Below are 108,223 nucleotides of genomic sequence, written 5' to 3' on the forward strand. Positions count from 1 at the left end.
TTAATTTTGTTAATTTGAGCCCCCTAAATGTGCATGCGCCGGGTCAAGCTAGTGTTTATCTGGTTGCCCGAGTCGAGTTCTACAAGTTAGGATACGTGGTTACCCTGGCTAGGCCGTCGGGATATCCCTGGGGGCCCCTTGAAAAAAATACTTTTTTGAATTAGAATAATGCTCCAAATAGCCCTTTATTCCCTTTAATTTTGTTAATTTGAGCCCCCTAAATGTGCATGCGCCGGGTCAAGCTAGTGTTTATCTGGTTGCCCGAGTCGAGTTCTACAAGTTAGGATACGTGGTTACCCTGGCTAGGCCGTCGGGATATCCCTGGGGGCCCCTTGAAAAAAATACTTTTTTGAATTAAAATAATGCTCCAAATAGCCCTTTATTCCCTTTAATTTTGTTAATTTGAGCCCCCTAAATGTGCATGCGCCGGGTCAAGCTAGTGTTTATCTGGTTGCCCGAGTCGAGTTCTACAAGTTAGGATACATGGTTACCCTGGCTAGGCCGTCGGGATATCCCTGGGGGCCCCTTGAAAAAAATACTTTTTTGAATTAAAATAATGCTCCAAATAGCCCTTTATTCCCTTTAATTTTGTTAATTTGAGCCCCCTAAATGTGCATGCGCCGGGTCAAGCTAGTGTTTATCTGGTTGCCCGAGTCGAGTTCTACAAGTTAGGATACGTGGTTACCCTGGCTAGGCCGTCGGGATATCCCTGGGGGCCCCTTGAAAAAAATACTTTTTTGAATTAGAATAATGCTCCAAATAGCCCTTTATTCCCTTTAATTTTGTTAATTTGAGCCCCCTAAATGTGCATGCGCCGGGTCAAGCTAGTGTTTATCTGGTTGCCCGAGTCGAGTTCTACAAGTTAGGATACGTGGTTACCCTGGCTAGGCCGTCGGGATATCCCTGGGGGCCCCTTGAAAAAAATACTTTTTTGAATTAAAATAATGCTCCAAATAGCCCTTTATTCCCTTTAATTTTGTTAATTTGAGCCCCCTAAATGTGCATGCGCCGGGTCAAGCTAGTGTTTATCTGGTTGCCCGAGTCGAGTTCTACAAGTTAGGATACGTGGTTACCCTGGCTAGGCCGTCGGGATATCCCTGGGGGCCCCTTGAAAAAAATACTTTTTTGAATTAAAATAATGCTCCAAATAGCCCTTTATTCCCTTTAATTTTGTTAATTTGAGCCCCCTAAATGTGCATGCGCCGGGTCAAGCTAGTGTTTATCTGGTTGCCCGAGTCGAGTTCTACAAGTTAGGATACGTGGTTACCCTGGCTAGGCCGTCGGGATATCCCTGGGGGCCCCTTGAAAAAAATACTTTTTTGAATTAGAATAATGCTCCAAATAGCCCTTTATTCCCTTTAATTTTGTTAATTTGAGCCCCCTAAATGTGCATGCGCCGGGTCAAGCTAGTGTTTATCTGGTTGCCCGAGTCGAGTTCTACAAGTTAGGATACGTGGTTACCCTGGCTAGGCCGTCGGGATATCCCTGGGGGCCCCTTGAAAAAAATACTTTTTTGAATTAAAATAATGCTCCAAATAGCCCTTTATTCCCTTTAATTTTGTTAATTTGAGCCCCCTAAATGTGCATGCGCCGGGTCAAGCTAGTGTTTATCTGGTTGCCCGAGTCGAGTTCTACAAGTTAGGATACGTGGTTACCCTGGCTAGGCCGTCGGGATATCCCTGGGGGCCCCTTGAAAAAAATACTTTTTTGAATTAAAATAATGCTCCAAATAGCCCTTTATTCCCTTTAATTTTGTTAATTTGAGCCCCCTAAATGTGCATGCGCCGGGTCAAGCTAGTGTTTATCTGGTTGCCCGAGTCGAGTTCTACAAGTTAGGATACGTGGTTACCCTGGCTAGGCCGTCGGGATATCCCTGGGGGCCCCTTGAAAAAAATACTTTTTTGAATTAAAATAATGCTCCAAATAGCCCTTTATTCCCTTTAATTTTGTTAATTTGAGCCCCCTAAATGTGCATGCGCCGGGTCAAGCTAGTGTTTATCTGGTTGCCCGAGTCGAGTTCTACAAGTTAGGATACATGGTTACCCTGGCTAGGCCGTCGGGATATCCCTGGGGGCCCCTTGAAAAAAATACTTTTTTGAATTAAAATAATGCTCCAAATAGCCCTTTATTCCCTTTAATTTTGTTAATTTGAGCCCCCTAAATGTGCATGCGCCGGGTCAAGCTAGTGTTTATCTGGTTGCCCGAGTCGAGTTCTACAAGTTAGGATACGTGGTTACCCTGGCTAGGCCGTCGGGATATCCCTGGGGGCCCCTTGAAAAAAATACTTTTTTGAATTAGAATAATGCTCCAAATAGCCCTTTATTCCCTTTAATTTTGTTAATTTGAGCCCCCTAAATGTGCATGCGCCGGGTCAAGCTAGTGTTTATCTGGTTGCCCGAGTCGAGTTCTACAAGTTAGGATACGTGGTTACCCTGGCTAGGCCGTCGGGATATCCCTGGGGGCCCCTTGAAAAAAATACTTTTTTGAATTAAAATAATGCTCCAAATAGCCCTTTATTCCCTTTAATTTTGTTAATTTGAGCCCCCTAAATGTGCATGCGCCGGGTCAAGCTAGTGTTTATCTGGTTGCCCGAGTCGAGTTCTACAAGTTAGGATACATGGTTACCCTGGCTAGGCCGTCGGGATATCCCTGGGGGCCCCTTGAAAAAAATACTTTTTTGAATTAAAATAATGCTCCAAATAGCCCTTTATTCCCTTTAATTTTGTTAATTTGAGCCCCCTAAATGTGCATGCGCCGGGTCAAGCTAGTGTTTATCTGGTTGCCCGAGTCGAGTTCTACAAGTTAGGATACGTGGTTACCCTGGCTAGGCCGTCGGGATATCCCTGGGGGCCCCTTGAAAAAAATACTTTTTTGAATTAGAATAATGCTCCAAATAGCCCTTTATTCCCTTTAATTTTGTTAATTTGAGCCCCCTAAATGTGCATGCGCCGGGTCAAGCTAGTGTTTATCTGGTTGCCCGAGTCGAGTTCTACAAGTTAGGATACGTGGTTACCCTGGCTAGGCCGTCGGGATATCCCTGGGGGCCCCTTGAAAAAAATACTTTTTTGAATTAAAATAATGCTCCAAATAGCCCTTTATTCCCTTTAATTTTGTTAATTTGAGCCCCCTAAATGTGCATGCGCCGGGTCAAGCTAGTGTTTATCTGGTTGCCCGAGTCGAGTTCTACAAGTTAGGATACATGGTTACCCTGGCTAGGCCGTCGGGATATCCCTGGGGGCCCCTTGAAAAAAATACTTTTTTGAATTAAAATAATGCTCCAAATAGCCCTTTATTCCCTTTAATTTTGTTAATTTGAGCCCCCTAAATGTGCATGCGCCGGGTCAAGCTAGTGTTTATCTGGTTGCCCGAGTCGAGTTCTACAAGTTAGGATACGTGGTTACCCTGGCTAGGCCGTCGGGATATCCCTGGGGGCCCCTTGAAAAAAATACTTTTTTGAATTAGAATAATGCTCCAAATAGCCCTTTATTCCCTTTAATTTTGTTAATTTGAGCCCCCTAAATGTGCATGCGCCGGGTCAAGCTAGTGTTTATCTGGTTGCCCGAGTCGAGTTCTACAAGTTAGGATACGTGGTTACCCTGGCTAGGCCGTCGGGATATCCCTGGGGGCCCCTTGAAAAAAATACTTTTTTGAATTAAAATAATGCTCCAAATAGCCCTTTATTCCCTTTAATTTTGTTAATTTGAGCCCCCTAAATGTGCATGCGCCGGGTCAAGCTAGTGTTTATCTGGTTGCCCGAGTCGAGTTCTACAAGTTAGGATACATGGTTACCCTGGCTAGGCCGTCGGGATATCCCTGGGGGCCCCTTGAAAAAAATACTTTTTTGAATTAAAATAATGCTCCAAATAGCCCTTTATTCCCTTTAATTTTGTTAATTTGAGCCCCCTAAATGTGCATGCGCCGGGTCAAGCTAGTGTTTATCTGGTTGCCCGAGTCGAGTTCTACAAGTTAGGATACGTGGTTACCCTGGCTAGGCCGTCGGGATATCCCTGGGGGCCCCTTGAAAAAAATACTTTTTTGAATTAGAATAATGCTCCAAATAGCCCTTTATTCCCTTTAATTTTGTTAATTTGAGCCCCCTAAATGTGCATGCGCCGGGTCAAGCTAGTGTTTATCTGGTTGCCCGAGTCGAGTTCTACAAGTTAGGATACGTGGTTACCCTGGCTAGGCCGTCGGGATATCCCTGGGGGCCCCTTGAAAAAAATACTTTTTTGAATTAAAATAATGCTCCAAATAGCCCTTTATTCCCTTTAATTTTGTTAATTTGAGCCCCCTAAATGTGCATGCGCCGGGTCAAGCTAGTGTTTATCTGGTTGCCCGAGTCGAGTTCTACAAGTTAGGATACATGGTTACTCTGGCTAGGCCGTCGGGATATCCCTGGGGGCCCCTTGAAAAAAATACTTTTTTGAATTAAAATAATGCTCCAAATAGCCCTTTATTCCCTTTAATTTTGTTAATTTGAGCCCCCTAAATGTGCATGCGCCGGGTCAAGCTAGTGTTTATCTGGTTGCCCGAGTCGAGTTCTACAAGTTAGGATACGTGGTTACCCTGGCTAGGCCGTCGGGATATCCCTGGGGGCCCCTTGAAAAAAATACTTTTTTGAATTAGAATAATGCTCCAAATAGCCCTTTATTCCCTTTAATTTTGTTAATTTGAGCCCCCTAAATGTGCATGCGCCGGGTCAAGCTAGTGTTTATCTGGTTGCCCGAGTCGAGTTCTACAAGTTAGGATACGTGGTTACCCTGGCTAGGCCGTCGGGATATCCCTGGGGGCCCCTTGAAAAAAATACTTTTTTGAATTAAAATAATGCTCCAAATAGCCCTTTATTCCCTTTAATTTTGTTAATTTGAGCCCCCTAAATGTGCATGCGCCGGGTCAAGCTAGTGTTTATCTGGTTGCCCGAGTCGAGTTCTACAAGTTAGGATACATGGTTACCCTGGCTAGGCCGTCGGGATATCCCTGGGGGCCCCTTGAAAAAAATACTTTTTTGAATTAAAATAATGCTCCAAATAGCCCTTTATTCCCTTTAATTTTGTTAATTTGAGCCCCCTAAATGTGCATGCGCCGGGTCAAGCTAGTGTTTATCTGGTTGCCCGAGTCGAGTTCTACAAGTTAGGATACGTGGTTACCCTGGCTAGGCCGTCGGGATATCCCTGGGGGCCCCTTGAAAAAAATACTTTTTTGAATTAGAATAATGCTCCAAATAGCCCTTTATTCCCTTTAATTTTGTTAATTTGAGCCCCCTAAATGTGCATGCGCCGGGTCAAGCTAGTGTTTATCTGGTTGCCCGAGTCGAGTTCTACAAGTTAGGATACGTGGTTACCCTGGCTAGGCCGTCGGGATATCCCTGGGGGCCCCTTGAAAAAAATACTTTTTTGAATTAAAATAATGCTCCAAATAGCCCTTTATTCCCTTTAATTTTGTTAATTTGAGCCCCCTAAATGTGCATGCGCCGGGTCAAGCTAGTGTTTATCTGGTTGCCCGAGTCGAGTTCTACAAGTTAGGATACATGGTTACCCTGGCTAGGCCGTCGGGATATCCCTGGGGGCCCCTTGAAAAAAATACTTTTTTGAATTAAAATAATGCTCCAAATAGCCCTTTATTCCCTTTAATTTTGTTAATTTGAGCCCCCTAAATGTGCATGCGCCGGGTCAAGCTAGTGTTTATCTGGTTGCCCGAGTCGAGTTCTACAAGTTAGGATACGTGGTTACCCTGGCTAGGCCGTCGGGATATCCCTGGGGGCCCCTTGAAAAAAATACTTTTTTGAATTAGAATAATGCTCCAAATAGCCCTTTATTCCCTTTAATTTTGTTAATTTGAGCCCCCTAAATGTGCATGCGCCGGGTCAAGCTAGTGTTTATCTGGTTGCCCGAGTCGAGTTCTACAAGTTAGGATACGTGGTTACCCTGGCTAGGCCGTCGGGATATCCCTGGGGGCCCCTTGAAAAAAATACTTTTTTGAATTAAAATAATGCTCCAAATAGCCCTTTATTCCCTTTAATTTTGTTAATTTGAGCCCCCTAAATGTGCATGCGCCGGGTCAAGCTAGTGTTTATCTGGTTGCCCGAGTCGAGTTCTACAAGTTAGGATACGTGGTTACCCTGGCTAGGCCGTCGGGATATCCCTGGGGGCCCCTTGAAAAAAATACTTTTTTGAATTAAAATAATGCTCCAAATAGCCCTTTATTCCCTTTAATTTTGTTAATTTGAGCCCCCTAAATGTGCATGCGCCGGGTCAAGCTAGTGTTTATCTGGTTGCCCGAGTCGAGTTCTACAAGTTAGGATACGTGGTTACCCTGGCTAGGCCGTCGGGATATCCCTGGGGGCCCCTTGAAAAAAATACTTTTTTGAATTAGAATAATGCTCCAAATAGCCCTTTATTCCCTTTAATTTTGTTAATTTGAGCCCCCTAAATGTGCATGCGCCGGGTCAAGCTAGTGTTTATCTGGTTGCCCGAGTCGAGTTCTACAAGTTAGGATACGTGGTTACCCTGGCTAGGCCGTCGGGATATCCCTGGGGGCCCCTTGAAAAAAATACTTTTTTGAATTAAAATAATGCTCCAAATAGCCCTTTATTCCCTTTAATTTTGTTAATTTGAGCCCCCTAAATGTGCATGCGCCGGGTCAAGCTAGTGTTTATCTGGTTGCCCGAGTCGAGTTCTACAAGTTAGGATACGTGGTTACCCTGGCTAGGCCGTCGGGATATCCCTGGGGGCCCCTTGAAAAAAATACTTTTTTGAATTAAAATAATGCTCCAAATAGCCCTTTATTCCCTTTAATTTTGTTAATTTGAGCCCCCTAAATGTGCATGCGCCGGGTCAAGCTAGTGTTTATCTGGTTGCCCGAGTCGAGTTCTACAAGTTAGGATACGTGGTTACCCTGGCTAGGCCGTCGGGATATCCCTGGGGGCCCCTTGAAAAAAATACTTTTTTGAATTAAAATAATGCTCCAAATAGCCCTTTATTCCCTTTAATTTTGTTAATTTGAGCCCCCTAAATGTGCATGCGCCGGGTCAAGCTAGTGTTTATCTGGTTGCCCGAGTCGAGTTCTACAAGTTAGGATACGTGGTTACCCTGGCTAGGCCGTCGGGATATCCCTGGGGGCCCCTTGAAAAAAATACTTTTTTGAATTAGAATAATGCTCCAAATAGCCCTTTATTCCCTTTAATTTTGTTAATTTGAGCCCCCTAAATGTGCATGCGCCGGGTCAAGCTAGTGTTTATCTGGTTGCCCGAGTCGAGTTCTACAAGTTAGGATACGTGGTTACCCTGGCTAGGCCGTCGGGATATCCCTGGGGGCCCCTTGAAAAAAATACTTTTTTGAATTAAAATAATGCTCCAAATAGCCCTTTATTCCCTTTAATTTTGTTAATTTGAGCCCCCTAAATGTGCATGCGCCGGGTCAAGCTAGTGTTTATCTGGTTGCCCGAGTCGAGTTCTACAAGTTAGGATACGTGGTTACCCTGGCTAGGCCGTCGGGATATCCCTGGGGGCCCCTTGAAAAAAATACTTTTTTGAATTAAAATAATGCTCCAAATAGCCCTTTATTCCCTTTAATTTTGTTAATTTGAGCCCCCTAAATGTGCATGCGCCGGGTCAAGCTAGTGTTTATCTGGTTGCCCGAGTCGAGTTCTACAAGTTAGGATACATGGTTACCCTGGCTAGGCCGTCGGGATATCCCTGGGGGCCCCTTGAAAAAAATACTTTTTTGAATTAAAATAATGCTCCAAATAGCCCTTTATTCCCTTTAATTTTGTTAATTTGAGCCCCCTAAATGTGCATGCGCCGGGTCAAGCTAGTGTTTATCTGGTTGCCCGAGTCGAGTTCTACAAGTTAGGATACGTGGTTACCCTGGCTAGGCCGTCGGGATATCCCTGGGGGCCCCTTGAAAAAAATACTTTTTTGAATTAGAATAATGCTCCAAATAGCCCTTTATTCCCTTTAATTTTGTTAATTTGAGCCCCCTAAATGTGCATGCGCCGGGTCAAGCTAGTGTTTATTTGGTTGCCCGAGTCGAGTTCTACAAGTTAGGATACGTGGTTACCCTGGCTAGGCCGTCGGGATATCCCTGGGGGCCCCTTGAAAAAAATACTTTTTTGAATTAAAATAATGCTCCAAATAGCCCTTTATTCCCTTTAATTTTGTTAATTTGAGCCCCCTAAATGTGCATGCGCCGGGTCAAGCTAGTGTTTATCTGGTTGCCCGAGTCGAGTTCTACAAGTTAGGATACGTGGTTACCCTGGCTAGGCCGTCGGGATATCCCTGGGGGCCCCTTGAAAAAAATACTTTTTTGAATTAAAATAATGCTCCAAATAGCCCTTTATTCCCTTTAATTTTGTTAATTTGAGCCCCCTAAATGTGCATGCGCCGGGTCAAGCTAGTGTTTATCTGGTTGCCCGAGTCGAGTTCTACAAGTTAGGATACGTGGTTACCCTGGCTAGGCCGTCGGGATATCCCTGGGGGCCCCTTGAAAAAAATACTTTTTTGAATTAGAATAATGCTCCAAATAGCCCTTTATTCCCTTTAATTTTGTTAATTTGAGCCCCCTAAATGTGCATGCGCCGGGTCAAGCTAGTGTTTATCTGGTTGCCCGAGTCGAGTTCTACAAGTTAGGATACGTGGTTACCCTGGCTAGGCCGTCGGGATATCCCTGGGGGCCCCTTGAAAAAAATACTTTTTTGAATTAAAATAATGCTCCAAATAGCCCTTTATTCCCTTTAATTTTGTTAATTTGAGCCCCTTAAATGTGCATGCGCCGGGTCAAGCTAGTGTTTATCTGGTTGCCCGAGTCGAGTTCTACAAGTTAGGATACGTGGTTACCCTGGCTAGGCCGTCGGGATATCCCTGGGGGCCCCTTGAAAAAAATACTTTTTTGAATTAAAATAATGCTCCAAATAGCCCTTTATTCCCTTTAATTTTGTTAATTTGAGCCCCCTAAATGTGCATGCGCCGGGTCAAGCTAGTGTTTATCTGGTTGCCCGAGTCGAGTTCTACAAGTTAGGATACGTGGTTACCCTGGCTAGGCCGTCGGGATATCCCTGGGGGCCCCTTGAAAAAAATACTTTTTTGAATTAAAATAATGCTCCAAATAGCCCTTTATTCCCTTTAATTTTGTTAATTTGAGCCCCCTAAATGTGCATGCGCCGGGTCAAGCTAGTGTTTATCTGGTTGCCCGAGTCGAGTTCTACAAGTTAGGATACGTGGTTACCCTGGCTAGGCCGTCGGGATATCCCTGGGGGCCCCTTGAAAAAAATACTTTTTTGAATTAGAATAATGCTCCAAATAGCCCTTTATTCCCTTTAATTTTGTTAATTTGAGCCCCCTAAATGTGCATGCGCCGGGTCAAGCTAGTGTTTATCTGGTTGCCCGAGTCGAGTTCTACAAGTTAGGATACGTGGTTACCCTGGCTAGGCCGTCGGGATATCCCTGGGGGCCCCTTGAAAAAAATACTTTTTTGAATTAAAATAATGCTCCAAATAGCCCTTTATTCCCTTTAATTTTGTTAATTTGAGCCCCCTAAATGTGCATGCGCCGGGTCAAGCTAGTGTTTATCTGGTTGCCCGAGTCGAGTTCTACAAGTTAGGATACGTGGTTACCCTGGCTAGGCCGTCGGGATATCCCTGGGGGCCCCTTGAAAAAAATACTTTTTTGAATTAAAATAATGCTCCAAATAGCCCTTTATTCCCTTTAATTTTGTTAATTTGAGCCCCCTAAATGTGCATGCGCCGGGTCAAGCTAGTGTTTATCTGGTTGCCCGAGTCGAGTTCTACAAGTTAGGATACATGGTTACCCTGGCTAGGCCGTCGGGATATCCCTGGGGGCCCCTTGAAAAAAATACTTTTTTGAATTAAAATAATGCTCCAAATAGCCCTTTATTCCCTTTAATTTTGTTAATTTGAGCCCCCTAAATGTGCATGCGCCGGGTCAAGCTAGTGTTTATCTGGTTGCCCGAGTCGAGTTCTACAAGTTAGGATACGTGGTTACCCTGGCTAGGCCGTCGGGATATCCCTGGGGGCCCCTTGAAAAAAATACTTTTTTGAATTAGAATAATGCTCCAAATAGCCCTTTATTCCCTTTAATTTTGTTAATTTGAGCCCCCTAAATGTGCATGCGCCGGGTCAAGCTAGTGTTTATCTGGTTGCCCGAGTCGAGTTCTACAAGTTAGGATACGTGGTTACCCTGGCTAGGCCGTCGGGATATCCCTGGGGGCCCCTTGAAAAAAATACTTTTTTGAATTAAAATAATGCTCCAAATAGCCCTTTATTCCCTTTAATTTTGTTAATTTGAGCCCCCTAAATGTGCATGCGCCGGGTCAAGCTAGTGTTTATCTGGTTGCCCGAGTCGAGTTCTACAAGTTAGGATACGTGGTTACCCTGGCTAGGCCGTCGGGATATCCCTGGGGGCCCCTTGAAAAAAATACTTTTTTGAATTAAAATAATGCTCCAAATAGCCCTTTATTCCCTTTAATTTTGTTAATTTGAGCCCCCTAAATGTGCATGCGCCGGGTCAAGCTAGTGTTTATCTGGTTGCCCGAGTCGAGTTCTACAAGTTAGGATACGTGGTTACCCTGGCTAGGCCGTCGGGATATCCCTGGGGGCCCCTTGAAAAAAATACTTTTTTGAATTAGAATAATGCTCCAAATAGCCCTTTATTCCCTTTAATTTTGTTAATTTGAGCCCCCTAAATGTGCATGCGCCGGGTCAAGCTAGTGTTTATCTGGTTGCCCGAGTCGAGTTCTACAAGTTAGGATACGTGGTTACCCTGGCTAGGCCGTCGGGATATCCCTGGGGGCCCCTTGAAAAAAATACTTTTTTGAATTAAAATAATGCTCCAAATAGCCCTTTATTCCCTTTAATTTTGTTAATTTGAGCCCCCTAAATGTGCATGCGCCGGGTCAAGCTAGTGTTTATCTGGTTGCCCGAGTCGAGTTCTACAAGTTAGGATACGTGGTTACCCTGGCTAGGCCGTCGGGATATCCCTGGGGGCCCCTTGAAAAAAATACTTTTTTGAATTAAAATAATGCTCCAAATAGCCCTTTATTCCCTTTAATTTTGTTAATTTGAGCCCCCTAAATGTGCATGCGCCGGGTCAAGCTAGTGTTTATCTGATTGCCCGAGTCGAGTTCTACAAGTTAGGATACATGGTTACCCTGGCTAGGCCGTCGGGATATCCCTGGGGGCCCCTTGAAAAAAATACTTTTTTGAATTAAAATAATGCTCCAAATAGCCCTTTATTCCCTTTAATTTTGTTAATTTGAGCCCCCTAAATGTGCATGCGCCGGGTCAAGCTAGTGTTTATCTGGTTGCCCGAGTCGAGTTCTACAAGTTAGGATACGTGGTTACCCTGGCTAGGCCGTCGGGATATCCCTGGGGGCCCCTTGAAAAAAATACTTTTTTGAATTAGAATAATGCTCCAAATAGCCCTTTATTCCCTTTAATTTTGTTAATTTGAGCCCCCTAAATGTGCATGCGCCGGGTCAAGTTAGTGTTTATCTGGTTGCCCGAGTCGAGTTCTACAAGTTAGGATACGTGGTTACCCTGGCTAGGCCGTCGGGATATCCCTGGGGGCCCCTTGAAAAAAATACTTTTTTGAATTAAAATAATGCTCCAAATAGCCCTTTATTCCCTTTAATTTTGTTAATTTGAGCCCCCTAAATGTGCATGCGCCGGGTCAAGCTAGTGTTTATCTGGTTGCCCGAGTCGAGTTCTACAAGTTAGGATACATGGTTACCCTGGCTAGGCCGTCGGGATATCCCTGGGGGCCCCTTGAAAAAAATACTTTTTTGAATTAAAATAATGCTCCAAATAGCCCTTTATTCCCTTTAATTTTGTTAATTTGAGCCCCCTAAATGTGCATGCGCCGGGTCAAGCTAGTGTTTATCTGGTTGCCCGAGTCGAGTTCTACAAGTTAGGATACGTGGTTACCCTGGCTAGGCCGTCGGGATATCCCTGGGGGCCCCTTGAAAAAAATACTTTTTTGAATTAGAATAATGCTCCAAATAGCCCTTTATTCCCTTTAATTTTGTTAATTTGAGCCCCCTAAATGTGCATGCGCCGGGTCAAGCTAGTGTTTATCTGGTTGCCCGAGTCGAGTTCTACAAGTTAGGATACGTGGTTACCCTGGCTAGGCCGTCGGGATATCCCTGGGGGCCCCTTGAAAAAAATACTTTTTTGAATTAAAATAATGCTCCAAATAGCCCTTTATTCCCTTTAATTTTGTTAATTTGAGCCCCCTAAATGTGCATGCGCCGGGTCAAGCTAGTGTTTATCTGGTTGCCCGAGTCGAGTTCTACAAGTTAGGATACGTGGTTACCCTGGCTAGGCCGTCGGGATATCCCTGGGGGCCCCTTGAAAAAAATACTTTTTTGAATTAAAATAATGCTCCAAATAGCCCTTTATTCCCTTTAATTTTGTTAATTTGAGCCCCCTAAATGTGCATGCGCCGGGTCAAGCTAGTGTTTATCTGGTTGCCCGAGTCGAGTTCTACAAGTTAGGATACGTGGTTACCCTGGCTAGGCCGTCGGGATATCCCTGGGGGCCCCTTGAAAAAAATACTTTTTTGAATTAGAATAATGCTCCAAATAGCCCTTTATTCCCTTTAATTTTGTTAATTTGAGCCCCCTAAATGTGCATGCGCCGGGTCAAGCTAGTGTTTATCTGGTTGCCCGAGTCGAGTTCTACAAGTTAGGATACGTGGTTACCCTGGCTAGGCCGTCGGGATATCCCTGGGGGCCCCTTGAAAAAAATACTTTTTTGAATTAAAATAATGCTCCAAATAGCCCTTTATTCCCTTTAATTTTGTTAATTTGAGCCCCCTAAATGTGCATGCGCCGGGTCAAGCTAGTGTTTATCTGGTTGCCCGAGTCGAGTTCTACAAGTTAGGATACGTGGTTACCCTGGCTAGGCCGTCGGGATATCCCTGGGGGCCCCTTGAAAAAAATACTTTTTTGAATTAAAATAATGCTCCAAATAGCCCTTTATTCCCTTTAATTTTGTTAATTTGAGCCCCCTAAATGTGCATGCGCCGGGTCAAGCTAGTGTTTATCTGGTTGCCCGAGTCGAGTTCTACAAGTTAGGATACGTGGTTACCCTGGCTAGGCCGTCGGGATATCCCTGGGGGCCCCTTGAAAAAAATTCTTTTTTGAATTAAAATAATGCTCCAAATAGCCCTTTATTCCCTTTAATTTTGTTAATTTGAGCCCCCTAAATGTGCATGCGCCGGGTCAAGCTAGTGTTTATCTGGTTGCCCGAGTCGAGTTCTACAAGTTAGGATACGTGGTTACCCTGGCTAGGCCGTCGGGATATCCCTGGGGGCCCCTTGAAAAAAATACTTTTTTGAATTAGAATAATGCTCCAAATAGCCCTTTATTCCCTTTAATTTTGTTAATTTGAGCCCCCTAAATGTGCATGCGCCGGGTCAAGCTAGTGTTTATCTGGTTGCCCGAGTCGAGTTCTACAAGTTAGGATACGTGGTTACCCTGGCTAGGCCGTCGGGATATCCCTGGGGGCCCCTTGAAAAAAATACTTTTTTGAATTAAAATAATGCTCCAAATAGCCCTTTATTCCCTTTAATTTTGTTAATTTGAGCCCCCTAAATGTGCATGCGCCGGGTCAAGCTAGTGTTTATCTGGTTGCCCGAGTCGAGTTCTACAAGTTAGGATACGTGGTTACCCTGGCTAGGCCGTCGGGATATCCCTGGGGGCCCCTTGAAAAAAATACTTTTTTGAATTAAAATAATGCTCCAAATAGCCCTTTATTCCCTTTAATTTTGTTAATTTGAGCCCCCTAAATGTGCATGCGCCGGGTCAAGCTAGTGTTTATCTGGTTGCCCGAGTCGAGTTCTACAAGTTAGGATACGTGGTTACCCTGGCTAGGCCGTCGGGATATCCCTGGGGGCCCCTTGAAAAAAATACTTTTTTGAATTAAAATAATGCTCCAAATAGCCCTTTATTCCCTTTAATTTTGTTAATTTGAGCCCCCTAAATGTGCATGCGCCGGGTCAAGCTAGTGTTTATCTGGTTGCCCGAGTCGAGTTCTACAAGTTAGGATACGTGGTTACCCTGGCTAGGCCGTCGGGATATCCCTGGGGGCCCCTTGAAAAAAATACTTTTTTGAATTAAAATAATGCTCCAAATAGCCCTTTATTCCCTTTAATTTTGTTAATTTGAGCCCCCTAAATGTGCATGCGCCGGGTCAAGCTAGTGTTTATCTGGTTGCCCGAGTCGAGTTCTACAAGTTAGGATACGTGGTTACCCTGGCTAGGCCGTCGGGATATCCCTGGGGGCCCCTTGAAAAAAATACTTTTTTGAATTAAAATAATGCTCCAAATAGCCCTTTATTCCCTTTAATTTTGTTAATTTGAGCCCCCTAAATGTGCATGCGCCGGGTCAAGCTAGTGTTTATCTGGTTGCCCGAGTCGAGTTCTACAAGTTAGGATACGTGGTTACCCTGGCTAGGCCGTCGGGATATCCCTGGGGGCCCCTTGAAAAAAATACTTTTTTGAATTAAAATAATGCTCCAAATAGCCCTTTATTCCCTTTAATTTTGTTAATTTGAGCCCCCTAAATGTGCATGCGCCGGGTCAAGCTAGTGTTTATCTGGTTGCCCGAGTCGAGTTCTACAAGTTAGGATACGTGGTTACCCTGGCTAGGCCGTCGGGATATCCCTGGGGGCCCCTTGAAAAAAATACTTTTTTGAATTAAAATAATGCTCCAAATAGCCCTTTATTCCCTTTAATTTTGTTAATTTGAGCCCCCTAAATGTGCATGCGCCGGGTCAAGCTAGTGTTTATCTGGTTGCCCGAGTCGAGTTCTACAAGTTAGGATACGTGGTTACCCTGGCTAGGCCGTCGGGATATCCCTGGGGGCCCCTTGAAAAAAATACTTTTTTGAATTAAAATAATGCTCCAAATAGCCCTTTATTCCCTTTAATTTTGTTAATTTGAGCCCCCTAAATGTGCATGCGCCGGGTCAAGCTAGTGTTTATCTGGTTGCCCGAGTCGAGTTCTACAAGTTAGGATACGTGGTTACCCTGGCTAGGCCGTCGGGATATCCCTGGGGGCCCCTTGAAAAAAATACTTTTTTGAATTAAAATAATGCTCCAAATAGCCCTTTATTCCCTTTAATTTTGTTAATTTGAGCCCCCTAAATGTGCATGCGCCGGGTCAAGCTAGTGTTTATCTGGTTGCCCGAGTCGAGTTCTACAAGTTAGGATACGTGGTTACCCTGGCTAGGCCGTCGGGATATCCCTGGGGGCCCCTTGAAAAAAATACTTTTTTGAATTAAAATAATGCTCCAAATAGCCCTTTATTCCCTTTAATTTTGTTAATTTGAGCCCCCTAAATGTGCATGCGCCGGGTCAAGCTAGTGTTTATCTGGTTGCCCGAGTCGAGTTCTACAAGTTAGGATACGTGGTTACCCTGGCTAGGCCGTCGGGATATCCCTGGGGGCCCCTTGAAAAAAATACTTTTTTGAATTAAAATAATGCTCCAAATAGCCCTTTATTCCCTTTAATTTTGTTAATTTGAGCCCCCTAAATGTGCATGCGCCGGGTCAAGCTAGTGTTTATCTGGTTGCCCGAGTCGAGTTCTACAAGTTAGGATACGTGGTTACCCTGGCTAGGCCGTCGGGATATCCCTGGGGGCCCCTTGAAAAAAATACTTTTTTGAATTAAAATAATGCTCCAAATAGCCCTTTATTCCCTTTAATTTTGTTAATTTGAGCCCCCTAAATGTGCATGCGCCGGGTCAAGCTAGTGTTTATCTGGTTGCCCGAGTCGAGTTCTACAAGTTAGGATACGTGGTTACCCTGGCTAGGCCGTCGGGATATCCCTGGGGGCCCCTTGAAAAAAATACTTTTTTGAATTAAAATAATGCTCCAAATAGCCCTTTATTCCCTTTAATTTTGTTAATTTGAGCCCCCTAAATGTGCATGCGCCGGGTCAAGCTAGTGTTTATCTGGTTGCCCGAGTCGAGTTCTACAAGTTAGGATACGTGGTTACCCTGGCTAGGCCGTCGGGATATCCCTGGGGGCCCCTTGAAAAAAATACTTTTTTGAATTAAAATAATGCTCCAAATAGCCCTTTATTCCCTTTAATTTTGTTAATTTGAGCCCCCTAAATGTGCATGCGCCGGGTCAAGCTAGTGTTTATCTGGTTGCCCGAGTCGAGTTCTACAAGTTAGGATACGTGGTTACCCTGGCTAGGCCGTCGGGATATCCCTGGGGGCCCCTTGAAAAAAATACTTTTTTGAATTAAAATAATGCTCCAAATAGCCCTTTATTCCCTTTAATTTTGTTAATTTGAGCCCCCTAAATGTGCATGCGCCGGGTCAAGCTAGTGTTTATCTGGTTGCCCGAGTCGAGTTCTACAAGTTAGGATACGTGGTTACCCTGGCTAGGCCGTCGGGATATCCCTGGGGGCCCCTTGAAAAAAATACTTTTTTGAATTAAAATAATGCTCCAAATAGCCCTTTATTCCCTTTAATTTTGTTAATTTGAGCCCCCTAAATGTGCATGCGCCGGGTCAAGCTAGTGTTTATCTGGTTGCCCGAGTCGAGTTCTACAAGTTAGGATACGTGGTTACCCTGGCTAGGCCGTCGGGATATCCCTGGGGGCCCCTTGAAAAAAATACTTTTTTGAATTAAAATAATGCTCCAAATAGCCCTTTATTCCCTTTAATTTTGTTAATTTGAGCCCCCTAAATGTGCATGCGCCGGGTCAAGCTAGTGTTTATCTGGTTGCCCGAGTCGAGTTCTACAAGTTAGGATACGTGGTTACCCTGGCTAGGCCGTCGGGATATCCCTGGGGGCCCCTTGAAAAAAATACTTTTTTGAATTAAAATAATGCTCCAAATAGCCCTTTATTCCCTTTAATTTTGTTAATTTGAGCCCCCTAAATGTGCATGCGCCGGGTCAAGCTAGTGTTTATCTGGTTGCCCGAGTCGAGTTCTACAAGTTAGGATACGTGGTTACCCTGGCTAGGCCGTCGGGATATCCCTGGGGGCCCCTTGAAAAAAATACTTTTTTGAATTAAAATAATGCTCCAAATAGCCCTTTATTCCCTTTAATTTTGTTAATTTGAGCCCCCTAAATGTGCATGCGCCGGGTCAAGCTAGTGTTTATCTGGTTGCCCGAGTCGAGTTCTACAAGTTAGGATACGTGGTTACCCTGGCTAGGCCGTCGGGATATCCCTGGGGGCCCCTTGAAAAAAATACTTTTTTGAATTAAAATAATGCTCCAAATAGCCCTTTATTCCCTTTAATTTTGTTAATTTGAGCCCCCTAAATGTGCATGCGCCGGGTCAAGCTAGTGTTTATCTGGTTGCCCGAGTCGAGTTCTACAAGTTAGGATACGTGGTTACCCTGGCTAGGCCGTCGGGATATCCCTGGGGGCCCCTTGAAAAAAATACTTTTTTGAATTAAAATAATGCTCCAAATAGCCCTTTATTCCCTTTAATTTTGTTAATTTGAGCCCCCTAAATGTGCATGCGCCGGGTCAAGCTAGTGTTTATCTGGTTGCCCGAGTCGAGTTCTACAAGTTAGGATACGTGGTTACCCTGGCTAGGCCGTCGGGATATCCCTGGGGGCCCCTTGAAAAAAATACTTTTTTGAATTAAAATAATGCTCCAAATAGCCCTTTATTCCCTTTAATTTTGTTAATTTGAGCCCCCTAAATGTGCATGCGCCGGGTCAAGCTAGTGTTTATCTGGTTGCCCGAGTCGAGTTCTACAAGTTAGGATACGTGGTTACCCTGGCTAGGCCGTCGGGATATCCCTGGGGGCCCCTTGAAAAAAATACTTTTTTGAATTAAAATAATGCTCCAAATAGCCCTTTATTCCCTTTAATTTTGTTAATTTGAGCCCCCTAAATGTGCATGCGCCGGGTCAAGCTAGTGTTTATCTGGTTGCCCGAGTCGAGTTCTACAAGTTAGGATACGTGGTTACCCTGGCTAGGCCGTCGGGATATCCCTGGGGGCCCCTTGAAAAAAATACTTTTTTGAATTAAAATAATGCTCCAAATAGCCCTTTATTCCCTTTAATTTTGTTAATTTGAGCCCCCTAAATGTGCATGCGCCGGGTCAAGCTAGTGTTTATCTGGTTGCCCGAGTCGAGTTCTACAAGTTAGGATACGTGGTTACCCTGGCTAGGCCGTCGGGATATCCCTGGGGGCCCCTTGAAAAAAATACTTTTTTGAATTAAAATAATGCTCCAAATAGCCCTTTATTCCCTTTAATTTTGTTAATTTGAGCCCCCTAAATGTGCATGCGCCGGGTCAAGCTAGTGTTTATCTGGTTGCCCGAGTCGAGTTCTACAAGTTAGGATACGTGGTTACCCTGGCTAGGCCGTCGGGATATCCCTGGGGGCCCCTTGAAAAAAATACTTTTTTGAATTAAAATAATGCTCCAAATAGCCCTTTATTCCCTTTAATTTTGTTAATTTGAGCCCCCTAAATGTGCATGCGCCGGGTCAAGCTAGTGTTTATCTGGTTGCCCGAGTCGAGTTCTACAAGTTAGGATACGTGGTTACCCTGGCTAGGCCGTCGGGATATCCCTGGGGGCCCCTTGAAAAAAATACTTTTTTGAATTAAAATAATGCTCCAAATAGCCCTTTATTCCCTTTAATTTTGTTAATTTGAGCCCCCTAAATGTGCATGCGCCGGGTCAAGCTAGTGTTTATCTGGTTGCCCGAGTCGAGTTCTACAAGTTAGGATACGTGGTTACCCTGGCTAGGCCGTCGGGATATCCCTGGGGGCCCCTTGAAAAAAATACTTTTTTGAATTAAAATAATGCTCCAAATAGCCCTTTATTCCCTTTAATTTTGTTAATTTGAGCCCCCTAAATGTGCATGCGCCGGGTCAAGCTAGTGTTTATCTGGTTGCCCGAGTCGAGTTCTACAAGTTAGGATACGTGGTTACCCTGGCTAGGCCGTCGGGATATCCCTGGGGGCCCCTTGAAAAAAATACTTTTTTGAATTAAAATAATGCTCCAAATAGCCCTTTATTCCCTTTAATTTTGTTAATTTGAGCCCCCTAAATGTGCATGCGCCGGGTCAAGCTAGTGTTTATCTGGTTGCCCGAGTCGAGTTCTACAAGTTAGGATACGTGGTTACCCTGGCTAGGCCGTCGGGATATCCCTGGGGGCCCCTTGAAAAAAATACTTTTTTGAATTAAAATAATGCTCCAAATAGCCCTTTATTCCCTTTAATTTTGTTAATTTGAGCCCCCTAAATGTGCATGCGCCGGGTCAAGCTAGTGTTTATCTGGTTGCCCGAGTCGAGTTCTACAAGTTAGGATACGTGGTTACCCTGGCTAGGCCGTCGGGATATCCCTGGGGGCCCCTTGAAAAAAATACTTTTTTGAATTAAAATAATGCTCCAAATAGCCCTTTATTCCCTTTAATTTTGTTAATTTGAGCCCCCTAAATGTGCATGCGCCGGGTCAAGCTAGTGTTTATCTGGTTGCCCGAGTCGAGTTCTACAAGTTAGGATACGTGGTTACCCTGGCTAGGCCGTCGGGATATCCCTGGGGGCCCCTTGAAAAAAATACTTTTTTGAATTAAAATAATGCTCCAAATAGCCCTTTATTCCCTTTAATTTTGTTAATTTGAGCCCCCTAAATGTGCATGCGCCGGGTCAAGCTAGTGTTTATCTGGTTGCCCGAGTCGAGTTCTACAAGTTAGGATACGTGGTTACCCTGGCTAGGCCGTCGGGATATCCCTGGGGGCCCCTTGAAAAAAATACTTTTTTGAATTAAAATAATGCTCCAAATAGCCCTTTATTCCCTTTAATTTTGTTAATTTGAGCCCCCTAAATGTGCATGCGCCGGGTCAAGCTAGTGTTTATCTGGTTGCCCGAGTCGAGTTCTACAAGTTAGGATACGTGGTTACCCTGGCTAGGCCGTCGGGATATCCCTGGGGGCCCCTTGAAAAAAATACTTTTTTGAATTAAAATAATGCTCCAAATAGCCCTTTATTCCCTTTAATTTTGTTAATTTGAGCCCCCTAAATGTGCATGCGCCGGGTCAAGCTAGTGTTTATCTGGTTGCCCGAGTCGAGTTCTACAAGTTAGGATACGTGGTTACCCTGGCTAGGCCGTCGGGATATCCCTGGGGGCCCCTTGAAAAAAATACTTTTTTGAATTAAAATAATGCTCCAAATAGCCCTTTATTCCCTTTAATTTTGTTAATTTGAGCCCCCTAAATGTGCATGCGCCGGGTCAAGCTAGTGTTTATCTGGTTGCCCGAGTCGAGTTCTACAAGTTAGGATACGTGGTTACCCTGGCTAGGCCGTCGGGATATCCCTGGGGGCCCCTTGAAAAAAATACTTTTTTGAATTAAAATAATGCTCCAAATAGCCCTTTATTCCCTTTAATTTTGTTAATTTGAGCCCCCTAAATGTGCATGCGCCGGGTCAAGCTAGTGTTTATCTGGTTGCCCGAGTCGAGTTCTACAAGTTAGGATACGTGGTTACCCTGGCTAGGCCGTCGGGATATCCCTGGGGGCCCCTTGAAAAAAATACTTTTTTGAATTAAAATAATGCTCCAAATAGCCCTTTATTCCCTTTAATTTTGTTAATTTGAGCCCCCTAAATGTGCATGCGCCGGGTCAAGCTAGTGTTTATCTGGTTGCCCGAGTCGAGTTCTACAAGTTAGGATACGTGGTTACCCTGGCTAGGCCGTCGGGATATCCCTGGGGGCCCCTTGAAAAAAATACTTTTTTGAATTAAAATAATGCTCCAAATAGCCCTTTATTCCCTTTAATTTTGTTAATTTGAGCCCCCTAAATGTGCATGCGCCGGGTCAAGCTAGTGTTTATCTGGTTGCCCGAGTCGAGTTCTACAAGTTAGGATACGTGGTTACCCTGGCTAGGCCGTCGGGATATCCCTGGGGGCCCCTTGAAAAAAATACTTTTTTGAATTAAAATAATGCTCCAAATAGCCCTTTATTCCCTTTAATTTTGTTAATTTGAGCCCCCTAAATGTGCATGCGCCGGGTCAAGCTAGTGTTTATCTGGTTGCCCGAGTCGAGTTCTACAAGTTAGGATACGTGGTTACCCTGGCTAGGCCGTCGGGATATCCCTGGGGGCCCCTTGAAAAAAATACTTTTTTGAATTAAAATAATGCTCCAAATAGCCCTTTATTCCCTTTAATTTTGTTAATTTGAGCCCCCTAAATGTGCATGCGCCGGGTCAAGCTAGTGTTTATCTGGTTGCCCGAGTCGAGTTCTACAAGTTAGGATACGTGGTTACCCTGGCTAGGCCGTCGGGATATCCCTGGGGGCCCCTTGAAAAAAATACTTTTTTGAATTAAAATAATGCTCCAAATAGCCCTTTATTCCCTTTAATTTTGTTAATTTGAGCCCCCTAAATGTGCATGCGCCGGGTCAAGCTAGTGTTTATCTGGTTGCCCGAGTCGAGTTCTACAAGTTAGGATACGTGGTTACCCTGGCTAGGCCGTCGGGATATCCCTGGGGGCCCCTTGAAAAAAATACTTTTTTGAATTAAAATAATGCTCCAAATAGCCCTTTATTCCCTTTAATTTTGTTAATTTGAGCCCCCTAAATGTGCATGCGCCGGGTCAAGCTAGTGTTTATCTGGTTGCCCGAGTCGAGTTCTACAAGTTAGGATACGTGGTTACCCTGGCTAGGCCGTCGGGATATCCCTGGGGGCCCCTTGAAAAAAATACTTTTTTGAATTAAAATAATGCTCCAAATAGCCCTTTATTCCCTTTAATTTTGTTAATTTGAGCCCCCTAAATGTGCATGCGCCGGGTCAAGCTAGTGTTTATCTGGTTGCCCGAGTCGAGTTCTACAAGTTAGGATACGTGGTTACCCTGGCTAGGCCGTCGGGATATCCCTGGGGGCCCCTTGAAAAAAATACTTTTTTGAATTAAAATAATGCTCCAAATAGCCCTTTATTCCCTTTAATTTTGTTAATTTGAGCCCCCTAAATGTGCATGCGCCGGGTCAAGCTAGTGTTTATCTGGTTGCCCGAGTCGAGTTCTACAAGTTAGGATACGTGGTTACCCTGGCTAGGCCGTCGGGATATCCCTGGGGGCCCCTTGAAAAAAATACTTTTTTGAATTAAAATAATGCTCCAAATAGCCCTTTATTCCCTTTAATTTTGTTAATTTGAGCCCCCTGAATGTGCATGCGCCGGGTCAAGCTAGTGTTTATCTGGTTGCCCGAGTCGAGTTCTACAAGTTAGGATACGTGGTTACCCTGGCTAGGCCGTCGGGATATCCCTGGGGGCCCCTTGAAAAAAATACTTTTTTGAATTAAAATAATGCTCCAAATAGCCCTTTATTCCCTTTAATTTTGTTAATTTGAGCCCCCTAAATGTGCATGCGCCGGGTCAAGCTAGTGTTTATCTGGTTGCCCGAGTCGAGTTCTACAAGTTAGGATACGTGGTTACCCTGGCTAGGCCGTCGGGATATCCCTGGGGGCCCCTTGAAAAAAATACTTTTTTGAATTAAAATAATGCTCCAAATAGCCCTTTATTCCCTTTAATTTTGTTAATTTGAGCCCCCTAAATGTGCATGCGCCGGGTCAAGCTAGTGTTTATCTGGTTGCCCGAGTCGAGTTCTACAAGTTAGGATACGTGGTTACCCTGGCTAGGCCGTCGGGATATCCCTGGGGGCCCCTTGAAAAAAATACTTTTTTGAATTAAAATAATGCTCCAAATAGCCCTTTATTCCCTTTAATTTTGTTAATTTGAGCCCCCTAAATGTGCATGCGCCGGGTCAAGCTAGTGTTTATCTGGTTGCCCGAGTCGAGTTCTACAAGTTAGGATACGTGGTTACCCTGGCTAGGCCGTCGGGATATCCCTGGGGGCCCCTTGAAAAAAATACTTTTTTGAATTAAAATAATGCTCCAAATAGCCCTTTATTCCCTTTAATTTTGTTAATTTGAGCCCCCTAAATGTGCATGCGCCGGGTCAAGCTAGTGTTTATCTGGTTGCCCGAGTCGAGTTCTACAAGTTAGGATACGTGGTTACCCTGGCTAGGCCGTCGGGATATCCCTGGGGGCCCCTTGAAAAAAATACTTTTTTGAATTAAAATAATGCTCCAAATAGCCCTTTATTCCCTTTAATTTTGTTAATTTGAGCCCCCTAAATGTGCATGCGCCGGGTCAAGCTAGTGTTTATCTGGTTGCCCGAGTCGAGTTCTACAAGTTAGGATACGTGGTTACCCTGGCTAGGCCGTCGGGATATCCCTGGGGGCCCCTTGAAAAAAATACTTTTTTGAATTAAAATAATGCTCCAAATAGCCCTTTATTCCCTTTAATTTTGTTAATTTGAGCCCCCTAAATGTGCATGCGCCGGGTCAAGCTAGTGTTTATCTGGTTGCCCGAGTCGAGTTCTACAAGTTAGGATACGTGGTTACCCTGGCTAGGCCGTCGGGATATCCCTGGGGGCCCCTTGAAAAAAATACTTTTTTGAATTAAAATAATGCTCCAAATAGCCCTTTATTCCCTTTAATTTTGTTAATTTGAGCCCCCTAAATGTGCATGCGCCGGGTCAAGCTAGTGTTTATCTGGTTGCCCGAGTCGAGTTCTACAAGTTAGGATACGTGGTTACCCTGGCTAGGCCGTCGGGATATCCCTGGGGGCCCCTTGAAAAAAATACTTTTTTGAATTAAAATAATGCTCCAAATAGCCCTTTATTCCCTTTAATTTTGTTAATTTGAGCCCCCTAAATGTGCATGCGCCGGGTCAAGCTAGTGTTTATCTGGTTGCCCGAGTCGAGTTCTACAAGTTAGGATACGTGGTTACCCTGGCTAGGCCGTCGGGATATCCCTGGGGGCCCCTTGAAAAAAATACTTTTTTGAATTAAAATAATGCTCCAAATAGCCCTTTATTCCCTTTAATTTTGTTAATTTGAGCCCCCTAAATGTGCATGCGCCGGGTCAAGCTAGTGTTTATCTGGTTGCCCGAGTCGAGTTCTACAAGTTAGGATACGTGGTTACCCTGGCTAGGCCGTCGGGATATCCCTGGGGGCCCCTTGAAAAAAATACTTTTTTGAATTAAAATAATGCTCCAAATAGCCCTTTATTCCCTTTAATTTTGTTAATTTGAGCCCCCTAAATGTGCATGCGCCGGGTCAAGCTAGTGTTTATCTGGTTGCCCGAGTCGAGTTCTACAAGTTAGGATACGTGGTTACCCTGGCTAGGCCGTCGGGATATCCCTGGGGGCCCCTTGAAAAAAATACTTTTTTGAATTAAAATAATGCTCCAAATAGCCCTTTATTCCCTTTAATTTTGTTAATTTGAGCCCCCTAAATGTGCATGCGCCGGGTCAAGCTAGTGTTTATCTGGTTGCCCGAGTCGAGTTCTACAAGTTAGGATACGTGGTTACCCTGGCTAGGCCGTCGGGATATCCCTGGGGGCCCCTTGAAAAAAATACTTTTTTGAATTAAAATAATGCTCCAAATAGCCCTTTATTCCCTTTAATTTTGTTAATTTGAGCCCCCTAAATGTGCATGCGCCGGGTCAAGCTAGTGTTTATCTGGTTGCCCGAGTCGAGTTCTACAAGTTAGGATACGTGGTTACCCTGGCTAGGCCGTCGGGATATCCCTGGGGGCCCCTTGAAAAAAATACTTTTTTGAATTAAAATAATGCTCCAAATAGCCCTTTATTCCCTTTAATTTTGTTAATTTGAGCCCCCTAAATGTGCATGCGCCGGGTCAAGCTAGTGTTTATCTGGTTGCCCGAGTCGAGTTCTACAAGTTAGGATACGTGGTTACCCTGGCTAGGCCGTCGGGATATCCCTGGGGGCCCCTTGAAAAAAATACTTTTTTGAATTAAAATAATGCTCCAAATAGCCCTTTATTCCCTTTAATTTTGTTAATTTGAGCCCCCTAAATGTGCATGCGCCGGGTCAAGCTAGTGTTTATCTGGTTGCCCGAGTCGAGTTCTACAAGTTAGGATACGTGGTTACCCTGGCTAGGCCGTCGGGATATCCCTGGGGGCCCCTTGAAAAAAATACTTTTTTGAATTAAAATAATGCTCCAAATAGCCCTTTATTCCCTTTAATTTTGTTAATTTGAGCCCCCTAAATGTGCATGCGCCGGGTCAAGCTAGTGTTTATCTGGTTGCCCGAGTCGAGTTCTACAAGTTAGGATACGTGGTTACCCTGGCTAGGCCGTCGGGATATCCCTGGGGGCCCCTTGAAAAAAATACTTTTTTGAATTAAAATAATGCTCCAAATAGCCCTTTATTCCCTTTAATTTTGTTAATTTGAGCCCCCTAAATGTGCATGCGCCGGGTCAAGCTAGTGTTTATCTGGTTGCCCGAGTCGAGTTCTACAAGTTAGGATACGTGGTTACCCTGGCTAGGCCGTCGGGATATCCCTGGGGGCCCCTTGAAAAAAATACTTTTTTGAATTAAAATAATGCTCCAAATAGCCCTTTATTCCCTTTAATTTTGTTAATTTGAGCCCCCTAAATGTGCATGCGCCGGGTCAAGCTAGTGTTTATCTGGTTGCCCGAGTCGAGTTCTACAAGTTAGGATACGTGGTTACCCTGGCTAGGCCGTCGGGATATCCCTGGGGGCCCCTTGAAAAAAATACTTTTTTGAATTAAAATAATGCTCCAAATAGCCCTTTATTCCCTTTAATTTTGTTAATTTGAGCCCCCTAAATGTGCATGCGCCGGGTCAAGCTAGTGTTTATCTGGTTGCCCGAGTCGAGTTCTACAAGTTAGGATACGTGGTTACCCTGGCTAGGCCGTCGGGATATCCCTGGGGGCCCCTTGAAAAAAATACTTTTTTGAATTAAAATAATGCTCCAAATAGCCCTTTATTCCCTTTAATTTTGTTAATTTGAGCCCCCTAAATGTGCATGCGCCGGGTCAAGCTAGTGTTTATCTGGTTGCCCGAGTCGAGTTCTACAAGTTAGGATACGTGGTTACCCTGGCTAGGCCGTCGGGATATCCCTGGGGGCCCCTTGAAAAAAATACTTTTTTGAATTAAAATAATGCTCCAAATAGCCCTTTATTCCCTTTAATTTTGTTAATTTGAGCCCCCTAAATGTGCATGCGCCGGGTCAAGCTAGTGTTTATCTGGTTGCCCGAGTCGAGTTCTACAAGTTAGGATACGTGGTTACCCTGGCTAGGCCGTCGGGATATCCCTGGGGGCCCCTTGAAAAAAATACTTTTTTGAATTAAAATAATGCTCCAAATAGCCCTTTATTCCCTTTAATTTTGTTAATTTGAGCCCCCTAAATGTGCATGCGCCGGGTCAAGCTAGTGTTTATCTGGTTGCCCGAGTCGAGTTCTACAAGTTAGGATACGTGGTTACCCTGGCTAGGCCGTCGGGATATCCCTGGGGGCCCCTTGAAAAAAATACTTTTTTGAATTAAAATAATGCTCCAAATAGCCCTTTATTCCCTTTAATTTTGTTAATTTGAGCCCCCTAAATGTGCATGCGCCGGGTCAAGCTAGTGTTTATCTGGTTGCCCGAGTCGAGTTCTACAAGTTAGGATACGTGGTTACCCTGGCTAGGCCGTCGGGATATCCCTGGGGGCCCCTTGAAAAAAATACTTTTTTGAATTAAAATAATGCTCCAAATAGCCCTTTATTCCCTTTAATTTTGTTAATTTGAGCCCCCTAAATGTGCATGCGCCGGGTCAAGCTAGTGTTTATCTGGTTGCCCGAGTCGAGTTCTACAAGTTAGGATACGTGGTTACCCTGGCTAGGCCGTCGGGATATCCCTGGGGGCCCCTTGAAAAAAATACTTTTTTGAATTAAAATAATGCTCCAAATAGCCCTTTATTCCCTTTAATTTTGTTAATTTGAGCCCCCTAAATGTGCATGCGCCGGGTCAAGCTAGTGTTTATCTGGTTGCCCGAGTCGAGTTCTACAAGTTAGGATACGTGGTTACCCTGGCTAGGCCGTCGGGATATCCCTGGGGGCCCCTTGAAAAAAATACTTTTTTGAATTAAAATAATGCTCCAAATAGCCCTTTATTCCCTTTAATTTTGTTAATTTGAGCCCCCTAAATGTGCATGCGCCGGGTCAAGCTAGTGTTTATCTGGTTGCCCGAGTCGAGTTCTACAAGTTAGGATACGTGGTTACCCTGGCTAGGCCGTCGGGATATCCCTGGGGGCCCCTTGAAAAAAATACTTTTTTGAATTAAAATAATGCTCCAAATAGCCCTTTATTCCCTTTAATTTTGTTAATTTGAGCCCCCTAAATGTGCATGCGCCGGGTCAAGCTAGTGTTTATCTGGTTGCCCGAGTCGAGTTCTACAAGTTAGGATACGTGGTTACCCTGGCTAGGCCGTCGGGATATCCCTGGGGGCCCCTTGAAAAAAATACTTTTTTGAATTAAAATAATGCTCCAAATAGCCCTTTATTCCCTTTAATTTTGTTAATTTGAGCCCCCTGAATGTGCATGCGCCGGGTCAAGCTAGTGTTTATCTGGTTGCCCGAGTCGAGTTCTACAAGTTAGGATACGTGGTTACCCTGGCTAGGCCGTCGGGATATCCCTGGGGGCCCCTTGAAAAAAATACTTTTTTGAATTAAAATAATGCTCCAAATAGCCCTTTATTCCCTTTAATTTTGTTAATTTGAGCCCCCTAAATGTGCATGCGCCGGGTCAAGCTAGTGTTTATCTGGTTGCCCGAGTCGAGTTCTACAAGTTAGGATACGTGGTTACCCTGGCTAGGCCGTCGGGATATCCCTGGGGGCCCCTTGAAAAAAATACTTTTTTGAATTAAAATAATGCTCCAAATAGCCCTTTATTCCCTTTAATTTTGTTAATTTGAGCCCCCTAAATGTGCATGCGCCGGGTCAAGCTAGTGTTTATCTGGTTGCCCGAGTCGAGTTCTACAAGTTAGGATACGTGGTTACCCTGGCTAGGCCGTCGGGATATCCCTGGGGGCCCCTTGAAAAAAATACTTTTTTGAATTAAAATAATGCTCCAAATAGCCCTTTATTCCCTTTAATTTTGTTAATTTGAGCCCCCTAAATGTGCATGCGCCGGGTCAAGCTAGTGTTTATCTGGTTGCCCGAGTCGAGTTCTACAAGTTAGGATACGTGGTTACCCTGGCTAGGCCGTCGGGATATCCCTGGGGGCCCCTTGAAAAAAATACTTTTTTGAATTAAAATAATGCTCCAAATAGCCCTTTATTCCCTTTAATTTTGTTAATTTGAGCCCCCTAAATGTGCATGCGCCGGGTCAAGCTAGTGTTTATCTGGTTGCCCGAGTCGAGTTCTACAAGTTAGGATACGTGGTTACCCTGGCTAGGCCGTCGGGATATCCCTGGGGGCCCCTTGAAAAAAATACTTTTTTGAATTAAAATAATGCTCCAAATAGCCCTTTATTCCCTTTAATTTTGTTAATTTGAGCCCCCTAAATGTGCATGCGCCGGGTCAAGCTAGTGTTTATCTGGTTGCCCGAGTCGAGTTCTACAAGTTAGGATACGTGGTTACCCTGGCTAGGCCGTCGGGATATCCCTGGGGGCCCCTTGAAAAAAATACTTTTTTGAATTAAAATAATGCTCCAAATAGCCCTTTATTCCCTTTAATTTTGTTAATTTGAGCCCCCTAAATGTGCATGCGCCGGGTCAAGCTAGTGTTTATCTGGTTGCCCGAGTCGAGTTCTACAAGTTAGGATACGTGGTTACCCTGGCTAGGCCGTCGGGATATCCCTGGGGGCCCCTTGAAAAAAATACTTTTTTGAATTAAAATAATGCTCCAAATAGCCCTTTATTCCCTTTAATTTTGTTAATTTGAGCCCCCTAAATGTGCATGCGCCGGGTCAAGCTAGTGTTTATCTGGTTGCCCGAGTCGAGTTCTACAAGTTAGGATACGTGGTTACCCTGGCTAGGCCGTCGGGATATCCCTGGGGGCCCCTTGAAAAAAATACTTTTTTGAATTAAAATAATGCTCCAAATAGCCCTTTATTCCCTTTAATTTTGTTAATTTGAGCCCCCTAAATGTGCATGCGCCGGGTCAAGCTAGTGTTTATCTGGTTGCCCGAGTCGAGTTCTACAAGTTAGGATACGTGGTTACCCTGGCTAGGCCGTCGGGATATCCCTGGGGGCCCCTTGAAAAAAATACTTTTTTGAATTAAAATAATGTCCAAATAGCCCTTTATTCCCTTTAATTTTGTTAATTTGAGCCCCCTAAATGTGCATGCGCCGGGTCAAGCTAGTGTTTATCTGGTTGCCCGAGTCGAGTTCTACAAGTTAGGATACGTGGTTACCCTGGCTAGGCCGTCGGGATATCCCTGGGGGCCCCTTGAAAAAAATACTTTTTTGAATTAAAATAATGCTCCAAATAGCCCTTTATTCCCTTTAATTTTGTTAATTTGAGCCCCCTAAATGTGCATGCGCCGGGTCAAGCTAGTGTTTATCTGGTTGCCCGAGTCGAGTTCTACAAGTTAGGATACGTGGTTACCCTGGCTAGGCCGTCGGGATATCCCTGGGGGCCCCTTGAAAAAAATACTTTTTTGAATTAAAATAATGCTCCAAATAGCCCTTTATTCCCTTTAATTTTGTTAATTTGAGCCCCCTAAATGTGCATGCGCCGGGTCAAGCTAGTGTTTATCTGGTTGCCCGAGTCGAGTTCTACAAGTTAGGATACGTGGTTACCCTGGCTAGGCCGTCGGGATATCCCTGGGGGCCCCTTGAAAAAAATACTTTTTTGAATTAAAATAATGCTCCAAATAGCCCTTTATTCCCTTTAATTTTGTTAATTTGAGCCCCCTAAATGTGCATGCGCCGGGTCAAGCTAGTGTTTATCTGGTTGCCCGAGTCGAGTTCTACAAGTTAGGATACGTGGTTACCCTGGCTAGGCCGTCGGGATATCCCTGGGGGCCCCTTGAAAAAAATACTTTTTTGAATTAAAATAATGCTCCAAATAGCCCTTTATTCCCTTTAATTTTGTTAATTTGAGCCCCCTAAATGTGCATGCGCCGGGTCAAGCTAGTGTTTATCTGGTTGCCCGAGTCGAGTTCTACAAGTTAGGATACGTGGTTACCCTGGCTAGGCCGTCGGGATATCCCTGGGGGCCCCTTGAAAAAAATACTTTTTTGAATTAAAATAATGCTCCAAATAGCCCTTTATTCCCTTTAATTTTGTTAATTTGAGCCCCCTAAATGTGCATGCGCCGGGTCAAGCTAGTGTTTATCTGGTTGCCCGAGTCGAGTTCTACAAGTTAGGATACGTGGTTACCCTGGCTAGGCCGTCGGGATATCCCTGGGGGCCCCTTGAAAAAAATACTTTTTTGAATTAAAATAATGCTCCAAATAGCCCTTTATTCCCTTTAATTTTGTTAATTTGAGCCCCCTAAATGTGCATGCGCCGGGTCAAGCTAGTGTTTATCTGGTTGCCCGAGTCGAGTTCTACAAGTTAGGATACGTGGTTACCCTGGCTAGGCCGTCGGGATATCCCTGGGGGCCCCTTGAAAAAAATACTTTTTTGAATTAAAATAATGCTCCAAATAGCCCTTTATTCCCTTTAATTTTGTTAATTTGAGCCCCCTAAATGTGCATGCGCCGGGTCAAGCTAGTGTTTATCTGGTTGCCCGAGTCGAGTTCTACAAGTTAGGATACGTGGTTACCCTGGCTAGGCCGTCGGGATATCCCTGGGGGCCCCTTGAAAAAAATACTTTTTTGAATTAAAATAATGCTCCAAATAGCCCTTTATTCCCTTTAATTTTGTTAATTTGAGCCCCCTAAATGTGCATGCGCCGGGTCAAGCTAGTGTTTATCTGGTTGCCCGAGTCGAGTTCTACAAGTTAGGATACGTGGTTACCCTGGCTAGGCCGTCGGGATATCCCTGGGGGCCCCTTGAAAAAAATACTTTTTTGAATTAAAATAATGCTCCAAATAGCCCTTTATTCCCTTTAATTTTGTTAATTTGAGCCCCCTAAATGTGCATGCGCCGGGTCAAGCTAGTGTTTATCTGGTTGCCCGAGTCGAGTTCTACAAGTTAGGATACGTGGTTACCCTGGCTAGGCCGTCGGGATATCCCTGGGGGCCCCTTGAAAAAAATACTTTTTTGAATTAAAATAATGCTCCAAATAGCCCTTTATTCCCTTTAATTTTGTTAATTTGAGCCCCCTAAATGTGCATGCGCCGGGTCAAGCTAGTGTTTATCTGGTTGCCCGAGGTCGAGTTCTACAAGTTAGGATACGTGGTTACCCTGGCTAGGCCGTCGGGATATCCCTGGGGGCCCCTTGAAAAAAATACTTTTTTGAATTAAAATAATGCTCCAAATAGCCCTTTATTCCCTTTAATTTTGTTAATTTGAGCCCCCTGAATGTGCATGCGCCGGGTCAAGCTAGTGTTTATCTGGTTGCCCGAGTCGAGTTCTACAAGTTAGGATACGTGGTTACCCTGGCTAGGCCGTCGGGATATCCCTGGGGGCCCCTTGAAAAAAATACTTTTTTGAATTAAAATAATGCTCCAAATAGCCCTTTATTCCCTTTAATTTTGTTAATTTGAGCCCCCTAAATGTGCATGCGCCGGGTCAAGCTAGTGTTTATCTGGTTGCCCGAGTCGAGTTCTACAAGTTAGGATACGTGGTTACCCTGGCTAGGCCGTCGGGATATCCCTGGGGGCCCCTTGAAAAAAATACTTTTTTGAATTAAAATAATGCTCCAAATAGCCCTTTATTCCCTTTAATTTTGTTAATTTGTGCCCCCTGAATGTGCATGCGCCGGGTCAAGCTCATTTTTATCTGGTTGCCCGAGTCGAGTTCTACAAGTTAGGATACGTGGTTACCCTGGCTAGGCCGTCGGGATATCCCTGGGGGCCCCTTGAAAAAAATACTTTTTTGAATTAAAATAATGCTCCAAATAGCCCTTTATTCCCTTTAATTTTGTTAATTTGAGCCCCCTAAATGTGCATGCGCCGGGTCAAGCTAGTGTTTATCTGGTTGCCCGAGTCGAGTTCTACAAGTTAGGATACGTGGTTACCCTGGCTAGGCCGTCGGGATATCCCTGGGGGCCCCTTGAAAAAAATACTTTTTTGAATTAAAATAATGCTCCAAATAGCCCTTTATTCCCTTTAATTTTGTTAATTTGAGCCCCCTAAATGTGCATGCGCCGGGTCAAGCTAGTGTTTATCTGGTTGCCCGAGTCGAGTTCTACAAGTTAGGATACGTGGTTACCCTGGCTAGGCCGTCGGGATATCCCTGGGGGCCCCTTGAAAAAAATACTTTTTTGAATTAAAATAATGCTCCAAATAGCCCTTTATTCCCTTTAATTTTGTTAATTTGAGCCCCCTAAATGTGCATGCGCCGGGTCAAGCTAGTGTTTATCTGGTTGCCCGAGTCGAGTTCTACAAGTTAGGATACGTGGTTACCCTGGCTAGGCCGTCGGGATATCCCTGGGGGCCCCTTGAAAAAAATACTTTTTTGAATTAAAATAATGCTCCAAATAGCCCTTTATTCCCTTTAATTTTGTTAATTTGAGCCCCCTAAATGTGCATGCGCCGGGTCAAGCTAGTGTTTATCTGGTTGCCCGAGTCGAGTTCTACAAGTTAGGATACGTGGTTACCCTGGCTAGGCCGTCGGGATATCCCTGGGGGCCCCTTGAAAAAAATACTTTTTTGAATTAAAATAATGCTCCAAATAGCCCTTTATTCCCTTTAATTTTGTTAATTTGAGCCCCCTGAATGTGCATGCGCCGGGTCAAGCTAGTGTTTATCTGGTTGCCCGAGTCGAGTTCTACAAGTTAGGATACGTGGTTACCCTGGCTAGGCCGTCGGGATATCCCTGGGGGCCCCTTGAAAAAAATACTTTTTTGAATTAAAATAATGCTCCAAATAGCCCTTTATTCCCTTTAATTTTGTTAATTTGAGCCCCCTAAATGTGCATGCGCCGGGTCAAGCTAGTGTTTATCTGGTTGCCCGAGTCGAGTTCTACAAGTTAGGATACGTGGTTACCCTGGCTAGGCCGTCGGGATATCCCTGGGGGCCCCTTGAAAAAAATACTTTTTTGAATTAAAATAATGCTCCAAATAGCCCTTTATTCCCTTTAATTTTGTTAATTTGAGCCCCCTAAATGTGCATGCGCCGGGTCAAGCTAGTGTTTATCTGGTTGCCCGAGTCGAGTTCTACAAGTTAGGATACGTGGTTACCCTGGCTAGGCCGTCGGGATATCCCTGGGGGCCCCTTGAAAAAAATACTTTTTTGAATTAAAATAATGCTCCAAATAGCCCTTTATTCCCTTTAATTTTGTTAATTTGAGCCCCCTAAATGTGCATGCGCCGGGTCAAGCTAGTGTTTATCTGGTTGCCCGAGTCGAGTTCTACAAGTTAGGATACGTGGTTACCCTGGCTAGGCCGTCGGGATATCCCTGGGGGCCCCTTGAAAAAAATACTTTTTTGAATTAGAATAATGCTCCAAATAGCCCTTTATTCCCTTTAATTTTGTTAATTTGAGCCCCCTAAATGTGCATGCGCCGGGTCAAGCTAGTGTTTATCTGGTTGCCCGAGTCGAGTTCTACAAGTTAGGATACGTGGTTACCCTGGCTAGGCCGTCGGGATATCCCTGGGGGCCCCTTGAAAAAAATACTTTTTTGAATTAAAATAATGCTCCAAATAGCCCTTTATTCCCTTTAATTTTGTTAATTTGAGCCCCCTAAATGTGCATGCGCCGGGTCAAGCTAGTGTTTATCTGGTTGCCCGAGTCGAGTTCTACAAGTTAGGATACGTGGTTACCCTGGCTAGGCCGTCGGGATATCCCTGGGGGCCCCTTGAAAAAAATACTTTTTTGAATTAAAATAATGCTCCAAATAGCCCTTTATTCCCTTTAATTTTGTTAATTTGAGCCCCCTAAATGTGCATGCGCCGGGTCAAGCTCGTTTTTATCTGGTTGCCCGAGTCGAGTTCTACAAGTTAGGATACGTGGTTACCCTGGCTAGGCCGTCGGGATATCCCTGGGGGCCCCTTGAAAAAAATACTTTTTTGAATTAAAATAATGCTCCAAATAGCCCTTTATTCCCTTTAATTTTGTTAATTTGAGCCCCCTAAATGTGCATGCGCCGGGTCAAGCTAGTGTTTATCTGGTTGCCCGAGTCGAGTTCTACAAGTTAGGATACGTGGTTACCCTGGCTAGGCCGTCGGGATATCCCTGGGGGCCCCTTGAAAAAAAATCCTTTTTTAATTAAAATAATGCTCCAAATAGCCCTTTATTCCCTTTAATTTTGTTAATTTGAGCCCCCTAAATGTGCATGCGCCGGGTCAAGCTAGTGTTTATCTGGTTGCCCGAGTCGAGTTCTACAAGTTAGGATACGTGGTTACCCTGGCTAGGCCGTCGGGATATCCCTGGGGGCCCCTTGAAAAAAATACTTTTTTGAATTAAAATAATGCTCCAAATAGCCCTTTATTCCCTTTAATTTTGTTAATTTGAGCCCCCTAAATGTGCATGCGCCGGGTCAAGCTAGTGTTTATCTGGTTGCCCGAGTCGAGTTCTACAAGTTAGGATACGTGGTTACCCTGGCTAGGCCGTCGGGATATCCCTGGGGGCCCCTTGAAAAAAATACTTTTTTGAATTAAAATAATGCTCCAAATAGCCCTTTATTCCCTTTAATTTTGTTAATTTGAGCCCCCTAAATGTGCATGCGCCGGGTCAAGCTAGTGTTTATCTGGTTGCCCGAGTCAAGTTCTACAAGTTAGGATACGTGGTTACCCTGGCTAGGCCGTCGGGATATCCCTGGGGGCCCCTTGAAAAAAATACTTTTTTGAATTAAAATAATGCTCCAAATAGCCCTTTATTCCCTTTAATTTTGTTAATTTGAGCCCCCTGAATGTGCATGCGCCGGGTCAAGCTAGTGTTTATCTGGTTGCCCGAGTCGAGTTCTACAAGTTAGGATACGTGGTTACCCTGGCTAGGCCGTCGGGATATCCCTGGGGGCCCCTTGAAAAAAATACTTTTTTGAATTAAAATAATGCTCCAAATAGCCCTTTATTCCCTTTAATTTTGTTAATTTGAGCCCCCTAAATGTGCATGCGCCGGGTCAAGCTAGTGTTTATCTGGTTGCCCGAGTCGAGTTCTACAAGTTAGGATACGTGGTTACCCTGGCTAGGCCGTCGGGATATCCCTGGGGGCCCCTTGAAAAAAATACTTTTTTGAATTAAAATAATGCTCCAAATAGCCCTTTATTCCCTTTAATTTTGTTAATTTGAGCCCCCTAAATGTGCATGCGCCGGGTCAAGCTAGTGTTTATCTGGTTGCCCGAGTCGAGTTCTACAAGTTAGGATACGTGGTTACCCTGGCTAGGCCGTCGGGATATCCCTGGGGGCCCCTTGAAAAAAATACTTTTTTGAATTAAAATAATGCTCCAAATAGCCCTTTATTCCCTTTAATTTTGTTAATTTGAGCCCCCTAAATGTGCATGCGCCGGGTCAAGCTAGTGTTTATCTGGTTGCCCGAGTCGAGTTCTACAAGTTAGGATACGTGGTTACCCTGGCTAGGCCGTCGGGATATCCCTGGGGGCCCCTTGAAAAAAATACTTTTTTGAATTAGAATAATGCTCCAAATAGCCCTTTATTCCCTTTAATTTTGTTAATTTGAGCCCCCTAAATGTGCATGCGCCGGGTCAAGCTAGTGTTTATCTGGTTGCCCGAGTCGAGTTCTACAAGTTAGGATACGTGGTTACCCTGGCTAGGCCGTCGGGATATCCCTGGGGGCCCCTTGAAAAAAATACTTTTTTGAATTAAAATAATGCTCCAAATAGCCCTTTATTCCCTTTAATTTTGTTAATTTGAGCCCCCTAAATGTGCATGCGCCGGGTCAAGCTAGTGTTTATCTGGTTGCCCGAGTCGAGTTCTACAAGTTAGGATACGTGGTTACCCTGGCTAGGCCGTCGGGATATCCCTGGGGGCCCCTTGAAAAAAATACTTTTTTGAATTAAAATAATGCTCCAAATAGCCCTTTATTCCCTTTAATTTTGTTAATTTGAGCCCCCTAAATGTGCATGCGCCGGGTCAAGCTAGTGTTTATCTGGTTGCCCGAGTCGAGTTCTACAAGTTAGGATACGTGGTTACCCTGGCTAGGCCGTCGGGATATCCCTGGGGGCCCCTTGAAAAAAATACTTTTTTGAATTAAAATAATGCTCCAAATAGCCCTTTATTCCCTTTAATTTTGTTAATTTGAGCCCCCTGAATGTGCATGCGCCGGGTCAAGCTAGTGTTTATCTGGTTGCCCGAGTCGAGTTCTACAAGTTAGGATACGTGGTTACCCTGGCTAGGCCGTCGGGATATCCCTGGGGGCCCCTTGAAAAAAATACTTTTTTGAATTAAAATAATGCTCCAAATAGCCCTTTATTCCCTTTAATTTTGTTAATTTGAGCCCCCTAAATGTGCATGCGCCGGGTCAAGCTAGTGTTTATCTGGTTGCCCGAGTCGAGTTCTGCAAGTTAGGATACGTGGTTACCCTGGCTAGGCCGTCGGGATATCCCTGGGGGCCCCTTGAAAAAAATACTTTTTTGAATTAAAATAATGCTCCAAATAGCCCTTTATTCCCTTTAATTTTGTTAATTTGTGCCCCCTGAATGTGCATGCGCCGGGTCAAGCTCGTGTTTATCTGGTTGCCCGAGTCGAGTTCTACAAGTTAGGATACGTGGTTACCCTGGCTAGGCCGTCGGGATATCCCTGGGGGCCCCTTGAAAAAAATACTTTTTTGAATTAAAATAATGCTCCAAATAGCCCTTTATTCCCTTTAATTTTGTTAATTTGAGCCCCCTAAATGTGCATGCGCCGGGTCAAGCTAGTGTTTATCTGGTTGCCCGAGTCGAGTTCTACAAGTTAGGATACGTGGTTACCCTGGCTAGGCCGTCGGGATATCCCTGGGGGCCCCTTGAAAAAAATACTTTTTTGAATTAAAATAATGCTCCAAATAGCCCTTTATTCCCTTTAATTTTGTTAATTTGAGCCCCCTAAATGTGCATGCGCCGGGTCAAGTTAGTGTTTATCTGGTTGCCCGAGTCGAGTTCTACAAGTTAGGATACGTGGTTACCCTGGCTAGGCCGTCGGGATATCCCTGGGGGCCCCTTGAAAAAAATACTTTTTTGAATTAAAATAATGCTCCAAATAGCCCTTTATTCCCTTTAATTTTGTTAATTTGAGCCCCCTAAATGTGCATGCGCCGGGTCAAGCTAGTGTTTATCTGGTTGCCCGAGTCGAGTTCTACAAGTTAGGATACGTGGTTACCCTGGCTAGGCCGTCGGGATATCCCTGGGGGCCCCTTGAAAAAAATACTTTTTTGAATTAAAATAATGCTCCAAATAGCCCTTTATTCCCTTTAATTTTGTTAATTTGAGCCCCCTAAATGTGCATGCGCCGGGTCAAGCTAGTGTTTATCTGGTTGCCCGAGTCGAGTTCTACAAGTTAGAATACGTGGTTACCCTGGCTAGGCCGTCGGGATATCCCTGGGGGCCCCTTGAAAAAAATACTTTTTTGAATTAAAATAATGCTCCAAATAGCCCTTTATTCCCTTTAATTTTGTTAATTTGAGCCCCCTGAATGTGCATGCGCCGGGTCAAGCTAGTGTTTATCTGGTTGCCCGAGTCGAGTTCTACAAGTTAGGATACGTGGTTACCCTGGCTAGGCCGTCGGGATATCCCTGGGGGCCCCTTGAAAAAAATACTTTTTTGAATTAAAATAATGCTCCAAATAGCCCTTTATTCCCTTTAATTTTGTTAATTTGAGCCCCCTAAATGTGCATGCGCCGGGTCAAGCTAGTGTTTATCTGGTTGCCCGAGTCGAGTTCTACAAGTTAGGATACGTGGTTACCCTGGCTAGGCCGTCGGGATATCCCTGGGGGCCCCTTGAAAAAAATACTTTTTTGAATTAAAATAATGCTCCAAATAGCCCTTTATTCCCTTTAATTTTGTTAATTTGAGCCCCCTAAATGTGCATGCGCCGGGTCAAGCTAGTGTTTATCTGGTTGCCCGAGTCGAGTTCTACAAGTTAGGATACGTGGTTACCCTGGCTAGGCCGTCGGGATATCCCTGGGGGCCCCTTGAAAAAAATACTTTTTTGAATTAAAATAATGCTCCAAATAGCCCTTTATTCCCTTTAATTTTGTTAATTTGTGCCCCCTGAATGTGCATGCGCCGGGTCAAGCTAGTGTTTATCTGGTTGCCCGAGTCGAGTTCTACAAGTTAGGATACGTGGTTACCCTGGCTAGGCCGTCGGGATATCCCTGGGGGCCCCTTGAAAAAAATACTTTTTTGAATTAAAATAATGCTCCAAATAGCCCTTTATTCCCTTTAATTTTGTTAATTTGAGCCCCCTAAATGTGCATGCGCCGGGTCAAGCTAGTGTTTATCTGGTTGCCCGAGTCGAGTTCTACAAGTTAGGATACGTGGTTACCCTGGCTAGGCCGTCGGGATATCCCTGGGGGCCCCTTGAAAAAAATACTTTTTTGAATTAAAATAATGCTCCAAATAGCCCTTTATTCCCTTTAATTTTGTTAATTTGAGCCCCCTAAATGTGCATGCGCCGGGTCAAGCTAGTGTTTATCTGGTTGCCCGAGTCGAGTTCTACAAGTTAGGATACGTGGTTACCCTGGCTAGGCCGTCGGGATATCCCTGGGGGCCCCTTGAAAAAAATACTTTTTTGAATTAAAATAATGCTCCAAATAGCCCTTTATTCCCTTTAATTTTGTTAATTTGAGCCCCCTGAATGTGCATGCGCCGGGTCAAGCTAGTGTTTATCTGGTTGCCCGAGTCGAGTTCTACAAGTTAGGATACGTGGTTACCCTGGCTAGGCCGTCGGGATATCCCTGGGGGCCCCTTGAAAAAATACTTTTTTGAATTAAAATAATGCTCCAAATAGCCCTTTATTCCCTTTAATTTTGTTAATTTGAGCCCCCTAAATGTGCATGCGCCGGGTCAAGCTAGTGTTTATCTTGTTGCCCGAGTCGAGTTCTACAAGTTAGGATACGTGGTTACCCTGGCTAGGCCGTCGGGATATCCCTGGGGGCCCCTTGAAAAAAATACTTTTTTGAATTAAAATAATGCTCCAAATAGCCCTTTATTCCCTTTAATTTTGTTAATTTGAGCCCCCTAAATGTGCATGCGCCGGGTCAAGCTAGTGTTTATCTGGTTGCCCGAGTCGAGTTCTACAAGTTAGGATACGTGGTTACCCTGGCTAGGCCGTCGGGATATCCCTGGGGGCCCCTTGAAAAAAATACTTTTTTGAATTAAAATAATGCTCCAAATAGCCCTTTATTCCCTTTAATTTTGTTAATTTGAGCCCCCTAAATGTGCATGCGCCGGGTCAAGCTAGTGTTTATCTGGTTGCCCGAGTCGAGTTCTACAAGTTAGGATACGTGGTTACCCTGGCTAGGCCGTCGGGATATCCCTGGGGGCCCCTTGAAAAAAATACTTTTTTGAATTAAAATAATGCTCCAAATAGCCCTTTATTCCCTTTAATTTTGTTAATTTGAGCCCCCTGAATGTGCATGCGCCGGGTCAAACTAGTGTTTATCTGGTTGCCCGAGTCGAGTTCTACAAGTTAGGATACGTGGTTACCCTGGCTAGGCCGTCGGGATATCCCTGGGGGCCCCTTGAAAAAAATACTTTTTTGAATTAAAATAATGCTCCAAATAGCCCTTTATTCCCTTTAATTTTGTTAATTTGAGCCCCCTGAATGTGCATGCGCCGGGTCAAGCTAGTGTTTATCTGGTTGCCCGAGTCGAGTTCTACAAGTTAGGATACGTGGTTACCCTGGCTAGGCCGTCGGGATATCCCTGGGGGCCCCTTGAAAAAAATACTTTTTTGAATTAAAATAATGCTCCAAATAGCCCTTTATTCCCTTTAATTTTGTTAATTTGAGCCCCCTAAATGTGCATGCGCCGGGTCAAGCTAGTGTTTATCTGGTTGCCCGAGTCCAGTTCTACAAGTTAGGATACGTGGTTACCCTGGCTAGGCCGTCGGGATATCCCTGGGGGCCCCTTGAAAAAAATACTTTTTTGAATTAAAATAATGCTCCAAATAGCCCTTTATTCCCTTTAATTTTGTTAATTTGAGCCCCCTGAATGTGCATGCGCCGGGTCAAGCTAGTGTTTATCTGGTTGCCCGAGTCGAGTTCTACAAGTTAGGATACGTGGTTACCCTGGCTAGGCCGTCGGGATATCCCTGGGGGCCCCTTGAAAAAAATACTTTTTTGAATTAAAATAATGCTCCAAATAGCCCTTTATTCCCTTTAATTTTGTTAATTTGAGCCCCCTAAATGTGCATGCGCCGGGTCAAACTAGTGTTTATCTGGTTGCCCGAGTCGAGTTCTACAAGTTAGGATACGTGGTTACCCTGGCTAGGCCGTCGGGATATCCCTGGGGGCCCCTTGAAAAAAATACTTTTTTGAATTAAAATAATGCTCCAAATAGCCCTTTATTCCCTTTAATTTTGTTAATTTGAGCCCCCTAAATGTGCATGCGCCGGGTCAAGCTAGTGTTTATCTGGTTGCCCGAGTCGAGTTCTACAAGTTAGGATACGTGGTTACCCTGGCTAGGCCGTCGGGATATCCCTGGGGGCCCCTTGAAAAAAATACTTTTTTGAATTAAAATAATGCTCCAAATAGCCCTTTATTCCCTTTAATTTTGTTAATTTGAGCCCCCTAAATGTGCATGCGCCGGGTCAAGCTAGTGTTTATCTGGTTGCCCGAGTCGAGTTCTACAAGTTAGGATACGTGGTTACCCTGGCTAGGCCGTCGGGATATCCCTGGGGGCCCCTTGAAAAAATACTTTTTTGAATTAAAATAATGCTCCAAATAGCCCTTTATTCCCTTTAATTTTGTTAATTTGAGCCCCCTGAATGTGTATGCGCCGGGTCAAGCTAGTGTTTATCTGGTTGCCCGAGTCGAGTTCTACAAGTTAGGATACGTGGTTACCCTGGCTAGGCCGTCGGGATATCCCTGGGGGCCCCTTGAAAAAAATACTTTTTTGAATTAAAATAATGCTCCAAATAGCCCTTTATTCCCTTTAATTTTGTTAATTTGAGCCCCCTAAATGTGCATGCGCCGGGTCAAGCTAGTGTTTATCTTGTTGCCCGAGTCGAGTTCTACAAGTTAGGATACGTGGTTACCCTGGCTAGGCCGTCGGGATATCCCTGGGGGCCCCTTGAAAAAAATACTTTTTTGAATTAAAATAATGCTCCAAATAGCCCTTTATTCCCTTTAATTTTGTTAATTTGAGCCCCCTAAATGTGCATGCGCCGGGTCAAGCTAGTGTTTATCTGGTTGCCCGAGTCGAGTTCTACAAGTTAGGATACGTGGTTACCCTGGCTAGGCCGTCGGGATATCCCTGGGGGCCCCTTGAAAAAAATACTTTTTTGAATTAAAATAATGCTCCAAATAGCCCTTTATTCCCTTTAATTTTGTTAATTTGAGCCCCCTAAATGTGCATGCGCCGGGTCAAGCTAGTGTTTATCTGGTTGCCCGAGTCGAGTTCTACAAGTTAGGATACGTGGTTACCCTGGCTAGGCCGTCGGGATATCCCTGGGGGCCCCTTGAAAAAAATACTTTTTTGAATTAAAATAATGCTCCAAATAGCCCTTTATTCCCTTTAATTTTGTTAATTTGAGCCCCCTGAATGTGCATGCGCCGGGTCAAGCTAGTGTTTATCTGGTTGCCCGAGTCGAGTTCTACAAGTTAGGATACGTGGTTACCCTGGCTAGGCCGTCGGGATATCCCTGGGGGCCCCTTGAAAAAAATACTTTTTTGAATTAAAATAATGCTCCAAATAGCCCTTTATTCCCTTTAATTTTGTTAATTTGAGCCCCCTGAATGTGCATGCGCCGGGTCAAACTAGTGTTTATCTGGTTGCCCGAGTCGAGTTCTACAAGTTAGGATACGTGGTTACCCTGGCTAGGCCGTCGGGATATCCCTGGGGGCCCCTTGAAAAAAATACTTTTTTGAATTAAAATAATGCTCCAAATAGCCCTTTATTCCCTTTAATTTTGTTAATTTGAGCCCCCTAAATGTGCATGCGCCGGGTCAAGCTAGTGTTTATCTGGTTGCCCGAGTCCAGTTCTACAAGTTAGGATACGTGGTTACCCTGGCTAGGCCGTCGGGATATCCCTGGGGGCCCCTTGAAAAAAATACTTTTTTGAATTAAAATAATGCTCCAAATAGCCCTTTATTCCCTTTAATTTTGTTAATTTGAGCCCCCTGAATGTGCATGCGCCGGGTCAAGCTAGTGTTTATCTGGTTGCCCGAGTCGAGTTCTACAAGTTAGGATACGTGGTTACCCTGGCTAGGCCGTCGGGATATCCCTGGGGCCCCTTGAAAAAAATACTTTTTTGAATTAAAATAATGCTCCAAATAGCCCTTTATTCCCTTTAATTTTGTTAATTTGAGCCCCCTAAATGTGCATGCGCCGGGTCAAACTAGTGTTTATCTGGTTGCCCGAGTCGAGTTCTACAAGTTAGGATACGTGGTTACCCTGGCTAGGCCGTCGGGATATCCCTGGGGGCCCCTTGAAAAAAATACTTTTTTGAATTAAAATAATGCTCCAAATAGCCCTTTATTCCCTTTAATTTTGTTAATTTGAGCCCCCTAAATGTGCATGCGCCGGGTCAAGCTAGTGTTTATCTGGTTGCCCGAGTCGAGTTCTACAAGTTAGGATACGTGGTTACCCTGGCTAGGCCGTCGGGATATCCCTGGGGGCCCCTTGAAAAAAATACTTTTTTGAATTAAAATAATGCTCCAAATAGCCCTTTATTCCCTTTAATTTTGTTAATTTGAGCCCCCTAAATGTGCATGCGCCGGGTCAAACTAGTGTTTATCTGGTTGCCCGAGTCGAGTTCTACAAGTTAGGATACGTGGTTACCCTGGCTAGGCCGTCGGGATATCCCTGGGGGCCCCTTGAAAAAAATACTTTTTTGAATTAAAATAATGCTCCAAATAGCCCTTTATTCCCTTTAATTTTGTTAATTTGAGCCCCCTGAATGTGCATGCGCCGGGTCAAGCTAGTGTTTATCTGGTTGCCCGAGTCGAGTTCTACAAGTTAGGATACGTGGTTACCCTGGCTAGGCCGTCGGGATATCCCTGGGGGCCCCTTGAAAAAAATACTTTTTTGAATTAAAATAATGCTCCAAATAGCCCTTTATTCCCTTTAATTTTGTTAATTTGAGCCCCCTGAATGTGCATGCGCCGGGTCAAGCTAGTGTTTATCTGGTTGCCCGAGTCGAGTTCTACAAGTTAGGATACGTGGTTACCCTGGCTAGGCCGTCGGGATATCCCTGGGGGCCCCTTGAAAAAAATACTTTTTTGAATTAAAATAATGCTCCAAATAGCCCTTTATTCCCTTTAATTTTGTTAATTTGAGCCCCCTAAATGTGCATGCGCCGGGTCAAACTAGTGTTTATCTGGTTGCCCGAGTCGAGTTCTACAAGTTAGGATACGTGGTTACCCTGGCTAGGCCGTCGGGATATCCCTGGGGGCCCCTTGAAAAAAATACTTTTTTGAATTAAAATAATGCTCCAAATAGCCCTTTATTCCCTTTAATTTTGTTAATTTGAGCCCCCTAAATGTGCATGCGCCGGGTCAAGCTAGTGTTTATCTGGTTGCCCGAGTCGAGTTCTACAAGTTAGGATACGTGGTTACCCTGGCTAGGCCGTCGGGATATCCCTGGGGGCCCCTTGAAAAAAATACTTTTTTGAATTAAAATAATGCTCCAAATAGCCCTTTATTCCCTTTAATTTTGTTAATTTGAGCCCCCTAAATGTGCATGCGCCGGGTCAAGCTAGTGTTTATCTGGTTGCCCGAGTCGAGTTCTACAAGTTAGGATACGTGGTTACCCTGGCTAGGCCGTCGGGATATCCCTGGGGGCCCCTTGAAAAAAATACTTTTTTGAATTAAAATAATGCTCCAAATAGCCCTTTATTCCCTTTAATTTTGTTAATTTGAGCCCCCTGAATGTGCATGCGCCGGGTCAAGCTAGTGTTTATCTGGTTGCCCGAGTCGAGTTCTACAAGTTAGGATACGTGGTTACCCTGGCTAGGCCGTCGGGATATCCCTGGGGGCCCCTTGAAAAAAATACTTTTTTGAATTAAAATAATGCTCCAAATAGCCCTTTATTCCCTTTAATTTTGTTAATTTGAGCCTCCTAAATGTGCATGCGCCGGGTCAAACTAGTGTTTATCTGGTTGCCCGAGTCGAGTTCTACAAGTTAGGATACGTGGTTACCCTGGCTAGGCCGTCGGGATATCCCTGGGGGCCCCTTGAAAAAAATACTTTTTTGAATTAAAATAATGCTCCAAATAGCCCTTTATTCCCTTTAATTTTGTTAATTTGAGCCCCCTGAATGTGCATGCGCCGGGTCAAGCTAGTGTTTATCTGGTTGCCCGAGTCGAGTTCTACAAGTTAGGATACGTGGTTACCCTGGCTAGGCCGTCGGGATATCCCTGGGGGCCCCTTGAAAAAAATACTTTTTTGAATTAAAATAATGCTCCAAATAGCCCTTTATTCCCTTTAATTTTGTTAATTTGAGCCCCCTAAATGTGCATGCGCCGGGTCAAGCTAGTGTTTATCTGGTTGCCCGAGTCGAGTTCTACAAGTTAGGATACGTGGTTACCCTGGCTAGGCCGTCGGGATATCCCTGGGGGCCCCTTGAAAAAAATACTTTTTTGAATTAAAATAATGCTCCAAATAGCCCTTTATTCCCTTTAATTTTGTTAATTTGAGCCCCCTAAATGTGCATGCGCCGGGTCAAGCTAGTGTTTATCTGGTTGCCCGAGTCGAGTTCTACAAGTTAGGATACGTGGTTACCCTGGCTAGGCCGTCGGGATATCCCTGGGGGCCCCTTGAAAAAAATACTTTTTTGAATTAAAATAATGCTCCAAATAGCCCTTTATTCCCTTTAATTTTGTTAATTTGAGCCCCCTGAATGTGCATGCGCCGGGTCAAGCTAGTGTTTATCTGGTTGCCCGAGTCGAGTTCTACAAGTTAGGATACGTGGTTACCCTGGCTAGGCCGTCGGGATATCCCTGGGGGCCCCTCGAATTTTTTTTTTCTTCAAAACTTCATGCCCTTATATTAACTGACGTTGTCCCTTTAATGTCCTCGTACTAGGGCAAGCCAGTGGATTTATGGTTGCCCAAGACGTGCTGCACCTGTTAAACCAAAGACGTGTTAAACCCCCTATTTAGCTTTCAAAACCCCTAATTTTTGAATACTGAAAATCAACCAAATTCACACGCGTTTGAATATCGAACCTGAATATCGAACCAACTTCACAGTTTGAATATCGAATATCGAATATCCAACCAACTTCCTGCCGGTTTCTACTCCGGCGGATTCAGTACCAAGAAAGGCCACTCTCTTCGGAAGATATCGTTCTTGCGCTATCGCGATATCCTTCATTCACATACGTCACGTGGTACGGTACGAGAAAACTAGTCAAAAAGCGGTAGATTTCGAGGGCACAAGAAATACGTTGCTGTTGGCCATCGCATGCTATCTGGTAACTATATGAGTGTTCAAACCATGTTTCACATAAGGAGGACAATTTATATATTTTACGAAAATTTTGTTTCTTGATTTAATTAGAGAACATTCCCGTCATACAATAACATTGTAAAGCGCTTAAAAACAAAAGCGCTATACATGTATAATTGGGGTATAATTGTAAGTATAATTAGTGTCATACTACAATACCGCCTGACCAATTTCTTCATTCATAATCATAATAATAAGCTCTTCATGTTGACAGTATAATGCCATACACGCATACAGCCATCATCCAAACAGACCTTAAACTGTCTCGATGTTTGTATTTGTCATTGTTATATTGAATATGCTGTACCGTACGAGACATGATTGTTCGTTCAGAACTTCAAGGCCAATAACTTACTTCACCCACAGGATTCCAGTAGGTGATGCAAAACTGCCCTTTTTAAAACTATGTACTCAGTTGTATTTGTTAAGATCTCTCTCTCTCTTTTTTTTTTTTTACTTCGTTTACATTTAATTTGTTGTTGTTTCATGTGTGATATATATATATATATGTACATATATATATATATATATATATATTTATATATATATATTCTAGTTACAGCCTACAGGCCTGGTATAATGAATTTAGTTTGTCATTCTCTCATTACATTAATAGGTATAGCTGGATGTTTCCCCCCTCGTGTCGGCCAGGAAGTTGTTCATAATCGAACAATAAATCTACATGGAGGTTCAGGGCGGAACCTTGCTCTTGATTTTTTTATGGAGCAACTTAACCATAAAGCTAAAGGTAAGTTTTCACTTTTCGTAATGAATGGGATAAGATCTCTCTATATCTTCAGTCATCCAATTAAGCACTGAAAATGCTTAAAATGCTTCCCTCATAGCATTGATTTAGATTAACTCAGTTGGGTCACCCTTTTATAGAATTCTTCTCGTAAACTCAGTAGTCATCCGATTAAGCACTGAAAATGCTTCCCTCATAGCATTGATTTAGATTAATCCGATTGGGCCACCCTTTTATAGGAATTCCTCTAGTAAACTAAGTCGCCAATAATTATAGGCCTACAGTTGCATGCTGCATACAATAATGATCCCTCTAAAACAATTCATTGACATCATTGTGAGTTAGAAAAGTAGTTTTGATGAGTTTTTGGTGCATTACTTTTTGTATGAATATTGAATAAATAAGACATGTATACCACGTTCCACTTCCAAATTCACATTATGGCCACCTATTCAAGTGAAATATTATTACCTTATGTACAACGTTATTGATAGCGATCATTTAGGAAATACACTTCTACCACCCAATTACTGCTTTTATAGAAGTAATAAAGCTGCTACTATGTGATAACGGTAATGATAATGAGAAAACGTTAATCTACTACAAATAATTTATCTTGCTTACCTATTCTAACTACGGTACCTCAACTTTTATTGACTTTCCACCAGCGGGGAGGGTAGATAACATATTTATCATTACTAAATGGGAGGTCTACCCTGGGCCGATGCATGATGAGTTTAATCGGATGATGAGCTAAAGAAATGAAATCAACATAACTGAAAATATTCCCCAAGTGGTATATTGGTAAAAATCTTTGTTAGCATTATACATTTTCTCTTACAGCTATATAGGGCGATGGGCCAAATGTCTATGAAAGCACACATCTACGATGTAATTTTATGATATTCTAACATAAGGATTGAATATTGCACCTTTTTTACATTTTAAAATAACTTTTAATGTTTCATGCAACAATGAAAATTATACCTGCTGACGAGGGGGAGGCTTGATTTATATTCTAATGGTGAGCATAACGTTGTTGATTTTCATGAAATTAAATTTGCATCAAATAAAATGAGTAGGTCAAATTATTTGGTTCCGTCATTTCCATATACATATGAAGCTGTGTATTATGTACCCGTTCGCTGAAATTAGGCGAAAGTATAAAAAAGTTCATAACGTTATTATTTTGTATCCAATTCTCATTAATTTTTCAGTGTTGTATTTTTCGCCATCTACTAGAATAGAAATTGTTCGGATGGAGTTTCAAGCGTCTCTCCCAAGTGCAAAACGAATTGTTAAAGGACAAGATATATATTTCCCACATTTGATGAATGTTGGGTATGACTCGGCCAGTGATCAAAGTCATACTTCATTCATGAGTCAGGCAGTAATTCTTTAGTCCCATTAAGTACATGTATCTGAAAATATTATTTTCCTTTCCAGAAATGCTAAGGCACACACACGGCGTGTACACATCAGGATCAATAGCCAGGTCTGGGAAGCTATCAGGATCAATGGGGATCAACCTTCGACAAGTTCTTCTCAGAGCAAATATGTCTTATGCAACATATTGATAGCGGTACATCGCCAAAGTCTGGAAAACCACGGTTCCAAAGGTATCAAGTCGATGTCAAAAAGTTTACTGACGAATTTGGATACCTCTTTAGGGTAGTACATGGTCGGACCATCACATGCCGTCGATATAAAGAGCTCAATACCGATCAGGCAATGGCAATGAAGAAGACACTTTGTGACTTGAACAAAAGAATTGACAATGAGGCAATTTTTGCGAATCTAAAGTTCCCTCAATTTGGCGATTAAAGGAAAATGAAATCCTTGTCTTTCTATGACCTTTGAGCACAAATCATAGGACTAACCTTTCAGCATAACTCAATAATTATTATACTTTGTAGTCATTGTAAGTTGAAGGATTTACATATTTTACTGGAAGTTTTGTGTCAATTACTCATTTTATATGAAGCTATTGTGCAAAATAGTGTCTACTGCTAGTCCCTTCATGGATTTCGTTGCACTTTGAAGGGGTACTCCGGATTGAAACAATAATCTGATAACAAAAAATTGGAGGTAAATTATTATAGCAAAACAACAAACCAATAATAATCAAAATGTGATAAAAATTTCGCCAAAGTTATCAACTTACTAAGTTTGCCTTATTTTAATAATGTATGAAAAGATCAAATATCTCCCTCAAGTTATGAAGCAACGATGGGGCTAATCCTCTAGATGAATGTTCAGTCCAAGTTTTGATATTCTTTGAGCAGTAAATGCAATAAGTTTCGTTTCATACAATAAAATGCCAAAGAAACCATGGCAAGGCTATGCCTTTTACTAAATTTCATATTCATGGACACAATAAGAAATGTTTCATGTAAAAATATTCACAAATACAATGACAGAACGTCATTTTATTATATCAGATTTTTTTCCCGGATTTAAATTCAATCACTTTATTCATATCATAACATTTTCAATTAAGAGTACCAAGAGAGTTCATTGGACGAAAAGCCATGAGTTTTGTAAAAATCCATTAAAATTATTAAGGTATGAAATAAAGAAAGTCACATATTATTTTTATGGCGATCTGCAATTTGACATGCACCATTGCCTCAAACGGCAGGCATTTTTGGCAACTCTACATTTATATGGTAATTGTCTGATAAAACGGGACTTGTCAGATGGTCTGAATTCCTTTCATGAAACCCTCCCCTTGATGTCTTGGAGGCATTGCCAACTTGAGGATCTCTAGAGCTTTGACGTCCTCAACATTCAAATGCTCAAAATGTTATTATTGTTTGTTGAATTTCCTAACACTTTCATTCATTTGATCGTATACTTTTATTTTTGTCTCTTTTTCACAAGCTTTTGGAGCATAAGATTGCTTATGTACAGTAGACGAATAAGCTGAATGGTCAGTTCGACCTGACATAGTAAAATCAGTAAGTTCTGACTTGCATGTAAAAATTAAAAAGTGGTGTAAAGAAGCAAATCTCAACATTTTTGATACAGAGATATTATTTCAAGAATTTTGTACTTGGTTAAGGATGGTATGGAAAATTAGATTAAAGATGAATGATTTGTATATCGAAAGTTTGATGATGCTGAAAATTTGACATCAGTTTTGTATACCTCCAGATATTTGATCATTTAATAGTCACTACAAACTGACATTTTTAAAGCTAATTCCTAAGCGTATTATGGATGATAGATCATGCTTTGTGAACACCCAGATATAGAAAGCCATGTCATGTACATTCACCACAGTGTGATTTGATTCGAATGACAACATGCTCAAACATAAAGTTTGAAAATATGGAATCTTTAAACGAAAATTCGATATTAAGGAGATTTTCAATTGAAAATTACACATGGGATTTGGCAACATAAATCATAATTTAATGTGTTTCAAACTTTCACAAAATGATTTCTTTTTACGTACTAAACAGAAGAGGAAACATACCGTCGCTTATTTTTTAATGCGAAATATGCTCCCTTGATAAGGAATAATGTAATAATAATGACATAGCCAAAGTATTTAAGCAAAATTCAAATGTACGTTACCATGTACTTTGGGATGGAATTGCTTTATAACCATTTTCAAAATTTTAGTTGATGAAAATGTTCATAATATTGAGAAAAATAAAAACTGAATAAACAGTATGATAACTTCCCATTGTTTTTAGTTACGTGTGTGAGGGTGGGTGTGTGTGCAGGGCGGGGTGTTCGTGTGTATGTTTGTTTAAAAAAGAGAATTCGAGAAAAGGGAAGGGAAGAGGGGTGAAGAAAGAAAAAAGTAGGGGAGAGGAAACAGAAACTAAAAATAGAAAGGAAGGGAGAGGTGGAAAAAGTAAGGGAAAAGAAAGATTTAAATAAATGAATAAGGGAGAGGGGGAAGGGAAAGAGCAAGAAATGGTGAGGGAGGGAGAGAGGAAGAAAAGAAGGGAAAACAAAATAAAGAGAATGACAGAGAGGGAGAAAGTGGGAAAGGAAGAGAGGGAGAGAGAAAGAAAGAAGTGAAGAGAGTAGGAGAAAAAAAGAGGAAAGGGAGAGGATAGAAAAGAGAGGGAGGGGAGAGATTGATGAAGGGAAGATGAAAATTTCAAGGCTTCAGATCGAAATATTAAGAATTGGAAAAAAATGGGGCTCTCATGTTTGATTTACGAAAATACTTTTAAGGTCCATAATCCCAGTTCTAGATCCAATCTATCAACAACCAAAAACATGCTCGTGCTTCGCGCTCGAATTCTGGACATAAATTCTTCATTGAAAATGTCAGTTTTCACTCGCATCAGTTATTAAGCTACAAAAATGTTACTTATGATTTCTGCTTAGATACTTTCATTTTATGTGTTGATAGGCAGATAGAGTGATTTATTTAAAAAAAAAAATTGGGTCCTGCTTTACTTTCACATTATAGGATACCCTATACATTGCTTTAAAAAATTATGTTAAGATATGTAGAGCCTATACTATAGTTTGGCTTCCATCCTTCATGTCCTTAGGAATACCCCTTTCTGCAAATGGGTTGACCAGACCAGCCTTTACCTGCCATAAAAAATATGCTCTTGTGATTTCAAATTTGATACCCCTCCACGGGCCCTCCTCTGAAATCCTGGAACTCCGCCTTGTTCAACGCTCATCACATTTTGGCAATAACACCTCCAAAAAAGTGATTGGTTCATTGATTGGTATGGCAAGTAACCAAAATATGAGTACAATTAAAGACCGGCTTGTACATGATAACCCAAGAAAGTTCGAAACTTGAAGAAAAAAGAATATCACATTGGTCTCTGCAAAAAATACAATGATGTTTAACTCCGACCACAGCGGAGAAAGAAGCAGATGAAGAAGAAGAAGGAAATACAACATACAAACCAACAAATTAATGCAACACATGCCTTTACATTTCATCATCGCTGATGGCGCTACATCATAAAATACAAGACCCTATATACAGGGCCTTGATAAAATACCGCTGAACAGCGAAAAAACAGGAAAAAAATGCTCCTTTTTTACATTTTAAAATAACTTTTAATGTTTCATGCAACAATGAAAATTATGAAAAAAAAATGAGTGCCTAGAACGCAACCAGCAGTACAAGCTTCCAATATGTAAACAAGCAAGTGTATTAAAGGGATGGTCCATAGGCTGGAGATATTTAAATCTCAATAAATAGAGTAAAATTCACAGAGCAAAATGCTGAAAATTTGATCAAAATCGGATTACAAATAACGAAGTTATTTAATTTTAAAGATTTGCATTATTCCGGTGAAATTTTGTTCTGGGCATGTTTTCATGAATATTTATTTAGTGTCAAATCCACTTGTTCTTTTGTATTTTATTACATGAAATTAGTTTTATATTCAAAATTTTCTACCAATAACTAAAACAATAGGACTGACAACTGATTAAGGACGTTCCACAGTTAAAGTGAAATCCATGTCATTTTCACCAAACTTTGCACATAGATACTTTAAACCTTAATATTCGAAATATGCAAAAATTAACATAGGTCCATGTGCTTGATTTTTTGCTATAGAGCTTCAAAGTTCACCCAAATTGATGTTCTTAAGAATTGCGCATTCAAAAGAATTTGGCATTTTTAGACCGCCCAAGATTACTACAATGAGTTTAAACCTCCATTACTCAGTCAAAATACATAAAAAAGTCATCAAATTACTCGCAAGAGAGTTAATACTTGTATCGTTAGAATGGAGAATCTGTTAATAGTGCTATTTGTTTGCAATTTTAAGTTTAACAGCACTGTCAGTTCTTAAAAATGGCGTAAAAGATAACAAAATCCCAATCTAAAAAATGTAAAATTTCAGTAACAAACTACAAACGTACAATAAATGTTGCACTTTATTCAAAATCCATGTCATTTTCACAAAAAATTGCAGAGTTGTAGAGGAAGGTATACCTAAGAGGTACAAACATTAAAAAATAGGGGTCCATGTGCTTGTTTTTAAACTATCAGCATTTTTATTCGAGCAAATGTGCTTTTTAAAACACCAAAAATGGGCCGAATGCTTAGTATCTATGTGAAGAAAAAATCAAAACCACTCTACCATTTATTCAAACTCGGGGTAATATTCGTGATTTTTGGCAGCACTGCAGAGTAAAGTATTTTGAAATTGTAGAGAATATTTTTTTGAATGGTCCATGGAATAATTCAATTTTTTAGCTTCATGAAATAACGCATCGGATCTGCAGTTAAAGTGCAGAAGATAGAAAAATCAGCTCATACCCGCAGCTAATTAATCACCTGTTCATCCGTTGTGACGTCAGCGCGCAGAGTGTAAACTATGCGCAGATCATAATGCGCACAAATATAACTGTGGAACGTCCTTAATTGCATTTTTATTTATTGCGGCAACTTATTTCATCATAATGGAGACATGTCATTTACAAATGTATGATAAACTGAAACAATGATGATTTCATATAATAACATAAGAAAAAGGAAAGTGGGGATATGACATCATCAGCCCACCTAATGAATATTCATGATGATGTGCATATATAACTGTTTTCACAAAATATTGATAAACTTTATAACTTCATTATTTGTTATCCAATTTTTATGAAATTTTCAGCATTTTGCTCTGTGAATTTTACTCTTAGATACCGGTAAATATTTTCAGCCCGGATCGACCATCCCTTTAAATTTGCTTTAAATAATCGCCCGCCCTCTCTCTACTCTAGCTATATAAATCGGTAACCCCAGCCTTCTTGGTTCGACACCAACTTTTTCAAGAAAAATCATCTAGGGGCCTACATAAATTACCAGAAAGACAAAGAGGAGATGAAATTGGCTTCATATCGTTTGGTAAGTTTCATATCTGCCAAAAGCTTATCTGATTTAAAATGTCCAATCTATTAATCTACTAATTAAAAAAAAAATCCCAAGACATCGCATGCGCGCGAGGGTCCGAGCTCGGACCCACCCATGGTTGCAATCAAGCCCCCGAAGCTACCGCGCCGTGCTAACCCAGGCCCAGGCCCAGGGAGCTCCGGTCCGCGAAGCGGGCCGGAGCCCACTCGGCCCACTTACCGATCGATATGAAGTCCATATGATATTTGGTGACTTATTTGAGCACTCTCTCTGTCCCCCTCTGGCTCTGTTCCTCATCTTTTCTTGCTCTTGACGTCGCGCGCCGCCTGCAGAACATCAACACCAACATGACCAATTTTTGGCCTAAAGATTCATATCAAACAAAGACACGATAACTTATCGTGTCTTTGATACGATTAAAAATATAAATCGCGCTAGACAGCTGGCAGCCGTCTGTTTCGAGGAGTTTTTAACATTAAAAAAAAAAAATTCTCCTTGTACACAGACGGCTCGCTATCGTGCAGCCACCATTAGGGGACTTACAATGCAAAATCCCCCCGTCGGGGCTCTTCAATTTTTGTCTTTAGTTTAAATGAATCAAACTTTTGAAAATTAACGCGACCGAAATGCAAATTAATATTCCCTCTTGGCATTAATTGCCCAAAAACAGGGAAAATCAAGTTAAAAGGAACAAAAACAGTGACTTACCTCTGCTGTCGCGCAACTTCACTGCCCTGTTTTATCCGAACTTAATACACATAAACATATGGCCATTGAAATTGAGTCCCCTGTACAGATCGCGCTAGAACTTCGGTCTCTGTATTTGGTGAGTGAAGCCAACGGAGTTCAGCTGAACAACCAACATAACAGAGACCGAAGCTTTTGGTCTAAAATCGCGCGCCATCTTAGACTAGGCACATTATTTTTATATCTACACGCAAATCATTATGCGGTGAAGTGTCAAATCTTTTTTTATATAGACTTTGGTAGACCGTATTTATTGACAAACGAACAAAGCTTGTACTGCTGGTTTCGTTCAAGGTACGTAGATATTTCAATTTTTTTTATTAGTCCTCGTTTTAAATTATTTGCAAAAAAAGTGTTGTCAATAATCTTGAAATATGTTTCTGAAGGTATTTCATTTATAGGTGCCCATAATTAACCAAGTAATCATAAGAATTGCACATTCAAAGAATTTTGACACAGTTATAAAATTAGCTGAATCAAGGTTGTGATATTTATTAGCGCCACCATCTGGCTTCCTTTTATTTCCGAAGAAGAGACATGCGAAGTCACTTTCCAGGCCGAGGTGAGCGAAATTGCTCTTTTTGTACAATTTTATAGATTTAATATCAAAATTTCTATTGTATGGCTACTCACCAGAAAGAGCCCCTGTGAGTAGCGAGAAGGAGTTTTGACAAATATTACTTCTGCAATTAGGTGATGTTTGCCGACTTAGAAATCCAGGGCCAAACGCGGTTCGGTGTACAAGGTCAGTATAGCATACTAACCTCGTACTACTAGTGTGAGCGGCCGGAGCCCAGGAATCGTCCGTGTAATACTAGGCAGACATGGGTAGAATGGGGTCACAATGGCACTCCAAATAAAAGGGGAAAAAATAAATTATGCACTTACCTCGATTGTATGGATGAAGGTATATCGTGACACAGAATCCTGACATCGAGGCACAAATTGGACCCTCAAAAAAAGGAAAAGTTAGACCTCCATGTCGCGTTCGTCCTCTGTATCGATCGCCACGATCCGCCATTTTATTTATTTTCAATTTTGAAAGAAGGAGAACGAACAAGACAGAACTTGTCCTTTTTTATAATTGCACAAACTGTGCTTTTATACTGCTTTTCTATCTATACAAAACTAGGCTTTTGTCTTGTTAAGAACAAAATGTTTGCTCGCTTGCTGCTGTTTATAAAATTTTGGTCCTTTTTTCATCATGGTGTTGACCATCCCGGAAAAAAGTTGGGAATTGTGCGATCAGAGAAGGATTTTCAATTTCTAAATGTTGGCAGGTATGTGAGAGGCCAGACTGAAAGAGTCCCAAAAGAGAATATTTCCTTTAAAATGATACATGTTCTTGCTTTGGTGCAGTTGGGTCCATTGCTGCTCCCCTATCATGAGGTTAATTGTGGGACGAGATGACTGTCGGTAATGACTTGTGGGTGTTTTAGATAAATTTACAAACTACTTTACAGACGACTGGTGACCCTTCTTGGGAACTAAATCAATACCATTGGAAATTGGGGCCCGTCTTACAAAGAGTTATGTTTGATCCGATCAATCATAACTCTATGGAAATCCATCAATGTCATAATTTTTTGTACGAAAAATTTGCACAATTTGCAAACAATGAATACTTTGAACAAACATGCATAATAGATGTTGACGTTGCTGGCCGTCCATAGTTACGATTGATCGGATCAATCGTAACTCTTCGTAAGACGGGGCCCTGGTGTGTATCACCATAAGAAAGGATCACCAGTTGTTTGTAAAAAATCGTTTGTACTTGTAATTTACGAACAACTTTATGAAACACCCACATGGTTATGTAGAAAACTTCGTTATTGAAAAATCTCTAACAAATAGAAGTGACAACCCACCGCCACCCTCTTTAGTTTGAATGATTTGCCTTATTTTGATTTTAATCATATTTTTCCCCCTTTATTTGTGTGTAGCCTATAATATATATACATGTATTGTATAGTAAAGTTTGTCCTGTGAAAAAAATAATTTCCTTTGTGGACAATAAAGTTATTCTATTCTATGCTATTCTATTCTAATCACTCTCATCTTTTCTATTGTTCTTCATATAGATTCATGGTCTCTTGGACTAGGCTTTTATTTGAGTGAAACTAAGGAGACGATGGGGGGTGTTTGCGGCCCTTGTCGATTCACCAGCAACGGAATCAGGATCTCTTTACCAGCAGCTGTCACTATCACATCTTGGATCATCATCCTTGGATTCATGTTGAGTATATTATGTGCTGTACTCATCAACTTTGAAGATACAACCGAAACACATTGTCATGTGAGTAAAAAAATCCATATTTTATTGTTCAAAATGAAATCTGAAATAGAAATACTCAGGAAATTCCTTCTTGCCCAACTGATTGTGGGCTCTGCAGCCACTTTGCAGCCCGAGATCGACGTAGCTCTATCCCTTAAATTATTGAACGCCAAACAGGGTAGCAGCAAGTCCCATCTTTTAACGTCTTGTGGTCTGACGAGGCCGGGGCTTGAACTCCTGACCTCCCGGTTGACCTCTACCAACTGAGCCAACACACCGGTATAGATAGTAGGGCCCGTATTCTTAACTCGTGTTTAATTTAAACTCTGGATTAAAGTTGTGGTTTAATTATGAATAGCAGTACAAGTTCAATTTATTATATCATTCATATGACTGGGAATAGTTCTCTTAATCATCAAAACCTGAGCAAGTAAATATGGGAAACATAAATTTAAATGCAATTTTGACATTTAAATTATATGTTACCCTCGTATAGATAATGACCTAAGTTGAACCAGACTTCAGAAAATGGGCCAAGGTGTTTTGATTTAAAGCTCTTCATAAATGGATTCATATTATGGATTGAATAGTTATTCATATTATGTTTGAATAGTTACTGCTGGATGAATGAATGAATTAAAGGATGGTTGGCTATTAGAAAAAATTGTACAACTTAGTACATGGATACATGCGTATCAGGACATCTACCCCCTGGACAATCACCCCCAGACAATTACCCCTGGACAATTACCCGCCGAGGACAATACCCCCGGACAATTGCCCCGGAAAATTACCCTCGAGGACAATTACCCCCTGGACAATCACCCCCAGACGGCCAAGACTTACAGTGGGTCCTGCTTGATTCTAACATCGATGCCGGAATAGAGGGGGAGTAATATTCTGGGGATAATTTTAATTGTTCGGGAGGGGGGGTAATTGTCCTCGGGGGGGGGGGGGGGTAGTTGCCTCAGGGGGTAATTGTCCAGGGTGTAGTTGTCTGGGTAGGAGTGATTGTCCGAGGGTAATTTTCCTAGAACCGGATACATAATACTGTTAAAAAAGAAAGAAATGGAAGAGTGATGATGGTCCATTTAAATTGGTTCATAGATTAATAAGGCTGTATTTATGCTTCCACTCTTCAGGCCAGAATCAGCGTTTCCATACGTGATTAGTTCAAAACGCAGTTGCATCCATGCTTTCATTTAAACGACGTTTCAAAACGCCGATCGGAAACTCACAAAAAGGTGCGTTTGTAAATGTTGTTTGACCAGAATCAGGCTTTCTGGGGAAGTATAAACAGAACCATGATCGTAAACGTGTTTAAATGACGTCATTTGGTTCATGCTTCCGGTGAGATGAAATTCCGCGGGCAAATACAGTCGCATTGCTCCATGGTCGCATGTTACCTCCACGTAATAACAACACTCAGAAACAAAAAATCGAAATAAAGGCACGCCCAATTTGACCTTGCTTTCCAGCTGGAGATCGTAATTTCGCCTCTGAAAAGTTAAGAATAAACAGCACTCCCAGAACCATGTTTACGATCAGCGTTTTGAATTGACGTTTGAAAACGCTGATTCTGTTCTCGCAATGGAAGCATAAATATACCCTAAGTCAATCACAGGAAAATTGAATGAATTCGAGGTGACGATTAGATTAGATTTTATTTGAAATTCCAAAATTTGAAAATCCTAAATGTATGAGTAATATGTTCTTTAAGAATATGACTTAAGGGCAAGTCCAAGAAAAGGTCACCCTTGAAGGCGAAATTTCATCTTTAATTTAAGAAGTTATCTTTGGTGGGGTAAGAAAGCCCAAATGTTGAATCTTAAAATTTAATTAAAGAAAATTTGATAATATGCATATTTATGCTAATTTGGGGCACCTAATTTGCATAATTGGTAAAATGGGCATTACCTATGCCAAAATCAAAACAAAACTTGTGAGATCTAGTCATAGACTGGGACATGGACCCCCTAACATCTTATTACTTTTTGGGGAATAAAGTGGTGTCATCTATATGCAAATTAGGTCTTGTCCAAGGATGGAATGCCCCATACGTAACATTTTGAGGATGTTTTTTTTTAAGTTATAGGTTTCTCATAATAAAATATGTGTATTGTTGCATATCTGGGAAGTTCTAATTTGTATGAAAATATTATACCACAAAAAGTTTCAAAAATATACGGTAGTTTACTTTTTAATTAAAAGTTAATTAAAAAATTGTTACGTATGGGACAACATGTTACGTAAACATGGGACATTTACATACAATGTCAATGGGGAGATTTGTGTACAAAGTGAATGGAGAAAAACAAATTTCAAGAGTACTCTAAAAAGTGATTATTTACCTTTTCTTTAGTTTTTAAACACTGATTTGTTATGAATACTGATTACCGTAAGTAACGGACTATAAACCGCACCCCCAACTTTGGACTAAAAATGAATAAGGGTCTCCTCCCCTAGGCTACATGTACCCCTCCCCCGAATCTCATGCAGCCATGTAGTTTTATTGATTTCTATTCTGGTCAGTGCAAGCAATGCTTGTTCATATCTGTCGGATTTCAATTCTCTTCATAATTTGTTTAATCATTTTCTTTGCTAATTTCTTTTATAAGCTGTCAACAAAAAATAAACTCCAGCTTCTAAACTGAAACTGAACTATTTGTAAATTAGAAAAAAACACCACAGTTTTAGTAGATCCATGCAACATTGATCAGAACTGTCAAATTTCACTTTTCATCTTTACTTGTAAACCAAAAACAAAATTGTATCACACATCCACGCTACTAACAGGTATAAAAACCAGGAATTTACTTTTAGCGAGGCAATGCTCAAAAGAATCCTAGAAACTAAAAAAGGGACCCTGGAAATCCCCTTCATCACATAACATTGTTAAGCTTTAAAAATGTTGCAGAATTAGGCAATAGGTTGGGAAAAGTACCCCCTACCCCCCCCCCCCCCCCCGAAAACCAAACAAAAAATTGTCTGATACAAACAATTAGGTACTTGGTAAGTGCATGTACAAAACAATTTCATAGTAATTTTTTTTGCACGATGGGAATGCAACTTCCTTCATAATTTCGTATAGTATTCCTTGTGAACTATACCTTTTAAAAGTCAATAGCAAGCTCCTTCTGGTGTGACTTGACTTAAATTACAAGTATACAATATTTCTTCACCATAAAATTGACCACATATTTGCATTTCAATATTGGTATCCAACGTTTTATCATGGTAACTGACATTACATCTCGGTAACTGACATTGCATTTTCCACTTGGTAACTGACATTACATATATTTAATGGTACCCTATGGCTTCATTGTTAATTGGTAATCTTTAATTTTGGTGTAGAAGGGAGGGGTGTATACATACTTCATCAATGTTTTTTTATCAGATGAATGAATTACTGGTGTCTCTTTCTGTGGGATTTTAAAAAGTGTTATAATAGCAAGCTAAATCACAGGCGAAAACATCATGATCAAACCTGGGGTGGTATTCTGAGATCCATTTTATCTCAGATAAAATAAAATATTTTATCTCCGTTAAAATCAGTGAGATAAAATACCCTTAAAATCTCTCCGAATTGGTATTCTGAGAACAATTTTATCTTCATTTTATCTCTGTAAGACACACCTATTTTGTAATCAATATCCACGCTTTTATAGCTCTCTCATATCACTCAACCAATGGAAATCCATTCCGCTAGGAGGTGTGGCGAAGAGGTGAGATTGCGTCAATTTATTGACTTCAATACGCTTGCACTATACGCTTGCGCGTCTTTACAGAGATTTCTTTTTAACAAAAATGGCAATACTCTCATCTTTTTTTCGAAGTCTATATCGCATCTTTTCAAGCATCATTTCAAAGACAATATTAGTCAAGAAAAGTCTTATGAAATGCTTCCTGATTGTACAGGAATAACTTTAAGGTGTTGTTCTCAATGAATATATAATTTTTCTTAATTTTCATGCCAACATTTGGAGTTAATTCACTTAAAAATATTGACGAAATCAACGTCGCGGAGATAAAATAGCCCCTACCCTCTTTTAAGTTTATTTTATTTTTTCTTCAAAGTAACTTGGGCGCAAGCACATCACCCGCGTTGCAATGGCCAGATACGCGATGGGTATGTCTATGCAGCCACTGCTCTGTTGCGTATCATCATAGATACGCAAGATAAAATTTATACGCAAGATAAAATTGTAAATTTAATCTGAGAGATAAAATGTCATCTCAGAATACCAATTTCATTTTAAGAGATAAAATAAAATATTTTAAAGATAAAATGACCTCAGGGTAATAGTGTATCACTGAAGATCCTGCATGACTTTCAGGTCACATGACTGAGGTCAAAGGTCATTTAGGGTCAATGAACTTAGACCATGTTGGGGGAATCAATATCGAAATCTTAACCAAAGTTTTTGAAATGTCATCATAACTTAACAAGTTTATAGACCTAGTTTATGAAACGTAGACATAAGGGTAATACTGTAGTGTATCACTTAAGATCCTGCCTGAGTTTCAGGTCACATGACCAAGGTCAAAGGTCATTTAGGGTCAACAAACTTTGATAATGTTTGGGGTATTTGTGGAATTGTCATCATAACTTTAAAAGGTTATGGATCTCGTTCATGAAACTTGGACATAAGGGTAATCAAGTGTGAATTATTGTTTTGCACACATAGGTCACATGATCATGGTCAAAGGTCATTTTGGGTCAATGGACATAGTATTTCATTATCATATCGGTGTTTTATTTTGTGAATAATTATTCAATAGCTGTTTACAAAGTTAGCACTGCTGCTATATCGAATTGTGTATAAATGCAGGTGACACTGCCAGAGGCGTTCCACTTGTTTATTAGACCATCTGTGTGCATGCTACCAGTCAATTTTGCACAAATCCTTGTCCACTATACATGTAATATCAACACCCAAGCCTGTAGCAGTTAAGCATATTATTGTGAACTGTTTTCATAATCTGCCTCTGATAATAGCTCAAATGCTCCCATAGTCATAGACTTGGTCAAAGTCTTAACGATTTGTTTTTTTTAATAACGTTCTCTGTTATCTCTCACAGGTTGCAAACTTCCTTCCTTCCTTCAGCGCAGCCATCGCAACAGCGCCCTCATCATATATATGGCGGCTGGCAGTGACACTGAGTTCAACGCAAAGAGTGACCGCTGTCTTTGGTCACTACTCTCTCTTCTCAAGCCTTCCTGATTCCACTGGATTATATAAGTTTCTATGCCAGCTCTGTGCGGCCTTAGAGATGACCGAGAATCTAGCCCTCATAGGGCTCACGTGTGTATCATCACGAGAGTTATACGGTAGGTAGACTTCTCAGATCGAGGTGTATATACATAAATACATGTATATTGAAAATTGTCTATTAAGGCCACCCTAGAGAAAAGTGACCACTGGGGACACAAAGCCTTTATCTATAAAGAGGCTCTATAACACATATTCATTTCAAATGGGAGTCAAATTTGGTGGCCACTTAAGACAGGCTTTCACTGTAGACAGATGGCTGCTATAGACGGGTCAATATACGACTAAAAATACCCTTACCCGGAACAAATTGCAACAAATGATTTTTAAACGGCTTGTACTATTTGACCTCAGGAATAACATACTAAAAATCTACCAAAATCCGCATCCGGGTAAATGGTTATTTTTAAGATGGCGTCCAAGATGGCCGCCATTCACTGAAAATGGATACAACTGACTCATTATCCACCCTAGAATCCTATTTCGATTCATACTCCACGGTCTAGGAGGTAAAAAAATTGTTGATACAGGCTAGAGTGAATTTTAAGCCGTCCAGGCAAATCTAAAATGGCTGCCGTAGGCTGAAAATCCACCATTCATCTAAGTGGCTTTAATTTGGTTTTTATTCAATGGTTTTAAGGATGAAGTACTGTAGTACATTGGAACAAGTAACAAGGACAGCCAGAGGTCTGGTGTGTCAAAAACTCCAAGATGGTGTCCAAAAGTCCAAGATGGCTTCCAAATATGGAGTTTAAAATGGCTGTTGATCAGGGTTGTTTGATTTAAATCATGTCGATTTAAATCATGATTTAAATCACTTGATTTTTTTCAAAAAAATCACTGATTTAAATCAACTTTTATGAAAAAAATTAGTTTTCTCTATTTTCTCTTCTTCTTAACAGATACTTTCAATGTAATCATTTTCATTTCTGTTCCACATGCTTTAGAGATACTTTAAAAGAATGATACACCCTCATGGAGTCTGATTTAACACCACTGTTTTATTTTCAAATTGTAAAACAAGCAAAACTGATGAAAACAACAAGTTTCTAACGAAGTAATGATAAATAACTCTCTGTATGTACACCAAACTGTTAAATCTTCAGTAAAATAATATATAAAATCTACAAAGGTGCTCAAAGTCCACAACTTGGATACTTTTACAAAACAGCTGAACTACTTGTATGTACCTCCTTCTTGTTACTATTAATACCCATTCTTTCAATTACTTAAGTTGAAGGCATATGTGTACATTTGATAAGAATTACATGTATATTTGCATGCCTTTAATAATGTCAATTTTGTTGGAAATTCTCAAGTTCTTTGAGTACTTCATGCATTGGAGTAACACTTCGGATGTTTTGAACTGACTGATATAAAAATTTCAAGAGTTTAAATGTATACATAATACATAACATTACTTGGGCTTCCATACAATGTCCCTCTCTATAATGCAAATAAATAAAAAAATAATTAAAAAAAATTACCTGTATATAAGTGGATTATTGCGTCAAATAGTACAATACACAATGTTCAAAAGACTACTTGACCACTATTATTGGTGTAAAACAGTTTAAATATAGTTCAAAACTTGTTAAGTGTGACCATTATTTTTCGTTGGAAAAAAATCAAAAAAATCTGATTTAAATCATAAAAATCCGATTTAAATCATAAAAATCCGATTTTTTTGATTTTTTTTTAAAAATAAAAAAAAATCAACAACCCTGCTGTTGATAATTAAAATGGACATAGCTAATTTCATATCCACCTGGGATATAATGATTTTGGTGTCTAGACCATGTTTTCAATGGTCAAATAAGACATTGGGACAAGGACAGTCAGTGGTCCAGTATGTTAAAAAATCGAAGATGGCTTCCAAAAATGGAGTCTAAAATTGTTGTTGCTACTAAAAAAACCCGACAAGGTTTGCTCAATATCCAGAAATATGATGTTTGTGTCTATACCATGGTTAAATGGGTCAAATAATACATTGGGGCATGTTACAAGGAAAGTTAGTGGTCTGGTATGTGCAAAAATCCGCGATGGATTCCCAAAATTATTTCTGAAATGGCTGCTAATACTTAAAGCGGACATAGCTCATTTCATTTTGGCCTGGGAGATGTGATTTTGATGTCTAAACCACTGGTTTCAAGGGTCAATTAATACATCAGGGCAAGTTACAAGGACAGTCAGTGGCCTGGTATTTCAAAAATCTATGTTGGCTTCCAAAAATTCATTGAAATTGACTGCTGTTACTCAAAGCGGCCATAGTTTATTTCATATCGGCCTGGGAGATGCAATTTCGGTGTCTAAACCACTGGTTTCAAGGGTCAAAATAATACATTAGGACAAGTTTTAAGGACATCCAGTGGTCTAGTATGACCAAAAATCCAATATGGCTTAAAAAAATGATTCTAAAATGGCCGCTGATACTTAAAAGTGGCTTAGCTCATTTTATATCCGCCTGTGAGATATAATTTTGGTGTCAAAAATATGGTTTCAAGGGTCAAATGATATATTAGGACAAGTTACAATGACAGTCAGTGGTCTAATACATGTATGTCAAAAATTCCAAGATGGCTCCCCAAAAAAGGAGTAAAAAATGTCTGATGTTACTTATAAAAGGACATAGCTTGTTCAATATCTGTCTGGGGTATATGAGTTTGGTGTCTAAACCATGGTTTAAAGGGGCAAGTAATACACTAGGGTAAGTTACGAGACCAGGCAGTTGTCTATATGTTAAAAAATCCATGGTGACTTCAAAATAATGGGGTGTAAATTGACTGTTGTTACTTAAAAGTATACATCGTGTATTATAAGTACACAGTCTTGGAGGTATGATTTTGGTGTATACACTAGAGTTTAAAGGGTCAAGTAATATATTGGGTTAAGTTGAAAGGACAGTCAGGTGTCAGGTATGTCCAAAAATTGAAGATGGCTTTAAAAATTGGGGTTTTAAATGACTGTTGTTACTTGGGGATATTATTTTGGTGTCTACACTAGGGTTTCAAGGGTCAAAAAATATTTTGGGACTGGTTACCATAATATGCAGTTATCCATTTTGCCGTAAAATCTAGTTGGCTTCAAAAAATGGGTTCCACAGTGACTGCTTTTACTTAAATATGGACATAGTTCAAACAATATCCACCTGTGAGAAATAATCTTGGTGCCTACACTTAAATGCATGGGGATAAGTTATCATATTGTTTCATGTAGTGCTGTAGCCGAACTGCCGAACCGAACGGAAGTCCGCCGAACTTGGCACTTCCGAACCGAACCGAACACAAAGGCCTGGTTCGGTGGTTCGGTAAAAAAAAAATTAGGCACATTTGTTTTATTATGTAATGTGAATAATAGCGGGGACTACATATATTTAAATATAAAATGAAAAAAAAAAATAGGTTAGTGATTGTGCACAATAAGAATTCCACACAAAATATTTTTTAAATCCACTATTTAAGCTCCCATCTTGTCTTTGATTGAATTGTTATCAATTTAAGAATGTTTTATTAACATGAATATATTTTTTCCTTCATTAAATGAGAGGACATTTGAAGCTAAACTCGGTATAAAAGTGTGGTTGAATTACGTAATGTCGTAATCGATCGTGATCGTAATCGGACCTAATTGTTTTCTATTTACTTAAGAAAAAGGACAAGACATAAATTCATTCCTCGTAAATGACAAAGTATGACAGCTTTGGTCTCGTCTTTGATTGAATTTTTATCAGTCTCAATTTTTTTATTACCATGAATTTATTTATTTTTCTCATAAAATGTGGGGACATTTTAAGCTAAACTCTGTGAAAAAGTGTAGTTGATCGGGCGTACATGTAATTGTTTTGTATTTAATAATAGAAAAAAAACTGACATAAATTCATTCCTTGTGACTGACAAAGTAATGGTAAAGTATGTATATTTCACCTTCTGAAATATACATATCAATATTAAAGATAAATAAATAAGAGATGAAGGAATGAGGTTAGAAAAAACAGAAAATATAAAAATTCAAAGCAAGTCAACGCATGTTCCCTGATCGTGAACCGGAAATGGTTGATAAGGAAAGTTGAAACAGGAAGTCCAAACAACCTGCTCTCAGTTGCTATTATGCTGGTAAAATTCATATTCCGAATTTGAAATGTTTTTCCATTGTCAATATTTTCTAAAAATTGGTTTAATCTGGTCATTTACTGAAAATGAAATGATAAATTTTCAGTTCCGTCTTGGTTCTGACGATCAATGCCGAGTGATTTCATAAATTAAAAATACAAATTAAAAAACTAAAATACACAGTACAGTCCCATGTACTCATTTTCGTGTTGGAAATATGTTTGAAGTCACTCTAGTGTCGATCTTTCGGGACCAAGAATGGACTGATATTTTATCTTTTTAAAGTAATTGATTGACCAGATTTAACCACTTTTCAGAAAATAGGGACTTTCTAAAAGATTTCATATTCTTTGGAATGTGAATTTTTACCAGTATGATAACAGTTGAGTGGAGGTTGTTTGTCTACTGTTCCGACATTCCCGATCAACACTTTCCAATCAGAGAAGCTGCGTTTGCAATGGCATTGTAATCGATCATGATCATATCTACATGGAATAATCAATGAACAAAAAAATATTCTGTTCTTTGTAATTCTGTTTCTGTCCTTATTCTCTCGTTTTCAATATTATTTTCTTTGTTTTTTTTATTCAATTTAAAAATGAAAGTAGAAATGACTCTTATTTTTGGTTTCAAGATTGAAATAAATAAAAGAAAGTTATGCAGCAATTTTTATAACCATTCTTTTTAGAAACAAAATTTATTATAAATATACAACAGAATTTTATTATGATAAATTGTCCAAGAGTTGGCAATCCATAGATTTAAATGTTGATAATTTACTTGCGCATTTATTCCCGAACCCCGAACCGAACCAAAGTTCAGAAAAATTTGCCGAACCGAAGAGAACCCGAACATGCCGCCTGACTTGCAGCACTAGTTTCATGAGTTGGTAACAGCCTCATTTTGATGAAATTTTAGAATCCACCATGGATTTTTTTAACATAATGTAATATAAACCATCCTTGTTATTTGTCCGAATGAATTATTTGACCCTTCTTACCGCAATGTAGACACTAACATTATTTCTTACAGATAGATATTGTAGAACTCTGACCATTATTGAGTTATATGAGTCGTTTTAGATGCCTTTTTAAAAAACCCTCTTGGATATTTAGGCACACTGGACAACTGCATATCAATGTAACCAATCCAAATGTATCATTTTAACCATGAAACCATAGTGGGGACACAGAAATCACATCTCCTTGGTGGATTTTAAATGAACTATGTCAATTTTTAAGTAACAGCAGTCATTTTAGATTCCGATTTTTGGAAGCCATCTTGGATTTTCGATATACTGGACCACTGACTGTCCTTGGTACTAATTTTCTGACTTTTAAAACCGTGGTATAGACATCAAGATCATAATGCCCTTGACGGATAATAAAATGAACTATGTCCATTTGTAAATATCAGCGGCTAATTTATATTATTTTTTTAAGCCACCGTGGACTTGACCATCCACCGTCCTTGTAACTTATCCCAATGTATTATTGACCCATTTAACCATGGTATAGGCACACAAATCATATTCCCGGATATAGTCGATTTGACATTTTCCGAACCTAGAAATGTTCTTTCCGATGAAGTTTTTTCTTGATTTGTGTTCCTATGGGGTCCTAGAACAAATTCAGCTTGGTTGCCCAAAGTTGCCGTTTGGGCAATTTCGCTAATTTGCATAAAACCAAAATGGCCGCCAGATGCCATCTTGAAAACTTAACTTTTGAACCCCTTTCCACAAAATGATGAGTAATGACTCGTTTTAGGGGTTTAGAGATGTGTAGAACCGATTTCTGGAATCGTTTTTGCAATATAAGGTCATCTTCAGGTCAAATCCAAGATGGCCACCAGATGCCATCTTGAAAAATTAAAGTTGAACCCCTTGCCCCAGAATGATGAGTAATACCTTTGTTTAGGGGTTTTTGGGTGTGTAGAATCCATTTATGCTGTCTATTTTGCTATATAATGTCATCTTCAGGTCAAATCCAAGATGGCCGCCATATGACGCCATCTTGAAAAATCAATTTTTTAACCCTTTGCCCCAGAATCCTGAATAATAACTCTATTCATGAGTCATTTGGTATGTTGATTCAATTTATGCTGTAATTTTGCCTAAAAGGATAATCTTCAGATCAAATCCATGATGGCCGCCAACAGCGATCTTGAAAGAAATTACTTTCAGAGGCTTATGCATGTAAGAGCTAATGTAAAGGGATTTCAGTAAGAATACCCATTTCTTGTATTCTCAATTTTTAGTATAAGGGGAAGTCACATCTGAGATGTCAGTTTTCGACATTAACTGCTCACCTTAGAATGAATCCTCTTTAGGTTTGGGCTATGATCCATTTCGCGTGCATATTTATTGTTTTTAATGTCCATCCATACTTTTTTACTGAGGCTTTAGAGTCTTATTTGAATTTGAAAGTGTTTTCTCAATATTTTTTTCTAAATCAATGTGTCCAATGATTGGTAGGCATCAGTTCCCCTTAAAACACGATGGTGTAGCGCTAGGTCTTACAATTTCGAGAGTGACTGTAGAGCTCCACCCTAGAGTGGCAGTATCTATAGCAAATTTGTACAGATGAAGGAGGATGGCGCTGAGACAGGTTTAGATAGAGATGCTGCCCTAGCCTTCCTCCTAGGTCTTTGGTCTGCCAATTTAGCATTCCGATTATTTTCTGACGTCTTGACCCCTTTACTTAGTAGCTCTCCATAGAATGGCGACTATCATCTACATCTTCACAAGTGTTCTTGTCTATGCCGGCAAGTTTTATGTCACATTTGCAGGTGTCTCTATAACGGAGGTGTGATCTACCGATGGGGGTGAGACCAATCACACAGCTCACCTTACCTTGGCGACCTTACCTTGGCGAATCCAAGAAGGGATTCGCCAAGGTTTCATGCGGCGAACATGTCCCAACCACTTGAGGTGACTTTGACTAAGGAGCGAGAATAAGCTGGGGATGCCAGCACTTACACTGAAGGGCGTCTGTATTTTTCACTTTGTCCTGTTTAATGTGCATGATACGTCCGAGGCAGCTGACATGGAATGTGTTTAGCCGCTTTTCTTGGTCGGCGTACGTTTTCAAGGACTAACTTCCGTACAGGAGCTTGGCCATGACTGACAGATTTTACTATTCCAGTGCTTATATACTTGTCCAGTGAAAGGGAGCTACATGTATGTAGTCGATCCAAGGTAGGTGAGGAGTCCACCACAAACAGACGAGTGCGTGCTGTTGATATAGATATCTGGAGGACAGTCAGTGTCTTGAGTCGATCAGGATTTCTGTCTCACAGGCTGATGGCTGATCCAAACTCCTTACGTGCACAGGACAGGCAGCTGTTATGTATGACTAGGTCTTGTACTCTCACCTCTTGAGAGGCAGGGGCGACATCGTTTCCGTACAACATTTCACGAATGAGATCCATCCTGACCATGGAACAGTCTTGGGGGAGCCTATCTTCTGCAGGAGGCTAAATAGTGCACTCCTGCTGACCAAGTCAATGGCTCTTGTCAGGAGGAAAAGTCCAATGATAATTATAAAGAAAGTTAATAAGTTAACTAATTTTTTGAAAAAATACAGAGTGATCACTTTTTTTTCAAATAATACTTTAAAGTCCTTTCACTGGAAAAGTATCGTTGGACAGAAATAAAAAAAGGATTAGAACTCCTGAAATCATAGCCCAAGCATTGAATGGTTTCATTCTAAAGTAAGCGGTTAATGACGAAATCTATCAACCATCTGACCATCTTAGACGTGACTTGACCTCGAACTAAAAATGGAGTGATTAAAAGAAATGAATCATTCTCACTGAAATCCCCTTACATGAGCTCCCATACATAATAGTAACCTTATTAGGGAGAGTACTTCTTCAAGGTTCGATAGTCTCGGGAAATATATATTTTTTCTTAATATGGCGTTTAGCGGCCATGTTCGATTATTTTGACCTGGAGATGATGATCATGATATATTGTAAAATTATTTAGAGAAATGGAATCAACATACCAAATAACTCGCGAAAAGAGGGATTATTCATGATTCTGGGACAAAAACGTGAGAATTAATAAAAGAAATGAGTATTCTCATACTGAAATCCCTTTACATTAGCTCTTACACTTATAAGCCACGGAAAGTAATTTTTCAAGATGGCGGTTGGCGGCCATATTGGATTTGATCTGAAGATTATCCTTTATGCAAAATTACAGCATGAATTGAATCAACATACCAAATGACTCACGAATAGAGTTATTATTCATGATTCTGGGGCAAAGGGTTCAAAAGTTGATATTTCAAGATGGCGTCATATGGCGGCCATCTTGGATTTGACCCGAAGATAACATTATATTGCAAAATAGAAAGCAGAAATGGATTCTACACACCCCAAAACCCCTAAACAGAGGTATTACTCGTCATTCTGGGGCAAGGGGATCAAGAGTCAATTTTTCAAGATGGCATCTGGCGCCATCTTGGATTTGACCTGAAGATGACCTTATATTGCAAAAATAATTCCAGAAATCGGTTCTACACACATCTAAACCCCTAAAACGAGTCATTACTCATCATTTTGTGGAAAGGGGTTCAAAAGTTAGGTTTTCAAGATGGCATCTGGGCGGCCATTTTGGATTTATGCAAATTAGCAAAATTGCCCAAACTGCAACTTTGGGCAACCAAGCTGAATTTGTTCTAGGACCCCATAGGAACACGAATCAAGAAAAAAACTTCATCGGAAAGAACATTTCTAGGTTGGTGTATTGAGCCTATGGGACTGTCAAATCGACTAATATTGAACAAACTATGTTTGTTTTTGTTTTTTAAGTAGCAACAGCATTTTTTACTCCATTTTTGGAAGCCATCTTGGATTTTCGAACACACCGGACAACTGACTGTCCTTGTAACTTGTCTCAATGTATTATTTGACCATTAAAACCATGGTCTAGACACCAAAATCATATCTCCCAGGTGGATATGATATGAGCTACTGTATGTCCATTTTAAGTATTAACAGCCAATTTAAACTCAATTTTTGGAAGCCATCTTGGATTTTTTGACACACCAGACCACTGGCTGTCCTTGTAACTTGTCCCGATGAATATCTTCACCATTAAGACTGTGGTCATTGAATAGAAACCAAATTTAAGCCACTTAAATAAGTAATTGATGAATTGTGGATTTTCAGCCTACGGCAACCATTCTGGATTTGCCAGGTACATGTACGCTTGAGTGCTAATATTCACTCTAACTTGTATCAATGAATTCGTTTACCCACTTGACCATGGAATATGAACTGAAGTAGGATTCTAGGGTGGATAATGACTGAGTTATATCCATTTTCAGTGAATGGCGACCATCTTAGACGCCATCTTAAAAATAACTACTTTCCCGTATGCGGATTTTGGTAGATTTTTAGTATGTTATTCCTGAGGTCAAATACTGCCAGAAACAGTTGAAAAATCATTTGTTGCAATTTGTTTCGGGTCAAACCATATATTGACCCGTCTACTACATGTATTAGATTTGACTGTATATCGTTTCACCAGGTGTTTTTTGTATGGAGGAATTGAAATTGAAGTAAAAATCAAATTAAAGTACACTGTATATTATTTTTTATGGTGATTTTTATTATTTTTTGCAATAGATGTACACATTTAATGTGATAGGAGCATGTTTTTTGGAATCTTGAAATCATTTTTCCATTTCCTGTAGGGACAGTTTGATTTTTGATATTGTAAAATATCTTATTTCTATGATTTTGTAACCATACCAATTTCTTTGATTTTTATTCACTTTGTCAATCACATTTCTTTTCTCTTTTCTACAGATATTCATGAGATATTTTTTATAACATTCCAAGCAAGTTCCATGTTTTACATGATGTTCATGTGCCTCCTCTTTCGATTGGCAACTAACCTTGGTCCATCACCCACTGAAGAAGTAAGGTCTCCTACATATTTCATGTCTTTGTATTTATTTACAACTAGAGATATTAAAGTTCCATATGAAGGGATAATAGGCAACTGTGCATCAGCCTGACTTCAGTGAATCTTGGGATTTGAGCCCAATCACCCCTCCCATAGATTAGTCTCAAGATTCAAGCCCAATCACCCCTACTAGAGATAAGTCTCAAGATTCAAGCCCAATCACCCCTCCTAGAGATAAGTCTTGAGATTCAAGCCCAATCACCCCTCCTAGAGATTAGTCTTTAGGTTCAAGCCCAATCACCCCTACAAGAGATTAGTCTCTAGATTAAAGCCCAATCTCCATCCATGCAAGAAGAGGAAGTGTCTCTTGGTCATGGATATGACCGTGAACTATGTAACCTGCCTGATTTGGGCTCCATTTTTTGATAGGGTGCGTTGATATGATATTATGAATGAATGAATTTTCAAGAGCCCAAATCACCATGCGCTTTCACTTTAAAACAAATAAGCAGGAAAAAAATTGCCAAATAGCATGTAATTGATCTTTTTTTAAACATTGACTCAGGAATGCTACTCAGGATTGTAATGTCTAAGTGAAGGCAGTGAAGCCTGTTAATTGTATCTTCATTATATTACAAATAATCTCAAACTGGACCCATCTTACAGAGAGCTACAATTGATCCAATCAATTGTAACTGTATGGAAATCCATCAGTGTCATAATTTTTTCTACAGGAAATTTGCAAAATGTCCTTTTTTTTTAAACAAAAGCGAACATAGCAAATTGTCAAGAAAACAATGAATAGAAGAATATACTTCATAATCTAGAAATAATTTTTAAAAAACATGCATTTCAGATGTGGGCGATGCTGGCTTTCCATAGTTGAGATTGATCAGATCAATCACAACTCTTTGTAAGACGGGACCACGGCTCTGTATCACAAAACTTTATGCTTGATAGCACATAATGATAAATAGAATCAAGTGTGAAAATCAGTGCAATGATCAAATGCAAAGTTTAATGTCATGGGACCTGTTTTCATGGGGATGTTTTGTCGAATTAGTAAAAGAGGATCATTTGAAAATCAAGCTGATGTAGACAGGCCTAATGGTTTTGTTTCACCTGCATATTATGTAAGATAAAGACCTTTCCTGTGGCCCGTTTCATAAACTTGTACATGTATTAATTTACAATAACAGTTATAAAGGCTACTGAAATCCTTCAATCTGATTGGCTGATAGAAAATTTGTTGTAGAAATTGTGTATTTATTAGTAACAAGTCTTTATGAAATGGGACCCAGGTGGTGACATTTACAGTGGTAGTGGTAAGAGGTCAATAACTGAGTTAAATTTGCATGCAAACACCATTTCTCTAGGAGAAAAAGTTAAAAGATTTATGCAAAATCTGTAGCTATATCAGATCTAACAGTGAGGACTAAATCTAATTCTTACTATCGACAATAACCAAACGTTTCCGGATGTAGCTGATGCCATCATAAACTTGGCTTGAAAGTATTAAAGAATAGTATATATATACAGAAAGAGGAATAACACAAGTGGCCAGTTTTACAATGATTCCTCCTCAGAATGTAAAGAGATTGTGAATCTGGTGTGAAAGCAGATGTGACTAGATTAGCACTAGCTACAGTAAGAGTAGATGGGTTGTTGATGGGTCACACATATCTGAACAAGAAATCGCATCGCACATTGTAGTGAATGGAAAATTCAAGCCTTGCACTTCATCTGGGAACTTTTGGTTATTGTCAATAGCGAGATTTAATTCCGGCCAAATCTTGTGATATTAGAAAATTAGAACTTTCCTTTTATCAAATTTCAAATTTGGTTTAATTAATCTTGCAGCTTTATCATCAAATTTTCGATATCAATTTTGAAAGACATTTGCTTGTTCTTCTGCTAATCACTATCTTTCATAGCACTGCTTTCTTGTTGGTTTTGGTTCAGTACTTGACAAATTGGATTGAAAAAACATTTTACTTTCAATGCTATTCACCCTGTACTTGTGTAATCTGCAAATTTAAAATTAATTTCACAATTTTGCACTAAATTTTCCTGACTTGTCACCTGCTTTCCCTTATCTGATCAATTTTTTCTTCTTTCATTTTCCTTCATTGTCCTAACCCTCCAATGCCTTTCCCTTGTATGATCATTGCTTTCCTTTTTTTTCTTATTCTCTCTTATTTCTTCTGTTACCTCACCTACTCCCAACTTCTTCTCAACCCCATCCACGCTTTATTCTGCCTCGTTTTAACTTTTCTCCCTCCTCTGAACACACCCTATCTTCTACCCTTCTGCATACTTGAGCCCCTCTCCCTGTGATACTCTCTCCACCCTCCTACCATAATGGTTTCTCCTTCCACCCCTCCCCTTCTCCCACTCCTCTTCCCTTCCCATCTCAAACCACCTTCTTTAATTTCCTCATACCCTCCCTCCTTCCTTTCACCCATCCTTCTCTCAACCCCCTCTCTCTCTCTCTCTGTTGTTCCCTCTCTCCTCGCCGTCCACTTTCCCTACTACCCCTTACCCCTCCCATTTTCCAATCCCATCCCACCTTCCATTGCAACCATTCTCTCAGGAGCGGCACATTCTTTTTAAAAAGCTTGCCCTTTTCTTCACAAACTTGGTGGCGTTTATCTCTGCTCTATACTTCTTCTTCAGACATAACTGGTACTGTGAACCCGGAGGTAAGATTACTCAACAGGGCCATGTTTCATGAAGCAAATAATCACTTATTTTCACTGACTAATTTGTTCTGAGCCAATCAGATGCAAGGATTTCAGTAGCTTGTAACAGTAATCAGTGAAAATCACTGACTATTTGTTTCATGAAATGCTCTCCTGATTTTCCAAAGATGGGGAGAGTTAATGCAAATAATTCCTAAGAAGGCCTCATGCAGGTTCATGTATGGTGTATTAAACAAAGCTCAACAACACTTTTATAGTACTACTCAAACACAAAGGCCCGAATTCACAAAGGTGGTTTTGAAAACCCACGGTTGAGTCCATGGTTTATGCAGATTTCCTGGCGCACTGTGACAAAAGCGCGCATCAGCATTGGACATGTTTTATACACGCGCATGATACGCGCTAAATTAAGCGTAATTTACAGGAAATCTGCATAAACCATGGACTCAACTGTGGGTTTTCAAAACCACCTTTGTGAATTCGGGCCAAAGAGACCAATCCCCCATATCATCATAATAAACATGGATTTTAAATCATGAAGACTGTCAAAATATGGGCATAAACTTGTGACTTTATCATGATTTTCATTATGATGTCCCTTTTCTGTCCTACCAACCTGGAGAAAAGTTATTCTGTGCAGTATTTTTAGCCAGACAAAAAAAGTGGGGGGGGGGGGTGTTCCCTTTCCAACACTTATTGTCACTGTTAACTTCATTGACTTTGTATAGTGTACACAAAATGTTTCTGAGCTTTGGTGTGTTATTTTGCCTTGCAGTGTCTGAATACACTAAATGCATGATATCATTTAAATAATCATTTCATCACCGAATGATATGGAGAATTCTCCCATTTTCTCTGGACTTATCTCTTATCACTTATCAGTATTTGCTCTTTTGTATAATGCACTTTTTGTCGCAGAGGTAGTAATTTAAGATATTTCATACATGTACATACAATATTTTTATCGTCCTGTTCAGAAATGAAATCTTCAGTAAAAATCTTGAAAGAAAGATAGAAAGGATTGGCCCAAATTGGGGAGTTGTCTCTTATTTCATTAAAATGAATAGAAAATATTCCCACTTTCTTATCGTTTGTCCAACTTGGATCCTATTCATTTGAAACATAGACTTTGCTTTTAAAATTTACATGGATTCACATTTATAAATCATTTTAATATGAGTTCATTTTATATATACCATATATGTCTATGTATTCAGGTAGTCATATATTGTTGAAATGTGTTTTGCTGCTTTTAGTTTCATTAAATTCATCAAAATATTGTTTCATGTTTACTGGCCATACCATGTTATAATATGTGTAATATCTTTATGAATTGTTGGCTTACACAATGTATATATACATGCATGAGACAAATCTGCGAGGGCATTAGTAAGAATTATCCACACAAGGTAATAGTTCTTTAACACCCAAGGTGGTAGCCCTGATTGTTTGGACTGTTTCAAAGTTTATGAGTGTAGGTAAGTCTTGCCCAAACAAATCATGTATTATTTGTTTTATAAAATGGATCCGTGTTATTTGATAATTCATCTTCATGCCAAATCCATGCCCAGTGAAATACTTTACTAATGACTGGTTTAATTTACACAAAATATGTGCCTGGTCATGTGCCTGCGCAATCAATCATCACTTCATCATCTTATTTCACCTTATATTAAATCTATAATAAGCTAGGTTTTGATGTATTTATTTGTCTGCTTTGTTAATCAGTCAATTTAGCTCAGGGGGACTGGAAGAAGCAGGGGGAAGGGGCTATATATATCTCGTATTCACCTATGTACTTGTACACATAAAAATTTGTTTTCAATATATATTTCACCTATGGAGGAAGAATTATTATGACTGTTAAATTGATTTGTGGGCATTGACTTTTATATCTCTCTCTGTGTCTGCATCTGTCTCTCTACCTTTCTCATATGTGTCTATATGTCAATTAATCTTCCTTTCAATATTTACTCCTGCTTCTGATTTCAGTATACAGTTTATTTGCCCTGTGTGAATACCTGGTAGTCATCACAAATATCATCTTTCACATCGTAGTATCGTCATACTTTGAGGACAGAGAGCTCAGACTCGGATGCAGGATAAACAGCAAGAAATGAACAGTAAGAACCAGGGAAAAAATTACATGGGGGCTCGGGCGACTTTGCCCCTGAAATGCTCAAAACAGCCCTGGAAAATCCCCTTTCACTGAAAAGTTAAAGCTCATCCAATGTTGCAGATTTAGGCAGTAGGTTGTAAAAAGAAATCCATGAAAAGAAAATATTAATATTTTTGCCTGGTAAGAACAGACCCCCAGTCATTGTAATGACTATATTTAACGAAATCAAACAAAATGGCCAACAATGTCAGTCAGTCTGCAAGCCCCTGTGTTAATGACCAAATGAGCAAGATTTATCCAAGTCCTCTCGTGGCTGAATTCATATCCAAGCAAAATCTCGTGAATTGTGAGACTTTTTTCTCAAAGAATTTAACCATTTTCTCTTTGAGTAAAATTGATTATTCTTGTACCATGGAAAAGAGTTACTCTTTTGTATTGCTTATTTCTTTTGAATAAAATGTAATGATAAATAAGTGAATTTCAGGCCTGAAAAGATGCCTCCAACAGAGTTTTCTTTGTCTGTTTTCTCTTGCAAATTGTGCAAAATTTTGTGTTTTAGGCACAAACATTATTTATATCAGAATGCTCAAACTCTCTACTTTCATACAATGTGACTCTTAAAAAGTGACACCTTTTAGATGGGTCAGCAGCCAGCTTTTTCCATCAAAATGCAAGACGAGATTTCTGAAATTTCTGAGTAGCATAAATCTAGAGCTCTGATTGGCTGAATAAAGTTTTCAAAACAACAGGCGCGGGTAATTTGAAGAGATTACCACATGGTGAGTGTGACCTTGCTGAGGCCCAGTGTGGGGAACATTGGAATTTGCGTGGGTGTGTGGTCTCTATGACCAATCAGAGCGCAGTATTTTTGGTTTTGAGCTACTAAATGTACTTGGCCTATGCAAAGCTGGCTGCTGACCCATCTAAAATATCTCTTGTTATAAAAATTATATCATATTAAAGCTTAGATCTTCAGCTTTATCATAATCTAAAATCATTTGGGCCCAGACAGAAATTAAGTGTAAAGACAACAACTTTTGTTGCATGAAAATAATCATTTTGTTTCATGTTTTAGATCATAAGTTTCCCCTATATTGCAACATTAAAAAAAAATTTCAAACACATGACCTGAAAGACTGATTTTTGTCTCGCCTGTGTAGCGGAGCGAGACATAGGTATCACTATTTCCGGCGTCGTCGTCGTCGTCAACAATTGTGTTGTACACCCAATAACTTTCTATAGATTCGAGGTGGGATCACCAAATTCATACCAGAGGTCCATCTCCTAAAGGCACAGGTCAAGTTCGAATATGAGTCGAATTTGAATAAGGTCAAAGGTCAATGAACTTTCCATGACTGGCACTGTGCTGTGTTGTACACATAATAACTTTCTATATCTTCGAGGTGGGATCACCAAATTCATACCAGAGGTCCATCTCCTGAAGGCACAGGTCAAGTTCGAATATGAGTCGAATTTGAATAAGGTCTAAGGTCAAAGGCCAATGAACTTTCCATGACTGGCACTGTGCTGTGTTGTACACACAATAACTTTCTATATCTTCGAGGTGGGATCACCAAATTCATATACCAGAGGTCCATCTCCTGAAGGCACAGGTCAAGTTCGAATATGAGTCAAATTTGAATAAGGTCTAAGGTCAAAGGCCAATGAACTTTCCATGACTGGCACTGTGCTGTGTTGTACTCATAATAACTTTCTATATCTTCGAGGTGGGATCACCAAATTCATAACAGAGGTCCATCTCCTGAAGGCACAGGTCAAGTTTGATTATTATTTGAATTTGAATAAGGTCAATGAACTTTCCATGACTGGCACTGTGCTGTGTTTTACACACAATAACTTTCTATAGCTTCGAGGTGAGATCGCCAAATTCATAACAGAGGTCTATCTCTTGAAGGTACAGGTCAAGTTCGAATATGAGTCGAAATTTAATAAGGTCAAAGGTCAATGAACTTTCCATGACTGGCACTGTGCTGTGTTGTACACATAATAACTTTCTATATCTTCGAGGTAGGATTGCCAAATTCATACAAGAGGTCCATCTTTTGAAGGTGCAGGTCAAGTTCAAATGTGAGTTGAATTTGATTAAGGTCAAAGGTCAATTAATTTTCCATGACTGGCACTGTGCTGTGTTGTACACACAATAACTTTATATAGCTTCGAGGTGGGATCGCCAAACTCATAACAGAGGTCCATCTAAGTCATATAGCATAGTTTTGACATGCAGTCTCTTCATGACTGCAATATGCAGGCGAGACAACGCTTGGAGTTTGCCTTGTTCTTCTTTATAAAGATACCAAAACATGAAATTTGGTCAATATTTAAAGCAGCAATGGCAGAATAAAAAGAGGTGTTTTGGTCCGCACCAAGCTCATTAACAATGCAAAAACACTATAGTCATGAATATCACTTGGATAAAAGAAGCTACTTTTTCAGGGCTTGCCGACTGACTGATGTGTTTTTATGTTTAAATGAAAATTATGTGTCATATGATTTTTGGGCGGAAAAGGAGTATTTGCCTAGTTTAGGGCAAAGTATGCATGTCAGTATCAATAGACAGGTCTTCTTCTGAGTTATTTTTATTGATGAATGCCCCCCCCCCCCAGCATGCTTATCAGCAATGGGGCAATCCCTTACAGTATGTTTGTCCCCTCTTATAATGTCTGGCACCTGAAATGATATCTCTGTTTTCTAGTTTAGACGGAATGTGACAATGCTCTAAAATTATCATGACTTGAATAGTTTATGGAGTGATGTTAGAATGGAGATAAATGGCTTTTGAACTTACAAAAAGATTGATTATTTTTATGGAATTGCCAAATGTTCAGAATACTCAATTTTGCAGCATGTTATGCCATTGACACGAAAACTATACTGATTTATATCTATTCTAACTAAGCTAAGCTAATTGATTTTTGGATTGTGATTTCAGAAAAGGTTTTATCTTGTCAAAAACAAGATAAATATGAAATTTATATCTTTGCACTATTTTTCTTCAACTGGCACATATGGATAATTAGCATTCAAGGCTAAACCATGGAATTGGTAATAATAAAGCTTAAAAATACATGTAAATTAGTTCATCTGTCTTCTCTCTTTCTTACAATTATAGAATGTAATACCTTAGTAAAAAAATCTTAAAATAAATAGGTTCATCTTTTTCTATCTTTCTTACATTTATAGAATGTAATACCTCAGTCACGTTTGCTCTGCAGCCGCCATACAGTGAGTAAAAAACAGCCATCTTATTCATTTTTGTCTCGCCTGCGTAGCAGAGCGAGACTATAGGCGCCGCTTTTCCGACGGCGGCGGCGGCGTCAACATCAAATCTTAACCTAAGGTTAAGTTTTTGAAATGACATCATAACTTTAAAAGTATATGGACCTAGTTCATGAAACTTGGACATAAGGTTAATCAAGTATTACTGAACATCCTGCTTGAGTTTCAGGTCACATGACTAAGGTCAAAGGTCATTTAGGGTCAATGAACTTAGACCATGTTGGGAGAATTATTTTCAAAATCTTAATCGAAGGTTAAGTTTTTGAAATGACATCATAACTTAGAAAGTATATGGACCTAGTCCATGAAACTTGGGCATAAGGTTAATCAAGTATTAGTGAACATCCTGCTCGAGTTTCAGGTCACATGACCAAGGTCAAAGGTCATTTAGGGTCAATGAACTTTGGTCAAGTTGGGGGTATTTGTTGAATTACTATCATATCTTTGAAAATTTATGGATCTAGTTCATGAAACTTGGACATAAGGTTAATCAAGTATTAGTGAACATCCTTCCTTAGTTTCAGGTCACATGGCCAAGGTCAAAGGTCATTTAGGGTCAATGAACTTTGGCCAAGTTGGGGGTATTTGTTGAATTACCTTCATAACTTTGAAATATTTTATGGATCTAGTTCATGAAACTTGGACATTAGGTTAATCAAGTACCACTGAATATCCTGTGCGAGTTTCAGGTCACATGACCATGGTCAATGGTCATTTAAGGTCAATGAACTTTGGCCGTGTTGGGGGTCTTTGTTAAATTACCATCCTAACTCTGAAGGTTTATGGATCTAGTTCATAAAACTTGGACATAAGAGTAATCGAGTATCACTGAACATCCTGTACGAGTTTCAGGTCACATGACCATGGTCAAAGGTCATTTAAGGTCAATGAACTTTGGCCGTGTTGGGGGTATTTGTTGAATTACCATCCTAACTCTGAAGTTTATGGATCTATTTCATAAAACTTGGGATATAAGAGTAATCAAGTATCACTAAACATCCCCTGTGAGTTTTAGGTCACAAAACCAAGGTCAAAGGTCAGTTAAGGTCAATAAACTTAGGCCATGTTGGGGTAATTGTTGAATTGCCATCATAACTTTGAAAGTTTATGGATAGAGTGAATTAAATGTGGACATGGGTGTATTTGACAAGTCTTAAGTCACCGTTCAAATGTCATCTATGGTCAATGAACGTGGTATTATGTCATATGAATGATGTGTTTGTGAATGATTATTTTATAGTAGTTTTCAAAGTTAGCACTGCTGCTATATTAAATTGCGTAATGCAGGCGAGACTGCCAGAGGCGTTCCACTTGTTATTCAAACCACCTATATGTAGCTGGTACAAAAAAATGTTAAGACGGCTGTTTTTTACTCGCCGTATGGCCGCCGTAAAACAAATGTGACCGAGGTATAACTGATCCATGTGTGTACCAGCAAAGTATGACATTTGAAGAAGATGAATTGTTGAAGGTCCTTTTACTTGAAAATTCGACATGTGACCTTTACTATGAAACAATGTGAAAAATGTTGGTAACCGTTAACAAAAATATATCCTAGCTCTGCTTCCAATGTATTTTTCAAGTTTATGTGGACTTTAAAATTGTGTTCACACTTTCTTCAGCCCAAACTTAATCAAGAAGGGTTTCTTGTTTCATCTTGTTTCATAAAAAAAAACTGTCTAGTATTCGATCGCAGTTGCTTAGAGTATTGTATCATTTCATTGGGAAATATTGTGATTACATTTTAGCAATGAGTCACATTTAAATCAACATACTGGTAGGTTCATGGTTGTGATCTGTGAATACATTGGTTCTCAAACATTTGGACTACATTTATATCAAGATAATGTATGAGACCTTGTGAGTACTTTGATGAGTGAGTGTTGTACATATAATTAATAGATGAATCACAAAGCGTTAATCATGAAACCAAAGTAAAATTGCAAGCTCTAAAGAAACATATATCAGGACTGAAGTCACAGAGGCATTCATTCATTCCCATTTTTCATGACCTTGCATGAGTTGCATAAGTATGTTGTGCATGTATTAGAGTGATATTTGTGTATCTCAATATGAACATTGGAATCCATTTAACCTCATTGTCCTGTGTATTATGAATGCAAGGTTGCTAGCTAGGGATGACATAAGAAGCACAGTTTTCATTCATGTTCTTAATTTCCATTGTAGATGGGGTGAGAACATGGCTCATACATGTACGTAGTGCCTGGAAAGAATGATGTCAATTTGTAGCAGTCCACTGTAATGTCAAAGTGCAAACCTAAAACTCCCTAATGATTGACAATAGTGGAGAATGGTTAAAGCTATGTCATCAAGCATTAGGGTCGTGTGCACTTTAGATGGATTATCTTGCCTGATGAATTTTAAATGCTCTTGTTATATATATTTTGACCTATGAGCACTCTCCCATATTTCTTACATTTCTATTTTTATTCACCACAGCTTGATATGAATCTACAGTATCAACATCCATGACTTAAGGAAAGATATCGGGTGACAAGCCTCTCTGTGATCTTCACAGAGAACTTTGCTCTGAGCCAATCAGAGGAAAGGATTTCATTAGCTTTTAACAGATAGTCGTTGAAAATCACTGACCATTTGTTTCGTGAAATGCCTCCCAGGATTCCGAGGATGATACCGTGCAAGGCAGGTGAATGGAAATAAAAGCATAACAAGAGAGTTTTTCACAAGGCTGTCCATTGGCTCAATACACACAAGTTTATGCCTGATTGTTGATATGTACCTAGTGCTTTTGGGACTCACCTCTAACCTCCACTGGAGTTTCACCAAGGTGGGACAAAAATTTATATTATACTTATAAATTTTTTATAGTTAATGAAGTTTGTCAAGAGAATTTATTTCTACAAAATGGGATATCAACTTTAACTGATGGGGGTTAAAAGAGTTTGAGAGGCTGATTTAGCACTCAAGAATATGTTCAAGTGTCATGTATAGTTGTGTGTAACTTATACATAGTTTATGAAACATATCCAGTATGGTTAAGAAATTAAAAAGGCAGACAAAAAATGTTCAAAGTATTACTTAAAGGGGAATCCAACCCAAATAAAAACTTGTTTTTATAAGGAAAAGAAAAATCAGACAAGTTGATAGGTGAAAGTTTGAACAATATTGGACAAACAATAAGAAAGTTATGAATTTTTAAAAGTTATAAATATTGGTAATCACTATACCCATGGAGAGTTCAAATTGGCCGCATATGGGAAGTCATAGTGATGTAAGGCAAGGACTACTCTTCCATGTACTCCAATACATATTATGGCTAAAATGTCATTTTCCCCAAAAGTTTTAGTTCAAATTAGATTTTTCTTTCATGAGGACAATATACTACCTGGGTTATATTTAGATTACTGCCCCAGGGGAATGGGTACTTAGGAGAAAACCACAATTATCCCTGATAATAAAGTACATGGCCTATGGGAAAGTTGTCCTTGCCCCTTGTCATAATTTACTCACTCAGTTGCCAATTTGAAATCTATATAGTATTAGTGATCTCTATTTTAAAGCAGCTATAACTTTCTTATTGCTTGTCCGATTTCTTTCAAACTTTCACCATTCTGTTTAATTTATTTTTCTCCTTCACAACACAACATTTTATAGCCAAGGCTGGATTCCCCTTTAATGCTGAAAGTATCTGATAATTACGTATCACCTCTTGCCATTCATTGTGATACATTTCACCGTGTTTTTCCCCTTTTTTATTTATTTCTGTTATTATTTAAAGGCTGAATGGTTTTAGCAGTTGCATTGCAGGAAAATCGGATTATTTTCTCTTGTGTATATTTTTCAAACATATTTTCTTTGTCGCAGCCAAAAATTATGCCTCATCAGAACTTTGTTGCAGTTGGCATTGTGTCTGATGACAAAAGCTTGCCTGGCATTGCAACGAATATTACTGACTATGCTCTGGAATATAAGGTAGAGTTTACTTCAAGTTCAAGAAATTATGTTGTTTATAGCATGGGCTTAGAAGAGAAATAGTGTGTTGACAATGGAAACACTGTAGGAATGTTGCCTGACATAGCAGTTATCATGGCATGCACTATGCAAAGTAGGATAGACCAACCACCCTTTCACACGGTAAAAAAAAAACGTAATTTGAATGATGATTCTAAAATAAGGCTAATGACGAATATGTAGAACGTGTGAAACCAAACTAGAACATGATTAGAATCACGAACGCTAATCACAGTCACGATTACATCAGCAATCATCATTACAATGATGATTCAAGATTCACGTGTGAAAATTTCCTTAGAGAGTTGTATGGGTTTAAATGGCTTCACACAGTAAAATTGTATGGGATTGCCAGAGGTGCCTCTGAAATTACAGCAGCCACTGTATGCAACGTACTATGCAATGATATGAGGTACAGATTTTAATAGATCAAGACACATTGCAGGGATATTTGGAGAAAGTAGCCCATTTCTTGAGGCTGAGGCTGATACAGAGGCTAATTAATAAAGAAAATGCAAAGAGGGGAAGAGGGAAAGAGACTAATTGGATATAAATTTTATGAATAGAGAGAGAGAGAGAGAGAGAGAGAGTGAAAGAGGGGGATAGAGGGAGAGAGAGAGAAAAAAGAATGTTACACTTCCTATGGACTTGATTTCTTAATAGTTAAGAATATGAGTGTATATATAGATGAAGGATTTTTACAAGCTAATATCGATGTATGTCCCATTTAGTGTGCTATTTTGCAAATTTTTATATAGCTTTAGGTTAGATTTTTATGTATGAAATTGTTGTTATGCACAATGTTTGTTGAAAATGATCATGTGCTGTAATTTATTTAGGTTTGGTAATATGAAATTCTTAATTTATGAAGACTATAGAGTTAATTGATACATTATAGATGAACTGCGTATGTTCACTTTAAGCAAACAGTATTTCAATATGAACAAATGTAGTTAATGGGCGTCTAAATTGTAAGATTAAAGAGTTATTGACATCAGTTATTATGGACAGTAGATTCTAATGTGCTGACCCAAGAAAGAAAATTGAAGAAATATATATTATGTTACTTTAATAGTGGAGCCAGGAACTCCCTTTTCCAGCAGGCAATGTTCTGCTTCTCAACTTTACACAACTTTCCAGCAAACAATGTTCTGCTTCTATTCTTTACACATGGCAAAAGATGATTACTTTCGTCATATGAGGTAATGTTTTGAACATGCATTAATAATAATGGCATGAAATTGCATGGATAAGTACCTAGCTTGTGTAGAATCGTCATGAAATCTGACAATATTGTTTTAAGTGGAAAAGGAAGGAGGAGGAGGAAGAGAGGAAGTAGAACAAGAAGGAGGGGGAGGTGAGGAGTGGGAAGATAACTAAACATGAAAATATATATGTATTCTTAGGAATAACCACACATTACATATCTGGGCTATGACCCCATGTTGGAATAAATTGCACTTAAATATATTTTTCATCAAAAGTATCTTATTTTGAGCTCATACCAAGTATATGAATAATTAGTTTTGAGACAAAACTGAATTGTCGGCAAATCGTGATCCATTGTAAGACTTCTATGATATCTTGATGATTGTGAATTCATCAATCTTTATACCTGTAATGGGCTTGTGATTGCAATGAATTTTAACTACCAAAATATATATATGATAATTTAAATCCCTGCTTATATGATTTTAAATGTTTGAATATTCATATCACTTCCTGAATCATTTCTTTTTCTTCAACTGGGTAGCAGAATAGTCATGAAGTGTAAGGTAGGCTTAACAAAGCAAATGTCAATGGAACCTGAATTCAAATAACAGGGAAAAAGTTTGGATTGTCCTGTTAATTACTATTAGCATAAGTATTCTTGCCAAATCATGTCATTTTAATATAACCCATCATGAACTGAAATAAATCTAAATTTAATTCCTTTGCAATAATTAGCTGCTATTTAAAATTGAAGGTGCAATGCATTATGATATTTTTATGAACCAAACAATTCTTAGGATTATTTTGAGGGGTGTACATGTATATGAAGTGATATTATCTCTTCTGTGTTTTGCTGCAAGTATTGCATCAAAAGCCAGATCCCCTGACCAATGTCATAATTTTTTCTGCAGAAAATTTGCAAAATGTCCTTTGTAAACAAAGGAGAACACCCCAAATTGTCAAGAAATCAATTTATGGGTATGCATTCATATCTAGAATTTTTTTTTAAACACACATGCATTTCATATGTTGACTTTGCTGGCTTTCCATGGTTGCGATTGATCGGATCAATCCCAACTCTTCGTAAGATGGGCCCTAGGTCATATTAGTTTCCAGGATTAAGACGTCATCATAAAAATGAATACGATTTATTAATTCTACTATAGAAATGCTTGAAGAAAGTTGTGTTTTTGTCTGGTCACATTTATTTCCAATCAAGTAAACTTTTTAAAACAAATAGAATACTTATATACCTCTATTGTAGTGTGTGTTAAATTGTCCTAGTACCCATACCACCTTCTCAGTATTATGAACTTATTACAGTTAATGTGTAAATATTTAGTAAACATAAGTTTACCACTTAATGGATAAGCAGGGAATTCCTTTGGTTAAGGAAGACCTCGGAAAATAAAGAGTGTTTTTTTTTCATACTTTTTTTTGACAGGTACACACATACCTTCTGCCAGTTTGCATGTCATTTCTTCCCCTCATTATTTCATGTTTATCATGAAATACTGAAAACTCATTACATTTACAAGAGTAATCATGTTTAAGTATAATTGCATATAAAGTGTACTTTTCTTATGAAATGGCAATATATGGTATTTTAGGGGTGCTGTTGAGCAGTGGCAAAGTCCCAAAAGTTTTAGGTTCAACTCCCACTTTAGAACTAATTTCTTTTGGCAAGACATATGAGGACAAAGTTACCATCACTTGTGACTTTTGTTCAATGGGATATCTAAATGTTCTAATTCAAAGCTATTTTGCTAAACTAGTTATATCAAATTATTTTTTCAAATGATTTCTACAGATGCATGTAAAGTTGAATCTCTTGAGATCATAGCAAGAGAAATATGAATTATGAGATTTGACGATAAGATCTGAATAACTTGTCTGGCATAATCTGGTTTAAAATTATTACAGTTATTAGATTCACATGATATACCTGATCATAATTGACATCTGTTGTCTAGAATTCTTATAAAGCTGAGCATTCGTTATTCATTGTTTCTGCCAAATTAAGAATATCTATTATTATATTTTCTCTCTTAAGTGTAGCATTTTAAAACTTGGAATGAATTGCTTATCTTCAATTCCCAAACTGAGTCAGAATTGTACATTATTAACAATTTGAATCATGATATGTATGTGGCAAGTGATGCATTTTATACAGGGTCAAATGTTGTAATGAATAGCCACAGACCTACTACCTGGTCCAGAAACAGATACTGTTTTTGTAATGCCACCAGCACTCGGCAATCCAAAAATAAAAAAAATTGTGCCATTTTGCTACACATTTATATATATATATATATATGATGCATGTGCAGATTCTGCAGAAAGGTAGATTGTGTACTGTACTTGTTTTTCCTTTTTTTTTGATAGGTAATCAAAGAGGTCTGATTATACTAAAGACATTGTGCTTCTGTTTATGTTTTTGCTGTTTGAACAACGACAACCACAAAATGATAGAAAGAACTATGCATTGATACACAATAGGCTGATTGGTATGAAACAGGGTTAGAATTATGTGAGGTATACATGCAATTGTTCAAATTCTATGGAATATACTTTTCATCTTTGTGAATGACCAAATAAGAACATTGAAAGGCAATTTGAGCTGAAAATTACAAGAAAAAAAGAATTTGTATTTGTATTACAATTTTGATGGAATCTGTCTCTAGTACAATTTGTGGACATGATTGATAATTGATTTTATATGTGAAGTGGATAAGTATTATCATTACCATGTCTGTAATCTGCTTGTGTGGTGTGATATAATGAATATGATGCTGTGAGTCATTAGTTGAAGTCTGTAGAAAAGATTGTCATTTTAAACATTAGAAATATATTTATCATATAGCTTTAAAGTTAGTGCAATGATGTGTATTGAAATAGTAGAATTTAACTAATCATTATTTTATTGAAATGCCAAATATAGTCTCCTGCACGTAGTATGATATATATTCTTGCCGTTTATATACAAGGGTCATGTGTAAGTTGATGATCTTCCATTTTGTTTTGGAAAGATTTGTTTTTGGCTGATTTTGTAACAACCTGTGCCCCATAACACAAAACATAAAGATCAGTCGTAAGCTCATTTCTACATTTTATTGTACATAATGATCAATGTAATCGATCATAAAAATCTGCCCTGCAATTAATTACCTAGCTTTGTGTTATGGGGCCTTGGTATATAAAATGTGTCTACCATTTTATGTTCCAACTAATACAGTATACATGTATAACAAAGTAAAGTGAACAAAGATTTTTTAAACAATAAATGTTTATGTAATCTAAAACCATGTTAATTATTTATGCTGTATTTTTTGTGAGTGACACATTGTAATTTGTACTCCATAATCTTATTGATTACTATACTGATGCACATGTGTTATATTCCACATGAGATTAGGAAAATGAAAGTTTAAGCCGATCTTGCTATGATATGGCAACCTACAGATCGACAGGATTCGGTTGAAATGAACAGGAGAGAGAGCAACAGATAGTTTGTAAGAGTAAAATATGTCTTGTTAACTTTACTTCCACATGCTGCTGTTAGTATGTCTGGTTTACAAACTCCTAATCACACTCAACCAACGACAGAGTGCTGTGTCATTAATGCTCTTCCAGTTTTCATACAATACAAAATGATTTTTCTGATGGAGAAGATAGAAGTGCCTGCTTACAATGTTGTTACTGCCCTGCTCTTGATTTCAACTGAGTCCTATCCAACCCTCTACCAATCTAGTGATCAGGATTTCAGATAATGGGAGTGGAACGCCCTCTTTAGACCTTTGTTAAACACCCCCCCCCCCTTTGCCATTTTGCATAAAAGTTATTTACAGAAACTTAACTATCAATGAAAAGGGGGTTCAGCAGCCAATCGCAATCAAGCTTTCCATGGTTAAAAGCTTAGACAATAAGGTTTTATGCAATGGAACCCAGGTCTGATGCTTTGTCACATTTGGACCATTAGAAAAACCATCAGCTTTCATTGTGAAAAAGATCTGCTTGTCCCAGATTGTGGAGAGAACTGTAGTGTAGACCAAATAAAAAAGAAAGCTTTTTAGAATTGTGACGGGGATGGGTTCCACAACATAAAAATCTATTGTCAAAAGCCCTTCATGACAAAGCAGACTCTGTCGAAAATCGGTGAATCAAAACAACACTTTGGTCCTGGACTCTAGACAAACGTTTTATTTGCAATTTTTTTTTCTTTGGCTCAGAATCTTATGACTCAGCTTTCCCAGTTCACTTACGTTCTACAAAGACATTTCACCTGTTCATTACGATTTGACAGGCATTTTCAATAGGTTTTCCATGTTGTATAATCCGTCACCTTCAAGTTGCAAAAAAACTTGCTAATATGTACCGTAACATCGGTTCATTTAGCTTAAGAGTCTAGTAATGACTTTATCCACAAGAGAAAGGCATCCAGATGGTATAAACTTCCCATCAAAGTTGACAATATTGTTCAAAAAAGATCACATCCATAGCAAAAAGTGAAAATGACAAATACAGTGTATGTTCTAATCATATTAATCTGGCACCACCCCCTTTATAGCCTGCTAATTCAAGTTTCTAAACTCTAAGTGAAATCCTTGATTTACAAGAGGTGAAAAATCATGAAACAGTTGGCAATGTTTTGTAGCTTATCAGCATTCATAGTTTCAATGTCAATTTCACTCGTTTCGAATGGGATCTTTGATTATTTTTCAACTGCAAAGTTTCCTGCAATGGTCCCCAGAAACACAAAAAATAACACTGAACACATGTCTGCATTGTATGCAAGTTTAATAGCACATATATGCAGATAGATCACAGTATTCACATTACAACATACATTTACACTATTTAGACATGTAGCCACATATCACATGGATAGCAGATATCGTCACATTTGTCAATCGAGCAAGTATAGTATTTTAAAATGATTGTCACAATGCCCTTCAAATTAGTTTCTTTATTAATAATTTATGTGATATCACAATTTGACTGTTTTACATATACAATGTTACCACTGAGCATTCAGACTGAGCTCTATCATCTCCATGTAGCAATGTTCATTTCAGGAATATATCGTTTATCTAGTGATCTCAATACATTTCATGGTCCATTCAGTGATGATTTCTAATTGACAAGCTTGCAATTACATGGGACAACTCACAATTGAGACATCCTATGAAGTATGTAGATTGTCTTTCAGAAACTTGAATACAGCCTGAGTAGCACACATATGATTAAAATTTTCAGGTGTATTATTAATTTAAATCGATGGATACAGATATTTATACAGTATGCAGATCTGGCATGGAGCAATATATGTGCATATAAGTATTGCAATGATTTCACAATAGCGGCATTCAGTTTAGTCCACATCAGGCCTTATAATGTTGCTGCGGGCATTTGAAGATTTAAAATAGCAGGAGCAGATCCAGCCAGATTATCATACACGATACCATTTCAGGGGCCATATTGTTTTTGCACAATAGTTGGCCTCTCAAAACTATTGTGCATAACCCAGTTAGAGCAGTTGCAGAGCCCTGGTTGCACTAACCTTATAGTTAACATCAAAACTTTGACTGCGTACACAGATGCATAAATGCGTTCACGACTTTATAAGTACACTGTACATGTAATTTTGAATATGCATAGCCTATTACATTACTGTATATATTGCAAAGGCAACACAATATGCTCTGCTATGTTTACTACATTGGGACTTCAATGCCACACTGCATACATTTATACTTGGGAAATGTTATTCACAATATTTATATTGAATTGGAGGGGGAGCATTCACTTTTTGAATTTTCTACTCTCCTCGTGTTCAAGCCGATGTACCTTATTTGGTTACAATCCTTTTAAGAAATTAACCCTTCCTCATAAATCTTGAGCATACGCCTCATCTATGCTTTTAGTCTAGCTCTTCATTTCTCCATCTCAACTGTCCCTTCCAGGATCCCATTTCATAAATACTTGCCATCATAACAAAATGTACAAATGTGCCATTTCTATAACAAATTTACTGTCATCCAATCAGATTGATGGATTTCAGTAGCTTTTAACTGTCATATGTGAATTTGTTACAAACAAGTCTTCATGAAACAGACCCCAGGACTACCCACGTGGTGAACCACCAACCAACCTATTTTTGTTAGAGTTAGACATTCAATTTGGCCTGACTAAGTTGTAGAGGGTAGACAGTGTATTGAATGTAAACTCACAGAAACATACTTGACATTAATTATACAATGAGAAAGCTGCAATGGAACAATACAACACAAACAATAAAGTTGTCCATAGCAGAGCTTTACAACTTAAATACAAAAATATAACGAAATATTCATCCTCTTGATATTCTTTCTTCATAATCAAAGAAAGCAACCAGGCAATCGTATAAATACAAAACAATGTTTTCAAACTGTACATTGGCCTATGCTACATAAACAGTCTCATGTGCAGTGTACATGAAGGTAGCTGGCGAAATCTGCATTACAATGTGAAATATGGGGTCTGTGTATTGATAGATTGATCCAATCAAGCTCAAATATAGAGCGCAACCAACACAATCTAAAATCAGTATTTTCTAAATAGGATTGATTGCATGCATTGGTCAGTCATTTGACCAATCACTATACTCCTTTTGCTTTAAGAAGTGACAATGTCATCTAATTACAGCTAATTAATTAGCTTATATTAATGATAAATCCTGTCCCTCCTGCAGATTGGGAATGTTATGACAATTTGATTTGAAATGATATTTGTACACATAAATCTATGATTCATTTTAAAATGCAATATTAAGCATATTCTTTGTTATGTGAGGAAAAATATAATGTTTTGATAAAGAAGAAAATAAATAAAAAAATGACATGGCAGATTGGTTGGATCATTCACAAGTCCAAGCAAGACAAGGGTCTTAGAGATGGGACAATGTACATTCTCATATCATGTATGCCTGTCTTTACCATATCACCTGAAAAACAAAAGCTTGTTTTGATGCCATGCTACTACACTATTCATCACAAATAATTTCTTCATATGTACTTTCTTTCTTTCTTATCTCCTTTCATATTACTATACAGAAGGCAATATTGTATAGTTAAACTAATAGGAATATGCTTTTAAATACATAAACCATTTTTCATCAGCACTTTTGGAATATTGAACAATTTATGTGTATATGTTTGAGCCATTGATACAATCTACCATTTACAAATTTTTTAATACTTGCCACAACCTGTATTATGTTTGACATATACAAGCAAACACTATTCATCAACCAATCTCAACTGCAGTAATCTCAGAGATATTTCAATATTTTAGCAGCACAAAATACATCACAACCTCACTTGTATCTGGTTCGCAGAAGGCAATGACTGAGCAAATCCGATCTGTTTAGACAACTTTCACAGATATTCTGTGGGTTTGACTAAGATCTTATCTAAAAGACACAAGAAAGTTAAGGTCTGACATCCATTTTACACAAAATTACTGATATTCAGTGTAAATGTATAATGATAACTTGCTTTATCTTGCTTGTGAAAGCAATATGATGAAATATATTGGGCAAAGAGACCTTGTCCTACCCCATACTCCTAACAATATATATTCCTACATGTCACATGACATGACACATGATGTATCACATGACCTTTACAGGACATACCACATGAGATATCACATGACATACATGTATGACATATCACATGTCATATCACATGATGACGTATATCACACAAGAGATCACATGACATTCAGCCACTGGTACAAGCACTGCTTACAGATGTTGGATAGGATTTAAGCATTGTCACTGAGAGCCATGATGGTGAAGCGGAGTTCGCTCGGGTCTCGGTCCATGAACTTCTGACAGGCTTTGGCTGCGGACTGTGAAAAGTTGCATTCAGATGTTTGTTTACAAGATTTTTCCATTTAATACTAATAACAATAATATATGTTTTGTATAGCGCATATATCCACCTTCTTAGGTGCTTAAGGCGCTCCTACATGTATACATGTATTACCCCGGCAGAGCTAGTCTACCGATTCCGGTGCTCGCAGCCATTTGCCTCACCTGGGTTGAGTGCAGCACAATGTGGGTAATTTTCTTGCTGAAGGAAAACATGCCATGGCTGCGAATCAAACCCAAGTCCCTCAGATTGAAAGATGAGTCTTAACCACTAGAACACGATGCCCCTACAAAAAAGCCCCCGTTTAAAAAAGATAGGATTTTCAACATAAGCTGATGGGAACAAAACGGATAGAAAAAAGTGATTCAGCACCCAAGATAGTAGTACCAAAGAAATGTGTGTAACTTACTAACAGCTATATGAAACACCACCCCAAGATCATTATAGATACATACCTTCAAGAAGCCATCCTGTATTGGTCCATGATTGATGGGGAACTTTTTGTTCCCGTCCAGTTCATAGACACATCCATCTCTCTCTACAAAGGCTATGAAATGTTGGAATACATCATCTTCTGCCTGTGGTGCCTAGAGAGAATAAGATGAAAAAGATATTTCTATTTAATTTCTATAAACATGCATTAACATCTATTCAGTAACCATGCCACAATGTCTGAGTAGAATTTGAGATTTCAGAGAAAAAAAAATAAAGATGAAAAAGTGAGCACATGACATTCTCTATGGGACAATACAGAACTTTTAAATGCTACAGCTTTCCTGTCTTAACCATTTTTTTATGATAATTTACTTGTTTCAATTCACTTCGTTGTTCCAATTTCACTGGAAGGGGGTTGACTTGGTTTTACCATGTGCATGCTCCAATTACAGGGGGGGGGTCAATAATAATTATCTGGATATTCTCTTCAAATTCAGGTTTTTTTTCTAACAAGAGCAATGTGGTCTCTTCTTATTTGATATACCATCCTCATCTCAAACCATGACCAATACCAGCCAATTTTACTAGTTGTTATTAGCAAATTTTATTGTTAGCTCTAATCAAATTTTAAAACTGGGGGGTGTTTCACAAAGATTTAAGTATGACTCAGAGTCGCACTTAAATGCCTAGCTGCGTGTGGTATGACATGGCCACATTGGTCAGATCATGCGAAGAGGGCACGCACTACTGCGTATTGATCAATAAGATTGCATGTTTTATATCGTGTATCCATCAACATTTAAGTGCGACTCTAAGTCATACCTAAATCTTTGTGAATCATCCCCCTGGTGTGATAGATTTGAGCCAATCATTTTAACATGATCCACATCGCCCTTCTATAACGTCTGTAAAGAAGTGCTTAGAGACATCCCTTTGATGTGAAAATCAAGCTGGGGGCCCCATTTCATTAAAAAAATTATGATAACGGTTGAAAGCTACTGAAATCATTCAATTTGATTGGCTGATAGTAAATCTTGCTACAGATTTTGTGCATCTCTAACATTTGAAACAGTACCAAGATATATAATATATTATTATTACCTCTGTCTGGCCTTCCTGTGAGCTCTCTCCATGAGCTTGAGCGATCTTCTCATTAGATTCAAGACTCTTGCCTCTTTCCTCAGGATTCCTTCCCTTAGTTTCCTCATAGAAGGCATTCAATGCATCAGCTGGAGAACAAAATGAGAAAAAAATATTTGCTCAAGTAGCATTAAAACTTTTAATTCATCACAATACAGAACTATTTAATTTCAACATACGACATCATACAGAGTGTAGGGACAGGAGGATTGGTGTTTTCAAGCAAGGACACTGTAAATTTGGAAGAAGTAAAGATTATACTGACCAACACTACTGTATGTGGTCTCTCATTGACTGTGTGTTATAATAATAACAATATTACATCACTTATAAATACACAAGAATGTTTCTCTCTGTGCTTTACAACTTTGTGAGAAAATCAATGCCATGTAATTGTATTTAGTAGTAAATTGGTGTTCTTTAATAAGAGTTTGCCACTTTCTCTCCATTTTTATAACATTTTTCTACTCACCTATAGGAATTTTATCTTTACAGTTGAGGACAGCATGGAGCACACCGATAGTCCCGCATGCATTGCGGATTGTCTGCTTCATAAAGTATACATTATCACTTAGAGTTTGTCCATCCTTTTCGATTTTCTCCTGTTCCTCTTTTGCAAAATTCTTGTACTGAAATGAGAGAAGCAAAATACAGTTAGAAGATTGGTGAAGCGTTGGTCTGAATTCATTGATAAACATTCCTCTCAGTAAAGGGGAAGTTCACCCTGAAGAAAAGTTTGTTGCAAAAATAGCAGAAAAAATCATAAACAAGTGGAACGCCTCTGGCAGTCTCGCCTGCATTACGCGATTCGATATAGCAGCAGTGCTGCCTTTGAAAACAGCTAATGAATAATTATTCACAAAAGAAAACACTAAAATGATAATAAAATATTATGTCCATTGACCCAAACTGACCTTTGACCATGGTTATGTGACCTAAGACATGTGCAAAACAATCATTCATACTTGATTACCCTTATGTCAATGTTTCATGAGCTAGATCCATAAACTTTCTAGGTTATAATGCCAATTCAACACATACTCCCAACACGGCCAGAGTTCAATGACCTTTAAAGGTCAAGTCTACCCCAGAAAAATGTTGATGACCATCCGTCTGTCATGTAAATAAATTGCATGTATTCTTATTTACAGCTGCAGGTACTGGTACCCTTGCGACGGACCCGTCTTCTATGTAGTTCATGGCATACAACAAAATATGCATTTTTTCTCTCTGAATCATTTTAAACTTGAATGGCAATAACAGACAGGTCTTCTGTGTTTTTTCTTCTTCGTATTGTCTAGTAATCTGTGTGTCCTCGTTCTTTGTTCCACTTTTTTTTTCCGCCTTGAGCAGTTCTATTACTTTCTCAGAGCTTTGCTCTATTTTTTCCCCTTCTGTCAATGATTGTGCAATTATTTGCTAAGGGACTATTCACAACAAGCTTTTGCTTTATTTTAGGTTCATCCACTTTAAATGTAACGCTCAAGATTGTATTTCTTTTTTACTATATTTACCTTACTTTTGTAATCATTTATACTATTTCAAAATGAGTTATATGTTTTGTATTTTGATTGACTTGTGGAATATAAAATGAAATGAAAATAAATGTATCCTTCGATTCATAAGGTAATAAAAAACAAAATGTAATATGTATAAATAAACATTTGGCAATTAAATAAATATTTGACAAAAAATCATGCACAGTTGATATCATAATTTATGAATTTGAATGATAGTTATAAGCTATTGCAAAATGAGTTCCCTTGGTTGACTTTAACAAAGTTGGCATCAAAAGATGCAGGAAACATTGAAATTGTGTAAATTTTTAATGGATTGGAACTTTGCAAGGCATAAACCGAACTTTGCCTGAGGTTTTCCAGACATCATCTCACCTTATCACCATATGGGAAGCATAAGATAACAGCTGCTGCAGAGGGAGGAACCATCATAAGTAATTCATCGGAGAGACCATACACATCAGAGAAGAACCAGTCCTTGGACATTCCAATAGTGTGCATATACTGAAGAAAATCCAAACAAAATATTGGGTTACTTATCGATGAAACTTCATAGCTTGTGAGAATGGCAATTCAAAAGCCAAAGAAACAGTCAGCAACATTTTGGGTACCGCTATAAAGTCAATGGGATATTACATGACAAACGGTATTGTTATAGTTGATTCAACATACCTGAAAGTATGTTGCTTTGACTTTCTTAGCATTGAAAATGTTTCTTCAGTCTTATTAAATCATATCTGAACATTCATCAAGATAATTATTTCAATTCAAGGCTTCTTTGGTCATCATTTATGTTACGAAATTGAAATTATTCTTTTTTTCATGTTAATTGCTATATTTTTTCCTTTTAAAGGTTGTTTTTCAAAAATAAAGAAACTGATTAAGAATGTCTTTAGAAGTAAGAAATGTTTCAATTTTCCTGCAGTGCTGATTTAGCAATTTAGATATTTTAATGTTTTTTTTTTCCACAAGCTTGCATTTGAATTGAAAGCGTTGAATTTGTTGCTAGCTATGAGTGAAGTTTCTGTGAATAAATATCTCGCCTACAATGCAACTTACTTCCCTCTTGTGAAAGTGATTTTTCCTACAGAAAATAAACAGATGTTCCCGTCATCGTGTAGGCCATTATAAGTTAGTTACTTAGTATGTATATATGAGTCTAGGCTGGTCCTTGAAAGCTGGCGAGTTTATTTATTCAATAGGCCTACATGTATATTCTTAGTTAAAATTTAATTTTTTAAAATCTGAACAGTAAATTATAAATTATGTATTGACTCGTCAAATCTGTTTTACGAATAAAAGAGCAATACTAAAGAAATAAATATGATTGAATATTTCCAATACATAAATTTACCAATTAAGTGAGGATAATAATCTTGACAATTGGGATGTGTGTGCTAGAAAACAGGAACTGTTTAATGAGAAGCTGTCATAGAGAAACAAAGAAATTTAATTCAATTTAAAGTCTTCTTTATTCGCATAAAATGCACATACAAATATTAACAAACATGTTTTCCAATTTACAAAACAAACATAATCAATATATACAAAAAATACACTTTAAAACATTCAATCAACAACAACAACAAATCCAGAAGTGGGACCAGGAATTAATATAAGTACAATGTAGGCACTGAGGGGTTCATTACATGCCGCTGCGCACAGAAAAATCAAGCCATAGAAGTCGTGTGTTGTGGACAGCAGAAGTGGGATCGCAGCATGCGCGACCCACTAGTTAGAAATCCACTGCCAAACGTGGTTCATGGTGCGAGGTTAGTATACTAACTAACCTCGCAATAAGCCAGTTCACGGTTAACTCATGATAAACTTTTCTCAAATGACCTTTGTGATTTTTCATTAGGATAAGCACTATCATTTTCAAATGTAGATGTTGCGTAAGCTTTACCGGTAGAGTTTTCAAATTCTAAGAACAAAAGGCATTGTATAGACCAGGAGACTAGAATAGTACATCAGGGATACAGTTTGGAAATCTGTTTTATCGTCTGCCTTTGGCACATTTGACTATTGTTTAGGCTACTGTCAAATACCAGTGATAATGAAGGCTCTATTTATTACTCTTCAGCTTGGATGTGATAAACATTTTGAAAGGAATACATGAATAATCATCAAATCACAAATGCCTGTCAGTGAATTTGAAAGCCACCTTCATGGTTGTCTCCAATGACCTTTTTCTGCTCGCGCGCAGTTTACAACCGTGAACAGGCTTATACGTGTGAGTGGATGTAGGCACAGAAAGCCAATCAGTTCCTTCAGTTTGAACACTTTCAGTTAAACAAGATACATCCCTTTCATCCCTCATTGTAATGAGTTCCCTAATTTGCTCAACCTTGCGATCCACATTAGCTACATGTGAGTTGCATTGAACCTTATTCCACTGCCTATTTACCTGTCTAGGGTCCATCATATATTTACTATTCAAGTATTTGATATTCTCTCCAAGCACAGAGAAAGAACCTAACTGACTCATTTTTTTATATATACTATAAAGTTATCAGCCTTAAGAGATGACAAGACAAAACCTTTTTATGTGTAACCTTTTTATCAAAAGTCATAATCTTGTTCATTAAATGAGTGAGTATAGGCCTAGTCAATTAATATTTTAGTAGATACAGAGGCCCTATAAAAATATGAAATAAAATTTAAAGATTTATCACTACAAAATAAGAATAAACAAGAATTGGGCTTACCTTTGACATAACCTGTGGTAAAATGGAAAGGAAAAAGATATATTATGTATTCAACAGATCTATGTAAAAAAAAGAGATAAATCCACTGAGATTATCATATAGCCTCTTACTTCTAAGATTTTTTTTTATTAAACAGGAGCATGCAACAATTCTGATCTGTAAGAAATCAGTATTTACTCCTTTAATTTGGCTTGATAAAACAGGCATTAAACCATCTAAAATGATATTGACAAATGAAATATTATACAATTACTGCATTTTATGAATTGATATCACAATTCATACCTCATCATTCATGGATTTATTAGAATTGGCCTAATTGTTAATGTCACTTCAGTTTTAAAATAATTCATATTATTATATACCGGTAGATCTAACTGTTACTAGTGTTAGACATAGATCTATACCCAGATCTATATCACTGACATAGATTTTAGACCATATGATATATGGTTGGAACTACCCCTTATCGACCACCTAATTTCTAAGCATCGTATCTGCGAAAATATTCATCAGATTAACCCAGTTTTCGTCTCATTTGTGCAGAAAATTGAGCAGATCAGATTCCAATGTTTCCATCGGCGACTCCCGATTCAATTCGCGTATATATCGGCGAACAATGAATACGACGGTTTTACATTTGCACCCTTCTTTTGAAACCGACCACCCGCGATACACTAAGTTTACGGCCGATTCTTGTCGCGGTGGCGAAATAATTTGACTCTTCCAAATCAGTTCTATGAATGATGTCAACATGCTAAATGATCGTCTCACTACTTCCACTGCGAGCTCCGGCACATGATTCGACAATTGACGACGAATATTTGTTCTAAAGCCGTTTCCTATCGAAAAGGGGGCGGGTTCGGGTCTAGTCAAAACAATTTTGATAAATTCTACTAAATTTTGTACCTTTTCTCCTTCTTTTTCTCTCGTAAAATCGATTCTTACCGTTCCTATGGACACTGCGCCTACACTCCTGCGTGTATCGTTTGTAATACGCAATAATTTTAATGCGCGCAAGGTGGTCGGTTTCAAAAGAGGTGGTCTCACTATATTACTAATAATAATATAGTCTATAGGCCTAGGCCTAGTACTTAATAACTTAGACCCTTAGTAAAAATATACTAGAGAATCTACGATTTTGTCTATGTGTATCATACAATTTACTGTAAAAATTAACTTAGAATGAGATATTATCTTAAATTCTTATTCTAAGTTAGATGTTATCTAATTCCAAGTTAATTTTTACAGTATTGTTGCATTCAAGAAATAAAAGAATAAACTGAATAATTCTTGATTAACCCACCTCCGGGTTCGATTCCAGGGCAACCCAATGAATCGACTTTCCCTCTGCTGCGTCCGACATTATTTCTTGAATTAGTTACGCTTCGCCTTCGATCAAATCGGGGGGAAAAAGGTGGAATCCAACTGAACACAATATTCCAAAGCCTCTTGGGTTGAGAATGAAGCGAACAGACGTGAAATGGTAGCTTGCGGACAAAATGAAGTGGACGGAAAGGTGTCACCTTTCAATCTCTGCGGAGATCTAGTATTCTACTTTCTAGAAAATATTGGGTGTGGATCGCATGTATTTGCTACGCACGAAATGCATATCATCATGCATATGTGTAGTGTTGAGTTTTGTGTTATGGTAAGCTAATAATGAACATACTCACTATTTCTATTGGTGTCATTTGGACAAAATACTTACTAATAATGACGGGCAAAGCAAGATTTAAACTAATGAAAATTATTAAGATTATTTTTTGTATGACGTGTTGAATAATGTTAATCACCGGGGTAATCATTTTTTTATATTATCAACTGTTGAATATGATTTTTAATAGGGATACAACAAGCATTCCATAATCAATTATAACAACTAATAGTAGTCTGTAAGCACAGACCGTAAGTTCACAATGCCTTGTCGTGCATAATGCCAGGGCATAATGCCATGGGTTGACACACCCAGGTAATTGCGATAATTGGCAACACCAATCCATTGGCGGGATAGATCTCAGAGGCCCGCTCAGAGGGTACCACTATACGTTATACCAGACCAGGCAATTTTTTTAATCTAATACTGTGCACAAGTAAGGGGCACAAAATAGTGCATATAGGGGGGGGGGGGCCGGGGGCGGCGGGGTAGGTCAGTGGTTCTTACGAGGTAGGTGTCATCAACGGCGGTAAAGCTTGTCCCATTATAGATAAACAAGGATGCCCGTTAGTAGCGTAACAGGCGGATTTCACCGGGAAAATAAAAAAACGGGAAAAGGAGAAAAGGGAGGGAAAAGGAAAGGGAAAATGAAAGGAGGAAAAGGAAAGGGAAAAGTGAAAAGAAAACAAATAATTTTTTTTTAATGAAAAGGGAAGGAAAGCGGGGAAAAAAACGAAATAAGGAGATTTGAGAAAGAACAAATCATTCCGAAATGGGCCTATGTAATGCAACAGCATGATTAGTAAGAAAGGGAAATAAATTAAAAGATTACAAAATGGCAAACAATAGCAGGAAATGAAGGTAGAATGGATTTAGCCAAAAGCTAATTTGGAAAACGAAGAAAAGGGACAAGAAAAAAAAAACCTAATAACACGACCGGGCTACCGAGGATTGAAAATAAAGAGCGGGAAGAAAGATGGACTGCATACAGCATATCGTGCTATATAGGCTTGCTAAATTTTATAAGCTACGGGCTCTGCCCCAGACCCCATGTACGCAGTACGTAGGGGCTCTTCATCTATAACCTTCAAATGGCTCTATAACGCCCCTGTATGGACCCTTCCTACATTAAGACTTACGTTCCATCACTGGCGTACAGCGGTACAGGCGGGGGGGGGGGGGGTCTTGGATCCACACCCAAGAGGAAATAAAAGAAATTATAGGAGACAACGTGATGGAATGAATGAAAAAATGAAATGTGTTATTTGCTGAATATAATGGGAAAATCTGTCACATAATTAGTATTTTAATTTCAATAGGCATTTTTTTTCCAGCTCACTTTGCTCGCTGGCGACTTTTTACAAATTTTCCCGCGTTGCTATTTGATTTGATTTTTTTTATTGTTTTCTTCTGCATCCATAACATTCGTATAATTAATTTTTCATAACATAATAAACATAATATGCTAGCATTTTTGGCATGAATCATAAATAAAGAGTATTAAAAAGATAATTTCAGACAAAAATGATTAACTATATGATATTCACAATTTGCAGGAGAAGGATTGTCATCATAAGCAGATTGCTTGAAAAGAATGACAATCCCAAACTTATACTAATTGAATTAATTAATACATTTATAAAGCAGAATGGGCATACATTTTCAAATACGAAACATGAATTCATGCAATATTTTAGTATGAAGATGAAGATGATAAAGCTGAGGGTGACGGTGATATGATGATGTTGATGTTGATGATGATGACGATGATGATGATGATGATGAAGGCCATGGAGATGATGGTGGTCATGATGAAGATATTGGTAATGGCTAAATCGAAGGAGGAATAAATTCACGATAAAAAGGATACGACACAGAAATTTTACTTCAAATATTCTGATAATAACATAGATTTAACGTTTGCCTTAAATGAGTGAAGAGACGAAGATTGTTTTACAAGGCTCTGGTAGAGAGTTCCACAAATCTGGACCATGGTGTCTTATGGATCTCTGCGCAATAAGCAATTTAGGGTTGATTAAATGAAAATTTGAAGAGTTACCGGTAGGGTAAGAATGAATAGATGTATTCAGAGTATAACAATTGTGGAATGAAGGTGGGAGCATGTTATTTACGTACTTAAACATAGGTAGTAAACTTTGAAGAGTATTTATGTCAATTACTGTTAGAGTCTTTAGTTTATGGAATAATGGATTTATGTGTGATAAATATTGGGAATCAGTACAGATTCGAATTGTTTTTTTCTGTAATAAGTATATTGTATTAATTTTAGTTTTTGCACATGTTGCTCAAACTATGTTGCAATATGATATATAAGGCAATATTAATGAATTGTAGAGTATGACAAGAGTTGTATGTGGAATTATGTTTTTCATTTTGTAAAGTATACCAACGTTTCTAGAAATACTAGTAGTTATACAACGTACATGTTCATTCCAATTTAAATTTTCATCTATTGTGACACCTAAAAACTTTGTTTCTCTTTTCCTTTTGAGAGGAGTATTGTCTATGTTTATATTGTAAGGAAATTCGTTATCATGTGAGTGTGTATGCTTGAAATATATAAAATTTGTTTTATCTATATTGAGTGAAAGCTTATTACAATTAAACCACAAAGATAGTTTTGGTAATTCACAGTTAATTATATCTACTAAAGTTTCTAAGCTATTATGTGAACAAAAAATGTTGGTGTCATCTGCAAATAATACATATGATAATAAAGGTGTTACAGAAGTCAAATCATTGATATATTTTAAAAAAAGCAAGGGGCCTAGGATTGATCCTTGTGGAACTCCGCATTGTATTAACTGAAAATCAGAAGGAATATTATTGTGAATTACATATTGTTTTCTATTGGACAAATAACTCTTAAACCAAGATAGTGTAATTCCGCGAATTCCAAAATTTTCAAGTTTTTAAAGTAATATCTGGTGGTCAAGAGTGTCAACGGCTTTGCTTAAGTCCATGAATACGCCTATTATATGTTCTTTTTTTGCCATTGCATTTGTAATTTTATCGTATATTTGTATTAACGCCTGATCAGTCGAATGTCCTTTCCTGAATCCATATTGGTTAAAATTTAGAAAATGAAAAGTATCTAGAAACTTATAAAGTCTATTGTAAATAATCTTCTCTAATATTTTGGAAATGCTGGGAAGAAAAGAAATAGGCCTGTAATTTGTTATTTCATGCAGATTATCTTTTTTTAAAACAGGATTTACCTTTGCAATTTTTAGGGAATCAGGACACATTCCGGTGCTAATCGACAGATTAAAAATATGACACAAAGGAGAGGCAATATAGTGTATGATCTGCTTAAGAAGGAAAGTACTAATTCTATCAATTCCCTGTGATTTGCTTGATTTGAGATTTTTTGTTATTTCAATTAATTCCTGAACATTTGTTGGGTTAAAGAATAAAGAAGAGTTAATGGGTGTGGGAAGAAATTTTCCAAAATTTTCATCAGTTCTGTCAAGTTTGTTTGCCAATGAGGGTCCTAAGTTAACAAAAAAGGAATTAAAGGTATATCAGCTACATCTTCTGAATTTATCACAACATCATGAGCTGTGAAATTATCTTTGGGTAATATTTTGGGTTTCTTGCCAATCAAATCTTTTTTTTAGTCTAAAAAATATATATTTTTAGGACGGGTTGTTTTGTCCTTCACCAAACTGTATATTTTTTATTACTTTGTATTTATTTTGTGAGTATTTCCCTCTCATTTATTCATTCTTTTCTCATTTGATTATCTGTATTTATACTTTGTTATTTTGTTATTTGTTGTGTTATCTATTTCTTGAGGGGCCCACATTGTACAAGCATTGCTTTTTAGTGGGTCCCTCCATTTCCATCTTAATTTAATTTCTATTGAAAAATAGTATATATATTTAAAACCTACAATGTGTTGCCCAAATCGTCTAAGTGTTTTTTTTTTTTTTCACTACATATGTATAATTAATTTTGTTTGCAACGGATACAAATATTTATGTTTTATATATGGTATACAATTTGTTTTTGTTTGATGGAAGTGAAATAAATGAATTTGAATTTGAATTTGAAATCATTTATAATCTCCCATGTTGCTTTCATGTTTGATTTGACTTTGTAAAGCTTCTCGGAATAAAATAATTTGCGAGAAGCTCGAATTGTATTGGTTAGTCTATTTCTATAAGTTTTGTATTTATTTTTGTTTTGAATAGAAGGGTTCTTTAAAAATGCCTTGTAAAGTTTATTTCGGGTACGTATGGATCTTAAAATTGCTTTAGAAATCCATGGCATTTTTGCCTTCTTTCTTTTGACCAGTGGTATCAGAGGAAATTTTTTTTCGTAAAATGTCTGCAATTTATTGTTAAAATTTGTGTATGCAATGTTTGAATTAGACTCATGAAATACATCCAACCATTCTTCAATAGCAAGATCCCTTTTAAACGATTCAATGTTATTTTGAGATTCTTTTCTATACATTTTCGATTTGAGTATATTTTCTTTTGGAATATCATTATCGCAAAATGAAAAAACCGGCAAATGATCCGATTTATCAGATATTAACAATCCACTGGTAATATCTATGTTTAATATATTTGAAAAAAATGTTGTCGATAAGTGTTGATGAATGGCTATCAATTCTGGTCGGTTTATCTATATGGGGATAATAGCCAAATGAATGCATTGTGTGTAGGAATAAATCATGTTCATTATTTTGGGATAACAGGTTGATGTTAAAATCACCCATTAAATATATTTGTTTCTCTTCTTTTCTAATAGTATGAAGGCACGTTTCAAGGTCTTCACAAAATAAATTTGCTTTATCATGAGGGGGTCTATAAAATCAATCCAATAATTATATTTTTGCTTTTTGGCTTCGTGATTTCTATGAATAAAGTTTCGCTCTGTTTTAATGATATTTCTGTCCTTACTTTGAATTGCAAATGTTCACTGATGTAAAATGCTACACCTCCTCCTCTTTGATCTTCCCGGTCACGCCTAATGAGATTATAGTTTTCCAAACTGAATATGTTAGGTGAAGTATTGTGAAGCCATGTTTCCGTGACACCAATAATGGAAAATTTGAAACTGTTTAAAGTGAAAAGTAATGATTCCAATGACTCAAAATTTTTGTTCAAACTACGAGCATTAATATGAAGCAAACTGAATTTATGCTCCATGTCTCTAAATCTAGAAGTAAAATCTTCGGTTGAGTAATAGTTATTATCAGATGATATATTGTTTGTATTGAAAATAGAAAAAAATGTCCATGTCATTACTCAGGAGGATAATTTGATATTACCAAAAACTTAAGATTATTGGTATGATATGTGATTTGTGTGTAAATTTTCTGTGTCATAACAGCAAGATGGTGGTAGTAATGGTGATGAGATGAAGAGAGGATGGAGTTTAAAAAAACTAATAAAGGATGAATGTGAAATCGAATTTGCTGTTGGTGATTATGATGATGATGATGATGATGATGATGAAAATGATGACAATTTTGTGCCCCCTCAAAATGTTTGGTTCATTACGTAACTGGGATGAGTAAATGTGTTATGTGAAAACTATATTCTGAATATACCCGCGATTGATTAAAAATAGCGGCAATCTGCGAGGTTTAAAGTGGCTTTGATATCAAGAAGTTCCGGCGGCTCCGCCCCGGTCCCCAACCGCATAGTACTGCCGTATATGATTATGGAATGGTTGGGCCATGGTCCCAAAAAGTTCTACAACCAAGAACAAAAAAAGGAGGAAAGGAGAGCAAAGGAAAAGTATAGGATATGATTAAATTTACTGAATATAATGTCAAAAAATATCTCAAAGTTAGATTCTCATGAAAAGGTGATTTTTTTTTCTCCCTCGCTTCGCTCGCCCGGTACTTATATTGAGCAGCATTTTAGTACATGAGCGCGCCTCGTTTCTTTTTTTTACTCTTCACGCTACTGCCGAAAAGAATCCTGTTCACAGTGGCGTACAGACCAAATTAAAGAAAAGGGAATGGAAAGAGAGAAGGGTTAAATATAATATTCTTTGAATAACATGTCAAAATCTATCAGAAAATTTGATTTTTGGAATAAAAATGTCAAAATTTTTGCTTGCTCGCTTCGCTCGCTCGCAACTATTTTTTTTAAAGATAAATTCTTCCCGATACGTAATATCTGGCCTTCTAAAAATTGTCGCCTCACAACACCAAATATACGCCTGTTCATATCATGATAATATGACCGGGAAATTTGTGGCTCTTGCCCCCCCCCCCCTAGCCACCGACCCCTGTTATGCCCCTGATGCCCGTTAGCTAGAGAATATCGGACCACTCGCCCCTTTCTATTTTTATAGCGAATTGTAAAAATATAAGGCAATTAGTAGGCCTATATATTTTTGTTTAAGAGGTTTATTTTTCTCTAGCAATGTTATTTTTTTTTTCATTTTCATCTATTTATTTATTTTCATTATTTATCTATTCATTTCTTTATTTTCATTATTTTTATTTAATTAATTTGATTTATTTTTTTATTCATTTACTTGTTTATTTTGTATTTTATTCTCATTATTATTATTATTATTTTTTTTTTTTTTGGGGGGGGAGATTTTTGTTTATGTTTGGTGATTACAGAGCGAAACAGCTTAGTGTTGCTTAACCCCTGTATACCATTATACCTGCATAAGTTACATAAAGCTATCAGGATGTACCAGCAATCATAATATGGCTTCTTTGTACCTCATCATCATGGCGACCGAGGCACCTATAAAAAAAAAAAATCTTCTAAATTTCCATATTAAACAATTGGCATATAATTATGTGTAAAGAAAAATACTCTTCTCGTGTGCTTAAGTTTATTTTGACTCAAGGTAGACACTGTCACTCAATGGACATCTGTCATCCTTAACGACATCGGATCTAGACTTCATGGGTTCACCGATAATTATGTTATTGCAGAGTATACGCTAGGTTATTGACCATCAAATACGTCAGAATTTGGATACGAAAATCTAAATAAACCGCTGCTAAATGCGATGTGTCTCCAGTTTAATAAATGATGGGGAGAGCTTTTTTAATTTGGAGGTCATGCCCAGCAACGTTTCCACGTCCAAGAGAAAGAAAATGAAAGCAGAAGAAAGGAATGGGGATAAGTTATGATGTTGTTTTCTGATTATTTGTCAACATGTAGTATCATAGAATTAGATTTTGCATTTTAAAAAAATAAAAGTTTTTACTCTCTCAAGAGCGCCACGTTGTGCCCTGTCCCGGTGCTCGCTCATTTTTTTTCTTCTGGGGATCATTACGCCGCTGTTTATAAGAAAAAGAAGAAGAAGAAGAAAAAAAGCACAGAAGAATATACATGTGTAGTGAAGTCGAGTTTCTATGGAGGTAGCCTTAAATGGCGATGTGCGATGCCGCCAGATTCATAAGAAAACTGAAAAGTGATGTAATTTGAAAATAGATAATCATGGTGATTTGAAACATTTCCTGTTTCAATTTTTTTATCTGAATAGAAAACATGGAGAGTTAATCATGACCGTATTTTGCATTGTATGCCACCAGAAGTGGAAACATTTAAAATAGTCGACATTTCTAGAATCCATAATAATATTTTGACAAACTTCAGAATAATTCCAATGGACAAAAATTGAATTTGTTATGGGTTGAATATATTAATTTGTAATATTATGTGACATAGTCCATCGCAGGCAAGTAAGTTCAAATTATACTCCAAGAAATATTGCCACATTTTTTTCTCGCTTGTCCGTGTGAAAATTAGTGACATAATTTATTGATCATATTTTCCTGTCAGAGGCAACTGAAATTTACGGTAATAACAGAAACATATACCCCCCGCGCCTTTGTAAATAGCCAGTAGGCCTACATATTTTGCGTACAATCACCTGCAAAAAAAATCCATGCCTAACACACCACTTAAGGCATACCCTTCAAATGGCGAATGTTGTGTTACTCATTCTATTAAAAAATCCTTGGGTAAAATAGTGGATTTCTGCTTCATGCATTATTATACTGTATCATAGGCGGATCCAGGGGGGCCGAGGAGCCCACCCCCCCCCCCCCCCCCCCATTGGCGGAGCAAAAAAGGGGGGAAAAGGAAAGAATTAAAGGAAAAAAGGAGGGAAAGAGAGGAGAAAAAAGAAGA

The 108,223-nt window shown here is 39.0% G+C and overlaps 2 protein-coding genes and 1 long non-coding RNA gene across 8 annotated transcripts; 2 read left to right on the top strand and 1 right to left on the bottom strand.

Annotated features, from left to right (window-relative positions):
• Positions 1-45,300: 45,300 nt before the first annotated feature.
• LOC135154066 (uncharacterized) lies at positions 45,301-49,879 on the top strand. Its single transcript, XR_010293509.1, has 3 exons — positions 45,301-45,414; positions 46,066-46,197; positions 47,641-49,879. It is a non-coding gene; the product is annotated as an uncharacterized LOC135154066 (long non-coding RNA).
• A 3,030-nt stretch (positions 49,880-52,909) lies between these two features.
• Positions 52,910-87,322, top strand: LOC129261285 (post-GPI attachment to proteins factor 2-like). Its single transcript, XM_064099228.1, has 8 exons — positions 52,910-53,044; positions 55,879-56,093; positions 61,158-61,407; positions 71,278-71,390; positions 73,971-74,079; positions 76,072-76,202; positions 81,956-82,548; positions 83,137-87,322. Exons 2-6 carry the CDS (start codon positions 55,929-55,931, stop codon positions 76,197-76,199), a joined length of 765 nt encoding a protein of 254 aa, XP_063955298.1. The 5' UTR covers positions 52,910-53,044; positions 55,879-55,928; the 3' UTR covers positions 76,200-76,202; positions 81,956-82,548; positions 83,137-87,322.
• A 2,158-nt stretch (positions 87,323-89,480) lies between these two features.
• LOC129261102 (ubiquitin carboxyl-terminal hydrolase isozyme L3-like) lies at positions 89,481-100,066 on the bottom strand. 6 transcript variants are annotated; one of them, XM_064099232.1, is made up of 8 exons: positions 99,723-99,972; positions 98,417-98,475; positions 97,063-97,134; positions 96,084-96,212; positions 94,664-94,820; positions 94,153-94,280; positions 93,072-93,203; positions 89,481-92,593 (listed from the first exon to the last, which is right to left on the bottom strand). In XM_064099232.1, exons 4-8 carry the CDS (start codon positions 96,207-96,209, stop codon positions 92,507-92,509), a joined length of 630 nt encoding a protein of 209 aa, XP_063955302.1. In that variant the 5' UTR covers positions 96,210-96,212; positions 97,063-97,134; positions 98,417-98,475; positions 99,723-99,972; the 3' UTR covers positions 89,481-92,506. The 6 variants fall into 6 exon arrangements, with proteins under 6 accessions (XP_063955302.1, XP_054755122.2, XP_063955301.1 ...); XM_054899147.2 differs by lacking the exon at positions 97,063-97,134 and having other exon boundaries at positions 98,417-98,428; positions 99,723-100,006; XM_064099231.1 differs by lacking the exon at positions 98,417-98,475 and having other exon boundaries at positions 99,719-99,995.
• Between the last annotated feature and the right edge of the window lie 8,157 nt (positions 100,067-108,223).

This window comes from Lytechinus pictus, chromosome 5 (assembly GCF_037042905.1).
Source record: "Lytechinus pictus isolate F3 Inbred chromosome 5, Lp3.0, whole genome shotgun sequence".
Lineage (NCBI taxonomy): Eukaryota > Metazoa > Echinodermata > Echinoidea > Temnopleuroida > Toxopneustidae > Lytechinus > Lytechinus pictus.

Coding starts and splice junctions, on each gene's coding strand:
- LOC129261102 (XM_054899147.2), bottom strand. CDS start 99,782: ATGTCGGACGCAGCAGAGGGAAAGTCGATTCATTGGGTTGCCCTGGAA. Junction 93,204..94,152: donor CACAGGAAGGCCAGACAGAG/GTAATAATAATA, acceptor TATTCTCTCTAG/GCACCACAGGCAGAAGATGA. Junction 92,594..93,071: donor TACAGGATGGCTTCTTGAAG/GTATGTATCTAT, acceptor AACTTTTCACAG/TCCGCAGCCAAAGCCTGTCA.
- LOC129261285 (XM_064099228.1), top strand. CDS start 55,929: ATGGGGGGTGTTTGCGGCCCTTGTCGATTCACCAGCAACGGAATCAGG. Junction 56,094..61,157: donor CAACCGAAACACATTGTCAT/GTGAGTAAAAAA, acceptor TATCTCTCACAG/GTTGCAAACTTCCTTCCTTC. Junction 74,080..76,071: donor CTGGTACTGTGAACCCGGAG/GTAAGATTACTC, acceptor TTCTGATTTCAG/TATACAGTTTATTTGCCCTG.